General features: G+C 36.8%; 5 protein-coding genes and 4 pseudogenes across 9 annotated transcripts; 5 read left to right on the top strand and 4 right to left on the bottom strand.

Moving 5' to 3' along the window:
* The first annotated feature begins 9337 nt into the window (after nt 1-9337).
* On the top strand, nt 9338-25708 carry LOC147515236 (uncharacterized; annotated as a pseudogene).
* A 6199-nt stretch (nt 25709-31907) lies between these two features.
* On the top strand, nt 31908-42813 carry LOC147515235 (regulator of nonsense transcript protein). Of its 2 annotated transcripts, XM_086594458.1 has the most exons (5): nt 31908-32099; nt 32190-32259; nt 40906-41624; nt 41741-42035; nt 42356-42813. In XM_086594458.1, exons 1-5 carry the CDS (start codon nt 32094-32096, stop codon nt 42373-42375), a joined length of 1110 nt encoding a protein of 369 aa, XP_086450584.1. In that variant the 5' UTR covers nt 31908-32093; the 3' UTR covers nt 42376-42813. The 2 variants fall into 2 exon arrangements, with proteins under 2 accessions (XP_086450584.1, XP_086450585.1); XM_086594459.1 differs by lacking the exon at nt 31908-32099 and having other exon boundaries at nt 32184-32259.
* An 869-nt stretch (nt 42814-43682) lies between these two features.
* Nucleotides 43683-45194, bottom strand: LOC147515234 (uncharacterized; annotated as a pseudogene).
* A 6924-nt stretch (nt 45195-52118) lies between these two features.
* Nucleotides 52119-52848, top strand: LOC147515233 (uncharacterized). The gene is made up of 2 exons (XM_086592837.1): nt 52119-52603; nt 52677-52848. Exons 1-2 carry the CDS (start codon nt 52119-52121, stop codon nt 52846-52848), a joined length of 657 nt encoding a protein of 218 aa, XP_086448963.1.
* Nucleotides 52849-53500: 652 nt separating this feature from the next.
* On the top strand, nt 53501-54010 carry LOC147515232 (uncharacterized). The gene has a single exon (XM_086592836.1). It carries the CDS (start codon nt 53501-53503, stop codon nt 54008-54010), a length of 510 nt encoding a protein of 169 aa, XP_086448962.1.
* Nucleotides 54011-54253: 243 nt separating this feature from the next.
* On the top strand, nt 54254-55771 carry LOC147515231 (ATP-dependent DNA helicase PIF1-like). Its single transcript, XM_086592835.1, has 2 exons — nt 54254-55249; nt 55367-55771. Exons 1-2 carry the CDS (start codon nt 54254-54256, stop codon nt 55769-55771), a joined length of 1401 nt encoding a protein of 466 aa, XP_086448961.1.
* An 18535-nt stretch (nt 55772-74306) lies between these two features.
* DPL1 (dihydrosphingosine phosphate lyase) lies at nt 74307-93319 on the bottom strand. Of its 3 annotated transcripts, none has more exons than XM_086586369.1 (16): nt 92997-93319; nt 92871-92916; nt 92547-92698; nt 92396-92455; nt 91169-91393; nt 90939-91080; nt 90675-90725; nt 90484-90575; nt 89474-89600; nt 87422-87437; nt 86777-86884; nt 86611-86665; nt 86391-86537; nt 82795-82873; nt 82104-82226; nt 74307-74729 (listed from the first exon to the last, which is right to left on the bottom strand). In XM_086586369.1, exons 1-15 carry the CDS (start codon nt 93191-93193, stop codon nt 82104-82106), a joined length of 1620 nt encoding a protein of 539 aa, XP_086442495.1. In that variant the 5' UTR covers nt 93194-93319; the 3' UTR covers nt 74307-74729. The 3 variants fall into 3 exon arrangements, with proteins under 3 accessions (XP_086442495.1, XP_086442493.1, XP_086442494.1); XM_086586367.1 differs by lacking the exon at nt 74307-74729 and adding an exon at nt 81353-81672; XM_086586368.1 differs by lacking the exon at nt 74307-74729 and adding an exon at nt 81353-81648.
* Nucleotides 93320-109246: 15927 nt separating this feature from the next.
* On the bottom strand, nt 109247-136966 carry LOC147515228 (uncharacterized; annotated as a pseudogene). Its single transcript, XR_015212971.1, has 6 exons — nt 136008-136966; nt 135137-135472; nt 133957-134590; nt 133588-133813; nt 111370-111630; nt 109247-109789 (listed from the first exon to the last, which is right to left on the bottom strand). The product of XR_015212971.1 is annotated as an uncharacterized LOC147515228 (transcript).
* LOC147515229 (putative galacturonosyltransferase 10 pseudogene) lies at nt 112110-113311 on the bottom strand (annotated as a pseudogene).
* Nucleotides 136967-144179: the final 7213 nt, after the last annotated feature.

The following is a 144179-nucleotide window of genomic DNA, read 5'->3' as shown; positions in this document are numbered from 1 at the left end:
GGAAATCGGAAACTCAATGCAAATGCATTGAACTAACCTAAAAAAGAGTTAACGGAAAATCGGAAACTGGATGCAATTGCATTCAACTAACTTCAGAATAATTAACAAAAAATCGAAAATTGGATGCAACTGCATTTAACTAACGTCATAAATTAATTAAGGGGAAATCGAAAACTGAGAGCAAATGTGTTGAACTAACCTCAAATAATAATTAACGGAAAATAAAAAACGGAATGCAACTAAATCGAGCTAATTAACCTCAAAGAATAATTAACTGGTAATCAGAATCTAGATACAACTACATGATACTAACATCAGAGATCGATTAATTAACATGAAATCGAAAACGGATGCAACTCCGTGAAACTAATTAACCTAAACGGAAAATTAACGGGTTATCAAAATTTTAATGCAAATGAATTAAGTTTACCACAAAGAATAATTAACGGGAAATCGTAAAATGAAACAATCGAATCTAGAAGTAAATGTATTGAACTAACATCAATGAATAAGAATGGGAAATCGAAAAATAGATGAAATTGCATTGAACTAACCTCAAATAATAATTAACGGGAAATCAAAAACTGAATGCAAATGCGTAGTAGCCTCAAAAAATAATTATCGCGAAATCAACAACTGGATGCAACTGTATCGAACTAACCTCATAGTATAATTAACGAGATATCGGAAACTGGATGCAACGACATTGAACTAACCTCAAAGAATAATTAACGATAAATTGGGAACTAGATGCAAATGCATTGAACTAACCTAAAAAAAAAAAAAAAAAAAAAAAACTCGGAAACTGGATGCAACTACATGTAGCTAACCTCAAAGAATAATTAATGAAAAATTATAAATTAGATGCAAATGCATTGAATTAACCTCAGAGAATAATTAACGGGTAATCGGAAACAGAATGCAAATGCATAAAACTAGCCTCAAAGAATAATTAAAATGAAATCATAAACTGGACGCAAATACATTGATCGAACTAACCTCAAAGAATAATTAATGGAAAATCAGATACAGAATGCAAATGCATGAAACTAACCTCATAAAATATTTAACGAGAAATAAACAATTATATTAGATGCAACTGTGTTGAACTGGCCTCATAGACTAAACAAGAACTCGGAAACTATTGAACATACCTCAAAGAATAAATAACGGGAAATCAGAAACTACATGCAAATGCATGGAACTAGTCTCAAAAAATAATTAACACGAAATTAATAATTGGATGCAGCTGCATCATATCGAACTAACCTCATAATATAATTGACAAACTAGAAATCGGAAACTAGATACAACAACATTGAACTAACCTCAAAGAATTATTAATGGAGAATCAGAAATTAGATGCAACTGCAAGGAACTAACCCCAAATAATATATAATTAATATGAAATCGAAAACTGGAGGTAACCACATTGAATTAACCTCAAAGAATAATTAAGGGCAAATTGGGAACTAGATGCAAATGCATTGAACTAACCTTAAAAAAAAAATAAATAAATAAATAAATAAATAAATAAATAAAAAAAAATAAAAAAAAAAAAAAAAAAATGGATGCAACTACATGTAGCTAACCTCAAAGAATAATTAACTGAAAATTATAAATTAGATGCAAATGCATTGAACTAACCTCAGAGAATAATTAACGAGCAATCGGAAACAGAATGCAAATGCATAGAACTAGCCTCAAAGAATATTTAAAGTGAAATCATAAACTGGACGCAAATGCATTGATCGAACTAACCTCAAATAATAATTAACGGAAAATCAGAAACAGAATGCAAATGTATGGAACTAACCTCATAGAATATTTAACGGGAAATAAACAATTATATTAGATGCAACTGTGTTGAGCTAGCCTCATATACTAAATAAGAACTCATAAACTATTGAACGTACCTCAAAGAATAAATAACGGGAAATCAGAAACTATATGCAAATGCATGGAACTAGTCTGAAAAAATAATTAACGCGGAATTAATAATTGGATGCAACTGCATCATATCGAACTAACCTCATAATATAATTAACAAGCTAGAAATCGGAAACTGGATACAACAACATTGAACTAACCTCAAAGAATTATTAACAGGGAATCAGAAATTATATGCAATTGCAAGGAACTAACCCCAAATAATATATAATTAACATGAAATCGAAAACTGGATGCAAATAACCTCAAAGAATAATTAACGGAAAATTGAAAATGGATGCAAATGCATCGAAATAACTTCAAAAAAGAATTAACGTGAAATTAAAAATTGGATGCAACTGCATAGATTTAACTTCAAAGAATAATTAACGGAAAATCGGAAACTGAATGCAAATGTATTGAACTAACCTCAAATAATAAACAACAGGAAATTGGAAACTTGGTGCAACTGCTTGGAACTAACATCAAAGAAAAATTAACCAAAAATAGGAAATTGGTTGCAAATGCATCGAAATAAAACGGGAAGTCGAAAATTAGATGAAACTGTATTGAATTAACCTCAAAAAATAATTAATGGAAAATTGGAAAGTATATGCAAATGCATTGAACTAACCTCAAAACATAGTTATATATTATAGGAGTGAGAATGTCTCTACAAGTACTGTTTTGCAGTTAAAATGGTGTTTATCATATCATTTTTCATATGATCGGGAATGTCTTGATATTCAAGTAGTTTCAATATAATTCTAGTCTTATTGGGTATTCTCACAAAAATTTTATCAAACTTCTACATTAATTGACAAAAAAAAGTCGAAGTGGGTTCGTTTTTTTTGACGGAGTGTAGAATTTTCACACTACAAAAAATTTGAATGGGTGATCAATATAATATTCATATCTTATAGCTCAACACATTTATTAATATTTATCAGATTAATTTAATATATCATCATCCGTTTGTAGGACGGATTCAAAAGCTAGTATGTATGAAAAAGGAATTGTTTTTCACTATAGTTCCACGAATTAAGAAAGAGTCCGAATTTGTGGACACAGCAGATTTCTATTGGTTAAATCCATTTTCGGTCAGTTTAACAGTATTTTTAGACAGTAACACAATTTTTTTGGGCAGCCACTCCACCAATCAGAAACGGAAGTCTTGTGGACAGCAAACAATTGCTTGTCCACAAATTTATTCTGATTAAGAAATGTATAAAAAGAGGAGCATAGAACAAAATGCCGCGATATCTCTCGGAATATCAAGATATCTATCGGTTTTTCATCCAAACTGCATCGAAATATGGTGAAACATACCATGGTATGGGGAACTCAAATATCATGAATATCTATGGGGCAGATTAACTTCAAAGAACCTTGCCAAATTTTTGGACAGAAACGTTTTGGATAAGAAAGACGATAGGGAGATATAGAGAAAGAGCGAGTTGTAGTGTAGTACTAATTAACTAATTAGTGCTCATAAATAGAAACCCAAAATCTAAAATAACTTGAAATCCCTAATATTTGAAACTTTATTCTCCTTCAAAATTTTGGTTTGAGGCTGAAATGAGAAAGTGGGAAAGAGAGGGTACGTATGATTGTATGCTCTTGAACTCATCTGGAAAAAGTATAATAATAGAAAGTGGAGCATCAGATGCTTCTTTGTTGTTGCGGCTTTTTCACGAGGATTGCTAGCGTCCTGCCTCTTTTAGGGGTAGGACCATCCTTACCCGCTTGCAGACAAAAATATTGACTTGTTAACCTTTTTTACAAGTTTTGCTATACAACACAAAAATATCTTACAAAACCAACGTCCAATTCAGTGACTGTCTTCTCCTCCACACCAAAAAAAAAAAAGGAAACTTTTGGCGACTCCAACCCCACACTTTCTCTTTGAAACTGCAAATTTTATTCTATTTGGCAGCCAAGCCTCAACCCATCACAAAGTCACGTATGAGTGTTGAAGAGGATCAATGTAGAAATTTGTTTGCAGATTTGAATTGCAATTAGAAGTTCATGAAAGAAATAGTTTCTATAAATTCTTTATGATTTTGGGTCTTCAGGATTGGGATAAGCAAATGGTGGACAGTGGTAGAATTAAATTTCTAAGAAAGATTGATAGAATTAAATTTATTAATTTCTAAATTTTCTATACTGTGAAAAAACATAGATGGAGAGTGGAAAGTGGGAAAGAAAGGCCAGAGAAAATGATGAGCGAAAGGTTCTGTCCAATTTATTCTACTAATTTACCAATTTGTCCCTGGCTGCACATTTAATTACTAACCTAACCAACAATTTGCTCCAAAACCATCTCCGGTGCCCAGTCACTACTTTTTGGTACCTAGTAGGCTAGGTTGGTCTAGGGATGTAATACGGGGCGGGGTGGGTGAACTGCGGCTCAAATAGTGATGGGTCGGGTCGGGGTGGGTCTAGGGGATACAAATCCGGTGATCCCCGATGGGGCGGGGTGGGTTGAAGTGTTATGTCTTAGTACCATCACCCGACCTGTTGGGTCAGCTTACGGGGTGGGTTTTGGGCGGGTCATTCGGGTCAGGTGGAAATTATCATTTTAACCCAATTTCACAAAAAAAAAATTCAAATTCTGCAAGTAATATATTTCAAATTCACAACATAGAGAAAAAAAATGGAATCAATCAATGAAAAAATAACAAAAAAAAAAAAACTTGAATTTGAACCCAAAACCATATCTGCAAATTTGAAACTTCTTTCTCGTGATTTATCATTTGTAAATTGATTATTTTCAATAGCATGATAAAATAAAGATGTAAGTGAGGATCTATGGTACAAAACAATAAAATATAAACTAAAAGAATTTGAAATTAATACAAGGATGAATAATTCATCTTCTCCAAAATTCGAAAGTTGATCGAATTTGAACTTTTGATATTTGCTCAATGTTCAAACTTGAATATTTGCAATTAATGTTGAACTCATAAGTTTGTGTTAATATCTCCCAAATTCCTACAAAAGTTAAAAGAAAATATAAACAAAATACAAAAATATTAGACTTGAGTCTTGAAATTGTGCGGGTCAACGGATTTTGACACGGTGCGGGTCGGGTTTGAAACCCAACTGCGTAAAAACAGTGGCGAGGTGGGGTGGGTCTGTTTTCGGGTTGGTGCGGGTTTGGGTAGCGGATAAAGACCGGGTGCCCTACCGGATGATGGGTCAACGGTTTTTTTTAACACTCCTAGTTGGTCTTACCCCTTAAAATGGGCATGACGCTAGCAATCCTCCCATTTCATGCAGCAAAACTCGTAGTCTTTAGCTCTTGACTAAACATCTAGCTTCTCTAATCTCTAGCGGTAGGTGGTAGTATCACCTCCAAATTTGCCTCTACAATTCGGAATTTCACGAAAAACCATTTTTAGGTGGAAGCAAATTCGGATTTATTACCTGTCTAGCTGCATCTGTGGATGCAAATTTGTGATTTCAGATGCGGATGTGGCGCAACAGTGGTAACGTTGCGTGCCACTCCTAATGTCGCCAAACATTTTTTTGACTTTGACCACAACACACCGCGCCATTACTAATGTCGCACAACAGTGGGGAATGTCTCGTGGGGGTTTATTTTTTCAACTTGGGATGACAGTGGGAATGTCGCGCGACAGTGGTACTGTGCGTGACATTACCAATGGTGCGCAGGGTAGACCCTACATACATATTTGCGACCGATATTTGCCTCCACCTAGAGTTGGTCAAAATTTGAGGATATTTTCTTCAAATTTTGGTCTCAAACCTGCAGGTGATACTACCACCACCTAGAGATGCTCTAATACATGGACGCACATGTTAAAGAGCTGTGTCCGCGTCACATCGGACGTGGACGTGGGGACAAAAATGGCTCGGACGCGTGTCCGACGTGGTTAACACGGTCAAGACGCAGTCAATCACATTGGACGCAAGTCAGATCAGGACGCGTTTGGGACACTTTCAAACCAAGGTCAAGACACGGGTCACATATAAACACTTTAAAAACAAATAAAAAAATAAAGACAAAGTAAGAAAAAGGAACCCCCCACGACCTAGTTTCTTTGGCTCTCTTCGACAAAGTAAGAAATGGCGTGAACAAGTGACGAAGCCAATTAATATATTTTATTTTTGAGATTTTGATGGATTGAATATTCAGCTTATAAGTACTGTTTGTTGAAGACTGAGGTTGCTGCTCAGAATTGTGGGGTTAGAAAAGGTGAGGTTAGGTATATTTTTTTGTCAAATCTTTTGTTGCTTTAATTTAGTTATTGTCCTTTTGTTCTAATAACCAGATTTTTTTGAGTTAACTCAATTGGTTCTCAGCTCTTATGTGGAATATTGTTAATTTTGAATTTATTTAACTTGTAGGCACTGTTAGCGCTATGACTTCTAGTAAGGGCAGTTGTTTCCATTACATTGAAATGAATACACAAGAAAAACCTCCTCTTTGAAAGTATGTTACTGTTTTGGAAAAAAATTCCAGGATGAGGCAATGTTTGGTTTGCAATGCAATTTTTGTTGGGTAGTAATCGTCGGGTCGTATCCAAGAGTGAGGGGTCATCTAATGAAAGTTGTTGGTAGTGGGAGTAAATTATGTGCCAAAGTCACTGCTGAGCACTTGGCTGAGATGAAAAAAAGCATTGAAGAGTAATTGCTAGAGCTAAGGAATTCATTACCCAAGCAAGTTCCGTTACCACCATCTGCCAGTAGAATTCGAAGTTCTTCCTCCTGAGCCTCGACTACAAGTACTATGGGTGTATTTAAGGCTTCTCTATCAAAACAAAAGAGGGGAACATGTGAATCACCTATTGAGAAAGCCTATAATATGAAAACTCGGGATGAATTAACTAGTGTTATTGCAAGGATGTTCTACTCAGTGGTTTACCATTTAATCTTGTAAAAAATCCTTGTTATTATCTTGCATTCTCTATGGCGACTGCTCAAAGTAAAAATCTTTCGAGTTATATTCCTCCCGAATACAATGCATTGAGAACTACACTTTTGCAAAGGGAGAGAGCAAATATTGAGAGGTTGCTAGAGCCTATTAAATCTACTTGGGAATGATAAAGGTGTCAGTGTTGTTAGTGATGGGTGGACGAATGCTCAAAGGAGACCAAGTATCAACTTCATGGTGGCTTCTAAAATTGGTTTGATGTTCTTGAAAGCAGTCAATTGCCAACGTGTGTTTAAAGACAAGCATTTCATAGCTAACTTGATCAAAGAGGCGATTCAATCCATTGGACGTCTAAATGTGGTCCAAGTGATTATAGACAATGCCCCCGTGTGTAGGGGTGCTGGCTTGTTAGTGGAGGAAGTATATCAATATATTTTTTGGACTCCTTGTGTAGTGCACTGATAAGAGCCCAAAACTGTAGTTTTAACCCCTTAACAATATTATTTTTAGACCAATTATGTGATTAATAAGTAAGAGTTAGTACTGTTATCGTGTTCTTATGTATTTCAGGCATTGGAGTCGAATACGTGCAGAAATGTGTCTCTTTTGCGAGATAAAGAAGCAAAGGTTGGTTGCTAAGAAGTTCTATGATTAAAGGCCAAGATTCAAGGAGAAAAAACCTTTTTAAAGCCCGGTTAAAGCTGAAAAGTCAAAGTCAACGCGAACAGAAATAGTGCACAAAAGTCAGCTGAACTTCCGAAGGTTGTATCTTTGGACTCAGACCTCGGAATTGGGCCTACTTTACGTCAAAACGACCAGCTCGGAAAGAGCTTTCTAATGGTCTAAGCTTTGACCCAATTAGAGTAGTAGAAGTGGATGAAAAGGCTGTTGAAGTCATTTCTAGCTGAAAACCCCTTTGTGGACTGAAATAATGAGGTTTTGGGCTCGATTTTCCGGCCCAAAACATGACTCCTCATCCCATGCACGAATTTGTGGATCTTGTCTCCTCTATTTGAAGAGAAAAAAACTTAGCTCTGAAGATACTTAGTTTTTAGTTAGTCAATAATCCAATAGTTAATTTTTTACTTAGCTTTACTTAGTCTAGATCCAATAGTTAATTTTAGATCTAGTTAATTAGCATCAAATTAGTGTTTAGAACAAGATTTAGTTTTTAGAATCAATAATTAGTTTATATTTCAAGTTTTAGTTTCTAATTCAATATTTGATTCATAGATTTAGTTTGTCTTAAATTGATAATTAGTTATTCACAATCTCAGTTCTAAATTAGTTTTAATTCATTTTGAATCTTAGACTATTGTTTAAATTTAGATTTATAAAGTTTAAATTACTTATATCAAATGACTTGTTCTATTTGTTCTTGTGTTAGTAATTTCAGTCCAATGAATCAAAGCTAAACTCCCATTAGAGGGAGGTTAATGAAGTCTTGAGAGGACTTGATTTGTTTAACATAAATTTGTTGATTAAGGTTTAAAGTTTGGATTTTTCTTGACTTAGAGATAAGAAGAGAAAAAGCTAAACTAAAGGATTGTGAGTTTTGCATGAGAATGGAAAACAAACCTTCCTCTCATGCTAATTTGATTATGACTAGAGATGGTATAATTGAATTAGGGATCATAAAAGTCTAAGATTTATATTTAACCTTTTAGTGAGAATATAAAGATTAGGGTTTCTTAACAATCTATTCTAACACTTCTAGGAATTAAAAAGTAGATTTAATTCTCTCTCTAACATTCTCTATCTTTGATTCACATCATTATATTGTTAGTTAAATTAGTATAAATTCGTAGTATCATCATAATAGTTAATTTCTTATTCAAATTATTACTCTCATCATTATTCCTTTTCTTTGATTAGTTGAATTCTATTTATGTCTTGATAGTTTATGAGTAGAACGAATCCGTACTCTTTATATATTACATAATTAATTGAAAGTAGAAATATTAATCTAAGCACTTGTTTAGTTAATTGATTATTTGTGTTTATGCATAGATAGTTAGTTAATGTAAATTTGCTTTTATCATTCACACCTTGAACCTTGCGCTAAAGAACATATGTGCAGCAAAGAATACTGAAGCGAACTCAGAAACGTATTTGGAGTGTAAGTGGATTACCAAAGTTGTTGGAGAGGTGATGGTGGTTAAGAACTTCATTATGAACCACTCGATGTGGTTGTCTATGTTTAATGAGTACTCACATTTGAAGTTGCTTTCAATTGCAAAGACACGCTTTGCTTCTAGCATTATTATGCTTAGAAGCTTTAAAGTTATAAAGCAAGGCTTGTTAAATATGGTGATTAGTCCCAACTGGGCAAACTATAGGGAGGATGATGTTGGTAAAGTTGCTTTTGTCAAAGAGAAGATATTAGATGTCTTGTGGTGGGATGATATTGATTACATATTTGCCTTCATTGAGCCGATGTATGAGATTCTAAGGAAAGGTGACACAAATCTGCCTTGTCTTCATTTGGTGTATGATATGTGGGATTCAATGATATAGAAGGTGAAAATTGCTATCTATAGCCATGAGAAAAAACTTGATTACAAGAGCTCAGATTTTTATATAGTTGTCCACCGGATACTAGTGGCTTGATGGACCAAAATTAACACACCACTTCACTGTTTGGCTCACTCATTGAATCCCAAGTACAGTAACTTCTTCTCATTTCAATCTTTGTTATTTAATATATGTTCTTTTTACTAATAGAAAACATTATACTCATATAGGTATTATAGTGCTAAATGGCTCAATGAGTGTCTATAAAGGATGCTTTTGGTAATTCTTATAAATAAAGGTTTAGTGAAGGGTTTGGGATGATTAGATAGGGTTGATCGAGTTCGTATGGATGAACTGCCTATGTATCAAGTTCTCTCTGCTGGGGGGAGACTTGAATCAGGTCAGACGTAGTTCCTGTCCCCTTTATATAGAAAACCTTGGTGGTCCTTCCTCTTCTTTAGCGTCAGTTCAGATCTTGGTCTTCAGGTCATGATGGCGAGTTATGGCGATTGATGAGGTGCGCGAATGAAGCTGCGACCTTGAATGCATCAGTAAAAGCGTACGTTACTAGCCGTTATGGAACGGGGTGAGCAAGCACTATGGAGGTCGCTCCAAGACGAGGTCGTCCATTCGACTCGAGTCACTTTGAAGTGAGGTTGTGGGGTGAGTGTATGAGGTCGTTAGGTTAAGTGAGTTTGCTGGTTCTCTGTGAAGCGATTTGTCATGAGTTCGTCGGGGGAATGTAAAAGTGTCTTCTGATGGTGTCAGTTCGTGATGGAGAGACAGTTTGGTTCGCTATGAAGCGAGCTGTTATGAGGGGGGACTGCTCTCTTGATGAGTTCTGCTGGACACGTGTATAATATGCATTGGTTGTGTATATTAGCCCTTTACACAGCCCCCTCTCATTAGTTCATTCCTATCCATTGGGGCGAGCTGATGAGAGTTTAAGTTCACACGTGGGAAGCATATAAGGTAATGACTAGACATCCTTTACTTGTGAGTGATTCAAACTCTGATTCGAACTTTGTCATGGGGAACGAGGTGGTTGAAGTTGTTGTGAATGAACCGAGAGGTGTGTGTCTTTCAGCTCAGATGAGGACTGGTGGTAGCCTTGGGGGCAATTCGAATGCTGGAAATAATTTTGACGGTGCGTTTTGTTAGCAAGCGTCCTGTGGGTGAAAATGATCGGGAACGTCTTTTGCGCCCAGAAGGCTCTTTCTTTGATCTGGAGGAGGTGACTGTGGCAGTTTGACCACCAAATTTGAAAAGGAAGGTCGGTGATGTTGCTGATAATGTGGGGACTGTAGGAACTTGTGATGGGAAGGTGGCGATGGATGGTCCATCTTTCTCTAAAAATATTGACCTTAGTGAGTTTGACTTGGATGTTTTTGAAGAAATAATTTGATGATTTGGCTGCGGAAAATAGCGATCTGGTACGTCAGCTCGAGATGGAGCAAGCTAAGTTGGTAAAAGTTGAAGATTTTGCAAATAGATGCAAGTCGGCAGCAAAGTTTACTAAAAATCTTTATGAGACTTCGTTTAGTGAGGCGGAAGGTGGTAAGTATGTACTGTCTGCGATCTTAGAAGTATAGTTCCGTAGCTTGTAGTTTTGTGCTGGAACGCGCCTAGCTTAGATTTTCTTATGTATGAGTGAGCAATCTTTAGGGTCGATGACTCTTCTATAGACTGAGTGACCATTCCATCAACCTAGCTTTAGATCGTCCTGCAAATGAGTGATCGGTCTGTAGGTTGGGTGGCGCTTCAGTAGATTGAGTGGCCAATCCAAATGGTAGTTTCTCCTAGACGAGGTCGTCCACCTAGCTTGAGTTACTTTGGAGTGAGCTCGTGGGGCGAGTACGTGATGAGCTGCTCCTGGCTTTAGATTGTCCTGCGTCTAAGTGACCGATCTATAGGTTGGGTGGCATTTTAGTAGACTGAGTGGTCATTCCATCGTTGGGTTACTCCTAGCTTCCGTTTTCCATTGGTATATATGATACCATGATAGCTTGATCCTAAACTAGTCCTAGGAATATAGGTCCCCAGCTGGCGAGACTATTTACTCGGCTAGAATCATTTTGGAGTGAGCTTGTGAGGTAAGTTCATGTCGAGTTGCTCCTAGCTTCCGCTCTCCATTGGTATGATACCATGATAGCTCGATCCTGAATTGGTCCTAGAAATATAGGTCCCCAGCTGGCGAGACTATTTACTCGGCTGGAATCACTTTGGAGTGAGCTTGTGAGGTAAGTTCAAGTTGAGTTGCTCCTAGCTTCCGCTCTCCATTGGTATGATACCATGATAGCTCGATCCTGAACTGGTCCTAGAAATATAGGTCCCCAGCTGGCAAGACTATTTACCCGACTGGAGTCACTTTGGAGTGAGCTCGTGAGGCAAGTTCATGTTGAGTTGCTCCTAGCTTCCGCTCTCCATTGGTATGATACCATGATAGCTCGATCCTACACTGGTCCTAGAAATATGGGTCCCTAGCTGGCGAGGCTATTTACCCAGCTGGAGTCACTTTGGAGTGAGCTTATGAGGTAAGTTCATGTTTAGTTGCTCTTGAAAAAGAAATGTAACCTTGCACGTTGCTGTTAATACAGACTAATGGTAAAAGATCCATTCGGATTAGTGGGGTGTTTCTATCGGTGCATTTGTTTATTGGCAAAGACCCTAGTGTATGGTTTGCGCTGTGCGACTATGATTACGCGTTGATCTTGGTGTGGGCCATAGCTAGTAAATTCGTGGACGGCAAAAGTTCGGTACGTCAATTATTCGCCTAAGATTCGAAATTTTCAACAATAATACTTTTAAATATTCGGTCCAATAAAACGCTAACGGTAAAAATACGATATACGTGTTTTAAACGGGTATAATACGAATATATTTCTTTAAAATTCGGCTATATATTTTACATTTAAAATTTTGATATATAAGTATATAACGTTTTTATTTTTATTTTTACAATTTTATTCATGAAAAAATAATACAAATGTCATTTTATTAAGCCAAACCTTATAATTAAGTGAATAATTCGCGAATAATTAAAACAATTATAAGCCCGACCCAACCAATTCGCGAATTAAACCGTATCATTCAAAAATTCGCCGAATTATTCGTTTTATTCGCCAAACCTTATAATTCGCGAATAATTCGGCGAATTACTAGCTATGGTGTGGGCATATGACTGGTATCGATCTGCTCTGAGTATGTGAGATCGGGGGCGCTTTGTGGCGGGGCGTTTGAGCCTTTCGGTTGATTAGTGCGCCTTAGGTACTATGTGGTTTGGTGATGTCTCTCTTGAGTAAGAGTGCGTTTTGAGTTAGTTACTGTGTTTTTCGTATGGACGAAGTTTCTTGGGTGCATCGTCCTGGTGTAATGTTCGTCTCCCTTGTTATGGGTGAGTCGAAGTGTGATTTCGTGGTTATCGCAGTTCGTTATTCGTTCTTACGTGTGTATGGAAGCGAACTGGTTTGACATTGTGAACTAGGTATTTTTCTATATTGAATTATAAGTACGGAGCAAAACATGTTCCATGAAAGAGGGATAACTTTATTGATGAATAGAGAGGTAAGACATTGACGAAATAAAGAAAACATGTTGAATTGACCTTTGAGAAAGGATAGATATTCCTTTGCTCAAATGATGGAGGTGCTTTGCAAACTGTGTGTACCGTGCTGGATTAGCTGATGTGCGCTGCCATACATCGTCGTTGTGGTAAGCGACCTAACTATAGGTTAGTGAATCTGAACGATATGGGTGAATCCATTTGCGAATTGGGAGTGTGGAATGGAGGGAGTCATGTTCTATTCTGGTCTTGACTGTTGGGACGCGCGTTTGAGTAAAAGCCCCAGTAGTTCGACCTCTCTTTTGTTTTTGTGGTTCGCCACTGTTGGTGTACTGGTGGATGTAGTCCCTTTGTTCTGGACCTCTGCTAGATTGTTGCAGTTCATTGTCAATGAATTCCTTCAAGAGACCTTTGTTGATCAGGTATTGTATGTAATTTCTCAAGCACTTACACTTGTCGGTGAGATGGGAGTGAACTTGGTGGAATTTGATAGGGTTATATACTAAAAGCATTACTTTTGTATTAACTCTAATTCTTTATATTTTGAATAAGAATCATATGGGCAAATGTTATGCATATTATATATGTTATTAGTTATATGTATGTGTCTAATACTTTATGTTGTAGATGATATGGTATGTGGTGACACACAAAAGATCATATCATCAGTACCTTATAAAGTATAAGTAAACGTTCACAACCTAGATGGATTTGGACAAACCATTGGTAAGGTTGTAGTATAATCTGGTATTAGTCTATCTTGACTACAGGATTACACTAGTACACTTTATGTGTATTGAACAGGACCAAGTAAGGTTGTTTCTCTTTATACTGACTATATAAGAGAACAAACACCTCTGTTATTATGGATGCTTGTTGATTAGGGTTTAGGGTTACTATACCATAACAGGCTATTACTAACAGTCAAAAACCGTTACAAAAAATATTTGTAACGCTTTTTATCCATAACAGTTTGGGCGTGGGTAATCTGTTACAAATATTTGTAACGGTTTAAAAGCGTTACAAAACATTATTTTGCTAACGGTTTTTTCCGTAACTGAAAATATTTACTAACGGTTTTCTTTGCTCAATTGTATTACTATTTAGTAACGGTTTTATAACATTAGTAACATTTTTTAGTGTTACTCTTTTCTAACATTAGTAACGGTTTTATAAAATCGATAGCAGCTTTTTGTGTTAATCTTTTCTAATATCGATAACGGTTTTATAAAATTAGTAACGCTTTTTGCTACTGATTTATAAAGTTTGTAATGGTTAATTTTCTTTTTAACGGCGGTTTTCTTTGCCGTAGTAAGTGTTACTCATTGCAAAGCTTAGTTACAGTTTTCCACCGTTACAAAACTATTTGATATGTAAAAAAAATAATCTCTGCCAAAAATACCCCCACTTATTGAGTATTCTACAATTGTCCATAATATAAACAAGAAATTAATCTCATAAATACATCCAATCACATAATCTTTTATTAAAATAACATCACCAAAACATCTTTCATAAATAGGATTTGCCACGAATGAAATACACACTATTTTCCAAATCAATGGGACTTGTTCTTAAACTCAAACTCTCACGTCATTTGTATAGAACTAGCACCTTCAATAGTTGTAAGCATCAGGAGATGATTTTGGGATGGTATCATCAGAAAAGTCTCTTTCATCCTATACACCAATAGAAATATATAAAAAGAAATCAGGCAGTAGAAAACAAATATGTATAGATATATACTTATATTCTATTCTTAAGTAGTAGCTCCTTATACTCAAACTACGAAATTCAGAAAAGAGAATATGGTAGTAGGCTAGTAGCAATAGAAACATAGTATAGACATGAAAATTTAAGTAACTCTCCAAAACCCTATAACCTTGTCAGACACCTTGACGAAAGACATAAAAATTTCGGCAGAGTCTCCTTTGTATTTTCAACATTTCATAAACATAAATCCTGTTATAACCTGAAAATTAAATAATATATTGATTCTTAGAACTAACTACTCAAATATATTGATTCATAGAACCCGCTACTTAACCATCTCGACCAATGCCAGTTAAGTCAAATAACCAATCCTCGAATCAAAAAGACACTATAAATTATATACCAAAATTAAAATGAAAACAACATATACATCACTTCCACTTATATCAGTGTTATACACTTCTATTAGTTCCAACCCGAGATACCACACTTCGAATATATATACACCATACATTCACACTACTCACATATAAGAACCCATCTTCCAAAACAAAACTCGTGAATAGACTACATGAAGGAATTTAGACAACTTTTAGAACGGAATAGACTACAAATTGTGCGGAGTGGGGAAGATTTTTTTTTGGGGGTTCAAGAATATGAAATGTCCATCTTACTTAGGTTTCAACGATTTTTTTTGTAGGGGTGGGTGGGTGGGTGGGTGGGTTCAAGAATATGAAATGTCCATCTGACTTAGGTTTCAACAATTTTTATGCTCTCATACATACTTTCAGTGAACACTTAAATGCCAAAAATTCCCTCAATTTCTCGAAAGGCAATTACCCAAGAAAAAAAACACTTATTCCTAGCCTACTGTTAATCTTCATATAGAATTAAAGGTTACTCTTCACAAAATGAGAAACAAGTTTCAACAAAAGGAGTATGTTAAAGAGCTCCAACAACAAAGATTTTATTCTGTAACTAAAAAAGTGGGAAAATAAAATGGACTTCAAGCAGTCTGATCCCTCTAAAAGGGCGGCGGGCAGAAAGCGTTGGGTTTCCAAAATATCCTGCAACTATTTTCACTAAAAAAAGCCGCCATAGAAGCCTCCTTTGACAATATATTGGCAACCAACCATAGACATCACAAGACTTAACCAAAGTCAAAATAATTAAACAATTTAAGCTCTGACAAATGCATACCCTTATTGAAGCACAAAACTGCAAAGAATGCGACCGGCCATCACGTTCAAACAGACATCATAGTGGCGAAAATTCTCAACATTCCCCTCAAAACTTCCTCCATTGCTCTCTTATTATCTCCGATAATACCATCTGAAAAGAACTCAAAAGAATATCAATGATTTAGAATTAATCCCTTAAAAGATATCACGGATCCACCTGAAAGTATAGTATCTCATTATTCTGGGGATAGCAAACTGTTATTACAGGTCACACACTTTCCTCTACTATATCATCATTTACAGCTATAACATAATTAAAGATAAGTCTCATTCAGCCCCATATATGTCCGCTTTTAAACCTTTTTTCTTCTAAATAAAGAAATTAGGTGTTCGTTTACATGCTCACCCAAATGAATGGACACAAAATGAAGGTAACTAACAAAAGTTGTAAGCACAATACGACTATCTATGACAAAATACTCCAAATTCATCTGCAAGTTCACACCCCAAATTATAGAGGATCACTGTTAAGCATATAAACTATCATCCAAAACCAAAAAAAAATCTTGTCACTCATAAATAGATAAATGAGGAAAGAAATCCCTTTATATGCACCTATTCGAGGTAATACACTAGTATCATTCTTGATGAGGCTAACCAATTCCTTTGGAATGGGTGAACTAAAGAATATGTATGCCCTGTGAGAAAAACAATAGGCTAGTTAGACAAACAGTTGATTAAAACTACCAAGGACCATACTTCTCTTTGTTACTTCCCTGCTTCTCCATATATATAGTGACATTGAAAAGCACCCTTAATTTATATAACACTTTTGTTTAAATATATAAAAGGAACATCAACATAAAAAAGGGTAACAAAAAACAAATAACGAAAATGAAAACGGGAAATGGGAAATGGGAAAAATTGTAAACATATGAAAGACAGGTTAGGAACATAATCAAGCATACAGATAAATGCAGCCATGACCCATGTGAGAATGATAGATTGACAGTTCTACAACACAGCTATATGCATTTGAGTGTTTGCATCTAACCATCAATAAGTTCCAGCAAAAAAAAATCAGTTTTTGGCGTAAATAACAAGACAAGCTTGAAACCGATTTCAGGTACTTAACTATTAGAGTTCATCCAAAGGGAGGTTACTCCAAGTGATGTCCGAAAATTATTTCAGTTCGAGTGTCCGGGCTTTTTATAACTAATAGCGAGAGGGGGAATTCCCAACCCTCTCTATTAGCTAATACACTATTACATACGGTATAACACCCCCATTGGAGAGAGTTTTTTTAATATTTGAGATGTAAAATTTCCACTCTATACGGTTTACACCCCCCATTGGAGATGCCCTTATGTACCTCACCGCCCTCACGTTGGAAATAATTAATTTAGTAAAGTCCATTAATAGCAAGTAGAGTTTTCTCGTACTACATTCCTTACGTGCTAAAACATCTATGGAAATTTTCAGTGTATAAAAACACATACAAATTTTTAATAGTATCTTTGTAGTCACTAATAGGCTTTTGAATACGATACACACCAGCATCACAAGTTATTATTAGAGATTACTCCTAGGAAAGCAATTTGTCATGGCTGCGGCTTGTAAGAATTTCATCAACCTATTCGTCACGAGGGCGTTCCTAATAATAGTGTCTATTTTCTGCTACTTCAACTCGTCAGACGCGCAAGTGCAACACCAACAAAGAAACACCAGGTCACTAGTGAAGCCGGTAGTAATGGTCTAATTTTCTCATCCCAACCGTCTCGAAAGCGAAGATCTCATCCTCGGCATCCTCGCGAAGAATCTGCAGTTGAATTTGAGCCTTTAGGGCGGCGTAGACCGGTGAAGCTAACTTCAATGACAAGACAAGAACAGTTGAACGACAATTTTATCGCGGATTCTACTAGATCATGCAACCGCGGTTTCTCAGCCTACCTACGTAGATTAAGATTACAAAACCCTTCAACGCTCTTGTAGAACCGGTGGATCCAAACTGATTTGAGAAAGGCGGCTACCATTGTTTAGCGCGAAGATATGCAAACCCGATTCACGCGATCCGGCTTGACGCTCATTGGTTCTTGTGTGTCTAACCCGTGGTTAGAGTATTATTTTTATTGATCTTACATCCCGTTGTTTGAATTTAAAGTTGGCCCGATGGCTAGAGATTTGATCTTTAAGTGTTTAATGTTTAGATTGTTTTATCAGATGCATGTGGACTTGCGGAATTATATAAATCTACAATATTTTTAATAAAATTATTTATTTGATAATTAAAAACTATGCCTCGTTCAAAACCCTTAATCTACTTTTACTTATGTATATATTTTTCTTGGGGTTGGTTTATGAAATCTGTCGGTGGACAGCATTGCCACTTTCCGGCCATGAATCTAGTCAGTAATTCATACCGTTGTGGAGATCGAGGGGGTATAAGTTATCTCTTTCCATCTCCTTGTTGGAGAAGTGAGAGATCACCGGTCACGACTTTTTTTCCCACTAAACTCAGGAAGGTGAAAATCTTGTACTAGGCGTGGCAATTCGATTGAGCAAAGGATGCTTTGTCACTGATCATCTTCAACATAAAATTCCAGTCTTACAATGGTAAATAATTACTAGCTTAGGTGAGTCGTTGGGAAATAAACTACAGGAGGTTTTGAAACGGTACTCAGGATTGGCAGACTTTTAGAAGCAAAGTGGGGAATAACATGGGGGTATACCTTTAAGGACAATTATCAGTAGTAAAAGACACTAACCAGTTAAGGTCTTTCTTGAACAGACTAGGGAAAAGCGGAATATACAAGGAAAAAAAACTAGGCAAAGGCATATGGAGCAAGCCGGAGGATGGTACAAAGTGAAGCTAAATGCAGATGGACACATAACAAGTCAAAAGCTGAGGATGGGAGGAATTACTAGGAATTTAGAAGGCCAAGTGAAGCTTTGCTACAGTCAGAGGGGATCCAAGATGTGTTCTCGTTTCAAGAGCTAAAACCTATCAAATTTGGACACCAAGGATGTCGATCTTTGCGAGGAGCAAAAGGTACTAAATTAGTAACCTCGGAATCCTTAAGAGCAACAAGAATACTTAAAAAGCATGGAGGTTGCACCATGGCATTGATGTGATCTCGAGCTACAAAATTTCCAAAAAACAGTACTTTTTGCTCCTTAAGGCCGGACACAGCTCTCCAATACTTATATCTAGCATTTTCAATACATTTTCTCTGAACTTCTCAAAAAAATACTACCACCGAAAACACTAGCCATTAAGTGCCTTGGGAAAACACAAACGGACATAACCTTCCACTTCTAATTTCTTGTTTTAGCAGAAATAGTTGATTCCGTGACAAAGTTTCCCTTAGATCCCTAACCACTAAAATTGCATCCAAAGATGCCTTCTGCGATCTTCTTGGTCGAACAACGATCCGGCATGCCTTATGCAGTCTTACTAATCGTCGAACAACGTATTTTAATTGGAATCCAATCCAATCTACAATCCAATCTATGTGTCTCGACTACTGCCCATATCTAAAGGTATGGTAGATAATGTCTGCCCTATTTCGGAGGTAGAATCATTTTATCAACAAGTTTCCGCATCAAGTCTACAACCATGTTAATCAAAGATCAACAAGAAAAATCTATTGGGAATCCACACTAAAACTAACAACAAAATTCTAAATTCCACCGTTTTCGTACCTTTTTCCCTGGAACCAAGAGATTGAAACAACATCTGCGAAGGGTGAAAAAATAGAACTTTTGAACAACGCCATAATTTTTATGAAACAATTTAAAATATTCAACGAATATTAAGAGATAACCGACACACTTGTGTTCAAATACCCCTTAGCAAAATTAATTGACCCAATCAGAAATGTTGAGCGTACCATTGACAAAACCCTACCTCGTTCTAAAACAAAAATCTAAAATCCAATTAAACCCAATGCCAATAATGAAAACAAGCCAAGAAAAGAATTGGAGAATATTTACTAATAACGAGAAAAACCCAAGAGGAAGGAGCGAAAATAAAAAATCTAAATTTTCCAAACCCAAAAAAGAGAAGAAGAAGACAAATAACTTACCATCAATTCTTTTTAGATCAAGTTGTCTAGATTTGAGCTATCCACATCTCGGCCCTCTGAAAGTGAGAAAGTGAGAGATGAGTGCGGCATCCTTTGGTTTTGGAATGTCATTTATTTTTCTGATTTGTTTTTTCTAACGGTATCAATGTGTTAGCTCACCGTGAGAAATTAATTTCGATAATTATCTGAAATTAAGTAACGGAAAAAATTATATAGTTACGCTTTGTAAACGTTAGTAAGTGTGTCACGGTGAAAAAACGTTACTAAGTGAAAAAGGAGTGCGTTACTAAATCACCCTTTTGGTGTAGTGATCTATCTCTGTGAATAAAGAATTTGTGGCTTCTTGTTTGAGGTAGATAGCCAAACTCAAATTCATTGGGTATTTTGGCCAATGGGTTCAAGCATTTCTTCTTAGTAAGGAAGTTAGTTTATTGAACCATTCAAAAGTAGGGCAAGGCAACCTATAGAACAAAGAATAGAGGAACCACACAAAGACACATAAAACACTCTCAATAGCTCACCTTACCTTAAATGGGAGGATATTAAATCAACACCGCAGAAAACAATGCCTACTGGCACTAGATTACCAAGTTCTCGAAAGGAATTCCACTCACCTCCTTTCTAAACTTTTCCAATAACATAAGAATCTTAAGCATGTTCAATATTACACCAAAGACTATTCCTCTCTAGCTGCAACCCCCCTAGATAGTGATAGGAATCAACAGAAATTTGGTAACAAGATCATAATAAGAATAAACCTCACCGTGTCATTATCATGAGTTCCAGTGTACACTACTTGATTACGCTCATGATTATGAGGCAAATTAATGTTATACTCGCCGTCTCCAAAAGCTGCACAAGAGGACTGCAACACAGAACTTCAAGTCATTATTATTGATTCAACTCTTTCAAGACACGGAAAAAAAGAAGGGGGGGGGAGAGATGGGTCATAAGCACATAATAACTACCAAACTGAAGGACATCCATTCCAGTGCCGCGATGGCCTTCCTAAGTTGAACAACATCCTCAGTTATCACTCCTTGTCATATTATGATCAAGAGAAATATAAGATCAATTTCAGTGGAAGCAGCTTGTGGAATTTATATCATATTTCTATTGGTAAAGTCTAATTCTTTAGTAGATCAAGGTAATAATAATCCAATAAATAGGCCATGTAGCAAGGAGCTACATAACCTATAAGAAGTACTGCCCATCCCAGTTACAACCCCTCTTTAAAATCTAAGTGTGTCAACTCTTGAATACATGCCCAGTCATATAGCTCATTGTTGGATCCCCTCCGACACCTTGTAAGTATCCTTTTCTAGTTACTCAAATACAGCAAGACATACCAAGTCTTCTGCAATTATATTGATCCTTCCAACAACTTGAAAGATGGCATCAAATACGGCTTTCCTCGGTCCAGCCTACCACCAAGAAAAAAAGAATCTAGTCTGGATTTTTGATATCTCCAAAGAAGAAACACTTACACCTTCCACATGTAGATATGACCTTCCAATGACAGAACATAACAACCTTTGATTCTGCAATTTGGTGCAATTACGACGACAATAATTAATAGCGTGTAGAAATACCAATAACCACAGATGTGACAGGAAAAAAATAAATAAATAAAACTACAGCCATCAAGACGCTCTCACCAGAAGGAACCGCCCAGAATCCAGCAAATCCTTTAAAATGATCTATCCTGAATTCATCATATAGATTATATGCACGCTTTATCCTTTCTACCCACCAAGAAAACCCATCGGCCTCCATTGCTTTCCAATCATATAAAGGGTTGTTTAATTCACATTACAATAGAGTGCATAAGATGGTAGCTTCAGTCGAATAACACACAAACCAAAAGTAAAAATCGTACCTTTTGCAGCAACTCGAACCGAACTTGGACTGAATCAGACCAAGCAAACCCTATATCGTAGTGGAGTAAAATCGAGAGAGAGAATTGAGTGTGACTACCAATTAGAAAACCCAAGGTAATTGAACGGAAGAGGAAGGCGTATTTACAGCGGCGGCAGAAAACAACAGTGAGAGATTGAAAGAGATTTAAGAGGCGATTGATGGAGATTTGAGAAAGATTTATTCAAGAGAGAATCAATGAAGGGGAGTTTCTTTCCTTAAGGAGAGTTGTGAATTAGCGAAAAACTTAGCGCGATATTTTTCTTGTTTCCTGTTTCCTAAATTCCCAAATTTTTTTTTTTTTTTTAAACCGTTCACACTTTAGCAACGCATATATTTCGTAAGAAAATAACTATAGACCGTTACAAATTAATTCAATTTTAATAAAAAATAATTGTAACAGTTTATCATCATTCCTCACGGTAATAAAGTGTGAGGAACTCTCTCACGGTAAAAAACTGTTACTAATTAAAAAAAGTGAGCGTTACTGATTTCCTGTTTTGGTGTAGTGGGTTCAGGGTTTAGGGTGTGCATTGTACATTGCTTTAAATCATCAATGAGTGAGATTCATTTGTGAATCAACAAACTCGATGGATTGGGTAATGATATTGTATCTAAGGTGTGCTGTTGATTATAGAAGGAATCCGTGACCCGCAGGAAGTCGAGCTGATGATGTCCCCTTGAGGAGCTCATAAGGATTGCCATGTAAACCCTGCAAGTGGATTTAATCCGACATGACAATGAGGTTGAGTGGTACTACTCAAGGACATAAAAAGTTGATTAATGTAGTTGTCAGTAACTTGAATTAATCAACGGGCATTCAATATCTTAAACACAGGGAGATCAACAAACATATAATATAGAGCCCATAAACGTAACACGTAATTTGGGATTAGGGCGGTAGTGCAACAATGGCCTTTAATGGAATAAGCCATTTGTTGACGGACTTAGGCCGTGTGTTCTGGGCAAACATGGGAAGCCCAAGCCCATCAGGAGACCTAACCCCGATTTCTCCTCATGGTCCCTGTTGTAGCCTATAAATAGAAACCTCTTTCTCTGGCCGTTTTTTACACAAAAAAAAACTTAGGTTTTGCTCAAGGAAAGATATATCCAAAATCGGTTCTAACTTTGTGAGCTGAAAGAGGCCAAGAGAGAAAGAAGAGGTTGGAAGATCGTTGCCCATACAACGTCCATTCTAAAGATAGGAATATAACAGAAGATCAAGAGGTTGCTGATTCATAGATCTTGGATTCTCAGAGTTATCTTAGCCGATCTAAAGGTTTGAATTTCTAAACGAAACCGTGAACACCTTTATTCTGCTGCGCATGGTGTTTCGCGGTTAGTAAGTCATTCGATGCGACCATAACGGTTCCTACAAAATTGACAGAACAGCTGACAGTGACGTTTGGTATTGGTTTGATATCCGGTTTGAAAAATGGAGTGTTTCTGATGCAGTTGAAAATATGGCTTAACAATCTGGAGAGTTTCGCAGATTGAGTTATGCCATGGGGGGTAACCAGTTTGATTTGTGGAATCGCTAGGTACTCATATAGGTAACCTTTATCAAGAAGGTCTTGGGGAGCTTGTCTGCTCTCAGGGGGAGTAGGGTTGTCAACGGGCCGGACCTGAATAGGACACACCTAGGTCCAGGCCTGGCCCAAATCATATTTGATATTTTGAGTCCAAGCCCGGCCTAAGTCCTATTGGGCAAGTTCGGATTCGGGCCAGGCCTAGGTTCGTTAGCAATACATGGGAGCTGTTATTTTTGTCTAAAATTTAATCAAATTTGTAAGTGGTATGAATCGAACCCACAACTCTTGTGTGGCAGGCACAATACTAACCAATATGGCTTCCAATTTTTTATGTCAACTTTCAATAAATATAATAGATATATTAATAATATTAAATATAAAACACATAAACTATTATAAATTTCAGGTCGGGCCATTATCGGATCGGACATAGGTATGTCCAGACCTGACCCAATAATCTTATCGGGCTAAATTTAAAGTCTAAGTCCTTATCTTAGCGGTTCGGATTTAATCCGGCTTCGGGCTTGTCTCGGCCCATTGACAGCCCTAAGGGGGAGGGGTTGAAAAAATGGATTAATGCGTTCGATTTTCTTGAGGATTTCTTCCATTGGCTTGGATAGCGAGTAGAACTGTCTGCTCCCTCGTTGTGTTCTTTTCTTCTGGTGGTTTGAAGATGCTTCAGGCTTGGGTATTGCATTCCTCGTTCTATATTTGTTGTCACGACTGTGATGGTTCTCTGGTTCGTATGGAACTGGAATGTACGGCGTGCTCTTTGTGGTTGCGCTTGTTCGATCTTCTAAGTCGATCATCTTCTGGCTGGAGTGGTTTATCGGTGTTGAGGTCGTTGATGCCAGATGCAGGGCGCCTAACTAGGAGTGAAATTCTCCTCAGGGTTTGGTTGTCTTCTTCTAAGTTTGAGATTCCTTGTTGCATTGTACTCACAGCAGAGACAAGTTGCTTGACTGAATCCATGAGGATTTCCATGCTTCGTGGGCCTGAGAAAAATGACTTGATCGTGTTTTTTTTTTCTCTAGGAAATCTACCCGCAGACGGCGCCAATGTAAAGGATGTTTTTGGTAATCCTTACAAATACAGGTTTAATGAAGGGATTGGGATGATTAGATAGGGTTGACTGAGTTCGTATGGACGAACTGCCTACGTATTAAGTTCTCTCTGTTGGGGGGAGACTTGAATCAGGTCAGACGTAGTTCCTGTCCCCTTTATATAGAAAACCTTGGCGGTCCTTCCTCTTCTTTAGCGTCAGGTCAGATCCTGGTCTTCAGGTCATGATGGCGAGTTATGGCGATTGATGAGGTGCGCAACTAAAGCTGCGGCCTTGAATGCATCAGTAAAAGCGTACGTTAGTAGCCGTTATGGAACGGGGTGAGCGAGCACTATGGAGGTCGCTCCAGGACGAGGTCGTCCATTCGACTCGAGTCACTTTGAAGTGAGGTCGTGGGGTGAGTGTATGAGGTTGTTAGGTGAAGTGAGTTTGCTGGTTCTCTGTGAAGCGATTTGTCATGAGTTCGTCGGGGGAATGTAAAGGTGTCTTCTGATGGTGTCAGTTCGTGACGGAGAGACAGTTTGGTTCGCTATGAAGCGAGCTGTTATGAGGGAGGAGTGATCTCTTGATGAGTTGTGTTGGACACGTGTATAATATACATTATTTGTGTATATTAGCCCCTCACAGTGTCCTACTCGCATTGCACCACACAAAGACGAGGGGATTTATGCTGAGAGATTAAAGTGTTTTGCAAGATACTTCCCTAATAAAGATGAGCGAAGAACAATGAATACGGAGTTTGCTTATTTTTCTATGGCTTTGAAGGAGTTTGGAAATGGTGAATCTATTGAGAATAGAGGATATATGGAATCGAATGTGTGGTGGGTTAGTTATGGCGCTACTACGCCCTTGCTCCAAAGCTTAGCCTTAAAGCTAGTTGGACAACCATGTTTCTCTTCATGTTGTGCGAGGAATTGGAGTACTTACTCTTTCATAAACTCTTTGAAGAGGAACAAAATAACACCACAAAGAGGCGAAGACTTGGTATTTGTTCATTCTAATCTTCGTCTCTTATCAAGAAAATCCAAGGAATACAAAGGAGTGACTACCATGTGGGACGTTGGGGGAGATACATTTGATAGCTTGGAGGGTGTTAGCATACTTGAAATGGCCGACATTTCACTTGATGAACCGAAAAATGGAGGCAATTCTTTTTACAAACGAGACAACTAGTATTGAGGAGAGCTCAATCAAATTAGAGAGGAAACGGAAAAGGGAGAAGAAAATTGATCATGTTGTCTTGTGGAATTCTGGGGCTCTTTCTTTACTAATTATTATGTTTCTTGTGGCCTTGTGGATTTTATTTTGTTAAGACTTAAGAGTTAAGACTTACGAGAAATTTGATTAAATACTATATTAATATGTTTGCTTAATTTTGTTGATGTTTACTTTGACTAATCATGAATTTTATGATACATATGAATTAGTTTATAAATTATAATGTTCAATTATTAAAATAAAATAAAATTACATATATTATTTAATTCCCGTGTCTTGTTTGTGTCCGCGTCCTATTTTTTTGAGTTACAGCCGAGTTATCGTGTCTGCGACCATGCAACATTGCTAAACATGGTATACTTTTGTTGGTTTGTGTTGTAACCAGTGTTCACGATTCCGAACGGAATGTCGGAATTCCGTCGGATATTTCAGTATTTCAAAAAAACAGAATAAACAACATATGGTCGAAATTAGTGGCGGAGCCAGGAAATTGAGTGAGGGTGAGCCAACCCCGACCCGCCCCATTTACATCCCTTGTCCAACACAATCACACCTAGAGAACCATATATATGAACCATATATAAGAAGAAGAAAAAAATGAAAATTCTAATATGATCAATATTAACAACCCTTAAAAAAAATGATATTATTTCTTCTCAAGACCAAAACTTAATTTTCTATACACGGATGCACAAAATCCTAATTTCAAAAGTTAAGTTTTTGATATAGCTTATTGCATGTAGTATCTAACATGCTTCACCTACCTACACAAGCAACACTAATGAAATTTAGTTATATTTCCCTTTAAATGAAAATAACTTCAATGTTTAAGTTGTATAGTAAGTACTTTGGGGGAATTTAAGTATCCAACTGGAAAGAATAAACTGACAGTAAGTAAGCTTATATTAATACAAGCTAAGGTTATATACACCAAACTTGAGATCACCTGAGAATAACAATCATGCATATGGATTAAAAAAATTTACATATGAAACGCCACGACCAACACATCCAAATAAGATAGATTCTCAATAAAACAGACTTCGATCAAAACCTGAAACCATTTTCGCAAACATAGTATATATGCTAATAGATTGTGGCCCTATTAGTTACTACGTGGTGTAATGACTCCTTCAGTAAAAATATAATTCACGCCAGGAAAATCTTGACTGAGATGAAAGAAAATTGAAAATAAAACCGTGTAAGGATGTTAATTGTTTGAAAACAACACCCGAGTAGGCTAGTGGCTTAGTGGGAAAATCTATAATGATCAATGACAAATTGTTGTGTGTTTGTGTGTGTGTTTTTTTTGTTTTTTTAGGGGGGCGGGGGCCAAAATATAGCAAAGGAGATTGGGTAGAAAACTAAAAGAGATGAGGAGAGAATTACGTATGGGCTTACTGTTTGTTTGGGCCTTTTTTTTTGTTGAGTACAGTGATTTTCTTAAGTGATAACTATTTATAAAGTTCTATGTACTATTCCTGCTATTAGGTACATTGAAGTTATCCCTAGCTCATTTTCTGAGGATATAAAGAAAATTGTATATGATGACGCTAGAGGAAAAACTTATATCAGATTGTAACCCAAGCTATTTTCACTTTTATGAAAAAGGGTAGAGGACCTCTATAACAACCTCGCTTGGCTGATAAAAAATAATAATAATAACTATATATATATATATAGAATGTTGATGGTGTACCCTGAGGACCCCCCTGGCTCCGCCACAGGTTGAAATATTGATGATTCCAAAATTAGTCAAAATCAAAATATGAAATGGGTCAAAATATTGTGAATTTCGGTTTTCCAGATTACTGGAATTCCAATAATTCCAAAATCCATAACTATAGTTGTAAGTTTGTAACCTACAAGTGAAAATCCAATTAGTCAATTACCATTGAAAGTTTTTGACATTTCGTCATATACCATAATACCACTCTAAGACATATCATCAGACCTCAACTTACCACTAAATGTTTTGAGTATATTCAGATATTTATGCTAACTTACCAAATTTCCAATGATCCCAAACCTCATTTTACCGACCCGTCACACCTAATATCTACCAAAAATATCAAAAATTAACCACTCCAATATTTTGCCCTAGTGCAAAATTTTGTACTATGGAGAGTAGTATGGAATATGGATATGGATGGGCTCTAATGAGAGCAAAGGTTTTAATATGCACATACATTGAGACAAGAAGCTCTTTGATTTTTGTTTTCATGTACAACCATCATATCCCCTCCCTCCCACTGTTCTCCAAAGTTTAAACTTTTGAAGTGTTCCCCCCTATATTAGGATTTAGGACCACTTGCGTCTGACAGAAATTCACCACCACTCTCGAGTCTAGAGTCATGGTGTGCAAAGAGTAAATAGAGGAGAAGGTGGATGGTGAACAACCTTGTTATCATTTGCATTTCAAAAAGCTTTCCAAACTTGCAACTAGCTTGCCTAGATTTATCATCAATTTATGACTATGGTAATCTTTTGTAGTCATGGCCGGTTAGATAAATAATCCCCCTCTAGAAAAAATTTAAGTTCTTCTAATGAGGGTTTTTAGCGACTTTTACTTGTTACATATTTGACAATTTTTGTAATTTCCTTTGATTGGAAACCTGAATTGAATTGCTCACCGAATTGGCGCCATATATGTTGGCTTCCGCTACGGGCACCTTCAATTTCATGTTGGGCAGACCCAAAAATATAATATTTATTACAAGTTTGTCATTGACCTAAAAAACATGTTTTGTGTTGGGCATCTCCCAAATACATCAAGTTAACCTATTGACAACCTCTTATAGCCCTTCTCTCCCCACATTTAAAACTCAAAGTTAGGGTTTACATAAAAAAGTTGAATAAAAATAATTATAATCAAACATTTGCAAATTTTAAATAATATTTAGTTTTAAATCTAAACTTGCTATTTTTCATTTTATTTTGTGCAATTGTGAATTAACAACTAGTTTAGGGTTTAGGGTTAACAAATTTCGTACCAAAATCTAATGTAAATTGTTCTCAATAGCTATATTAATTTCAAATTTTACTCAAAATTTATACAAATATAATGTTTGAAATTTTGCACAAATATTGATCAATACAAAATTTGGTGATAATTTGGTGAATGTGGTTAGAGAGTGGTCGAAGAGAGAAGAAAGACACAAAGGCTGAAACCCCTGGCTAGTACCGGTTTCTCGGTTCTTGGTGAATTTGGTTGGGGGGGGACTTTCCGTAGTGCTCAACATAAATACAAACCCCAAATTGGGCAGGGGTTTGCCCAACACAATTTGGGGAGTGCCAATAGTAGTATACCTTTTCAATTCAACTAACCTAACTAGCTGTGTGCACGTGCAAGGCGCGCGACTGATTTTTTGTTAGTCCAATGTTGAAGTAAAAATGTAAAATTATAGACGTATATTAATCTGTTGTTGCTCGACCACCAAATCACCATTTCTTCTTCCTCCCTCTTTAGTTCGTTGTCATCTCCAAATCTGAAATCGAGGGAAGCAAAACTGAGAGCTCAACTCTAACCAAAGGACAAAAAAAGTTCATACCCACATGGTTTCTACTGCATTAGCAACTCCCAATTATACAACAAACTCATTAAACAAAGAAATATATAAACCCAAAAAATATATATATATATAGGAAACCAAACTATAATCAATCAAAGAATATTAGAACGATAAATAATAAGATTTTAGTGACGGAGCCGTTAATTGGACTAAAGGAGATTTGAATTCGCCATAAATTGCCAAAAGATAGATGGTAGAACCGTAGAAGGGACAGAGGGGGCAAGTTCGTCCATCTAAATATAAAACATAGTCAAAGTTGTCCAATTCAACAAAATATCAGGATACAATAGTTTTTACAGGATTTTAAAAAATAGATGGCCATTACAATAGACTAGAATGATGCACGCACGCACACAGTCCGTTTTGCTTATAACATAGAAGGATAATATCATCAATTTTCTAAGAAAACATAAGTAAAATAGTCAAAACAAAAACCAAATCATATAAGACAAAAAATGATTAAGAGATTTAGAGATACATAAAAAATATATATATATATTTTTTACTATTGCAGGACTGTAGATGAGGATCCTGATTTTTAAAGTAGTTTAGAATTTGCATTAAAATACTTGTATTTGATTGTAGATGGGAATTATATTTAGTAAAGACTAGAAAAAATGTGGTGCCCCACTGCCCGCTATTATTGCATATAATGGTCATACATATCTTGCCAAAATGCCTTACAATCACTTGCTTGTTTCTGTTTAATGGAGAAATTAAAGTAAAGAACGTACATTCAGTCCTTGTCTAATATGAGTAAAACCACAGTATCAATGTGTCATTTTTTGAGACCAACATTTGTACCTTTGGTTATCTAGTTTCTTGTTGCTTTCTTAAAAGGGATTGCAATGATATTCCTCTGACCTACACGCTAATCTCCAGTTGAAGCTAAGTTGACAGGTTAAGTCGTTAAGTTAATCAATAGTCGCCAAGTTAGTCCATCTCTATCATTTGGATGATCCTCAAATAATTTGTTCATGAAATATACGACCACCCTTAAAAACTATAGCAACATCTGACCAACCTAAATTAGCTGATAATGAAGTGAGTCAAGTATACCTAGCAAAGCTCATGGCATGTTTAAGTTCATAATTGACTACTAAATCCTATCCAATTCTATAGTAAATGTAACGAAATTCACCCCTTATATTTTGATGAAGCAAAACATAGTGTCTTGTCGAGAGACAGCACCAAACACTAACACAGGAAGAGTCGAACAAGATTACCTAATGATGGAGTATTGGTAAATCAAGTCTTGACTTATGTTAATCACATTGGGCCTGTCATGGCCCAGTCGAGTGTACGTAACTACTGGATGGGCTGGGCCCCGGGCGAGGTAAAAACCGTAAAATAGTTAGAGTAATGACACAGTTGATATACAACGACAACTTGCCAATAGCCCAACACGACAATTGCAAACTCCATTGAGAACCCCGACATAGTGGGCATAGTTCGCTTTGGTCGCCATGGACAAGAAGAAATTCTGCAAAGGACCAGCTACTGATTTGATTGTTAAGTCATTTTTTCTTTTTCTTTTGGGATCTGTTCTTTTTTTTTTGGGATCTGTTCAACAGTTTGACGTTTGCCATGAGCAGATTCTAGCACCCCTGGCATTGCACTTTTCCAAAACAATTTTAACACCTTTCTGTGATGCAGCAACTGATATGTCCGAGGGAGAAAATCATTGTTGGTGAAGAAAAGAAAAAGATAAACTAATTACAGTAAATTAAACGAACACGGCGAATTGAAGAATCCTGCCAAATGCAATCATACAATTCCTAGTGCTTTTCATCACATCAAGTGCCTTTGCTATTGTTGAGCCCACTGTTTCCATAGATCTTATTACCAAAACAGATTGATTATATTAGGTATTCGATCATATCATGCACCTACTAAGGCACAATATTATAGATCGACTCTTATACTGTATACTCTAAAATCATCAGATATGAGATATGGACCAAATTAGGTCAAAAACAAAGCACGGCAAGTGCTACATTCCTACTACTACTGAAAAGTTTTATTCAAAAATCACCAGCAGTTGTGCACTTGTGCTGCTTCTGCCATCTTCATTGTCATTCTGAATCATATTTTGGCAAAATAAATTACTAACCATAATAATTCAGCTATTTTTATGTGAGATGATACATTAGCGTGCAATGTATTTTGTATCTGAGTAGGTGGAATTTATATCTTTATGATTTTTATTTTATTTATTTTTTTTGGGCATTCAGCGGTCGCTTTGTAAATATGCTGGATAGCTGAGATTCCTGAGAACCTGAGAAGCTAAAAGCATAACTCTGCATAAGGCCCGAGGTGAGGAGTACTAGGTATTAGTTCTACAACATTTGGATTGTATGTCACAGTTAATATAGCAATTAGCAGGTTCGTAGTAAACCACTCCACCTGTGTGTGGAAACACAAACCAAATCCGCTGAAACATTTAAAACTTCGCTCAAATTTTGTGCTATGATCATTTTAATTTATAAAACTTCCCTCAAATTTTGTTCTACGATCATTTTTATATAGCAAAGCATGGGTTTGCAAGCTGCAATCAGACACATGCACGTGTGTAAAACCATAACCCACTCCCTCAGCACAATTTGATTGATCATTCTTGACATACAACAGCCACCCCAAATCTTGTACTTTTCTCAATGTTTTTTGTACCCACTTATAAAAGACCCTTCATTCAACTAGTAGGCACACCTGGACCCTGCAAACGACCATCTTGTTCCTCTTTTTTCTTCAACAGGCAGAACTCATCATAAAGAAAAATACAACAGCAACATCCACATTCCTTTCAATTCTTAAAACGCTTTATATCTTTTGTACCTTTATTTGTATCTTCTTTATTAACTGAATTAGTGATCAACCAAAAAGTTTTGTTAGAGAAAAGATTTCAAGATGAAGGTGAGTATGAATTTATTTGCATTTCTCTATTGCTACTTAGATTCGTTAGTACTCTTAATAACCACTGTTTATATACAATGTCTTATGCAGTTACTTGGCTGGATGCATCGCAAGCTCAAGCAAAATAGTAGTGGTGAACCATTCAAGGATTTTGGGATTGGTATTTCTCTCTCTATTCTAGTTTTACTATAATCAACTCCTTTATTTAAAAGTAATAAAGTATTACATTGTTGTATTTTCTCAACTTAGTCTCATTAATTGTTTGTCCTAGAATTTCAGTATGAGTATGCATTCGTCATATGAATCCAGTATTGATCCAAAGACATTGACGAATAAAATCAACATACATAGAGAAAATGTGTCTATTAATTTGGATCATATTGCATGAAGTGGAACTATAACATGTCTCTTTAGCTAAACATTGAAGCCAACCAAGTTTTAGGCCCTATTTTGCATTGCGATTTTTTTATTTTCCTTTTCTTTTTTATGGTATGTATTGCAATTCTTTTATTCAGATATGGATTATTCTTTGTGATTGATTTTTTTTTTTTTTTTTTTTTTTTTTTTTTTTTTTTTTTTAATATTTTTTTAAAGAATTGTTTGTGGTTAGATACAAGTAGAACTTTTCTTTTCCATCTTAGAAACAAAATAAAAGCGAAAACCCAAAGCATGTAGCTACTTTTTGGTTTTTGAGGTTTTATCTAATTTTGCTATTTGATCTTATTCTTTCCTCCTGCTTAGAGCGCATTCTGAATGCATGGTCTCTTTGTAAGTAAGATGGCCAAAGCTACCTTGTAAGTTATCCAATACAATGGTGACACTTTGTAAAAATGGATGTAGCTATTATTGCTACATCTATCGAGAGCTACATTGTCGTGAAGATTGATCGGAATATATCCAACATTCCATCTGGCTTCAAAAACACACCAGACGGGATGTAAGATCTTGGGGGATGGGGGATTCCACCATGTGAAAAACACATGAGATGAATTATTCCGTAAGTTACAACTGCTTTGGAAATGTTCTTATAAAGCATTAGAAAGATGATGTGCCAACATTGTCTGTTTATCAAATCAGAGAGAGCTAGATTATCTACATGTGTCTGAGGGGCTGGCCCATAAAATTGGGGTACGACTAGTTCGATCGATTGGTTGTAGATTAATTAAGACCATGGTTGACCTAGTTTGATAGTTTATTGACTAAGGATAAAGAAGACCAAATCATATGTTGACCATGTTTAGTAAATTTTGTGAGTAGTATACTTATACACGAGTTGATCCTAATGATTAGGGTTGGCCCAAATTAGCCTAGACTAAAGGTCCAAAAAGGTTAGTTGGGCCATAATATAATTAGGATAAAAATATATTCGATTGTAAGTCATCCGATACGAGATTATAATCTCAACAGCCCCCTCACGTGTAGTGTATCTCGAGTCTAATAGGTAGACAATTTTTAAATGGGTGAGAAGTAACACATGATTTCTTTGGACCAAAGAAATAATCTAATCTGATACCATATTGTATTTAGTCATCCAACTTAAAACCAATTGGTGATAAGTTGAGAGGCCTAGGACTTATACATATTTGATTGCAAGGCTTGATATGAAATTATAATCTCAACACGCCCAGCCCCCTTCAGGTGTTGCATATTTTAAATGAGTGATGTAGAGTACAATGAGCCATTTGGGCCAGAGAAATAGCCTACTCTGATACCATATTGAAGATAGACATCCAACTTAAAACAATTTGATAAGTGGTGACTTTAGACACCCGATATGAGATTATAAATCTCAACACACCTCCTCTCATTTAATTAAGTATTCTTGATTCTAACATGTGGACGCTATTTTAAATAGGTGACGTAGAGTCAATAGGCCATTTGTGCCAGAGGAATATCCTGATCTGATATCATATTAAAGATAGGCCTCGACATTAGGAGTTGGAGGATAATTACTCATAACTAGGATCTTTGGACAACCGTATAAGCGAAGAGGGATCACATGGTGCAACATTCACCCATTATTGGGCTAGGTGACTGTCCATTATACCCCTCCTCGGGCCACGCCCAAGGGTACCCCCCCCCCCCCCCGGATCTCTAACAAAGTACTGTTATATATAAGTGATTGTTGATGTAGGCAGACATTATGACATAATACTACGATGCAATCTTAAGAAACCCTAATATGTTGCAACCCTCATCTCTCACTCAAAAGTTAAAACCAAGCAAATCTCAGGCTCTAATCCGCATTTCGACCTATCATCAGACCATCCTAAATCACCCTAAAATACCTAAGTTACCTAAGTTTTATATATATATAGTCAGGCTACGTTGACACCCCTACCAAAAAGTGTACTTCTACAATGAATTAATGACTGATTTTTTGTGGATTATGTCCCTCTTACCATGTTGATTATGTTTGCAAAATTTCAATTCATTTTGATATCTCTAACCTTGTCAATTTTATTTACAAAACTGAAAAATATAGACCGTTAAAAAAATTGCAAACTTCAACACAACTTTTGACAAGGTTACACATATTGAAATAAGCTGATGTTTTTTGGAGATCATATCCATAGTGGGGAGATCATATCTACCAAAAACCGGCTATTAAATCATTGTGTTTAGTAGGGGTGTCAATTTGGGGTGTCAACATAACCTGAACGATATATATATATACAACTAATTTAAAAAGTAGCTACTTAAGCTAATTTAAAATAAGTACGTAAGTAAAACTTATATATATATACAGGTCCGATTTTAGAAGTATATACTTATTTTAAAGTTAAAATAAGTACGTAAGTAAAATATCACCTAGAAAATGAATTCAACTCTAATATTTTGTGGGTATTATCTATATGCCATAAAGATCATCTCCACAAAATTTAAGCACATTTGGAAACCTCTAACCTAGGTAAAAATTGTTGTCATATTTAAAAAGAAATCTAACGGTCCAGAAAATAGTATTTTTGCAATCATCTTTTACCTAAGTTAGAGATTTCCAAATGAGTTGAAATTTTGTAGAGATGATGTTTATGGTGAGTAGATGATATTCACAAAACATTAGGTTTGAATTCATTTTCTAGGTGAAGTTTTACTTACATACTTATTTTAAGTTAAAATAAGTATATACTTCTAAGATCCGGCCTATATATATATATACAGTTATTATCTAAAAAGTAGTTACTTAAGTTAATTTATCACCTAGAAAATGAATTCGAACCTATTTTTTTTTGTTATGAAGCACTCACCATAAAAATCATCTCCACAAAATTTCAGCTTATTTGGAAACCTCTAACATAGATAAAAATTATTGTCATCTTTAAAAATAAATCTAACGGTCTAGAAATGTCGAGTTTTTGCAATAATTTTTTGCCAATATTGGAGGTTTCCAAATGAGCTGAAATTTTATGGAGATGATCTTTATAGTGGGTATATCATATCCATAAAACATTGGGATTGAATTCATTTTTTAGGTGTAGTTTTACCTACGTACTTATTTTAAGTTAACTTAAGTAGCTATTTTTTAGAGAATGACTGATAAGTATATATCCCAGCTTTTAAACGGACGTCTGTTTACGGACATGTTATATAGTGTCTTGCGCAGCTTATATAATGTCTTGCACAGCTTATATAGTATCATATATAAACATAAATTAAAAAATTAATAAGCGTAAATTTAAAAAGTTGTTCAAGACATTATATAAGCTGTTCAAGATACATGTCCGTAAACGGACTAGTCCGTTTAAGAGCCATGCTATATATATATATAGTCCTTATCTTAAAAGTAGCTACTTAAGTCCGTTTAAGAGCCATGCTATATATATATATATATAGTCCTTATCTTAAAAGTAGCTACTTAAGTTAACTTAAAATAAGTACGTAAGTAAGACTTCACCTATAAAATGAATTCAAAACTAATTTTTTTTTGTGGTTATGAAGCACTCGCCATAAAGATCATCTCCACAAAATCCACGTACATATTTTAAATTAACTTAAGTAGCTACTTTTTAGAGAATGACTGATAAGTATATATCCCAGCTTTTAAACAGACGCCCGTTTACAGACATATTATATAGTGTCTTGCGCAGTTTATATGATGTCTTGCATAGCTTAGAGCATCTTTAGGAGAGCTACCAAAAAAACACCAAAATTTTGAACAAAAAAAAGACGAAACCAAAAAAACACCAAGCAACTTTAGGAGCAACATCAAATTTTCGACATCAAACTACGCGGTTTTGGATAAACTGCGCCATATAGCCCACGCGGTTTTCCCAAAACCGCGCCATAGAAGCCCATCTGACATGCCCAAGCCCACGCGGTTTTGCCAAAATTGTGCGGTTTTCCAGAAATCGCGTGTTATAACCATTTAACCCTCTTGGTCATGCGAGGTTCTCTTCATTTTTCATGTTCCCTCTCATCTAAACTCATCTCCTTGACGATTGCTTCAATGGATCATTCATCTTCTTCTGATTTTTCATCGAGCTCGAGCTCTTCAAATGATAACACTGCAGTTAAAACTCGTAAATTAGTAGCTATTGCTCTACCTTTGGTTCGACATCGTCTGAGTTTATTGTGTTAGCAAGAAGCGGAGTCTTCTTATAGACCACATGGTGGTTCAAAGAAAGGAAGAAAATGTAAGAATCGTCAGTACGAGGCAACACTGGCTCGTGTAAATGCTAACTACTTCGGTGCAAATCTTATATTTCGTGACCACGACTTCCGACGCCAATTTCGTATGGGTCAGTCATTATTTACTCGTATTTTCAATCATCTTAATCATAATGTACCATATTTTCAACAAAAATTTAATAGTGCGGGTAAGTTTGGGATTAACCCAAAAATAAAAGTAATTGCTGCTATACGAATGCTTGCTTATGGGACTGCAGCTGATCTAGTAGATGATATGTTACATGTTGCTGAGCCAACTGTTCATGAATGCATGCGCTATTTGTGTGATGGAATTATTAGAATTTTTGGAGGTGAATACTTGCGCAAACCAAATGCTGCAGATATTCAACGTTTGCATAAAGAGTCTGAGGAACGCGAATGGCCTGGAATACTAGAAAGCATTGATTGCATGCACTGGCAATGGAAGAATTGCCCATCCGCGTGGCAAGGGTCTCACATTGGCCATAAGCATAAACCAACAGTGATTTTGGAGGTAGTTGCCGATCGTGACGCGTGAATTTGGCATGCTTTTTTTGGAATGGCGGATTCTCACAATGATCTTAATGTGCTTGACCGCTCACCAATATTTGATGATATAGTCAATGATGAAGCTATTCCTTGTAACTACACTGTGAATGGCCATCATTATGATATGGGCTATTACTTGGCTGACGGTATTTATCCTAATTATGCCACCTTGATTCAAACGATTTCTAAACCGACTATTGCACAAGACAAACATTTTGCAAAGAAGCAAGAAGCTGCTAGAAAATACATAGAACGGGCATTTGGTATATTACAGTCGTCTTGGGCTATTTTAGCGAATCTGTGCAGGTTATGGTATTTGGAGAACATGGCTACTGTTATGAGGGCTTGCATCATTTTACACAATACGATTGTGGAAGATGAACGCGAAATGAATATCCCGCAGTATATTCCTGGTTTGGAAATACCAAGTAGAGAAGGTGCATCTGAAGATCAACGCCAATTTGTTCTATTTCGTTGGGCATCTGGTGTCGAGAGGGTTCGTTCAAAAGTTGTTCATGATAGATTGAAGAATGACTTGGTCAAGCCTTTGTGGAGTAGGCGTGGGCGGTGTGGTCAGACTTGATTTCTATTTCTATTTGCACTTCATTTAGACTTTGTGTTTATTTATTGTTTCAATTTCTATGTATTTGTGTTCCAAGTTTATTTCTATGTATTTGTGGTTTTATGAAAGGATTTGTGTATATGAGAATTTTGAAAATACAAAGTAGACTCTGCCAAATTTTTTTAGAATGATAAAAAGTATCAACTTTAAATTAAGGTAACTTAACTCAAATTAAAAGAAAATATTCAATTAAAGTACATTCTAATTAAAATCAAAATACAAACTCAAATTAAAGTACGTCATTAATTAAAAGACATAAATTAAAAGACAAATTAAAATACTTAAATTAAAAAACATACAAACTCAAATTTAGACTATGCACTACTTTGACTACTACCAGTGATATTGCCAAGTCGATTCTTCATTTTTTGTAAAATTTCTGCTCTTTTGAGTTGCCAAATTTCGCGCTCGTCTTCGGGTAATCCTTCTAATTTCATTCCTAGTATTTTAGCATCATTTTCATCTTCTCGAACTCGGAGCGCATCTTTCTTCAATTGAAGTTTTTCTTTTTGGATTTGGAGCTTCCAATCCATCGAACTTTTCTTCAATTGGAGTTTTTCGAATTCCATCTCATCTTTCTTCAATTGTCTTTGAGCTTCCAATTCATAGCCTTCTTTGGTGGTTTTAGAAAGTTCCACCAGAAAATCATCAAGTTTCTTAGCAGATTCCTCTAATTTAGAATCACCTTCTTCTTTCTCTTTTTTGCCTTCTTTTCTTGTCTTCTTTCTTTCCAAGCGGCCTATCCTCAAGCCCATGAACTTGGTGTGGATCATAATCCATTGGTTGAGTTGTCGTAGTTGATATTGGAACTGATGAACCTCCTTTCCCACTGTTTGACTTCGACTTTTTGGTGGGATGCAAATTATTTCTCAACTGTAGCCTCTTCCATTTGGGTGAGTCTTTCACCATATAATAACATTGTATCCACTTCCAAACCTTATTATGTATCACATATGCACTTATTGCTTCCTCAACCTACCAATTAAGCAAAAACTAAATTAGAATTGAAAGATGTATTTGTGAATCAAAATAACAAATAAAAAGTAAATACTTACCATCATATTGTCATTATAGCCATTTGGAGGAGATGCTTGAATCTTAGAAAGAATAGCATGAAACTTGTTGATATTAGCTTGAATGAGAGTCCAACGGTGTTTCATGCCCATCAAGTTGCGTTCGGTCATTCTTCCTAGATTTGCATGAAATGCATTTAGAATTCTAGCCCAAAAATCGTTCGACTTTTGCTCATTTCTTACTACATCATCTTGACTAACTTGTAGCCAAATATTGGTGAGAGCAACATCTTCTTCTTGTATCCATGAAGCCCTTCTAGATTTTGATTTTGGTTCTTGACTAGTCATTGTTGTTTTAAGAGTAGAGAGTAAAGAGTAAAAAGTAGAGAGTAGAGAAAAGAAGTGAGTGTAAAACTATGGTGTGAGTGTTTCAATTTATAGGGTAGAAAGATATAGCCGTTTTTTGTCATTGAGAGCACGCGGTTTTAGAAAAATCGTGCAGTTTTGCCAAAACCGCACCATAGAAGCCCATTTAGCTGCCGAAGCCCACGCGGTGTTGCCAAAACCGTGCGGTTTTACCACGTAGATGATTTGATACAACACCAAACCTAGAACCAAATATTGGCCGATTTGGTGTTTGGTTTGGTATTTTCATCAACATGTAACTCTTCTGAAGTTGAAAAAACACCAAATTGTTGGAAATTTGGTGTTTGGTGCTAGGTTGATATCACTCCTAAAGATGCTCTTATATAGTATCATATATAAGCATAAATTAAAAAGTTAATAAGCGTAAATTAAAAAAGTTGTTCAAGACACTATATAAGTTGTTCACGACACTATATAAACTATTCAAGATACATGTCTGTAAACGGACTAGTCCTTTTAAGAGTCATGCTTATATAGTATCATATATAAGCATAAATTAAAAAGTTAATAAGCGTAAATTAAAAAAATTGTTCAGGATACTATATAAGCTATTCATGACACTATATAAGCTGTTCAAGATACATGTCTGGTTCGTTTAAGAGCTAGGCTATATATATATATATATATATATATATATATATATATATATATATATAGGGGAAGGATAGAGGCACATTCACTGTAGCCACATTCTAGCCACATTGTGAATTAATCTAAGCAAAATCATGGATTTAAAAGTTGAATTAAATGCTGAATTTTTGTAGATATAATTTCCCCACCATAGAGAACATGCTCACAAAAATTCATCTCATTCAAAGAAATCTAACCTTATAACATGCTCACAAAATTTTTGGACCGTTAGATAAAAAGCTCAAAAATGAACACTAATTTTTACATGGTTAGACATATCCAAATATTATAATTTTTTGTGAGAATGATCTTCATGGTGGGAAGATCATCTCCACCAAAAACCAGACCTTAATTCATTTGTATGTGAAAAATGTGGCTATAATGTACGCATAAGAATGTGCCTCTATCCCTCCCCACCCCATATATATATATATATATATATATATATATATAAAAAACCACCAATTGTTTTTAGTTTAACCCAATTCGGGCAGATTTTGCACTAACACCAACGTTTTTAAATTGATTACACCTTCTTCACCCATACCCTTTATGAGGTTAAAACATTGTTGAATAATAAAAAGAATGCACAAAAATATAAACATCGATATAAATATAAAATAAAAAGAAAAAAAAAATGAGTGAAAAAAGAGCAAAAACGGGTATTAAAACCAAAAAGTTATCCCCTATCCCAGAAGACCACAAAACCAAATATCAAATAGATTGGTTAATTTATATTGATATATTAATATTGCATAATCCACTTCAAAATTGCTAATTTAACTATTTAAGTGGCTTGAGATTAACAATTTTTAGAATTTGTGGGCGGTTCTACGGATTAGATTGCAGGTTCTCATTTCAACCATTTGAACCACAACTAAAATGATGATTTGACATGTCAACTTTTGTGAGTTTCCAGGGCATTCATGTAATTGCCTGACTGGGCAGCCATCACTGGACGAACAAGAATACTATCAAAAGTACTTCAGTGGATCAAGACCCTTAAAATCCCAGAAAGAAAATCTCTTACATAAATCATTCACTGGGAGTGCTGAAGGTGATCAAGATTACTTTGAAGATGAATCCTCTGATGTTGAATCTGAATACTTCAATGGGCTTCTCACTATTGGAACATTTGGTTCCGAAACAACACTACTTGTTGAGCCTGAAACTCCAACATTTCCTGAAACTGCTGAAAGTGTATCAGAGAAAGAAACAAACGTAACTGAAAACGACTTGCGCCTTATAAATGAGGAGTTGGAAAAAGTTCTTGCTGCTGATGTGAAAGAAGAAAAGTGGACAGACTCATCTGGGAGGACTAGTCATGTGAGCACCATTACGCTTAGTGGAACCGATGGAATTGCGAATGGATCAGCTGTATGTCCACTTCAAGAGTACTTATTCGGGTCTCGTGTCGAGTTACCTCAACTAACAACAGTTGCGAAGAAAGAGAACAGAACATCACTTGGCGAGTTGTTTCAAAAGACTAGAGTTGGAGAAGAGATGGGAGATAACAAGGAAGTAAAGAGAGGGGAAAAAGAGAGAGAGAAGTCTGTTAAGAAAATACTGAAGAGGATGATACTTGGGAGCTCTTCTGCTGCTGCTGATTCGATTGCTGTCGAAACAAAACTAAATAAGGTGTGTGGTTTATTGCTCAAGTTTTTTTCTAAATAAGTAAGCATTGTGAAAAGAGTTACGGCAGAGTAGGTAACCTGTTATTCCCTACTTAAACTTCTTTGATGATTGGAATGCAGCTCCTACAAATGTTCCACAGAAAAGTTCACCCTGAAGACTCTACAACTCCGAAAAAGTGCTCCAAGCCCAACAAAACCGATATGAAGAACCATATTCCCCACGATGGGGGAGGTTCAAATTACAGTCGAGAGCATACCCTCCCAGATGAAGATAGCACCACAATTCACAAGATTTCAGTTTCGAAAGATCGAGTCCGCCATAAAAGCCACTTAAACACGCCTCATGTTGCAGATACCCGAAGTGATTCCAGTGGGAGTGGCAATAGGGAGTATTGGATCAAAACAGACGCTGACTGTAAGCATACACACACTATAATCATGTGTACTTTGTTTAAGTCATTGCGTATACTCGCAGTACAAGTTTTTTGGACTGCCAGTCTACTTATCAGTGAGATTCGACTTGCATCGTCTTAGCACTAGGCTGCATTTTCTCTGGCTGCAGAGCTAAGCCTCTAAAATCACTGATATCATAATCAAAATCTACAGCGTCCTAAATACTTTTCTATTTATGTCAAATTGAACAGAAGAACAGTTCAATGAAAAACAAGTTCTACTCTGACCCTTAAAAATAAGTATTTGTTGTGAGTTGTGACCCTTTACTTATTGGCATTGCAGACCTGGTGTTGGAGCTGTAGGAGGAAGAAAAGCTTGTCCCTGCATATGCTTCTCATAAAGAGATTAAAGCGGTATGAGTATGATTCTCTGAGACCCACTTCACTAGTAAACTGGAGGTTGGTGATCCGTGGTTCTATATTATATTGCCATATTTTTCATGCGTAAGAGCTGAAAATAAAGAGGCACCTGCTGCTCTACTGTTATTATTGCCTCACAGTGTGGATTGGTAAATATGTACTTTCATGTGTGCTTCCTATATGAAGAAACTATTACAAAGGTGTGATGGCATGAAACTCTCGAAAGTTGAACAATTTCTTGAATAGACACGTGCTATGCGTGTAATGAACTGGGATAACAATGCAGACAACTAAAGTTTAAGTGGGTGTGGTTTAAAGAGCACAACTTCTGTTGCTCTGTGTTGGGAAATTACAACTTTTAGAACATCCGACTCTGCTTGATATTCCTGCAAACTCTTAACAAAAGTTTATTTATCTGAAATGAGGTAAAAGGAACTGGTTAATTTGGAAGCCCAAATCCTCTTCAAAGAAGATGCAAATACAATTAAGGTTTCTGTAGCTTCTTTGGAGAATAATTTCATAGAGGGAGCACCGATGAAGAGACCTTTAGGGAGTGTTTGGATCCTATTTATTTATTGCCAAAAAGTGTTTATTAGTGAAAAAATAAATGTGTTTGGTCTCTATTTAAAAAAAAAAAAAAAAGTTTTTCATCCAAAAAACACTTTTTGGTCCCAAAAATTTGTTTTATGATAATTAGGTGGTATTAGGTAAAACTTGTTTTTCAAGTTAAAAAACTATTTTTCTTTGAAGGAAACACTTTGGGTGCTCATGACAAATGAACTCCCCGGATGTTTTAGACTTTAGTGATTTATGCCACAATATGCCACAATATATCGAGAAACATAGTGTGAAATCTTATTTGATAAAATAGCTTTTAAGAAAAATCACAACCAAACATGTTTATTGAAAAACTGTTTTTAGAATAAATATTTTTAAAAAAAAATATTTTTTAAAAAAAAATGATTTTTTGAAAAAATGATTTTTTGAAAAAATGAGAACCAAACACCCACTTAGTGTTTATATTCACTAGCTCATTGGCCCGGCCATTGCCAGGCTTGCTACATTAATAGTGGATGATCTTATGATTAAGTACATTGTATAATATATGGTGATCTAAGCCTAGCCAACTCACTCAAATTTGCTAGAAATTCAATCATGAGACGCACCAAATCGAAACTACAATTAACATATTCAAATGCTACAACCACAGACACGAATATAAGAAGGAAACAATATTTTTCATAATGCACACCATTGAGTAATATCACATTTTTAAAACCCACAACACATATATTTGCCCTTCCAAGACTTTTGAGCAAATTTGGGAATATATAAGATGTATACATGAGTTGCCATCCTCCATTGATGTACAGGAAATTAAAAAGTTATTTTTCTCAGCCTGTGTATAAAATGATGCCTTGCATCTATCAGTTATAGTCAGCTTCTAGTTCCTTCCGTTTCAATTCTAATGCCATACGCTCATTTTCAAGCTTCATCCGCTCATTTTCAATCCTCAGTTTATCCAGCTCTCGATCTTTTTTCCTGCTAAACCGTTGCCACTTGAACCATTGCTTCTCTAGCTCCAACATTTGTGCCTGAATCTACAACTTCTGTTCTTCCAACTGAAGTGAGCGAGACTTTATCCACTGCTTCTGTAACCAAGCTGTTTTACTACCTTCTGAGAGCATCTGATTCATGTCAACAGTTCTGTGGGTGAGGATAAGATCTTTTGTCACAATCCTGAGTTAAGAAAACTCACATCTTCATGGTCATGCCTCTACTTCATCCTCTTTCAAACCGCCTTGAAACCCAAACATGGCCCCATTATCATGATTCTCCTCAGGCTCGTCATCATGGTCGTCACTGTCAGTGTCTTGATCATCGTCGCCAACATCATCTTGTTGGTTATTTCTTGTATCAAGAATTTCATCATCCTCTCTGCTTCTAAGGGCCAGTTGCAAGGACCGCTGCAATGATGGATCAGGAAGGAGATGTAGTCTGTTTCCATTGTGGTATGAGCACATCTTTTCCTAACAGTCTCCTTAGCTTTCTCCGAAAGGTGGTCCATCATATCTAAAAGTGCAGGATTTTCAACAACCTTACATGAAGTGCCCCTTCGAAGGATGTATGTGAGTCGCTTGTATCTCTTGTTGAGGTCATTGAACTTGTCTTCACACTGCTGAGGTGATACACAATATCCCCTTTCAGCCATGACTTTCGAGACTGACTTCCACTTCCCCTTCTTTTGCATAATTGCATATTTTCTTCCCCCATTGCTACATTCAACAGCAAAGATCCTCACCCATGTAAGAAACTACAGTGATCAGAAGTATCACCATTGTATCATTCCACTTCATCCTCTGCCATGGTGACCCCCCTCTACCTGGTTCACCATGCCCATCTACACCACCTTCAGTAAAACTGGGTTCATCCTCATCACTTGTCGTTGTCTTTGCCCTCTCCCCTTTATTATATTCCACTATGGCCATTGTCTGTTCACACTCGTGCATCCTCCCAACTGTGAGGGGAAAAACATCGTGCATTGGTGGGTGAACCATTGATCCCTGCTGAGAATGCAGGTGCTGTTGTTGTTGATGCAAAACATGTGGGTGTTGTTGATGATGAACGTCCATCGGCCTTTGCAAGTCTACAACTCCATAAAAAGAACCTAAAATCAAACTCCCCGTCGATAACTCAATAAACTTGATCACAACACATCTTCCACAATACCCTTTGGCATAAATATAAAGATTCTGTGTCATTAAACACTTGGATAGTAAAATCTCTAAAATTTCAACTCAACAATAAAAAAGGGCATGCCAAGTCAGTTAATACACCTCACATATGTTGGCAGATTGCATAGACAACCCAATGGTACTGGCCATCTCACTAATAAGATCACTATTAGTTGTTTAAAATAATAATCAAACATCTAGTGCTGAATTAAGTTTTAGAAAAAATTCACTCATAGGCATGGCGGCTAGTACTTGTGGGCGTGGAATTTGGTCGTCTGCTTTCAACGAAGAACATTTGCTATAGTGAATAGGATTATCGGCCATCTCACTAATAAGATCACTATTAGTTGTTTAAAATAATAATCAAACATCTAGTGCTGAATTAAGTTTTAGAAAAAATTCACTCATAGGCATGGCGGCTAGTACTTGTGGGCGTGGAATTTGGTCGTCTGCTTTCAACGAAGAACATTTGCTATAGTGAATAGGATTATCACTACATCCTTGCAACCTGATTAATGCAAAATGAATAACAAACTTAGCATACTAATACATGCATAAACATTTATCCCCACTATAAAATTTGGCCAGTACCCATTACATACCTTGATTAGCCGAGGATGCAATAGTCAAGCAAATCTTTTTCGCTCTTAAATGAGCTGGTTTGGTGACATGACTGTATTTAACGTGTCTTTGCCTTGTTTTGACTATTTTACTTTTCCAGGAGCCAGACAACAACGATCCAAGCAATGGTGTTCGTGAGCAATGGTAATCGAGTCTAATGAGAAAGCAAGTTTATTTGTTTGTTGAGATGGAAGATCGATGGAACAATTCACTCACGTCATGCAACAAAAGTTTTTGTCGGGAAAAGATTATCGATTACTTAGATTACTCCATAATTGACAATGATGAGACGCTTTGATGATCATCGGCTTAGGGAAGCCAATCATGATCTTTGAAGAGAGGTACTTTTTGCGGATGATTAAGAAAAGGAGTAGCAATTGACCCTTCAGAGTTTAGTTATTGCTTGGGATCTTCCACCATCAATACTGGATGTGATGCGCTTTGTACACGCAAAATATACTTGCAAATTTCATAATCTCATAACTCTGTTCATACTGTATATGGTAATAACCTAACGTTGCAATAATTTTTTTTTAATTATTTTTTTGCAAGTGCAATGTATATTTTTTCCTTTCTATTCTTGAAAGCGTCATGTTTTATTCTTTGGATGTGCTACTTTTGGTTGATTTCCTCCCTTCCTCTCTCGGCCAAGGGAAATAAGGGGAAGAGTGCAAATTAGATATACTCATATCTATCTAAAAAAAAACAATGGTGTGGGGCCTGCAGGGCCTTCATCCAATAGTTGTAATTGTGTTTCACAAGTTGTGACATGGCACTTTCAAATTCATCTAGGTGGTATGCTGCATTTCTAAGCTAATAGCGATTCTACCATATCTCTTCTTCTCTCATTTAGAGTGAAAAAACATAAAGAATTGTTTCCTTCCAACATCTGCCCTAACCGCCGCCATCATCGTTTCCTTCCATCATCTGCCCTAACATTCCCTCCCAGAAGTTCAGGGGTGATGTTAGCTACGTACTTTATCTGCACAAGACCGGGGAAAGGTCCAACGTTGTTTGCTGATGCAAGTCAAGCACTTCTCGACGCTAAAACTGGTTTGCCGAAGTAGATAAATGATATAGCTAAACTGGCATTAGACATTCGATCTGTTTTCTTCACAGGCTGATGATAAATGACCAGAAGCTTGGAAGTAGTGAGGGTAGGTGTTTTAATTTCATTCACATTCAACGTCAGTATACAATGATTTTGTGAGTTGATCTTTGCTGAGTTGTTGCGTGTTATATTTGTAATGTTTGTTTCCTCTTTTCTTATAATTAATGTTTTGTTGGAATAAGTTACTAAGGTAATGTGAATTATTTTCTTTGAATTTTATATGTTGCCTTCCAAAATCTTTTCTTTGAATTGTTGATTTACTCGTTACTCTAATGATATAGCTACTCTCTCTCTCTCTCTCTTTCTCAATTTGATTTTAGTTTCTTTGTAATGGTTGGAAAACTTCATTGCCGCTATGAGGTTGTTCATTTAAGTCCAACGCTTTCAGAGAAACAGCCCGAGTTGTAGAGGCAACTTATTTTATTACTAATTTGATACTAATCTTGTCAAGTATACAATTCTGAATTAGGTGGTTTTGAGACTGTTTCTTTTGTCTGAAGTTAAATAAAGTTTAGATTAATCCACTTTCGAATGATTCTACCTACCTAGGCGAAAATAGAAGTAAAAGGCTCTACACAGATCATGTGTGAGGTTTTTGAAGCATTGGGCAGTGCATGTAACTGTCGGGTTTTGCAGCAGTTTAGAATTGGCCAATTAGAAAGTAGCAAATTCTATCTAATAAAAAGCAATGGTGTGGGGCTCGCAGGGCCTCCATCCAATGGCTGTCATTATCTTTTACCAAGTTGTGACATGGCATAATCAGCCGCTCCTAAGGAGTATGCTTCCTTACATCCAATACTCGGATCTACTGGATCTTCTTTCCTCATATTCTTCAAGCAAAACATCTATGTCCTATTCTTCTTCCTGCCGCCTTTACTCCCTCACCAACTGCGGTCAGAGCACCAACCACCAGTAGTCGTGCCTCCACAACCAATGCTTCATCTTTGTTAGGTTCCCCAATGCCTTCAAAATGTCTTTCTCAGCAACAGAAGAAAACTGAGCACAGTAAATTTTTCTCCCATCTGCTTTTCCAATAAATCTCGTACACTCTATAACTCGAAGAAGCGAACCCAGGTTCTATCACCTTAGTTACTTACCACTTTCAGAGGCAACTCTACTCGCACAAACCAGCAAGAGGCAACTCTGCTCGCACAACGCACAAAGGAATTTCCTCAAAAGGTTATTACCTGATTGCGCCACTCCTTTTTTTTTTCTTTCAGAGCTCACTCTCAATGGCTAAAGCAAAGAATACCTTCCAGACTTTATCGAAGTCAATGTCTACCAAATGTTTTTGGATACAGCTGCTCTTATTTTGCTATTCAGGCTAAAGCAAATGTTTTTTTTTCCTTTCTTTTACTTTTATATACATGTGCTCCACCCTCCACGACCTCACTACTTTTATATATGTGGTCCTTTCGGCTTTTAGGCTCCTCCCACTTACAATGTTGACTTGTACAAGATTCAAAAATCACCAGGATTTTTAGAGAAACTTTTGTCCTTCAAAAATGCATGAGGATATTGGATTGTCTTCCAAATGCTCTTCTTTGGGGTCCACCTTCTTTTAAACTCGAACAAATGGCAGTGATTTTTTGTCTAGCTTGAAGATTGGATTGACTTTTGAGTATAGTAATCAAAGTTCTACTATGTGTATGCTGAAATGTTAAATATGTATGTTTCCCTTATAGAGTGGACTTCCAACTAATAATTATTCGGAAAATATTCTTTAACGTAATGTGTGATTATTTTGTTTTATCAAACCTGTTCAACCCTTTGTAGTTTGGGACTTCAGCTCATTATACCCACCGGTTCTCCAAAAAGTCTCATGAGCGCATAGGAGCTAGAGTTGGAAGGTAAGCAAGGAAACCTTTTAGAACCTTTAAATGGTCAACATTTATGTTAGTTCTCCTAAAGTTTGAAATGTATTTTTTTTTGTCTTTGGTTAAAAAAAATGAAACTTTGAGTTGGAGAAAAGCAAAATAAGAGCAGATGACACCCTGAATAGTGTCCCGTGTGTAGTTATATGTTTTTAGTACTCAATTTAGTCATATTTTAAATGTGTTAATTTTATTGTTTTAAAATATAGGGGGTTCGATGTCACTCAATTAATCTAAGTAAAACTCTTTCTTTCTTATGGAGGGAAAAATTTCCACCGTAAGTTTGTGTGACATTGAAATTTAAAAGCAGGAGAGAAATAGTAATTCCTGATGGGTCAGGTTATGATGAAGCAAGTAACTTACATGGGATGTTGATGGACTTTTTCCTGAAAAAATTTCCCAGGCTTAAGCCCAAGTGCCAACTAGCCTACATTAATTGAGCTTACAACCGGTGGAGTCCAGGTGCGTCTGTTCTATATAAGTTAAGAAGCTTACCCTGTGGAGGAATGTGATCGTGGGTTTGTATAGGGGCCACAATAATTCCACTCTACAACTTGGGGGGTGTCTCATGGTGGAGACATAGGTGTGAATACTATTCGATTGCAATATAAGAGATGATGGTTATGAACAAGAAAATTCTTTTCGTTTATCTATGATTGTTTCGGATAGAACATGTACTAATCAATTTACTGATTTAGTGTGTTTTTAAGTTGCCTTTAGGTTTTGATTAACCTGATCAAGTACATAATTACTGCTGCTTTGTCTTTTTTTTAGGCACCATTTTTTGTTGCAGATTTTCCTTTCTATGGTATGTTATCCCTACCTATCCTTTTTATATTTGTTTTTACAAGTTTTATTGAGTATCTAGCTATTTCTATTTGTTTCTATAGGATCCCATAGATAAGGGTAAACGTCCAATGAACCCTTATAAGGACCCTTACAAGAAAAACAATAATTATTTTCCAGTTCAAGATGGACTCTACCTTCAGCCACCTACTCCTCAACGACTTGCTCGCTCCCAGGTATTACTATCAACAATATACGTTATTGATAACTTCTATTAACATACTTTGAGTTACCCAAATTATCTTAACACTCTTATTGGTTTCACATCACGTTTTTGAACTCTCTTTCAAATATTTATAGCTTCCTACGCAACCAATTCTTGACAAAGAAAAACGCCCTATGGACTCCTTTAAGGAACCTTCAAACTAAAACAAACACGTCTTTGTTGCCCCCCAAGATAGGCTCAATCTTCAACCGCCTCTTGGCTTCCAGGTATTTCTTGCTTGCATTGTCTTATGCTAAGTTGCATTGCCTTATTTATTTTTCTACACTGTTGGTTATGTATATTGCATTGTCTTATTTCTTCTTTTGCTTTATAAATGTGCAGCGCCCGTCAGATAGTCTATCTCATCTCCCTCCATCCGGTTCTCATGTAAGATGAGCTTTAATTAAAATGTAATGCTATAATTGCTCATGCATTGTCCAAAAGGTGTTTTTGTACACTATAATTGTAGTAAATTCATTGCAATTTAATGCCTGCTTATATGTATACTATTTACCCACTAACTGTGTTGCATGTGGTCATCCATCTATTCATTTATAATTTGCTTTTGTTTTTGGGTCTTTGATCACTTATTATCCTTGACTACTTTATTCATATATTTACATTCCACTAATACTAACTGCCATATTTGCTATTCGGTTGATTATACTTATAATTAGGTGCATATAACAAATAGAATGCTAGGACAGCGTGCTCGAAGTCATGTCATTGACCACCAACTAATGGGTTCAACATTGAATGGCTCTCCTTCACTTCCACAGACTCCACTTCAAACACTTCTCCCACCATCCGGTTCTCATGTAAGATGAGCTTTAATTAAAACAATACTATGATTGCTCATGCATTGTCCAAAAGGTGTTTTCGTACACTACAATTGTAGTAAATTCACTACTATTTAATAACTTCCATTTAATGCCTGCTTATATGTATAATATTTACCCACCAACTGTGTTGTATGTGGTCATCCATCTATTCATTTATAATTTGTTTTTGAGTCTTCGATCACTTATTACCTTTCACTACTTTCTTCATATCTTTACATTTCGCGTTTTCTACTTTTAATACTAACTGCCATCTTTGCTATTATCCATGCATTCCTCTTTCTCCCAATCTATTCGGTTGATTATACTTATAATTAGGTGCAGATAACAAATAGAATACTCGGACAGGGTGCTCGAAGGGAAAGAGAAAGGAGCACTAAACTAATTGGCAGCACAAACTTCACCATTCAAGGTGCACAAGGTTCAACATTGAATGGCTCTCATTCACTTCCACAAACTCCACTTCAAGCTGACAAGCATCAAACACATAATAGTCCAGTTACACCTCATGCAACACCATACCGTCGTCTTTCTTCTTCAGAGTCTCTTCGGAAATCTCTATCATTCCTTAATCCCGTAAGGCTATTTACGCTCCCTGAAGAATGTGTCACATCAAGTACCCATGCTAATTCATCGGATCAAAACAACACGTGAGTACTTCACTTAGCGGTTTTCCTTAATCAAAATCTATATATAACTCACCTGTGCAAGTTTCATTGCAGTACATGTATCTCTTCTGCTTCCTCATCCTTACCTCATGCAATTCCACATTCAACCAATGAGAACTTTGTACCAACACCGTCTCACCAAAATGCAAGGTTAGTACGTGGTTTATTACATCTTTCAATCTCTTGGTTCTTTGTGGTTTGGTTACCATAAGATCCTACCTAACATCACAAGTTTCTTCAAGCACGCCGAATCGCAGTCTTCTACCTCATCCTTTGTCCATCCAATATCACATTCGACAAATGCAGCTTCTGGATCATCATTAACTAACCGAAATTCGCAGTATACTTCTTCACACTTATTGAAATTGGAATACCAAAAAAATGGCACCTTTGTCTAAATATATACAATTATTTCTCTTGTAGACAACAACCATTTGGGGATCCTGCACAATATTGTGAGGAGGTTCACAATAATGGTTTTGACCGTCCAATTTCTGCTAATAATGCTGACATAAGTGATGATGAAGACGAAGTTGACAATATTGTTTCTAACCATCTCATTGAACAAGGAAGACACTCCTTGGGGAGAATGGATGTGCAGTGTCCATTTTGTAGTGCACTCCATTGGATGGATGAACGACTAAAAGATTCATCATTATCATGTCCTCGAATCGAGACTTGTTGTTTGCAAGGGAAAGTCAAATTGCCTCCACTACGGCCATTACCTCCATCCCTTAAAGCTTTATATGATGGAAATGATCGCAAGTCAAAGTCATTTTGGAAGTAGATGAGACAATACAACCAAGCCTTCGCATTTACGAGCCTTGGAGGAAATGAGCGAGTCTTTACTGGACGAGGTCCAAGGCCTTTTACTATACATGGCCAGTTTCGTCATAGAACTAGATCTTTAATTCCTGACACTGGGCGGCAGCCAACTTACTCTCAGCTTTACATATATGATCCCAGTGCTGCATTGGATATACGTCAACTTCGTAATCCCCGTTTGAACACAGATGTTCTGAAGATAATTCATGCAACTATGCTCCAGTATAATTGTTTCTCTGCTACTTTTCACCACGCATACGATATTCTTAGATCTGCCTCTTTTCAATATGGTGAGAACTTCAATATACCTGCTTATTTGCATTACAGTGCTACTAGAGATAGACGTCGTTATAACTTGCCCACTGCAGATGAGATTGCTGTCATTTTACCTGGGGATGGCAGCGAGCGGGATAATATGAGGGATATTGTGATATATCTTAAAGGAGGGCAAGAATTCATGCGGTCGCTGAATGTCATCCAAATTTTTGCCTTTTGCATTATTGCTAATGTTTCCTTACAGAGAGCTTGGGTGGTCACCTGATATGAGGCGTTCAAATACTAATGACCGATTAACACAGATGGATTTCTACTCTTATCGGATATTTGAACGCCCTGGAGAATTTTCTGCAATCTTACGCGGGCACAAACTATTTCAAGAGTTTCTGGTGGATGGATGGGCAGTGACTGAATAGAACAAAATGAGATATTATAGGCTACATCATGACAAGCTTCGGGCTGAACTTTATCAAGGTATCACTAATGTTGCAGCTGAAGCTTTCGACCCAAACCAGATTGGAAGACGAGTGGTCTTACCAGCATCTTGTGTCGGTAGCCCTAGGCACATGTTCAAAAAATTTCAGGATTCAATAGCCATCACACGTTACAATAAGCATCCTGATATATTTCTCACAATGACTGCAAATCCGCACTAGGACGAAGTTGTTGAGGCATTGTCTGAGCACCAAACTGCAACTCATCGACTAGAGGTCGTGGCCCGTGTCTTTGAACTAAAGCGAAGGGCCTTGATGAAGGAAATTAAAAAGAAAGGTGTGCTTGGTACTGCCGTTGCACATGTCTACACCATTGAGTTCCAGAAACGTGGGTTGCCCCATATGCATGCACTTATATATCTTCGACATTCCGACAAGATCCGTATACCTGCTCAAGTTGATCGCATTGTATGTGCAGAGTTTCTGCCTCGTAAAACCGAACTCGAAGTTATTTCGGACCGTCCTCACATGTATGGTTCATGGTCCATGTGGACTAAATAATCCTAACTCTCCGTGCATGGTAAATGGTAGATGCAAGCATCACTATCCCCAAACTTTTGCAGATGCTACCACCATGGATAAAGATGGATATCCAATCTACCGTCGTTGTGACAATGGTAGATCATATATTGTGAGGGGGCATACAGTTGATAACAGGGATGTTGTTCCTTATAATCCTTATCTTTCTAAGATGTTCAACTGCCATATTAATGTCGAAGTTTGTGCTGGGATCCGTTGTGTTAAATATATTCACAAGTATATATTTAAAGGGCATGACATGACAACAATAGTGTTGAATGAGTTGGATGAGATCCAACAATACTTGGATGCGAGATATATTGGCCCACCGGAAGCAGTTTGGAGATTATTAAGTTTCCATATACATGAGGAGATTCCCACAATTGTGTGCTTGACACTTCATCTCCCTGGAATGCACCGCGTAGTTTATAAAGCTGATGAGCCAATACATGATATACTATCAAGGGCGGAGGGCCAAAAGTCAACTTTGACTGCCTTCTTTGATTGTAAAAGGCCAAAAGTCAGATTTAAGAGCAAGAAGCCTCACTTATCAAGAGTTCCCTGAATACTATGTCTGGAACAAACAATCTCAGACTTGGACAAGAAGGATACAAGAGGGAAAATTTGCTATTGGTAGAATGTATTTCGCTAGTCCTAATTCCGGTGAGCGATTTTACCTGCGCTTACTTCTAACCGTTGTAAAAGGACCTCAACCATTTGATGATCTGAAAAGGATTGGTAATGGTCCTCCACTTCCAACTTTTAAAGATGCATGTGTTGCACGTGGACTTCTAGAAGATGACAGCGAATGGGTGCAATGTCTACAGGAAGCTTCAGTCATGCAGACTGGATATCATATTCGCAGACTATTTTGTGTTATTCTCGCAGAGTGCAATCCTTTGCAACCCCAATATTGTGGAATGATTTTTGGGAAAATGTATGTGATGACCTTCCACATAAGCTTCGCACAATGTTCAACATTCCAGAACTTACCCCTACTGAAGTGCAAGATTATGGTTTATTTCTCTTAAATAAGATTTTGATAGAGTCAGATAAATCACTGGATAATTTCCCTCTAATGCCGCTGCCTCTGTTAACTACAAGATGGAACTTAGTTATTGCAAACCGACTCATATGGGACCAGCGACAATTTCAGTTTGATCCTCAAAATGCAAAAGCACATGGCAACAGGGTTCTCCTAAATGCAGAGCAACGCTTTTCATATCAAACAGTGATAGATTCCATTTCCCAAAATCTAGGGAAACTCTTCTTTTTGAATGGAGCAGCAGGAACAGGCAAAACTTTTGTTTACAACACAATCGCTGCTACATGTCGTGCTGAGGGGCATATTGTTATTATGGTCGCTTCATCTGGAATAGCTTCATTACTATTGGCTGGCAGTCGTACTGCTCACTCGACCTTTCACATCCCACTAGATATTCTTGATACCTCTGTTTGTGGGTTTAGTAAGAATTCAATGCATGCCGAATTATTCAGGGAAGCTAAACTTATTATTTGGGATGAAGTCCCAATGCAAAATAAGTTTTGTGTAGAGGCAGTTGATCGCACACTTCGGGATACTCGCGACAATAATAAACCTTTTGGTGAAATAACAGTTGTACTTGGTGGTGACTTCCATAAATGCCTTCCAGTTATACCCAAAGGGGTTCGAGAACATATTGTGCGTGCTTCCTTGCGGTCTTCTTTCCTCTGGAGTCACATTCATGTTCTAACTTTTGCCCAAAACATGCGATTGGAAAATGGAAACTCTGCAAATATTGCGTTCGTAAATTTCTTAATGGAGGTACCAAACTGTGTATTTTTCTTTGTACTATTTAGCTTAATATTGATATTCATTTACATCATTCTTTGTACTATTTTTATTCGTACTAATATTCATTACTATTTTCTGGTTAATTAGATAGGAAGTGACCCAAGCGAGACAGTTGAACTACCATCAACAATTCATCGATGTGCAAATCTTCAGGATCTCATTTCTACTACATATCCTCAGCTAAATCAACCTACCATAGTTACACCGGAATATTTAACTGAGTGCACAATTCTATCTGCATGCAATGATGCTGTCAATGATATTAATGCAGCAGCTTTAAATATGTTCCCAGGGGAAAGTACTCTCTTTCCTCCGATTCTGCGCATAAGATGGCGCATAAGAAGATGCAAATCGAATCCAGCCAATATTAATCAATACCCAAATGAGTACCTAAACTCACTTGATCCAATTGGTCTACCACCGTTTCGTCTCAACCTAAAAGTCGGTTGTCCTATAATGTTGTTGCGAAATATTGCTCCCAAAGATGGATAATGCAATAGAACCTGATTGATGGTGGTCCACTGTCGACCTCACGTTCTTTTCGCAAGAATTTTGACTGTTGAAAAAGCGGGTAATCATGCATTTATTCCAAGAATATCTTTGTCACCGTCGTCTTCTGATTTTCTTTTTCAAATGACAAGAAGACAGTTTCCTGTGCGTGTTGCTTATGCAATGACTATAAATAAGTCACAAGGACAATCGGTGAAATATGTGGGGATTGACCTTCGCACTGAAGTTTTCATCCACGGTCAATTATATGTTGCACTATCAAGGTGCACTTCTTCAGATAGAATCAATATTCTCCTCCCTCCAAATTCGGAAAGTCACACCCCAAACTTTGTTTACCCAGAAGTCTTACTATAATCTGTAAGTTCTTTTCATTTATAGTCACGTGTTGAGTAGTTACTCATTGAATTTATAGTCATCAAATTGATACATTTGTATTTGCTCTTACTTGGTTAATTTGCTTCGTTCAAATTATGTAGATTTTGCGAATTGGTGTGTAATTACATTTTGTCAGTATTGCGTTGAAGAACTTTTTTTTTAACCTTGGTTAGTTTTTCCCCCCTATTTCTTCTTTTTGATCTTACAACACCTGAATTTATAGTTCTATACAAATCTATTTCAATTCCTACTAAATGGTGACGTCTGTTTATATGGTATTTAGCTGAATGAAGAAATTTCAATTCTCATATCTTCAAACTTAGTGATCTCTGCTGATTCTCAGGTATGTTCCTTTTCATTTTTTCATTTTTCCTTCCCTAGTCTTTCTCTACTTATTGTGTTGTTTAATTTTTTCATCCATGAACGTGGTGATGGGACCTTGGCCAATCACTATAACTTAGTGATCTTTGCTGATTCTCAGGTCAAGTGAAACAGGTAACATCTCTTCTCTTATAACTCAATCTCTTTGATTTTCCATGTAAAGATTCAGTTCGTTTTAAAATCGTTTAGCCAGAGATGAATTATTTGTTTTCTTCTATGTAAAGGTTTAGTCTGAGCTTCTTCTGGTGTTATTACAGGTATTTATTTGCTTATTTATCAAGGGTTCTATTTTTTGGTTTTGGGTTTGTCGAAAAGTATTAATTTTGATTGATTTGAGCTTTGATTTGGTTCTGCTGCTTTTATAGGTATTTTAGTGCAGGTAGCATTTCGGTGGCTATTGTTTGTTCTTTTATTTATTAGTGTTGTTACAGAAAGTCACGTTTATGGAACTACCCCAATGGAAACTTTAGGAAATATGGTATATGTATACATTGTAAATATCATTTGTTAAGGGTGTAGACCTTTTGATAGTTATGGGACTCGAATGTATGTATTTTACTTGTGTTTTCGGTAATGACTTTGTACGAGGTGCTTTGATGATCTGGCATTAGTCGAGACATTCAAATACTTTGGTGTACTAAGTCATAATGTTGAAGTGGTCTCATTTTTGTAAGTCAGTTATTTGATTGCTCTAGCATCTGTCGAGACGGTTAAGTAACTGGATTAACCAATGAGAAATATATGATTGTGATTTTCAGGTTATGACAGGTTTATATTTATGAAATGTCAAAAATACAGAGGAGATGTTGCTGAAATTTTACTATAAAAACCACGTGTCATAGGTTTGTAATTGTTTGAGTTTTGGGGCGTTACATATTTGCTTGTTCCAAAACTATAAAAGAGTCTAGAGGTGAATACAATCGTTCATTGTTTCACTTCTAAATTGTCAATTTCTTCTTCCCTTCAGTATATATAGTATTTCCTACTCACTGTATTTAACGAATTTAAAACAGATAATTACATACTTCTTCGATGAAGTTTCCTTAAGGCTTGAGATTTATGATAATGACCTTGACATTGGCGAATGAGGATGGGGTTTCTGGAAGAGTTATGATTGTCAACAATTTTATCTATACTTTCGCTACTTTTTTTTGTACTTGGTGTACTTTTGTGGGTGCTCTTTTTGGTACTGTTTTGATGTCCTCATTCAAACCACTTGTGGGAGTCTGATTATGTATCTGTTTATCATATTGTTCTTATTTCATTTGGTTTAATTGGTGTTCTTCTATGTTTAAGTCCATTTAGATGAATGAGTCTAGAGCATCTATGCAAATCACTACTGGATTTATTGAATGAGAATTGTCTCGATCTGTAGCCTTTTAACATGATCCAAAACATTGGAAAGTCATAAAATAATGGGGAGGTTCTATCCAAATTACCCCTCAGGTGGTTCAAGTTAGTGTGATGTCGAGTTTCTCAGCCTAATAATCATTCTTGACCATAAATGGAACAATAGCCAGTATAATAGAATCAAAACAGGGGAGGGGTTTCAAGTTCAGGCTGCTTCTACAAAGTTAGCGTCGCAGGCGACTCTATCAGTGCCGTACAGTATGGGCATACCCTAGTAGTAAATAAAACATCAAGATGTGTCAGTGTCCTATGGAAAGTGTAGTACCTCCCACCAGCTCTCTCCCTGTTAGGTGGATATAATAATAGACAACCGTAAGGACCATTTAGTTGTGTCATAAAAATAAAAATTAAAGAACCTTAAACTGATGTACCTCCTCTGTGCAGTATCACGGCTCGACATTTGCTGAATTGTTCTATCTGATTTTTGACACAAACGGTTGGGCTTTGTACAAAGGGTAAGATTGCTTCACATTTTTACTGATCCTGCTATGTCTAGGCTATGCTTTTCGTTGGTTTTGTGTGTGTGTGTGTGTGTGTGTGTGTGTGTGTGTGTGTGCGTGTCCAGACGCATAGTTGCACGTTTGCAAATGAGGAAGTTGATGTGTCTTTACGAGATGAACAATTTCATGGATATTCACAGAATTGTAAAAGGGACTCAGGTATGAAGAATTGGTTTTGTACTTTTTGCACAATGAATTGTAATAATGGAGTTACATAGGTAACATGGGAATAACTATAGTATTTGTTTTCATTATATGCCATCTGTAGTTGCACAATTTGGGAACACCTTATCAAATATGTGTCATTGTGGAGCATTTGCTTGGTATGAAGAAAGGAACCAGAAGGCAAAACGACCAAGTCGTCCATCTTTTTCGATTTGTTTCCAAGCGGGAAACGTCTAGTTAGCTTTACTAAGAGACCCACCTCACTTTTTGGGCCAGCTTTTAGAATATGGCGGGAGAATAATTGAAGGACGTAGGAATTCAATTAAGGAGAAATATTCGTGCTTACAATATGATATTTGCATTTACATCAATGGGTGAGGAGGTTAATAGGAAGATAAATAAAGGTTGGGGACCGTGTATGCCTTTCTGATAAAAAGGCAGAATTATCATAGGCTTGGTACTTTACTGCTAAGCGATAGATAGAAACCCAAGTTCTCACAGTTATACATACATGATATACATAATGAGGTTCAAAACAGACTAAATTTACTCAGAAAAGATGATAAGATGATAGGGAGGACAACTTGGATCCTAAAATTGTTGGTCTTATAAAGGTATTCAATGACAATAATCATCTTGCACATACTTTTAGAATGGCACTAGATAGGTTTCAGCAGTGTGACTTTTTAGATGTTAGGTTGCAAATTATTGGAAGTCATCGGAGGGATGCAAGGCAATAATCGCAATATAACTGACCAACTTCGTTTGAGATTGTTGTTATTATGGTTGGCAATGGTTTAGAGTACAATGACTTGCATGATATTTTTGTTGATAGAAAGGATACCTGCTTGAAAAGAATAAGTGTTTTGTATCCAAGTTTTATGGCTATGCAATATCCATTACTATTTCCTTGTGGGGAGGTCGGTTTATGGTCAACACCCCTTATCATGACATTGGAAGAGGAAGGACTTCTAAGCGTAAAAGGGTCAGCATGAGAGCATTATGTGCATATGGGATTCAATACAAGTTTAACGAAGGTGAAAAGTTGATTCGTGGAGGTCAGTTGTTTCAACAATATGTAGTAGATGCTTATGTTTGCATTGAAGAAAGGGTTAGTTAGGGTTACTGATCTAACTGTAAAACAGCGGTTGGGTTTGTCATTTTGTTCGCATTTCAATAAAATTACAAATGTTTATTTATAAACAAAAACTAATTTGATCACGTGATGTTTGTGAAAATGGATTTAGGTGAGAAAATTATGAAAATAAAAGAAAATAGACTTTGATTTCGGAGATAGAAAATTCGTTTGAACGAATCATATTTCCAATAAAAGAGTTAGTCTCGATTTTTGATTCCTAATAACGACTCTTCATCTCTGAACAAACGTTATTAGCGCGTGGAATCGATTCAGAACCCCATCTTTGGGTGAACTTACTCAGTTCCTAATCGTTATAATTATCGAAACACCCTCTCCAATAAAAGAGTTAGTCTCGATTTTTGATCCCTAATAACGACTCTTCATCTCTGAACAAGCATTATTAGCGCGTGGAATTGATTCAGAACCCCATCTTTGAGTGAACTTACTCGGTTCCTAATCGTTATAATTATCGAAACACCCTCCCTAATAGAGATAATCTTTACTCGGGCAGAGTTTTTACTCCGAGATCACAGAAACTAAATTATTATTCTAATTAACAGAAAATAAAATTGAATTAAAAACATTTTAATTAAAAATTGGAAATTAAATTCTTCATTACACTAGGAAAGCAGTAAACTACTCTCCTCCTACTGATGGAATGCTAACCATTCCATCCGAAAAACTGAAACTAGACCCTTCTAAACTAACCATTCCATTAAGCATCCGAAAGACATTGTGGAAAATGTCCTTGTAAAAGTCCAAGATTTCTTTTATCCTCTAGATTTTGTTATTTTGGATACAGAAGTTGCCTGTGACTCCATTCCTATCATATTAGGGCATCCATTCCTCGCAACTGCTAATGCGCTCATAAATTGTAGGGATGGGTCCATGACCATGTCCTTCGGAAATCTTTCGATCGAGGTTAATGTGTTCAAGTTGATGAAACAAATTCCAGAGAATGATATTGATGGTGAGATTAACATGATTGACACCCTCGTACAAGAATATTTCACAAACTCTTTTCCTGAAGATGAAGTACACCAATTCCATTCTTTTGGCAGTTCTGAATTTGATGTTGATGATTATTCAAAGGAGGTACATGAGTTTTTAGAATCAATACCACCAATTGACTCTACTACCGTCCTATCAAGCGACTTGGACGAACATAAATCTATTTTCTCTGTGGCAGACAACTTTCCTCAAGAATATTTAATACCCACTCCTCCCACCCCTGACTTAAAGCCTATTCCGTCAGACTTAAAATACGTACAATTAGATCCATATGGTAGTCACCCAATTATCATATCATCACAATTGACTGCCGATCAGGAATCACGTTTAATTAAGGTCATTCAAGAACACCGTTCTGCTATTGGATGGTCTCTCGATGACATTAAAGGCATTGACCCTAATGTGTGCACCCATCGCATACATCTTGAAGAATATGCCAAGACATCACGTGAACTGCAACGTCGTCCAAATCCAACCATGAAGGATGTGGTACGGGAAGAAATTTTAAGGTTACTTGATGCAGGTATTATTTACCCCATCTCAGATAGTGTTTGGGTAAGTCCAGTCCATGTTGTTCCCAAGAAGTCTGGAATTACAATTGTGCGAAATGATAAAGATGAATGCATATCCGCTCACATTCCAGTGAAGTGGCGAATATGCATTGACTATCGAAAACTTAATGCAGTCACTCGTAAGGATCATTTTCCACTTCCCTTCATTGACCAGATGCTTGAACGGTTAGCGGGTCATGCATTTTATTGTTTTCTTGATGGCTATTCAAGATATTTTCAAATCGTCATAGATCCTGCTGACCAAGAAAAAACAACGTTCACCTGCCCTTTTGATACTTTTGCATATAAACGAATGCCATTTGGCCTTTGCAATGCACCCGGTACATTCCAACGTTGTATGCTCCATATCTTCAGTGATATGGTTGAACATTTTATGGAAGTCTTCATGGACGATTTCTCATTATATGGTAATTCTTTTGATAACTGTTTATCAAATCTTGAAAAGGTTTTAGTACGTTGTGAACAGAAAAATCTCGTTCTTAATTGGGAAAAATGTTATTTTATGGTTACAAAAGGAATAGTACTAGGTCATATTGTTTCGAAGGATGGAATCGAAGTCGATAAAGCAAAGATTGAAAAAATTGCTTCTTTGCCTATAACAACTTCAGTTCGCGAAATACGTGCATTTTTAGGACACGCAGGGTTCTATAGGAGATTTATTCAAGATTTCTCAAAGGTTGCCCGACCTTTAACAAATCTTTTACTTAAAGATGTTGTATTTGACTTCACTTTTGATTGCAAACAAGCTTTTGAGACCTTAAAGTCTGCCCTGACTACAACTCTGATAATTCAACCACCTGATTGGTCTAAACCTTTTGAATTAATGTGTGACGCGAGTGACTACGCTATTGGAGCTGTCTTAGGGCAACGCCGAGAGAACAAGCCAATTGTCATTTACTATGCAAGTAAAACTCTTAATGACGCTCAACGTAAATATACCACCACTGAAAAAGAATTTCTAGCAGTTGTATATGCCCTAGATAAGTTTCGTCCTTACCTAGTGGGTTCTTCCACAATAGTCTACACTGACCATGCGGTGCTGCGTTATCTATTAGCAAAGAAAGATGCCAAACAGAGGTTGATCTGATGGATCCTCATTTTGCAAGAGTTTACTCTAGAAATTAGAGATAAAAAAGGTTGCGAGAACGTGGTAGCAGACCATTTATCATGGCTCATTAATGATGTCGATAATGAGGCCGAACCAATCTGCGATTCATTTCCAGATGAACATTTGTACTCCGTTTTTTCATCTCCTTGGTATGCTGATATAGTAAACTACCTAGTTACCGAGGAGGTCCCTTCATCTTGGACTCGAATGGACCGGAAGAAGTTCTTATCCACTGTGAAATTTTATTTTTGGGATGATCCCTACCTCTTCAAGTATTGTTCCGACGAACTGATACGCCGTTGCATTCCCGACTGGGAACATAATGACGTGTTATCCTTTTGCCATGAACAATATTGTGGTGGTCATTTCAATGGTAAGAAAATTGCAGCCAAGGTCCTACAATGTGGATTTTATTGGTCAACGCTGTTTAAAGATGCACATGGGCATTGCAAAGCATGCAACCGCTGCCAGCAGCTAGGATGCATTACTCAACGCAATATGATGCCCTTAAATCCAATTTTAATTGTAGAAATTTTTGATGTATGGGGCATTGACTTTATGGGTCCTTTTCCAAATAGTCATGGCTTCCTATACATACTAGTAACTGTTGACTACGTGTCAAAATGGATTGAGGCATTGGCATGTCGTGTGAATGATCATAAAACGGTCGTTTTGTTCGTAAAGGAACATATTTTCTCTCAATTTGGCATTCCAAAATCTATAATTAGTGATGGGGGAAAACATTTCTGTAATAAATTTTTTGAATCATTAGTAAAAAAATATGGAGTTACTCACAAAGTGACAACTCCGTATCATCCTCAGACCAGTGGCCAAGTAGAAGTCTCTAATAGAGAGATTAAATCAATTTTAGAAAAGACAGTTAATCCATCTAGAAAAGACTGGTCTCTTCGATTATCTGATGCCTTGTGGGCATATAGAACAGCTTTTAAGACACCTATAGGCATGTCCCCTTACCGCCTCGTTTTTGGTAAACCTTGTCATCTTCTAGTTGAACTCGAGCATCGTGCTCTATGGGCCATCAAAAGCCTAAATTATAATACCGATGCGGCAGGCGAGAAGCGAAAATTGCAGTTAAATGAGCTTGAGGAGATTCAGAGCGATGCCTATGATCTCTCGAAATCCTATAAAGCCAACATGAAAAGAGTGCATGACAAGCACATATTAAGAAAATAATTCAAAATTGGTCAAAAAGTTTTGTTGTATAACTCAAGATTACACATTTTTCCAGGAAAACTAAAACTCGATGGTTTGGTCCTTTCACTGTCTCTACTGTCACCCCTTATGGGGCTATCTCTTTGAAAAATGTAAACAATGACAGCGAATTTCAAGTAAATGGCCAACGCCTTAAACATTATCATGAGTTGCATTCTCTAGATGTCGAAAAGACTCTTCTCAAAGATCCAATCTACAAAGACTAAAGATTCGCTGGTGTATTTCTTTCTAGGTGTTTAAAACAAAGAAAGAACACCATTAGGGTAGCCGGGCCCTCTTCTATTTTCTTCTCTTAAATCTCCTAGAGTGTGTGGTTGCAAGCGCCGGAACCTTAGTCCACAAAAACTCTATTTTAGAACTGAGTATAAATGTCTTCTGTTTATCCAGCAAACGTGTCTTCTGGTAAACAATGGGTACCAAAAATTTCCCAGCCTTCCTTCTCTTCCCTTTTCTATTCTCTTCCTCGTGAACTCCAGCTCATCATTTGGTGTAAATCTTACCCATCTCAAATAGGTAATGGTCATAGTACTTTTGCTCGAAAGCGTGTGCGCGAAGGATGTGGTAGTGTATGAATTGTCAAACACCTTTATGTCCAAGTCTTGATTTACTATCCGATATGAGCTAGTATAAGGTATATTATTGTCTGACACCAGCTCCCACAGGATAAACTTACTCACATTCGTCTTGAGGATCTGACGTTAAAAGACTCACATTCGTCTTGAGGATCTGACGTTAAATGACTCCACATGTATATACTCGTGTCTTTTATTTTCACCTTTGCATTGTGCACAAAGAGAGTCGTGATGAACAACATCGGATAGTCCCACGTTCGCACAGGCAATGGATTTCACCAGGCCAACCCCGAATAGTTTTCTATTTGATGACAGTTCGGGGCGGTTTGAGGCTATACCATATGTGCTAAGGGTAATATTATTATTAGACCATTGCACATTGGTCAGGGATGGTACCATCCTGAACCCTAGGCCCCCAAAACATAAAGGTTAAGCCACAGTCTGGTTGGATTGGGTTAAGCCCGAGGCCGACATGACAGCGGTTGCTTTGATTTTCTTGTAATGATTTTCTTCTTGTAGTCCGGTGTTGTTGTCACATTCTTTTGTATAATGACACATACATCTTCTCTTGTACATTGCCACGTTCATCTCCACTTGTACATTTGTATATATATATATATATATATATATATATATATATATATAATGACGTTGAAGGTGCCTTCTTCATATTCCATTAGATGGCATTTTTAATGCCGATCATTTTAGCATTCGATTCGTTTAATTTGGAATTGAAATGAATCGAAATTCTGAGTTTGAAATTTCGGAACATAAGGGAAATTTCTAGAATTCATTTGGGCTTGGACCAAAAATTAGAACCGACCCAAATCACGTGTCTGGTCACAAAACCCAAATATTATCTCCATCGTAATTATTACAAGGCACAAACGGTCAGATATCCACCAACGGTCAGATATCCAAAACGGTCAGATTTTTGCCTATAAATTCCGACACTCCTCATCACCTTCACTCACCTCATTCTCTCACTATCCAAAGCTTAATCTTCACATATTATATTTTCATTCAAAACAATGGATCCGATCGAGCGAATGGAAAAGGAGCAACGCGAATGGGCTGTCACAGTATTCGTGATAACATTATTTGTCATTGTTCTATTGTCGATCATGCATAACTTCATCCGGAATATCTAGATCTATGTAACCTCAATATCTATTTCCCTTTGTCGCTTTGTATATTACTATGGAGTGTTAAATAATTCTCAACCATTTGTACGGGTTACGTATTAAATGGAGGAGCATCCTATTTAATAAATTGTGTATATTAGTTGTATTTTTACCTTATCATAAACATAAAATAGTTATCAAAACCATAAAAAATAAGAAAAATCAATAACGCAATAAAATAAATCAAACTCAACTTATTGTTTTCAGAGAAGATCGCGCACGCTACACGGTACGTTTAACACTTGTCACGCACACAGCTCGATTATTCTATCCATCTTCTATTATTGAGGTATGATCATAAATTTTGAAATTACGTGTAGGTCTAACTGCCTTGTGAAACTTTCCTCTGTATTTTCTATCATTTTAAGACCTCATTAATTGTTTTTGGACACCTGACATGAAAAGACATACTATGGATACCCATAGTTGCTGTACATAATTAGGGATACCAACATCACATGTTTCACTTGTGTTTTCACCTATTAAGTCGAGATCTAGATGCACTTGGCATCCTGATTCGTACCATATCCTATATTTGCTATAAATCTCTTCCTTTCAGCCATTCTCATTTCACGGTTTCTACACTATCCTTCCATCAATTATCCTTCCAAATGGATCAACCAAGAAAGATAGTACCCGAGAAGAACTACCTGAATTTTTTTGATGATGGCCGATTTTCTCCTTTTTATGACACAGAAATTGTACATCGAGGATGGATGCCTCTTCTATATCATGGAGAAGCAGCCTATTCCAGAGATTTGGTCTTGATGTTCTACCAATTTAGCGGACCTGAAAATGGAAAATTCTGTTTCCATGCCTATGGACAACGATTTGAATTAACTAAGGAAATTATCTCTGACATACTTCAAAGTCCAATGAATGACTCGGGGTTCAATCTTTCAGAGTCCCCATTTAATTTCATCAAAAAGTTACTACAAGCCACTGTATCTCATGGCAAAGTCGGAAATAAAAATCACGTTGTTCTTCAACGCTCTTTGAAACATAATCAACAAGCTGTGCTCCACTGGTTGGGACACAATGTGGTGGGTACGTCACACCAATCTGAAGTCACCAAGCCTCAACTACACCTACTTTAGATTATGCAGAATCAAAGAGATGATTTTTGCATAATCCAACACCTCTGGAACGCAATCACCAGAAGAACAAAAATGTTAGCACATCTGCCTACTTTAGTCACGAAAATTATGATGTGTTAGGGTTATCCAGCAGTTTCTCCAGAAATACCTCTTCAAAGAGCATTTGTTACTATACTTCACAAAGACTGTGCCGGTGTTTCTTGGATGCCAGATACTCTGCCAGATGAAATGGACGACCAAAACTCAAACTCTGCACATTTCTTTGATGAAAATGTCATGCAGAACATTTTTAATCCCATGGAAGGTATTCAATTTCTTCATCAAGGAATGAGGGAACTACACGCACGTCAGAAAATCAACATCAAAAGTCTTATGGATTTCCAAGAACGTCAAGCGATGCATGATGTTGATCAAGAGGCAATATTGGAAACTCACTCTCAGTCATTAGAAAATCACACTCTTCTAATAGAGAATCAAACTACGATCTCTGGCAACTAGGGGACCCTTCAAATCCAGCTTAGCCAACAAATTGATGAACTGAACAGTGTTATCCACAATTTGCATTCCTATCACCATCCTTATCATCATTCTGAACCATGATAAAAATAAAAAATAAAAAGGGTGGGGGGGGGGGGGTGCGGGTTGCCATTTCAATAAAATTGCAAATGTTTATTTATAAACAAAAACTAATTTGACCACGTGATATTTGTGAAAATGGATTTAGGTGAGAAAATGATGAAAATAAAAGAAAATAGACTTTGATTTCGGAGATAGAAAATCCATTTGAACGAATCATATCTCCAATAAAAGAGTTAGTCTCGATTTTTGATCCCTAATAATGACTCTTCATCTCTGAACGAGCGTTATTAGAGCGTAGAATCGATTCAGAACCCCATCTCTGGGTGAACTTACTCGGTTCCTAATCGTTATAATTATCGAAACACCCTCTCTAATAAAAGAGTTAGTCTCGATTTTTGATCCCTAATAACAACTCTTCATCTTTGAACGAGCGTTATTAGCGCGTGGAATCGATTCAGAACCCCATCTCTGGGTGAACTTACTCGGTTCCTAATCGTTATAATTATCGAAACACCCTCTCCAATAAAAGAGTTAGTTTCGATTTTTGATCCTTAATAACGACTCTTCATCTCTGAACGAGCGTTATTAGCGCGTGGAATCGATTCAGAACCCCATCTCTGAGTGAACTTACTCGGTTCCTAATCGTTATAATTATCGAAACACCCTCCCTAATAGAGATAATCTTCACTCGGGCAGAGTTTTTACTCCGAGATCACAGAAACTAAATTATTATTTTAATTAACAGAAAATAAAATTGAATTAAAAATATTTTAATTAAAAACTGGAAATTAAATTCTTCATTACACTAGGAAAGCAGTAAACTACTCTACTCCTACTGATTGAATGCTAACCATTCCATCTGAAAAACTGAAACTAGACCCTTCTATTTATAGTTTTTTAGACGGTCTAGATTCAATCTATCTAATCTAAATCTAACGGTTACAAATAAAATATAATATCTCAGGGAATATTTTAAGAATATTCTAGGGAATATTCTAGAAATATTATTTAGAATAGTAATGGGCTTGGACTAAATAGTAATAGGCTTTGGCTTTATCTTCATATTCCAAACCGTACGACCATTTTTTGGAAGCTAGATACCATTGCGTAGAGTTTTCTGCACTGATCATTTTAGCTAGTCGAATGCATGAATTAGAGTTAGGAGACGGAAGATATCGCCATTTTGAAGTTTTCTCCTGACTTTCGGGCTGATTTAGGTCAGTTTGACTAAAATCTCTTCTTTAGCTGGCTTAGGGACTCAAGTTTGGATTCTTCAACTTGTTTCATGGTTCTCTGAGTCCATGAGCTTTGCTGGTAGTTTGGAGTTTTAAATGAGTTGATATTGAAGATTTCAAGTCCAAGCTTTATTCGGCTGTATTTCATGCTAAAATGCAGGTTCTATGTGTATTTTATCGTTATATGTTGAAACCTGTGAAAACATAAAAATACAATTAATCTAAATTTATTAAACACATAATTGACCCAAATGTAATGTCTCTATGGAGTTTAAAACACAGTTTTGGGTACTTATTAGTTACCCCTCATTATTAGTTGCAATTAGTGTTACCCCCATTTTAAAATTGCAAAATCCAATAGCTACGAGATGAAGTTTTTTTTTCCCATAAGGAAACATGACGGTTGGATCTTACAAATTGGAAGGGGGAGGGGTTAATACTAATTGTAACTAATAATGGGGGTAACCCTAACTAACTCTTGAAGAAAATTGCTTATTTAATCAACCCAAAGTAAGAGCAAAGCTATACAGTGGACTGATGGATGCAGTTGTTGCAAGCAGGGGTGGACCTACAACAGGGCTAACAGGGGTTGTAGCCCCACCTAACTTTCTTAACGAACCCCCCCCCCGCCCGCTGTTTCTGTTGGGAAGAGACACTACAACAAATATGACATATGACATCACTAATTTTACATCACTTTCAGTGAAGTGATGTCATATGAAAGCTATGACATCACTTTTCTCAGCATGTGATGTAATAATTATCACAATGTTTTTTTAACATCACTTATTTCAAAAGCTGATATAGTAGAGTTGTACAACAACATTTTAATAAGTGATGTCGTGATAGTGATGTAGTAACACTTTTTTATGTCACTCACTATGTCACTTATAAAGTGATGTAATATCCATATATTCAACATCACTTTAAATGTGTTGTCACTCACCATGTCACTTATAAAGTGATGTAATATCTATGTATTCAACATCACTTTAAAAGTGAATTTGCCAAGTTTTCAAAATCACTTATAATATGACTCCCATAAGTGTTATTATTAATATAGCTCCTTTTAATTAAGTTAATTAGTTAGAAAAAAAAAAACCGTAGAAAAAATTAGGTTAACGTTAAAATGTTAAATAGAAATGAAAAAAGGGCCCCGCATGGTTTGCTAGGTTTGCTAGACTAGCCACCCTTAAACAAAAAATAGAAAATAAAAAACCTCTACTATTTTCTTGACTCTTTTCTTTTCTTGCACCAAAAATAGCCCAACCAAATACAAACCAAGAAAACTGGTTATCCTCTTCATCTGTCTTCTATTTCAATCCAGCCTCCAACTTCTGAAAACATTTTGGGCTCATTTGAATAACCGATGTGAAAATATCAGAGGTTTGTTTTTTTTTAATCAAAGATTGTTTCTTTTACACTAACGCTTCAAATAATCTTTCACAGTAGTTGACACCAAAACAGTTGCTAATGATTTCTAACTTGTTGTTTTAAAGATCATTAAATGCTTTTATACTGTTAGGGCTTAAAGGTTTATTGAGTTTGTTTTGGCGTCTTATTATGGAGTCTTACGGTTTCCAAGTCTTCGCGGATAACAGTGCATTGCGTTGCAGTGAATTATTTACTACATTGTTGCCCTAATACTTTGAGCTAGTTATAATAGTTTTTATAATCAGTATTTGATTCTACTCACAGGAGATTGGCCTGGGAATTCTGGCAATCATCGCCTGCCATGATGTCCTAAGAAACAGTATAGTTTCTCTCCCAGGATTGATTGACACAGTTGTGGATCACTTATTTGTAGATGACTCTCTATGCCTTTGCCAAGTTTTCTGGTAAGACTAGCAAAACTACTCTTGGTTATTTTTACCGTCTGATATATGAGTAGTTTGTTTTTTGTAAAATCTTGTTCCAGATCAGTAGTTCACATGGATATATAAGAAATATATAGTATTTATGGATTCAAGAATATCAAGGTAGTGACTGAGTCATAGTGATCCAAAAAAGAAGAGAAAAAAGCATTTACCATCTTCTATAACTGAATTTGGGGCTGTTGGAGATGGGGCTACTTTAAATACAAAGCATTCCAGAATGCCATCTATCTTCAGTTATTTGCCGACAAGGGTATTAACAAGGGTATTTCAGTTATCTTCAGTTAGACCATTAGTACAATGACACAACAACAAAGCAAACTAAAAATACAAGTACAACAATATTAACAAGAACGGAATTTAGTAGTGACTTGAGACTTGCATTGAGAGGCATTATTGAACAAATATTTTTCTTGTCTCAACAAATGAGATGAGAATGAAAATGGCGTGGTGTGATGCTGCTCCTCTTGGCATTATAAATCCAGTGTCTTCCTTTTTCTTCTCATCCATTTTCCTCCTCCTTCTCCACGGTATATAATACCTCTCTTTCTTCGTAACATTTTTTTGTTTTGCTCTTTCTGATTGACCCTTTCAAATTTCTTATTTATTTCGATTGTTTCTACTTGAGTCAATGATTTTATGGAATTGTTTGGAAACTTTGGCTAATTGAAAGTGAACTACACATTGGTGAAGATACTCTTTTGCAACGATTGGTTATACATTGTTGTTCCGTCCAACGGTCAAACCGCTTGTTTTCCTTCGAAAATGATCGATAAAAGAATTTAGTAAATTGTGCACATTATAACGCTTTGTTGCCGATAGTGACTCAAGTCCCTAGTCGTCACCAAGAGGTGCCAAACGGTTCCTTAATTAGGATCAAATTTGGTAACAATGCAACTGATTTTACAGGTACTGAGTAACTGAGGTTAAACAGTGTTGTAGTGATAGATCTGCATAGAGCATTAAAGCCCCATCTTAGTAGAACGTTGGATACCCCATTGGAAGTGATGAGGTTTGAGTTAACTGTCAAATGGCAGTGAAGCATATGAAGGATTTAGTTTCTGTAGTGGTCTGTCATTTGCTAGTAGAGAGACCGAGGCTCTTGCTTAAATGATATCTGTTTAGTGTTAGAGGGTTTGGAACCCTATGGATACTCACATTCCGGGAGGGGTGAGTAGGAAATCTTGGTTTAACTAGGAGGGGTAGTCCAAGGTTGAGCCTAAGTATACGTTGTCTAAAAAGTCGTAGAGGCTATCGGCCTCTTTCAGCTATGGAGATGAGCCACTAATGGTAGTAGTCATGGACAGTGGGAACTGAAGTTTCAGAATGAATCACAAAGTCCAGTCTTATTATGGTAGGGATTTTATTTATGATGTCACTAATATACATGATTGGTCTATATCAATCTTGCATTTAGGTCGTAACTTCTTTGATTTGCAGATTAAAAGACGTACAAAAAAATTACACTCTTTGTATAGTCAGCATGATGCTAAAAACCCGAGCAAATGTTTGTTAAACAATGCAACATGACATATCATCGTCATCACCTACGTAGTCCCGTTGCCTCCACATCGCACAAGAGAAACCTAAGCACCCACTTTACTGTATGCCTGGCCCGAAGCTTACCAACCCCGGAAGGTAATCAACGTGGAGACATAACCAGCTCCAGAGAAACCAAGCACAATGTCTATCATCAAGTCCCGTAGGATTTGAATTATAACATGATTCTAGGAGATTCTGGGGAAATTCAAACCCAACAGTTGAGCCAATGGCTCATGAGTATAGTTTGTGAATTATTCATTAGTATCTCTTTCTTAATGGAGTTCACAAATAGAAAAGAAATGAGATTATATTTTGTATCATCAAGTCCCGTAGGATTTGAATTATAACATGATTCCAGGAGATTCTGGGGAAATTCAAACCCAACAGTTGAGCCAATGGCTCAAGAGTATAGTTTGTGAATTATTCATTAGTATCTCTCTCTTAATGGAGTTCACAAATAGAAAAGAAAAGAAATAAATGAGTTTCCCAATACGTGCGCATGTGTTTGACATGTCAACAGATCGGTGATGAAAATGGAAATTAGAAATGCTATTTATTAGTTTAAGGTAGAGTTTTGCGCTTAAAGTTCTCAATAAGACATTGGGATTCTGCACCATGCATGTAAATAACAATGACATCTTCTTCTTTGAATTTAAGCAGCATTTTCATTTTCTGGTTTTTAAGTATATGTTTTTTTTACTGGTTTTGAAGGGTTGGGCCAATTAATACAGAATGAAGGAAAGGAAAGTTATGACTCGCGGAAATTTGGTTAGTGTGTGAGTGTGGTGTTGTGTGTCTTTGCTTACCGGGTACCGCCGGTATTTATTCCCCATTGCCCTTTCTTTGCCATGGACCCCACCTTGGTGCTTGCTGCCGCGGGGTGTTCTTGTTACCCGGCCTGGTGCCTGCTTCTTTGCCATGGACCTCTTGGTGGGTGTTCTTTGCTTTGCCCCGTGCCTATTTCTTCTTTGCCTTGGACTTCTTTGGTGCTTCTTTGGTGGTGTCATTTCTTTGGTGCCTTTGGTGTTTAGTTCTTACGTGAAGGGCTAAGTATCAAAAGCCTTTGGTACTTAAGTCATGATGGCCTTACTATTTACGGCAACAGGTTTCCAGAGTACGCGATGTCATTCCGAGCAATTCTGATGCCATCCATCCGAGGTGGTGGTCGGTCATTCCAACCGCAAGGAGAGTCATCTATGCTTCACGATTCTTGCCAAGCCAAGGTCATTTGGAGCTTGTTTACATGGTCGAGATCCGGGCCCCAGGCGAGGCACATGGTGGCATTTATGGTGTTTTGAATCGAGAATCGTGGGCATGTCTTTGAGGAGATCAGAGGCCGTATTACTCCATTATATAACATCAAAGCGTATTTGCTAGTAGTCATTTGGGTTCTCCAGTCAACTCAGAGCTGCAACATCCGGACAGGCCTTCCCACAGTGTTTGTTTGATCACTGAGACATGATGTCCTCAGATCCTTTGGAGCCTGGGTCGCAAGCACCCTTGTGTCTGAGATTTGTAGGAGGAAGGGCTTGATGGAGCAAATGACACCTCCTCCGAATTTGAGGACAAGTTATAAGGTGTTAATTATCAAGTTGGGGGTTTTCCCATTATACTTTTGGCTGTCATGTGATATGTTTTTATTATGATTTTGACACTCTGTTGACTGCTTTACACACTTATGTTTCCGACTTTCATGTTTTAAGGTTTACTTGTGGTTATTTGGATTCAGTTATTTTAAGGTTTACCTCATAACTGTTTAAATGTGATTTAAAGATACATTTCATTTTTATTTGATGATAAATGACCAGGAAAATGATATTATATTGGGATGATATTGGCAATTTTGTTTTTGTTTTTGTTTTTATTTTTTTTTTATTATTTTGATAAATGGGACATCACTTTTAAAGTGATTTATAGAGTTATTTCACATCACTTTACATGTAATTTGAAATATGAATGAAAAGTGATGTTAAACGTTACAAGACATTACTTTTGAGAGTGTTGTGAATGGTGGCAACGTGAAAAGTCAGGATTTTCCACATCACTTTTTAATTGATGTCCACAAGTGATGTTATAATGTTTAACATCACTTGTGGACATCGATTAAAAAGTGATGCAAAATTATAATATCACTTGTGGACATCATTTAAAAAGTGATGTGAAGTAACATCACTTGTGAACATCATTTAAAAAGTGATGTGGAAAACCCTGACTTTTCACGTCGCCACCATTCACAACACTCTCGAAAGTGATATCTTATACTTTTGACATCACTTTTTAAGTGATGGGAAATGTCATTTATGTTGTAGTGAGAGTCGTCTTGTCTTCAACATTTACAGGTGGCCACGGTCTAAGATACAAAAATATCCGGATGCCATTGCCATTTGTAGGTGGGTGGGCACACCATATCATTTTATTACATTTACTTGCAATCCAAATTGGCGTGAAATAAGAGAGGGCTTGGAAACGTATAGACAAAAGGCAGAAGATATGCCAAATGTGGTTGTACATGTTTTCAAGATAAAACTGGATGCACTTATGAAAGACTTAAAGCAGGGACGGCGCTTTGGTCAGGTTATGGCAGGTATTACTTGATATCTCTTATATATATACTACCGACACTCGCCCTTCTTAAGATAGCAGACTGTAGTAAAATTTATTGTCACGCAGCGGTATACACAGTAGAATTTTAGAAGAGGGTGCTGCCCGCATGCACACATCCTAATGTTTCTTCATCGTGATGATAAGCCAACTACCATTGCGGATATTGATAACATAATTGCAGCATAACTACCTGATAAGACAACTGATCCAGTAGGATATATGAACATGTTGTGCAGTTCATGATGCGTGAGCCATGTGGATTATTGAAGAGTGATGCACCTTGCACAGTAAAAGGAAAATGTACTAAGCATCTTCCAAAGAAATTTTGCAATGGAACTTCTTTTGATGATGCCGGGTTTGCTGTTCATAAAAGAAGAAACGATTTAGAAACGATTTGAGAACAGCTACGAAGAGTGAGTTGAACAACAGTTTTGTCGTGCCCTATAATAGAGACTTAGTCATGAAGTTTGATGCTCATATCAATGTAGAAATCTGCAACCGGGGGAGATCTGTAAAGTATTTATTCAAGTGCATAAACAAAGGCAGTGATAGAGCAGCGCAACAGTTGTGGTTCAAGCCAGCGGAACAAGCTAAGGTTCAAGAAGTGGATGGTAAAGATGGTGTTATTCAGGAAATAGATGAAGGTGTAAAAGAACCACTTTGATTTCGAGTTTTTTCAATGTTGCAATGAATTCATTCACTTCTCAATAAGGTGCTGATCTAACTCAACCGATTGTTCGCCGATCGCACTGTATACTCTCAATTCTTAATTGCATATATTTCTCTTTCTGAATTATTAGGGAACTATTTTTTTTGTCATTGGTAATTACTTTAGATTGGAAATGCATTTGTTATTATGCTTTGAGGTGGATAAATACGCAGACCGGGGAAGCTACAATGGTTCAGAACACACGCCTATATAGGAAGATAAATTGGCGACTATAACGTTTTAGAACATGCACCTACACGTGAAGATATTTTGGCGACTGGATGTTGGTCAGAAATGTTCCATGGATTATAGAACATGGACATAGGGATAACACTATATCCCAATGCAAAATTTGTTTATATCAGGTACTCACAAATCGATTATTGTTTTTTTGGGTTGTTTATATCAGGTACTCACAAATCGATTATTGTTTTTTTGGATTAGTTACCCATTAATAATTCCAATTAGTGTTATTCCACTCTATCCCTTTCATTTTCAAAAATATTAGTGATACCCCAATTACAAGATCCAACTGCTAATATTTTTGGATCTTACAAATGGGAGATAACACTAATATTTTTGAAAATGGTAGTAACACTAATTGCAACTAGTAAGGAGTAAGTTTAACTAACCCTTATTTAGGGTTTAATTTAATCTCTTTTATGTTTCCTTTCAAAAATCAAGATTTTGTACTCCAAAGAGAAAATGTTTTTAGGCTTTTAATGGGTATGCAAGTAGACAAGTTATTGTAATCTCGATGTTTTACCAACTCTTTACACCTTATTATTGTAGATGGCCATTCAGTATGCATAGAGAAGGTCAAAAAACTTTACAGTCATGTTCTGTTCAAGGACTACAGATATTGGTGGTCCTCAACTGAAGGCTACCAAAGATTCAATGAAGAATATTATTACTTCCTACTTTATCTTCTCAAATCCCATCTTCTTCGCATTGGGTATTCATTAAGGCTGTGTTTGTTTACTGGCAAATGGGGGTGGCAAACCATATTTTCCCACTAGATGCACCATTTGACAGTGTTTGACTGCATTTAAGGACAATGGCAAACACTATTTACATTTTGCCGGCAAATGAAATTTTCCCACTAGAAGTGGGAAAATACAATCCACCTCCCACTCTAAACTCTTTTGCCAGCGGAAATTTGCCACCGATCTATCTCTCGAGTTCTTCTCTTGTCTCTCTCATTTCAGAAGACACCTCTCTCTCCGCACTCCCTCGAGCTCACCAGGTACCCCCCTCTCTCTGTGTCAATTGATTCCATGAATCAATTTCATGTTTTTTTTTTCTCTCTCGCCTGATTTAAACAGGTTTTAAAATGGTGACCTAGGCTATGACGAGGCATTGGGTCTATTCAATCGTATGATTCAGAAAATTCAAGTCAATTGTACATCTATAGTTTAAAAGTAAAAAAAAATCAACTTTGTTCCTTCCAGATTGATTGGTTATGAAGGCCTAGATGTTATAAACCCCGACGGAGGAACAGAAGATGCAGAAGAAGAAGCTCATAAAGGAAGATAGAAGCAAGAGGTTTTTTTTTTGTTTTTTTCCCATCAAAAAGTTATTATTGCTTAGGGTATTGTTAAGAATCTTTCAAGAAAACATGAAATAATTAGAGTATTATGAAGTATGTTTCACCCAAAATTTATTTTTCCAGGATCGTGATAGTTATTGGAGGATGATGCAAAACTATGTTGGCGCAGATATCACCTCCATGGTCACACTTCCTGTTCTCATTTTTGAACCAATGTTGTTATCTTTGGGGTTAAAATTTAGCGTCCCTAGTAGAAGATTAGGGAATTTGAATGTGTTGTTAATTACTGCCATAGTGTGATAGTAGCTCTTCTTCTCATGATTGCTTATTTTTACACTGGAACTCTCTTTGGCACCAATGCCCCACTCTTAATTCCGCAGGATAATTCATTGTCTTCTTCTGGTAAGTTTTCTGCTTTTTGTATTAAAAATTTACACTTTTTACTCTCACTTACCAATACATTGTAGTGGAAACTTGATTGTTTGTTTGAAATTTCGTATTTTGAGCTTGGGGAAATTGCTCTTTCAACTTTTTATTCAAAAATTAGTTTCCTTTGATGTTGCATTGTTGTGTTTTATGATTTTTTTATTGGTGCATTGCAGAGAACTCAAGCTTTAGAAACAAACTAGTCATTACTTATAGAAGAAAACCGATATCGATACCTAAGAATGGGATGAACGTATGCTCAAAATAAGTACGTACACCTTCAAATCTTCAACAATTAAAGTAGAAGTTTCTTTCTGTATCAATGATAAAACTCCAACATCTCTTATATGATCTCGGAAACATGTTATGTTTCTTTCTATGGATATCGAAAGTGAATGATCGCACAATGTAGTACTGACACAAAATGTTTACCTCTTATAAAAAGGGAGCTCATAGTATCATTAGTGCTACTGTGGTAATGATTGAAAACAAGGGTTTTTTGTTTTCTGTTTGTATGGAGCCATGGAGGTGTAATTTTTCTCGTAGTTAGTTGGAGATAATTTGGTATTTGTTCAACTAGACTAGATAGTCTTAAAACTAAAGTTATGAAGGCATAAGAATGGAGGATGAAGGTTCTCTAAGATTGGAACAAATAAAGTAAGGCACCAAATAAATACCACTTATTCTTCATTAGTAAGGTTATCCATAAGCATAGATGTGATCCTTTTAGGCTTTTCGGTGGGGATATTATCTTGGGGGTTAAAACTTGGATTGGAGCCGATGTTGTTACTTTCACCACTCTTCTTAAGGGACTCTCTTTGCAGGGCAAACTAGTCGTAGCTGTCGAGTTACTTGAGAAGATTGTGGACAATGGGAGACGGAAGTTCATTCTATAATTAGAATGTTGCTTGTTAAGTTGTTTTAATAAACACGTAGTGGATCTTTAGCTCAAATGGTAGAGCACTTGGGAGTTGGAGTGTATCTTCATGTATCTCAAGGTGATGGTGGTTCAAACCCACCAAGATCCTTAATTATACTTATCCTTTGAGATATTTAACTATTTGTCGATGTGTTTTAGAAAAAGGGGTACAAGTTGCCTGTGGACTCTGTGAATGATGATATGGGGTGTGTGTGTGTGTGTGTGTGTGGTGTGGTGTGGTGTGTGTTGGTGGTGGTAGGTGTGTCTTTGTGTCTTTGGAAGGTGGTGGATGTGTGGTGTGTGTTTTGGTGGTAGTGTGTGTGTGTGTGTGTATGTGTGTGAGTGTGTCTTTGTCGGGTGGTGGTAGTGTGGTAAGTGTGTGTGGCGGTGGTGGTCTTCTTTGCTTCTTTCTTGGTGGTGTGGTGTGGTAGTGTGGACTGGTGTTGGTCGTCTTCTTGGTTCTAGTTGTTGTTGTTCTTCCGGTTCTAGTTGTTGTTGTTCTTTCTTCTTTGGTCCACGTCTTTGCCATCGGGTTCTAGGTGTTCTTTGCTTCCGGGTGCTTCTTGTTGGCATGTGGTTATGTTTAGTAGAGGCCGAGGCAAAAGCTTGTAGTGAGAAGATTAGCACAAAGAGGCAAACCGAGGGTCCTAAGCCCGGTTTTATGGTGGAGGGTGCTTCTCTTGAGGCGGGTCACACACATATCCCGTCTGACGTTATTCTTGATCTTAAAGGCGGATATTAGATTGTCTGGGGTATTTTAGATTTTCTTCTAGTTTTGTTGGTGCTCTTTTTTGGTATATAAACACTGTCTAAGAACTTCATTATTATGCACTTCTTTTTTCATTTTCTTTTAGATAATTTGAAGTCTTTGGTTGTATGTGTATTGTCTTTACTTTTATTTATTTTGTATATATATATATGTGTGTATTGTCTTTACTTTTATTTATTTTGTATATATATATATATATATATATACAAAATAAATAAAAGTAAAGACAATACACACACAACCTATATACTTCATTGAGTTTGAAAACCAAAAATATATATTTTCAAAAAGTTGAAATATTATTTGCCACTGGAAAAAATCATGCAAACAAACACTGACAAACCTGGCAAATCTCATATTTTCCCACTATAAATTTTTACAAACAAACACTGGCAAACTGATATTTTCCCACTACAAATTAGCCTGGCAAAACTCTAGTGGGAAAATACTGGCAAATCAAATATTTTCCCACTATAAGTTTGCCACTAAACAAACACACCCTAAGAGATTATATGGTATATTGGTTAAACTATTTTCCCATGGAAAAATTGATTAATTCTAGTAAAAGATGAGTTTACTTATCCAATTATTTTCGTGACTGACATCGCCCATTTGCAATCTTCATGTGAATACACTCATCAGGAATACGCTGATAAGCCATGACGTTATAGATCATTTCATCCAATCTTTTTATGAACTGTGTCTTTCTAACTTATACCTAAATGAATTTCTTTTTATTTTCTTCTTTTTTCAATGGAAGTTTAAGAAATATATTTGTGAATGTACTTCTCTCAACCGTAGTCCGTGCAACACGGGGTTGACAGACTCGTCTAAGTAGTGCTACATGGACCTACTATTGCGACTTACTATTTGGATAACGTTGGTTTACATTGCAATACACACTGATACGTATTTCTATGTAAATCAATGATTATGACTTTTGACACATCAATATGTCCAAATAATAGGTCAAATAAGTGGGTCGGTCTAGAAACGGCAGACAGCAAATTCAACCAAAAGGAAATTCTTAAGCGGTAGCAACAACAATCAAGGGAATTAAATTCCAATGCAGAAATTGAATTTGAGATGAAAGTTCATACGGAATTGACTTCGAAGGAGAGAGAAAGTAAGGTTTGTCTTTCTTACACTCACATGAGAGACTTTCGTCTTCCACGCATTATTTTTCTTGTTTTTTTTTTTTTTAATTAGGAAAAAAAAAGTAAGCCACGGAAAAAGCATGTGATTGTTCAACATCACTATGCAATTTAACGCTAATAAATCTATCTTTTAGTATGGGGACTCGAGATCTTTTTCCATTAGAGCATTTGCAGTGCAGGTGAATAAAGGGGGTTTATGACTATAGTCACCAGTTTTGTTAAAAAATGGTTGTGCAATGCAGAGGTGAAAAACTGGTGACTTTAGTCCCCAGTTGATTTCAAGGTGAAACATTTCACCGAAATAGTGGCTGACTTGTTAACTTCGGACGGGATATTAGATTCCGTCTCGTGTGTTTTTTTCGATTTTTTTTTTTCGGACAGAATGCTTTATTCTGTCTCGCGTGTTTTTTCGGTTTTTTTTAACTTCAGACAAAATACCGGACAGGATGTTACATTCCGTTTGGATCAAAAAGCCTCCAGACGGAATCTAACATCCCGTCCAAGATATTTTATTCATCTTTGCATTGCACAGTTTCACCTTGTTTTTTACCAAAACTGCTGAGGTGGCGGTGATAAGGGGGAGATTATTTTCACTTGCATTGGGAATGCTCTTAGAAAGAAGTAGTTTCAACCTATTTTTATAAAGACTTCTAACTACTGCCTTCAAACACTGTATCAAGAGTAGGGCAGGGAATCGGGTCGGGTTTGACCCGAACCCGACCCGACCCGAATCCGAATAGCTCGGGTTCGGGTTGATTTTTGTATCCGTTTATTTATTCGGTTCGGGTTCGGGTTCGGGTCTGTCGGATTCGAATTCGGATTCGGATATATTTTTTGGGCTTTTTTTGAATTTTTAGTGTTATCCGATCGGGTTAGTCGGATATAATCGGGTTCGGGTCGGGTTCGGATATTAAATTTCGAATATAATCGGGTTCGGATTCGGTTTCGGATATTATAAAACTATTCGGATTCGGATTCGGATATAGCCATATCCGACCCGAACCCGACCCGATCCCTGCCCTAATCAAGAGTTATTGGGTCTGTTTGGTTGGATGTAAAAGTTGGCAAATCTGAAAATTATTATTTTAGAAAGTTTTGTTTTGGAAACTTGTACAAGAGATTTTTTTTTTTTTTTTTTTTTTTTTTTTCAGATTTCTTCATGCTTTGGTTGAATTTTTTTTGGTTTTTGGAGGTTTTAGGATTCTTTATAAATTTGGGTTTAGAACCCTAATAGTGAAAACTAGAGGAGTGGGGAAGGAAGCTCCAATTTCACGAGATGAAATTTCAATTTCAACGATATTGAAATCAAGTGAGGAAGAAGACAGAAAAAAAAGCGACAAGCGTTTTAGAAAACTTTGTTGCCAGTTCAAGTTGCAAAAATATCTTTACATTTTCATGGTTTTAGAAATATTTCCGGAATTATGGAAACACGTGGAAAACTTTCTAAAACAAAGTTTTGTCATGTTTTCAACGGACCATTGATTGTTGGTAATACGATATTCATAGCTCCAATATACAAAAATGGGAAACTTGTACGAGTGTTGAGAGCATAATATGGGATTTTCACAACTCTGCAATGCCGTTAAGTTCCTTACCAATTTAGGGGAATTGAGAGTACTTGCCAAAACAAGACTCACACTATGGTGCCTTTCCGGATCATAGGCCTCAAGGACTAGTTTTCTTTTCTAAGGAAGACCATATTTCACGTTGAAGAATGACGACCATCTTTTCAGTGCTGTTCACGACCCCTCTGAATTCAGTTGAATTGGGTTGTCTAGTTAATCATAAACATCAAATATTTGGTAAGAGTTTAAGAGTGTAAATCATGCCAAATTAAACGTTTCATTATGGTCTTACATGGGTTTGTTTATTTTTTTCCAGCAATACCAAGGTCTAATATGTTGCGGTGATAACAAATGTATTAAATTCAACAGGAATGGATTACTGTAACTGGGTTTCCTATTAGCTGAATGAATATAAGCATTTTGAGAAATCAATAATGGGTGTGTAAAATATGGCTTTTATATGTACAAGATATCAGAAAGAATCCTGAATCAATGTTTCCTCGTGTAAGAGGGTTTTCCAAGCAATGAAACATCAACGAATCAAGGTGAAGGTCGCTTGTCATTTTCAAATTTGAAAGGAATATGCAGAACAATCAAAACCCAAATAAATGAAAACCATTTGCAGTATAGAGGGATTCACCTAGCAAGAACCATCCATAAAATCCACCAGTAAATCCTGAACCATTCCTCTATCAGGCATTCTCCCAGCAGCACCATAAATTGGAGCAAGTCCTCCACTAACAGGACCTGGATGTTTTTTTACCTGAATAAATTATCCACAGAAAACAAGATCAGTCTTTCAGCATTATTTTTTCCTTTTTCATTTTCTTTTTTAAAAGGTGTATTTTTAGCATAAGCAGTGGAACTGCCACCTAACCCATCTTCAGCAAAATGTACACAAAGCTAGAAAACTCATCCTATCCAATTATACAGGGTATTGCAGTGAACTAAAATGAACGAGAAAACCACCATAACAATGGCACTCAAGTTTAAATTTGTTAATTTTGCTGGATAGCACTGCAAATGTGTTTTTAGGAATTTCTAATTGTTTTATATGCTAAACAAGATCATGTTGAAATTTCAAAAGTACTTTTTTGCTAGCCGGTGAGTCAATAGAATTCAGTCAATCCACCTGATCAATTCCATGATCTCATGGTGAGGCACTAGTAAAGAACAAAATTGAATCGTAACACATACCTGACATATCACATGCTTACTAGTTCTGCAGTATTTTCTATCAAGATAAGTGGCACCTAGGATTTCACTTCTTTTATTTCTTTTTTCTGCTTATTTCTTTTCTTTAAAAATTGCCAAATAGCGTAGAGACTTACAGTTTGAACAGATTCCTTCAAGTCTCTCAGGAAGTCTTCTACAATCGGAACATGCTGAAGGGTCAAACAGATATGAATGCTGATCCACATGGAAAAACAAAAAGATGAGTTTAAAACTGTATGTAATTGTGTTACATGACAGATGTTGATGTATCCGAAGGCGGAAGCAACTTCGAATCAATAACACCAATGAATAAAATTGATAAACACCCAAAAACTTAGGTTTCAAAGGGAAAACGAATTTCCTTAATTCAATCTCTTGATTAAACAATCCAAAAACAACCAACCTAACAATGAAGGCCTAGATGTCTTTATATAATAAACCTTGTTCCTAATTCTATTTAGAGTCCTAATAGGAAACTGCTACTTACATAACAAATAAAAATAATAACTAACTAAACTAACTACTATTAATTCCATGCCCATGCATCAGACTCCCCGGCTTAAAAGCAAACTCGTCCTCGAGTTTAAGAAGAAGAAAAGAGAGAACGTTGTGGCAGACTTTGAACAGTAGATGTAGGAGGAATTGGAGACAATACAACCCGTTGGCCCCGAAAAATGAAAAGAATAGGTCTTTGGCAAATATCATCATAAGTTGTATCTCTATCATATTGCCATGGTCGCCCCAATAATAGATGGCAAACAGTAGTCATAGAAATCACAGTGCACCAAACTTCATCTTTGTAAAGGGAGCCAATGGAGAAAGGAACCAAGCAACGACGAGTAACCTCAATTGCACTACCCTTGCTCAAACCTTGTATTTTGTATGGTTCTGGAAGCGGTCCAGTCTTCAATTGGAGATTATCAACCATTTCTTGTGAGACAAGATTATCACTAGAACCATTATCAATAATTACATTGCAAAGTTTGCCTCCAACAATACAACGAGTTTCAAAAATGGCAAAACGATGCTATGAAGGTTTATCAGTAGAAGATATAACCAAGGATCGACGGATCATCAAAGCAGGAACACCAGAATCAAGAGGTGTAACAACCACAGACTGAGTCATACTATGTGGCAATTGTGTAGCACCCATCTCACTATGATCATTATGGACTAACGCCACTCTCTTTAACTATGGACAATCACTTTTCTTATGTCCAACTTTGTCGAACTCAAAACATGTAGCCTAAAAAGTGCTTCTAGGAACAGAAACTGGATGTGGTGTAGCAATAGAAACAGAAGATTTATGCAATTCTTCAGCTTTAAGAGCATATTTGATAGCGTTAGACATATCAAAAATATCTTTAAATGCCAAATCTTTCTGTATTGATTGGTTCAAACCACTCAAATATCTTCCTACCTTCTGTGCCATAGTCTCGGATAAATCAGCCCTGGTGGCCAATAAAAGAAACACCTCGGTATACTCAGTCACACTCGTAAGCTTTTGTTTTAAATTTTGGAGGCGCATAAATAAATCCCTCTCATAATCACGAGGAATAAATTCTCTTTTCAGCTCTCGGCGCATCTTATCCCACGTGGTAATTTTATTGTAACCCAATTTAGCACGAGTCAATTGAAGTTCATCCCACCAAACAAGTGCATAGCCCGTTAATTTAGTCGCAACTAATTTAACACACTTAGGATCCTCCAAATTTTTATAATAAAAAACCTTTTCAATCTTATTTAACCAGTCAACAAAAGCATAAGGCTGTAATTTTCCATCAAATTCAGGCACATCCAATTTAATATCACCCATCTGATTCTTCTCTAAAATACACAATAAACGATTAATATCAAAATTACCTGGGGGGTGCTGAAAATTTCGATGCCTTGGATTTCTCCGATTTCTCCCATTGTGACGAGGTGGTGATGGACTAGATGAGAAGTCTGAAGGATCAGGTGGATCAAAATCAGGAGCAATGCGATGGGGCTATCGTCGATTTCGTCGTGGAGAACTTGGTGGTGAAGCTCGTCGACCACGGGCTATGGTAGCACCCTGGTGGCATCTAAAATTATGGTGGGCATGACCATTAGGATTGGGCCTGAAAGCATGTTGTGCTCGGCCTTGGGCCTGGTCTGGATAAGCCCACAGTTGGAAATTAGGTGCAAAATTAGAACCTGGTCCAGTGCTAGTAGCATAATCAGTAGAAGCCCAATTTGGGGTTTCAATCTCACGAACAAACATACATAAAAGGAATAGGTCTTCTTCCCCAATGAACTGGCTGTGGAAGACGATCTGCCAGGGGAGCAACGCTTGATCTGTGAGGTAAGCTTGCTGATTTTCTTGGCGACCTCCTTGATTGCGCTGATAGTGGTGGTTGCCAACTTGATTTGGAGGAACCAAATTCGGAACTTGGAGGAGGCGAGTTCGTAGATCTTCTCCTTCAAAATCAAGATTTTTGTTGCTGTAAGTGCTATGATTTCTCTCTCTAACTCCATGGGTGTGGTAGAGAGTTTGAATTCCACGAATTGGAGATGGTGGGTTTGATATGCTGTGATTGTGGGGCTCTGCAGCAGCCACCCATTGAGCAATACGATGTTCCGTATCGCTAGAAACTGTGGGTGAATGTGGTCTAGAAGGTGCGTGACTACGTTGGCGAGGTGCTGGAAGATCGCATACATCGACATCGGAACTGGAACTATGCAAACTGTGATCACTAGGGGCATCGTCTTCATCCCTTGGCACGAGTTGCTCTACAACAGTTGCGGTACGTCGATAATTAGGTACGAGTTTCGACAACATCTCCTTAATCTCTCGCAATTTCATCTTGCTTCCTTGTAGTTCTTCTTCTACACTGTTTAGTCGTGTATTTACTGCCGGTGGTCGTCCGCATCCTCTTTGTTGAGTGTCCATGACGAGCAAACCAAGAAAAAACCTAAAAATCTGATACCAATTTGATGTATACGAAGGCGGAAGCAACTTCGAATCAATAATACCAATGAATAAAATTGATAAACAACCAAAAACTAGGGTTTCAAAGGAAAAATGAATTTCCTTAATTCAATCTCTTGATTAAACAATCCAAAAACAACCAACCCAACAATGAAGGCCTAGATGCCTTTATATAATAAACCTTGTTCCTAATTCTATTTAGAGTCCTAATAGGAAACTACTACTTACATAACAAATAAAAATAATAACTAACTAAACTAAATACTATTAATTCCATGCCCATGCATCAGATGTCCATAGTAAATTTAATTTACATTTAACGTAAATAAGGATTCATCCAACTGAAAGGACTCTGTTTGGGAATGATTCCTCAAATATGAGGCAATCGCCTATCGCACCCATCATATAATATCATTCTTTGGATTATATCCTCAAGAGATGGGATCAGCTGGTGTTGATCAGATTTTATACGGTCCTGCTTTTGCTTACCAATTTTTGTTGCTTTTATCCTTTAAAGAGAGGACCACTTTGACCACATGTCGACTGGCTTGATGTAAAGAAAGAAAACATTATAAGATTTATATGAACCCAAGACCAGCTAATCCCACCTCTATTCTTCGAAGATCCTTCTATATGCAAATTGTGAAACAAAATCTTACCATGATACAGTATTATTAGGAGATAAATCCAGTAACTGCATCAGATGTTACTTTCCTTTTTCTTTATTTTAATCAAAACTAGAGGTAGTAAACAACAAACCTGTTCGGCCTCTGCAAAGCATTCAAATGCCACCCTCTAGATGACATTTGATCATTGACTTCAAAAATATCTATGTCATTAGATCCAAAAGCAACTATTGTCATATCTGGCCTTCCAATAATAAATAGCTCAGGTATATCCTTTATCCTGTAAAATAGCCATCATAAGCAAGAGTATAAACTAAGCACAATTGAAGTTTCAAGCAGTAGATTTAACTGACCCTCTCTGTAAACTCTTTGATACCTCCATGATCTTTCTAGTGTTATCCAAGTAACCTACGAGCATTTTAAGTTCCAATCACATAATTAAAAAATTATCATAAAAGTCGCACTGGAAAATATGCAAGCATTTACTATCAAAAGATAAACAAGTTGAATTTTTATCACCTTCTTGCCCTAAGGCCAACATAGCTGCCCAAGCCCCAGCAATCAATCCACCAGGCCTGCTGCCAGCAATGGTTGGAGAAACGTAAAGACCACCTGACCATTCCGTAACTGCAGCATAGAGAAATAGTAATATGTCCATTCAAAGGCTAACAATTTAGGGATATGTACAGATGCAAAGAACTGTAGTAAGAAGTTCTGGATGATGTATAGCAGAAACAAATTCAAGTGAAATTAAAGAAAACCTGTCACATGTAACCTATTTTATCTCCCTACTTCAGCACTAGTTCTTGTTTTTCTCCTTAGTATGTACATGCTATTCAAATTTTCAATCAAGATCCAGCAGGAGTATGAACAAATACTTATTGTACATTTATGTACCATTGCTCGGGTCACATTTCAACACAAAAGCTTACTATCTTACATTTTGCAACTAATAAATGAACATAAAAAGTATTTTCAATTTTCCAAGCATGTCAAACGCATCTGCTTCAATGTAAAATGGGTCCCAATTGGGTTGAGAAAACTGTTTGATTTTTAAGCCTAAAAAGATTAAATTTACAATACTAATGAGCACAAAATAGAAATACTCGGTGCATATTTTAACAGTACGATACAGAGATGATTGCAAAAGAGAATAAAACTTACCAGCAACAAATTGGTGCTGTTGATGAAGGAAGCAACAGTTGATCAGTTGACATAAAAGTCCAAAAAAGAATTAGCATTTTGTAAAAAAAGATATTCAGATTATGCATCAAAAAAATAAAATAAATAAATAATATAAAAAGAATCTCAGAAGTGTATGTGCAATGGGAATGTACATAACAAGGGACACTATCAAGAAGCATTAACTCGTTGGTCAACTAGTAAAACTTAAAAGAAAAAGTTCCACAGTTTCTACTCTCTGCTACGTGCTGCAGAATTACTCAACACGAACTTGAAACCATTTTAAGTTCGGTTTAATGTTAAGAGGTCGAAACCTGTTTTTACACGGGCTTGTTCGGTTTTCATGTAGATTTAGCGAAACCAATTCTAATATACTTTCCTATCGCCTAATATTTTAAACCATTCTCAAGCACCCTTATCCAAGATAAATATAGAAAAATAAGAATAATAAGTGTGAATCATCTCTCATGAGCTATTGGCTTCGGTATTTGTGGGCACATCTCTGGATCGGACAAAGTAGGTAGTCAATATTTTGCTCCTTTTTTTCCCGTTAGTTCGACACAACATTGGGATTACATCAATTCCTAGGATGAAGAAGATGTATATGATTTTGGTTTGGATATGATACTCCTCTGTAAACTTTGGAACTCTGTTTGTCTATGTAAATGGATTTGGCTTAATTCCAGATGGTTTCACATACTTTCTTTTTAGCCATCACAAATATTTATGTTCTCTAATAAATAATAAACAGTTTCCTCTTACAAATTTCTGGTTAGAGATTACTAGTGAATATAGTAAAATTACAATTCTAGCTATTGAAATAAGAGAAGAAGACAATTTGGACAAGAAAATCGAAAAGACTATACGGCCTTAATAGGATTTGGCCTTCTATCACACATCCATATATAAAGAATATAGTAAGGCTTGCATAATCAAAACATCCTAGACCTCGGGAAAGGACCCTTAGAACTCCAAAAAGTTTTGCTACCGCCACATTTTAACATCATGGTTTGATATTTGTAATGACTTCATAGTATATCTTTGGTTTAGTTGAGGAATCGTGCAGCTAAATCCCACAGGTATATACCGAAGGGTAAATTGGAAGAATGACAGTAGTATCAAGGTAGCACCAAATTTTAGTCTCACGAATTAGGAATTAGTCTTAGAACCTGGGTATAAGGGTGTAATCAGTCACAAACACATACATCAAGGCCTTTTGGAAAAAACCCACACCCATGGACAATGAGAAGCTACGCTAAGAACCGCAAGGTGTCCAAGAAAAGGGCACTGATTATCCAGACACATAAATTAAACAACTACCCCTCTTCGATTATATTATCTGGAGCATAGTTATCAAATCGCATATCGTATCATATATCGGTTTTCATTTTTAGCGTATCGAGTCGTATCGTGTATCGTATGATACGCTTGAAATAAACTTTTATAGTTTTATATGTCTTTGTGCATGTGTATGTAAGTTTCAGATACATATATACGGTTTATCACGTACAACATGATTAATGTATGGTAAAAAAATGTCATCATTTTGAATAAATGGGTGCAAATTATTATCATACATGAAGGACTAAGCAAGCTCTTACTTGAGTAAGTAAAGACGCTTTGCATTAGGCTTGTAGTTCATAAAAACTCAAACTTTAGATGGCTTTCCAAAGCTTAGAACGGAAGAATAAAACCTAAATGACTCTTATAAACTCATTTTTGGATAAAATTTTTCATAATTTCACGTGTTAAAGTGTATCGCCCGATACAGGATGTATCTGTATAGAGTATCGTATCGTGCGATACTGAACATTATCGATACAATAGTGTGATACGTATCATTTATCATTTCACTTTCAATATGATACATATCGTACGATACGTATCGTGTATCGTACGATATTGACAACTATGATCTGGAGTGTTCTACTACTGAATAAACAAATAAATGAAGCTTTCTTTTAACTTGAGAAAATCATGTCCATGAAGCTTTATTTTTAATTAAAAGAAAACACATCAATGAAAAATTAATACCTTTCTAATGGTATGATTCCTGTATAAAACTATGCTTGTCCCTTTGGGAGCCAATCCATATTTGTGCACATCAGCTGATATTGATGTTACCCCTTCAACAGAAAAGTCAAAGGGTGGAATTGGATACCTGAAAAAGAAATTAAATGAAAACCATAAGAATACCCAAAAAAAAAATACATTTAAAACAAATCCAAACAAAAAGAAAGCTAGAATTGTACTGATTTAATTTAATTTATTTTACTGATTTACATAGGTACGTATATACCAAATCCAAATAAAGATGCCGATTAACATTTTACGGGCCAACAGAAAGAGGGCAAAACTTGTCTACAATTGTTGTTTATCTGTTACACATAAAAAGGCCGAAATGTACTGCTCCCCAAATACGTAATACTTCAAACAGTATATCCTAAAGAGAAACGCATAAATGTTTTAATCTGAGAGGGAATTAGATAACGGACACAATTTAATTTAACAGGATGAGATTATTGGTATGAACTTTTCTCATGTTCACTTAGTAATGCATCATCATGAGCCAATGCCTTGTCCCAATAATCAAGTACACCATTAAGAATACTCCTAGAGTTTGATTCCATTATAAGCAAAAGTAGTGTATTTACTCTGACCAATAGATACCGCTAGTAGCCTAGTAGGAAACAAAATAAAGAAAATTCTGAAGTGTTTTCAACATGGAAAAGAAATATCAATGAGCACTAGTGAAGGACGGTTTGTTCCAGGATGCCTTCAGGTGATATAAGAACTGAATATCATTGATGTAGTATGAAAAACTTTAATAGCGTATCTTATGCCTTAAAGCTAAATAGACTTGAACGAGATGCTGAGAACTGCATCGCGTAGAAGCGTGGGACAATAGTATTAAGTGGCTAGGATGTCCACTGCACTAGTTTTTGTGCTGAGCAATAGTAAGAAGTTCTACGTATTGTTACAATAACAATTATAAAAAATGAAACAAAAACAAATTTGAACATGAACAATCGTGGCAAACATACCCAAGCTTACGAGCAAAAGGCAACACAAAGCCACCAAGACAAAGGTCTACATGCAAGCATACTCCAAATCTCAATGCTAATTCACCAAGCTCCTGCATAAATAATGGAGTACAAAAAATGAACAACCAACTCCAAAGAAGAACTATGTCAACGAAATAAAATTAAAAGATTTTAAAGATAATGAAGCATACTTCAATAGGATCAATGATTCCATGGGGAAAACCCGGTGCAGATCCAACAATCTGAGAATGCATTGAAAGATTTTAAACGCAGAGTTCACATATGAGTGAAAAGATGCCCCTATCTAACAATAGCACGACGCATTTAGAATATATACCATAGAGATTAGAGAGCTACTATGCTCAATTTCTTAATCCAATAATACATTTAATCGGAATGTCAGAAATACAGTGGAAGATGTTCAAGGGCACAAAATGATTATATTGCATACTTACAAGTACAGTGTTCTTGTTAATAAAGGGTCTGATTGCTCTCACATCTGCTTGAAATTCTTTGTTAACAGGTACCCGCCACAACTTGATGTTAAAATACTGTGCAGCCTTGTCATATGCTGAGTGTGCTGATTCTGGTATTATCCTGTTTTGAGAATCAAATTTCAATGTTGTAAGTTGTAACCATTACAAGAATATTTACAAGATCGTTACGAAATAAAAACCCAACGAACATTTCAGGTTTCGTGATCCCCTTCTTTGTTTTCATATAATCTCGGGACGACTTAACGGCTAATAATATACTCTCAGTTCCGCCTGATGTCATGTTGCCACAAATTTCTCCTCCGGAGGCCTTTTCTTTACTGCCAAGCAGTGCAGCTGTCATTGCAACAACCTCAGATTCACATCTTACTACACTTTGAAATACATCGAGATGCAAGGGATTGGTATGTGAAAACCTGAAAAATAGACAACTTCCTGATTACGGGTACCAAACAAAATGTATACACTAAATTTAAAGTTAAGGTTGCAGAGCTGTACATTATGAAACTGATATCTGAAAACGAACAGAAAGAGAGTAACAGTAATTAAAACCAAATAGATAGAGTAAAAAAGTTATATTGGCCAGTAAGATACTCATCCATTGTGTAACTCCACAAAGTAGGCAAACAAATTTCTCTAACACCAAAGACTATAAAATAAACATTTTTCATTCTTTACTATGCTTAGCATGGATATGAATTTACACTAAACTCTTTGTTATATTTCCTCTTTTAACACTAGAGTAAGGAAAAGTAAAAAAATAAAATAAAATAAACATCAAATTATAACTTCATCAAAGTTAGCCTCAGCAGTAAAACTGCATTTTGGTTCAGAAATTTTCTGAGTTGTGACGAGAGAAATTCACGGGCTGAGATTTATAGGTACTCTGGAAATTTCTACATCTCTTTCTTTCAATTACAGATGATAGTCCATAAGCTCATAATCATCCAGAACATAATCAAGATCATAATACACGTTAAACATCTAGGTAAAATTAAAAGTTGTGTAATATTACATTTCTGATGAAAACAAAATTGCTATGTGGGATGTCACATGGGTCAAGGAGTAACTGCTTTTACAAGACCTTATCAGCTGTTTCTTTCCATCTTAAGTGGTGCGATGATCTAGAATACCTATCATTTTTATATCCTTTTAAGGACCAAAGCATAGTGATATAAAATTTTATCAGCATTCAACGAGCTTGAACACAAAATGACATTAGTATAATAATTCTTTTTCACTACATCTGGTGGTACCGTTTGCACCAGTGGTGAATGAAGATAGAGAGAGCAGGGATCAACACATATTCATTAAGAAATAGCAAGTCAGATTCTTTTCAGTTCTAGTTTTAAACATCAATAGTTCATATCAACAAAAACAAATGTACAATTGATCCATGCTCCATGATGTTTACTAACATTGCATATGCCTCGTTGATCAAAGAAAAATGCCCCTCTGATTCACTTCCACCAATATATCTGCATTAGAACCATGACAATTAGTTAGTGAAAGAGGGTGCTGCAACAAAATAGAGAGCAACTGAAAGTAAATATAAAATAACAGACATACACTGTACCAGAGCATTTTCCTTGCCAAGCCACGTCATTTCCTTTCCAATCTCTCAACTTCTCTATCACTCCTCCCCCAAGTCCAGTTCTCGGCAGTTCTGTCAACCAGCCAGCCTTTTTAGATTTACTGCCGGATTGCAACTTCTCTACAACCTGAACAAATAGATTCATCAACAGCATTTACTTACTGGCTAGAAAAATCTACTAATTAAAATATGATATTAGTAATCGTAACTCATATTACTCATAAAAACCAAATACAATTAATATCACCGGTCCCACACCAACAACAAATTCAATGTTTTCCGTAACCTCTCTCTCTCACCTTTTGTTTCTCAGCTTCAATACGAGCATTCACACCAGGTATCAACCTTCAAAAAAAAACATTAAAATAATTTAATTAAACAGATGAAGTAATAGTAAAAAGTTTAAAAAAAAAAAAAAAACTTACTTGATGGAAGACATGAAGAAGGATATAAGAGTAGTTTTAAGACCTTTATCTTGAACATAGTGGAAAAAAGATTGAAGAAAAGAAGTGATGAAAATAGTAAATAAAGGAGTGAGAATAAGAAGAATTGGTTCGTATTGTGATAGATATGAGTTTGTTGAGTTTCTTGTTTTTTCAACAAATGAAATTATCTTTTCCATTTTTTGTTAGACAAGAGAGAAAGAGAGAAAGAGAGAAATGACGTGGGTTTTTGGTTTATAAGGGAGAGGAGGAGGTATCGAGGAGTTTGCGTTCACGTCTGTTTTTGTTGGTAGACTGTCGTAACGGCCCCACTCAAATACTCAAACTGTGGTGAGTCACTGCTTGAATTATTATATATATATATATATATACGTACCGAGGTTCCTCAATGATTGTGGTTTAATGCTGCTGTCATTTTCGCTGCTTCTTTTTTTAGGTTGGTGTAAACGATAAATAGATCTTTAAATTAGTTCGTTGTATTAGTTTTTGAGTCACTCCCTTTAATTGTACCTCAAGTTGTAACCAACATTCTCTATTTATTATAAAGTTAGTGACATCCGTGCACACTTAACAGCATCCCCAATGGTTAAGTTAATTGTCATATTTGACAACTATTTGTAGGTGTGCTCCAATTTCTGTGTCGATTTTGTGTTAGTTTTAACAACCAATCCCATGCCAATATTGATATCGGATTGTAACTCTTCAGACGTAAGGTGATATACTAGTATTTGCTCGTGCAGTAGTACACAAATACGCGTGTTTTCAGCGCCCCCGGTACCACACAGATACGCACACCTTTGGTGCCCCCGACGCACATCCACCACCGTATAGCACAGATACGCGCGTCTTTAGCGCATCCACCCCCCTCCCTTAACATTATGAAATTACATAATTAACCTCACAGTTGTTAAAAAGCTACATGTATGCTAGGAGAAAACCAACCGTGAAAAGGCAATGAAGTCTTTTTATGTGGTAGTGGTGTATGACTTTGATAAGATAATGTTATAGTGATGGTAGTGATAGTGTATGGCCGTCGGATAGAATTCACAAGATCATGACATGTATCATAGATGATTTGAATTCCAATTTTGTATTTGTCAAAGTCACAGGATATTTATGTAATTATACCTAAAAAAGGGCATTAGAGTCTTTTCATTTGTCTTGACCAAAAACATCACGGTCAAACTCAGTTGACTTGGATGTGTTGTGGTCTTGGGGGGTAAACCTCTAGATGAAAGAACTATGGGGGTAAAGCTAATTGGCCTAAATTTTGGGGGGTAAACATCTAGATGAAAGAACGAAGAGGATAAAGCTAATTGGCCTAAGTTCTGGGGGATAAAACTATAAAACTATTAAAAGTGCAAAGGGCAATAAAGTCTTTTTACATATATTGACCAAAAAGATAACAGTTGATTTGGATGTGATGTGATCTTTGGGGGTAAACCTCTAAATGAAAAAACTGGGAGGAGGTAAAGCTAATTGGCCTAAGTTATAGAGGTGGGGGGGGAGGTAAAACTAGAAAACTGAAAAAACTATGTTATTTGTTATTTTTGCAGCAAAATTTTGTCACAAAAATAATCAATTGATTTTGTGGTAGTTTTAGCCATAGTACAAAATATCCCGATATATCGCGATATTTGGGGATATCTATCCAAATTTTAAAAAAAGATATATAAATATCACGATATGTTCAGAGATATATACGACTGTAAATATCGACGATATTTAAATGATATTTGCGATATTTGTAATATTTTGGGATATTTTGCGATATTTGACGATATTTTGTGTATATAATAATTTTATTTAATATTTACCATTATATTTCAAATAAATATAAATAATGTATCATGATATATCAAGAAATATCCACAATATCTACGATATTTATCGATATTTTGGATATATCCACAATATTTGTATGTGAAACAATGTCAAATATCCTCAAAGAGGGGGATATATCCACAATACATATCCAGAAATTGAATATCGATAAATACCCATATCCTGATATTTTGTACTATGGTTTTAGCAACCAATCCCATATGCCAATATTGATATCGTATTGTAAGTCTTCAGCCGTAAAGTGACCTTTTATGATATAATTTTATAGATGTTGAAAGAAATACATCCGTTAAAATATGACTGTTGGTAGAGTCCAAACAGACATTATGCAACATAAGATTAACCATACGGCACCCCCTTGCTGCATGGTTAGTAAAAGTAACCAGAACCCAACCATTCCATTATAATTTGGGTTATAATTTGTTATAACTTGCCTAGGTGGCAAATTGCATATAACATTATAACCTAACCATTCCATTATAGTGGACATTTTCCCATTCAAAATGCTAATGCTAATTTCACCCATATTATTCCACTCCTCAGACCCTTAAAGCTTCTCCACACTGGCAATCAGAAGTTCATAAATCATAACTATTGAGATGTTTTTTTTGTAACCAAACTAATTTATTAATTAGAAGTTCATAACTATTGAGCTGTTAAAAGTTAAGAGTTTGTAAAAAATGAAGAGTTTGGTCCAAAATGACTTACAACTAGCCATTAAGCCCGACCTATGGTCGGCCTGCTACCTTGATAGTCCAATATACGCTTGAATAAATTTTTAAATATGTATGTATTTTATGAAAGGCATTAAGAATTTTTAGTTCATATGTAAACTTGCATTTACATACTGAAACGTTAAGTTGTGATGGAAGAAGAATCAACAAATTGGAACGAAAAAATTTGTATTAATTGAACTATTATTTATCTGCTACTATTTATCAACGCATGTGTAGTTTATAGTGAAAATGAACGGTGTATCCAGTTAAAAAAATGTAGAAAGAACGTTAAAAGCCCAAAGTTTTCTAATTAGGTGTATCAAATTGAAGTTGTAAAGCATGAAGAAAAAATGTGATTGCATTTTTGCAAGGGTAAGCCCAGAAAAATGTCATAATTGATATTGGATGCTTAGTTTTTGCATATGTTGAACCTTGGACATTTTCTAAATATGTAAGTATTTTATGAAAGCCATTAAGAACTTTTAGTTCATGTGTAAACTTTTTTTTTTTTTTGATAAGCTAGGGTTAGGCTGACCCTCACCTGTATTAATTAACCAAATCTTACATAGATAGTACCTATAGTATCCTCCTCAATGAGTCTATACAAATCCCTATCTAGGGGAGGAATAAACATTACTAAGTCATTACAGACAGAAGTCTTTAGCCCTGCAAGTAAGTCTGCCGGCTTATTAGCTTCCCTAAAAACATGCGCAAAAGAACAATAGCTGAGTTTTGCAGCTTGCTTTGATATCAAGGCCTCCAAATTCGAACAAGTTCATGGTGGTTTTGCAATTTTAGTGATGATATTCACTACTGTAAGGGAGTCAGTTTCAACTTCCACCTTATTATATCCTAGATCATAGCATAGCTTGAGTCCAATCGCGATTGCTTTCAGCTCCTGGTAGATTACGGCTTGCATGTCACCACTTCCCGTATAGGCTGCTAACACCTCTCCTTGACTGTTTCTAATGATACCTCCATGGCCAGACCCTTCAGCCGTCAAAGCTCCATCTGCATTTAGCTTACCTTCCCTTCCTCCGATGGGAGCCAATTGCACTCTCGCCTCTTCCTTTCCATGAACTTGATCTGAATTCCCAGTAACTGACAAAGCTTTCTAGCTTCCAGCGTATCTTCAATCTCAGTTGCTTGCGTCTGGACATACATCTTTGTATCTCTGAGTATTTTCTTCAAGACCACTATCGTTGGTCTAGCCTTACTCTTAAAACGTCTCCCATTTCTTTCTTTCCATATCCCACCAACTGCCGTACAAATGTAGACCTTGTAAATTTCTGCCACTAAACTGGATCCTCTACATAATCGCAGCAGTGATGACCACTCCGTATTTGAGCTTCTGCCATCAGTCATAATTCCCAGAGCTGTTTTTATACCATTGATGATCTCTCGCGAGTAAACGCAGTCAAAGTACAGGTGATTTGAAAATTCTCTACTTTGATTGCACAAGCAGCAGGAGGAGAAAGAGAGGATTTTTTTGTGCACCAGCCTATCTTGCGTTGACAAACTATTAGAGAAAAGCTGCCAAGTCGTAAAGGAGTGTCTTGGTATAACCAATCTGCCCCACACAAGCCTCTGCCATCTTACTTTTTCTTCTTTTTTCCTCAGAGCTTCATATGCACTTCTCGATGTGAATTTCCCACTCTGGCGAGGTTTCCACAACACTCGATCTTGAACTAAATGCTTGTTGATTCTTGTATTCAAGATATCCTCTCGTAGCCTATTACATTGGATGTTCTGTACCACTTCATTCCAATCACCTTCTGATAAGAGTTGATCCACTGTGGCATTTATTGGAACCTGAATTTCTGCAACTGCTTGTGCATTGAACAAGAGAGGGCTACTATTACACCATAGATCGTGCCATACTAGCGTATCTCTCCCATTGGTGATCGAGTACAGAATAAACACTCTCGCCTCTTTTCTGCTCTTTAGTATGTTCCTCCATGACCATGAGCAGTCTTACGGGATTGTCATAGTCCACAAGTATTTTTGGGCCAAAAAATTCTTCCATACCCATTCGACCCAAATACTACTTTCCTTCGCCACTACTTTGAATACCAAACCGCAGTAAGCTCCTTTGTTCCATACTTCCATATTCATGATCCCCAGCCCACCTTCTTCCTTTGTCTTGCATATGGTTCTTAGACTCGCTTGATGCACACATCTCTTTATATCAGTTCCACTCCACGGATAAATTCGCACATATTTTTTTCCACATGTTCTAGAACTGTTTTTGGTAATATGAATGTTACGCCCAATAAACATGTAATGAGCTAAGCTTATCGATAATATGAGTTGCAATCTACCTGCATGAGAGAGCAGTTTAGCTTTCCAGTCCTTGATCCTGCTTGTAACCTTATCTATCAGTGGTTGACATTCTCTGATTCCAAGCCTAGCTGAGATGAGAGGAAGTCCTAAGTATCGCACTGGAGGGGTTACGAGTTCAATACCTAGAATCTGAGCCAAAACCAAACCATCCTGTTGTCCCATGGCACCAGTCATAATAGTAGTCTTCTGTGAATTTATTTGTAGCCCAGTAGCTGTGCTAAATTCCACCGTACAATGTCTGAGAGCATATATGGAGTTCACTTCCCCTTTACAGAAGATTAGGACATCATCCGCAAAAACCAAATGCGTGAGTTGATTCCTTTTGCATTTAGGATGGAATTGGATTAGTTTATTTTCCACACTCTCTCTGATTAGGCAGCCAAGAACTTCCATTATAAGCACAAACAAAAATGGAGACATGGGGTCCCCCTGCCTTAAACCTCTACCTCCGGGGAAAAAACCTTCAGGCGAGCCATTTATGAGGACAGAATAAGAAGGTGTGCTGATGCACAACTAAATCCACTTTTTCAGCTTGGACGGGAAATAGAATCTATCCATCATGTACAAGATGGCCTGCCAACTCACCATATCATAGACCTTCCTTATATCCAGTTTTATAGAGCATCTTGGGGTTCCATGTCTTCTATCATATCCTCTCAGAACTTCATGGGACAAAAGGATATTATCCTGTATAGATCTCTCTGGGATGAACACTGACTGATTGTCGTGTACTAGCACCGGTATCACCATCTTCAACCTATTGGTGATGACTTTGAAAACACATTTGTAAATTGTGTTACACAGAGCAATCGGTCTGAAATCTTCAACTTTAGCTGGTGAAGCCACTTTTGGAATCAGACATAGAAATGTAGCATTTGTTCCCCGAGGCATTTTGTTTGTTCTAAAGACATTTTTGATAGCATTCACAACATCCACCCCTACTGTATCCCAACAAAATTTGAAAAAGAACGAGTTGTACCCATCTGGTCCTGGCACCTTGTTGTTTTCCATCTCAAACAAGGCTTCCTTGATTTCTGTGTCAGTCACCTCAGCTTCCAACATCGCACTCATTTCTGAATCAACAATATTTCTGACATTCAGCTCCATGAAAAAATCTCTATCACTCACCGGTGGCGCTGTAATACCCAACATCTGAGTGAAGTATTTCACTATGCTCTGTGCGATTTCTGCCTGACCATGCACTGTATCACCACTATCATTCGCTATTGCCCATATACCTTTCCTGGCTGCCTTTTCCTTCAAGGAGTTAAAGAAAAAACTTGAACATCTATCCCCTTCTGTCATCCATTGAGCTACAGTCTTTTGGTCCAAATCTATTCCTTCCGCTCTTGCTAGATCAATATATTTCTGCATAGCCTGTTTTTCACATCTTCCCAAACCTAAATCCGATGGATTGTTCGGGAGGTGAATCTGTGCGTCACTTAACTGCTGCCTTGCGGCTATAACTCTCTCATGTAAATTTGAGAAGTTTTTCTTGGCCCAAAGTCTGATCCTCTCCTTAAGCATCTTGAGTTTTTGGATTAGAACATACATAGGATTAGCATATATCCTTGTATTCCAGACTTCTTCTAGAATGTTTTTGAACTCCGGTTGATAAACCCAAAAGTTACAAAATCTAAACGGAATCGGGGACCGACTAAAATCAGTCCATGTGAGAAGCATGGGGGAGTGGTCGGAAACTCCCTGAGGTAAGAATTCAGCCCCTGAATTTGGATATTCTTTCATCCACAAACTGTTTACTAGGCATCTATCTATTCTTGACATAATGCTTGCCGCACCCACAGATTTATTCCACCATGTGTAAAAGAATCCATTGGAATTGATATCCGTTAACCCCCGCGTTCAAGAGGCGAGTATAAAGTCCTGGGCTTCTTTTGGATGCATAGGCTCACCCCCTATTCTTTCATTCGCTGTTCTGATGTTATTAAAATCTCCCGCTACACACCAAGGTTTTATGATTGAGTTCCGCAGCCTTATCACATCTTTCCACAATGCTAGCCTTTCTTGAAAAGAATTGCTCGCATACACCACTGTAAGAAAAAACTCTTCCACCTTTGGTAGGTATTCAACCTTACAATGAATGAATTGCTCGGTCATATCTAATTTCTTTACCTTCACCACAAAAGGATCCCAACATACCCAAATTTTGCCTGATAAAGCTTTCTCGTAATTATTTTCATGCTCCCATGTAGGATAACAAATGCTCCTTATGCCATCATACTTCCCCTCTTTCACTTTTGTTTCGAGTATCCCAAACAAACATAACTTCTTTTCAACTCTCACCTTATTTATTTCCTTTGCTTTCAAAAGGTCATTCGCTCCTCTCACATTCCAAACGCATATAGGGCCTATCATTAGTGACGGTGTTTTTTGTTCTTTGCTCCCTTGGGTCTCCCCCTATTTTTGCTTCCTTGTTGTTTTTTTCCACTGACTGATTGGGTCTGTTTTCCTTGACTTCAAGTCACTACTCTACCTTTAGTGGCCGTATGAGGTTCTTCGGACAAAGGAATCAGATTTCTATCTTTGAAGTATTCAGTTTCTTCATCAGACACTACTTCGTCAGACAACTTCCCTAGCCTTGTGCTTTCACTAATTTTATTATATTCGTCGTGCTCCTCCTCATAGCACATAAGAGGGTTAAACCATATAACTTGTTCAATACCTTGTGTGATCTCCACATAAGGCACTAAGGCATTTTCGTATTCTCCCACTTCCACCTCTGGAGAATTCACCCTGCTTTCATTTGTCTCCACTTTATTATGCTCCTGTTCAATTTCTATACCACTTGCAGGTTCTGGTATCTTTGTATCTTGCTCATTTTCATTAACTGGCCTTGTCCGAACCCCCTGGTCCATCTCTCTAACCTCATCACTTCTTTCTCTATTCAATCTCCCACTATACTCAGTCCCTCTTTCAGCTTCACCTTGTTCAGCTCCCACTGTACTCATAGCTACCATCAGATCGTCCCTATATTGTTCTCGTCGCCCTCGGTGCTAACCATCTCCTCATTCTTGTCGACATCGTAGCACTTTGTATCATCTCAGTACCACTATCTAGGTTCCTTGTTTCTCTTTCTTCATTAGTGTTACTATTTGTCAACTCTCTATCTGCTGATAGTTCCTCAGGGCTTTGTCGTCTTTGCGGCTTCAGAAGGCTTGTGATTTCTGCCCCGATCCATTCCTAAGTGTGTTACTCTCCGGGAATAGTGACCAATTGTCCTTCATCACCTCCTTACTCTTTCATTGTCTCCTATGTTACCTTTCCTCAAACACCACCGCAGTCTTGTGCCCGAACTTCTTACAATGATCCACGGCTTGGGTATCGACCATATTCCACGAAATCGTTCTCTTTGTCACACCGCCCATATCTATACCAAAGGTTTAAGGCAACTCTGCATTAATCTCTACTAACACACTAACTCTCGCAAAAGTTAATCTTTTCCTTGAAGCAGTGGCTTCATCCATCCTCTGGGGTTCCCCCAATCTGCTTGCTAGAAATCCCAAGCCTTCCCCATTCCACAAGTCCTTTGGCACATTATGTAAATTTACCCAAATCGGAATAGCCTTTACTATATTTTTCCTCTTTTCAACATCTTGATTCCATTGGGTAACAATGAAACACTTCCCTGCCATGTATATTTGTGCCATTTCCAGCACCTTTCTCTTGTCTTCTTCATTGGTAAATTTGAAGTAAAACAGGTTTGCGTCCGCAACCATCTCATAGTCTCCCTTTGTTTTCCATTTTTTCCTAAGGAAATCTCTGACCACAGGGTATGGAAGTTTCTGTTCTAAGAAAAACCCCACAACATAATCTTTCCATAATGTCCGACCTTTTTTAATTAGCTCCTCTGGGACTTGCACAACTCCCTCAACCATATCCGGGTAAAACTGTTTAAGCCCAGTTTCGAGTGTACCTCCTTTTTCTCCATGGAAAAGTGCATTCCAATTTCGTGTTTGTCCTCTTGAGTTAGCTCCATTTGCTTCTTGAATGCTATCTCTATCCACCGTTTGTGTGTTTTGTATCTGAGCCGCTGTGGTTGCTGTTTCTAGGGATGGGAAGTTTTGGCTATTCAAAACAAGAGAATTCATATTTCATTCAAGGTTTTTCCACTCAAGAACTCTCACTGTACACAATGGAGGATTTTACCTTAAGTGGAAAAGAAACTTTCTATTGAACAGGATAAGGAAACTTGTCTGAGGGTTTTTTTCCTATTCTAGGAAATAAGAGGTTCACTGTATCATGATATAGTTTAGGTTATGTTGCAGCCGTTTTCCACAACAATGGTCCCCATTGATGAGTTTTGGAGTTGATATTGAAACAGCTACAGCCGGTTCACTATATCATGTGTAAACTTGCACTTACATACTATTTTATGAAAGCCATTAAGAACTTTTAGTTCATGTGTAAACTTGCACTTACATACTGAAACGTTAAGTTGTGATGGAAGAAGAATCAACGAATTGGAACATAAAAAATTGTATTAATTGGAAGGTAATAGATAAATAGTATACATGTATACCCTATCTTATTGCTTCTTGAAGTGAAATTTGCACTTACTTGCTAAAACGATTTTATGAAACCCATTACGAACTTTTAGTTCATGTGTAAACTTGCACTTACATACTGAAACGTTAAGTTGTGATGGAAGAAGAATCAACGAATTGGAACGAAATTTTTTGTATTAATTGAACTATTATTTATCTGCTACTATTTATCAATGCATGTGTAGTTTATAGAACACATGTGTAGTTTATAGTGTTTGGTCAGAGTATTATTTATTAATAACTTTTTATTCATGTATAAACTTGCACTGGAGTTTCTAGTGATAACGAACAGCGTATCCAGTAAAAAAAAATGTACAAATTAAAGAACGTCAAAAACCCAAAGTCTTTTGATTATGTATGTATTTTATTAAAGTCCAAACTTTGGCCCATAGTCGTGTCCTTGGTCAGAGTATTATGTATTAAGAAATTTGTATTAAGTTTATTATCAAAACGAATAGCGTATCCAGGCAAAAAAATGTATAAACAATGTGAAAAGCCCAAAGTCTGCAAATTATGGGGCCTATAGTCCATTAATTTGTTGAACTTTTTAAATTGTTTGGGCCTCATTGTTTATTTAAAAAAAAAACCCCCCAATTAAAGCCCATTAGATAGGGTTATTTTCTTAGTTGACCATCTTGAGTCGTCGGATGCAAATATTGTTGGGAGTCTCTCTTTTCTCTTCAATATATCCTTGACCAAAGAAGAAAGAAGGTTTAGTTAGTCACTATCTCAATCTCTTTCAGGTACTGTTCTTGAATGGAGCTAGGGTTTTCTTTTGTTTTTTTTTTGGTAAAGGTCGTATTTTTATTATTTTGTTTTATTTCTCAAAAAACTATATGTAAAATCAAAAAATTCCTAAAGTACTTGCTGCACTTCCTGAGAAAGAAGTCGTCTTGGTATTGGATCCGCTCTTTTGTTAGCATGAGCATGAATTAGATTCACTTGTATATTTGAAGGTATGATGTGTGTGTGTCAGAATATTTATGTATGACTGCGACGTACTTTATCATCTTTGTCACGCCCTAAGAACTGAGATGGATGATAAAAAATGATAAGGTAAGTGATAGCCTAAAGCTAAATTCAAGTCTTTGAAAAATTATGTGAACCATAGAAGTAATAGAACCTTGGAAAGCTGCACATGGATGCGGCTCCTGCCATCCTGCTTCTTCTATATACATCTCCCATAGCCAATAAAAGCCAGTTCCAGAAACAACATCCAGCCAAACCAGCATTTACTTACCACGTTACAAACCATAGCTCCAATATCGAAGAGCCAATCCAAAGACAGGAAGCAAGTACCATAAGCACCTTAAATATGAATATACAACTCCTAAACTAAATGTATGTGTTTATGTTGATACATGATCTATTGAATGTACTATTTTTTTTTCCAGGTTATCTTGCAATTTTATAAAAATGGAAGTGTAAGTTGAGTTATTTTTGTTTTATGTTTAATTTTTTTATTTTTGTTATGATTACTAATTTCTCTTATTTTTTTGTTTTTATGTTTTGTAGAGATTGTTTTTGTAAATTTCGTAATTTTTTTTGTTCTCCAAAAGACAAATAGTCAGCAAAATCGTATGCTCAATATAATTATGAGTGCATTACTGTTTTTGGATTTTTTGAATATCTCATTAAAAAAATCAAGCAGAAGTGGTGTTGTATACATCGTGGTGAATCTAATGTTTATGCGAATAGTGAAACTCATCAGTCGGTTATAAGGATGAGGAACATATTAGATGAGTAAGTTTTATTTGTAATTTAATTACTTATAATGTTATTAATTTGATTTTTTTATTATTTTTATTATTTTTGTTATTTTTTGTTTTTTGCTTTGTTTTGTTTTTTGCTTTGTTTTGTTTTTTTTTTTGTTTTTTTTTTTTTTTTTTTTTTTTTTTTTTTTTTTTTTTTTTTTCCTGTTTTGTGAAGTGTTGGTGTTCGTTCGTATGCTATAAAGATGTTCTGGGTAAATAATGAAGCGGATAATTTATGCGCGGTATTATGGGGAAAACTTTGCAGGATTAAGTTTCTTGAACTGTATGGAATATTTGGTTGAAGTTCTTACGAAGTATATTGATTTGGATGAATCTGATGAAGAGGTTGTTCCCTTTATATCACCTACTTGCCGTTTTTTTTTCTCCTAATTTTTGTTTTGGCTGAATTGAATATTTTATGTTTGATTTGACAGGTTTGGTAGTTAACCTGCGTTATAGGAAAGTCAAAGGCTGAAGGGCTAGTTGTGGATATTTTTAAGAAAGACCAACTGATGTTTTGTTAGTTTTAGAAAGTTGGTGTTAGTTTTTAGGTGTTAAGATGGCTGTTTTTTTCATTTTGAATTGTAATATGTCTTGATACTTTGCAAGTTTGTATGTTTCAGTCAGATAAATTATTTTCTAGCTTATGTATGATAAAGACTGTGTCATTTGGCAGTAGATTTCTGAGTAAATTATGCATTTAAATTCTATTAGACCTGTCAGAGTCTGTATCCATGGTTACTGGTTATTTGTTTATATATAGCTATTTTCAGTTTCTTGTTTGCAGTAAGTCCAAATGACATGCTGATAAGCACTATTTGTTTATATTATTTTGTAATAGCTCCAGTTATTAAGTCTTTCGGCGTTGTTTGAGGATGCTATCACAGACTAAAGTGATAAATCAGTTCTTTGTGGAAAGTATGAATCGCCAATCTTTTTGCTCATACCGCTTCTTTAGTGGCTCCTGTCCAAGAACTATGCGTAGGCCTTGCAGATGAGAAAAGTTCTTCAAGGATAGAAATTGCTAAAATGGAAGTAGTAAAATTGAGCCTGTATGGAACTTAAGTGTAAAAGTCACTTATTTACCCCATTGTCGTGAGTTATAAGTTACAATATTTATTTTTTTTACATCAGAGATTAACTCCATATTTAGCAATAAGATCATGTCTAAAGAAGAGGCTAATACTAAAAATGAAAAATGCCCCCACTTATAAGCTCTCTACAAAAATGATGAGTAGATGGCAATGAGAAAGGCTTAAAAGCGAGACCTGCGACTATCCTTGCACTTGGAAGTCCACCTTTTACTTCACCAGCAGCAAGTCCATAATAGCTAGGACCTCTTACGAAATTTACTCCAGGAACTGAAGCAGTGTGGGTTGCGTATCACTCAGAATCTCTTGGAGGTTTGGAGTCAGAGCTCCAATGACTTTGCTGTCAATCTGAAGTTTTATTAGTATCTAGTAACAAAAATGGCTTAGAATATATATATTGGATTATATTGCTATAGAAAGAGATATTTACCTATTGAAGCTAGAGTTATTAGCAGCCTTGCAAGTTCCATTTCAATTTGCAGGAGGAGAAGTTGAATCCTTTGTCGTCTAAACTCTTCGCCTCGAGCCAGATTCCTACGGAAGCTTTGCTAGCGTAAGGGTGAAATTCAAACTAAATTAATTTTTAATGCTAGACATGTTATAGACTTGCCCAGAATATGTTAACATGCATCTGTTCTATTTTGTGAGCTACATAGAGGTTCAGGACAAATAACATAAGATTAGGAGCTTAAAATGACTTAAAAGCAGTTCCCAAAGTTATGTCTCTAAACTCAGTGATAAAGCTAATATGCTATAGTATCTATGAGGAAAGTAATAATTTCAGCTCCAGTCTGGCCTGACCTCGGGATAACAGGATCGACATCCTAAAATTTTAGTTATATACAAAGACAACTAAAGTCTTGCAAATGTAATAGACACAATTTCGGCCTGACTTTGTCTAGGCACACCTCATTATAAAACTGGATGAAGATACTAGGTCATGATACCAAGTGATATAGGTTCCAGACTCCATAAACCCTTTTCCTAGTAACTCTACTCTAGAAACCTAATTAAGAATTATTTGTAAAAGTAACATCCAATAGTTAAAATTCAGTAGCAAAGAACAATCTTTTTGATAGTTTCTAACTCTTAAGGAGTCCATTCACTTTTCTCAGCCCTTTCGAACAGAAGATGTGCTCGGTTATATATGCTATATTTCGTTCTCCAAGGCATGGAAGTTCCTGCAATAGAAGCAACATACAATTAGAACATATGCAATTTTGTAATATGAGTATCCACATCATGCTTTTGCAAAACAGGTTCTCATAAAAAAAATTAAAAAATTAAAAGTAAATAGAAAAAAAGGACTCTGGAAAATCAATCGACAATAATCCTTAAATATGAGGATTTGCCCATGAAAACCTTTCCAACCATTTCGTACACATTAAGATTCACTTTGGCTGCAAATTATTTGTCAAATGCAGTGAAATATTGGATAAAGATAATACCAATGGAGAACTGCACAAACATACTGAGCCAACTACACTGTTCGGGTGTCAGGCCCATAGGCCAATCATGGGATTGACATCCATGGCAGAGAAAGGGACCCAAATTCCTCCATTTCCAATAGAGAATTGAGATCATATAAAACAGAATAACAGTCACTGATAATCTCTCCACAGTTCCTGCAGCTCTTGTACTTCTCAATAACCATTTTGAATTATGCCCTTTGTGTTTGATGTTCTTGTTAAGATCTGTCCGCGTGTCAAGTAGCAAACATCCACGATGCTTTTTTTTCTGCAACAATATCAGTCCGCATGCCAAGCCTTTGTAGCTTCATATTTTACAATTCCCTTCCATCAACTTTATTTCCGCATTTAAGTTGTACTATTTGAATCCTTACCCTTCTGCTCCTCAAATGCCCCTCTCTTGCTCAGTTGTTTTTATTGTAGTCACTCAAGTTCAATTGTGCACGAAGCATGTCTTCATGCTCACAGTGCTCTTTCAGATGCTGTAGATCTTTAGCGCTCTATCATGGTCTCAACAGATTCTTTTTCAGTCTGATTTCCTCCACGACTCCACCTCCTTTTGAACATAATCCTGTGTCGCCATCTTCTCGTCTTCAATCTTTCCTCTAGGGTGTGTTTCAATTTTTTTTTTTCTCTAGATTTTCCTTCCCAAAGCTGACTTGTTTTTAAACTTTTGTCATCTCCACTCTTTTCTCGTCCAACACTACCCACATTTTCCAAAATTCTCACTATCCTGCTTCAAATCGTCACACTCTTTCAGGAGCCACTCTTCTCGGCAATTTTATTTAATCCATAGATCCTGCTTCAAGTGAAATTTCAATGGATATGTGGCTTTCTCTGTTCTTCAGTTACTCTTAAATTTTCTTCATCTTCATGCTTCAAGTGAAATATTCTTCTCTAAGTACATCTCTAATGTCCATGCCATATAAGCCATTAACCCAATATAAAATAAATAGATTTCTCAAATTTCTCTGACTTTGTTTCTCAAATGATTAGAATAAGTGAAATAAATCAAATAAGTGAGAGTTTGGTGCATTACAAAACCTGTAATTGATTTGTGCTCGATGTTTGCAACGAATTTGGTTTTATCTTATTCAGCTAAAATCCCAGTATCTATCAAATTGCCACTCATTTTCTCCAATTCCTGACTTAAAAAATCATTTCATAACAATTAATCATCGTAAAAAAACCAGAGCGAATAAAAGAAAAAAAGAGATGAAAAATTTACCATGTCAATGAAACATCTATGAGTAACATCGAGTTGGCATTTTCCCATGTAGGTTCAAGTTTCCAGCCATTATAGCCTCCCTCCTCAATCTAATAATTAAGTACCTAAAAAGTGAAAATATAATACCAAAATTAAGATTGACACAATTGTATGTTTAGCAATAGTGGTTTTAAGCATGATTCTCAAGGCATTTTAGGAGCCCATTTAGACCTTTGAGGAGTTCCATCCACACTGAGTACCAGATAAATTTTTGATGTATCCCTTTAATCCTTCTTTGCTTGGTAGCTATTCATTCTTATAAGATATGATAAGTGCCCCCCTAATCACTTTCATTATTTCATATGACCATTACCCATTAGCAAACCAAGGACACACATCTTAGAACATGTAAAAGAAACCCAAACTTAAAATATAATCTAATTTTAATTCAGATTCACAAAATCACATAAGCAGTACAAAACAATTAAATTGAGAGAATAAAAACTTAAGAAAAACAAATATATGAGAATCGATAATGTAGATGAAGAACGATTACCATTGCTCAAAGATCACATCCTCTCGTAGAAGATTTCTCTAAAGTCAGCGAGTCAATTGAGTTTTAATCAGGTCGAAACATGAGAAACCCCATTTTTAACGTTTATATAGTTGTTTTTTTAGAAGCACTATAAATGTATAGTAACTCCTCCTATGGGTGCTCTTGTTGGACCTTAGCTAATCTTGTTCCTTCTCATATTTATCTATCAATCAATGACCCTAAACTTTTAAGATCTTAAATACATATTATAGGCTCAAGGGTGGCGTTTTATCACAAAAGACAAAAATGAAATGCAATTAATACACAAACTATGCTATTTCAAAGAGAATCAGAAAGCAAACACCAACCTCTCGACTCTATGCTTCTGCTCTGCTTACTTTCAATTTGAAATGGGCTATTATCTGCTTACTTTCAATTTTGTTATGTTATATTGGCTTTTGGGTTTTTTTTATTTTCTTACACTTGTCTATATATCTATTCCAGCTAATATAACTGGTTGTGTAACTTGTGTATGTAAAACTACAAACAAAACAAACTGGTTGTGTAACTTGTGTATGTAAAACTACAAACAAAACAAAGGAGCAATCAAAAAAGATGGAATTTAATTAATAAACATTATTAGGATGTTAATAACAAAATTCAATGTGTAAACTAAGAACATAAATATTAAGAATGACATTGTTTTCCTAACACTTGCTCTTCCAATCGGTTGTGAATATTTCCTCGGGAATTCTGAGGTCGTCAATTTCCATATTTGGTGCGCCTATAAGCAAGTATTCGTTTATTCCCTTTAAATAAGCATTATCTTTTTTCAATGCTTTAATCTGCATATGAAGTTCTTCTACTTGAATATTTGCTTCGTAGAGCTCTTCACGTCTAGTTATGAGTTCATTGTAGTTCACATCTAGTATTTTAAACTTGTATATCTGTTGTAGATAGCGAATGGCATTTCCTGCAGCAAGATTTTTTGAGTCGATTTTCTTGGTTTGATATGTTCCAAATGATGTTTGTATGATAGGATAATTTGGATCTTTATGGTATTCTCTTAGTATAGGCATATTGATTGCGACATCCGCTACGTACTGATAGTTCTCAAATATTGAACTGTAAACTGGTTCTTCATAAATCTTTTCTTTTTTGAGAATTTCTTTAAGTGCACTCTTCAGTGAAACACTGTGTTTTGTTTCGTACTCCACGATCTTCTTGCTGTATGTTTGATTCTCCATGACCTGCAGTTTTTAATTATAGTAGTTTAATAAAAAACATATATTAAATGAGTGTAACAAAAGAAAATGAAAGTAAGTTTACCAAAGAATTTAATCTTTGAAGGGAGAAATAGTGTACCTGGCAACTGGCGTGGAATAAATAGTGTTGAGAACGTATGTGGTTGGTATATATATATTTCATAGGGTGAAGAGTCCATTTTGTTTTGTGATTTGACTTTAATTAGAAGTCTTTTTAATTACATATATCCATATTTTTATGGGTTTTGGAAAGTACGACTATGTGATAATGATATTATCCTAAAATATATAAAGTTTATGAATCTTATACGATTTTATTGCCCAACTGAGATAACGTTCTGTCATCCTCAAATTGCTTCGACGTCCTTATGTATTCTCCTTGTTTTGTTAGCCAACCTGTTTGTTCTAGGTTGACCCAATCCTTGTGGAAAGTTGACCCGGTTGCGTATATTTCCTTGTGGAAAGGATTAGTTATATTTCCTTGTCGAAATTTTAGTACTTTTTGGTTAGTTTCAACTTATGAGCATCTAATGCACTGGAGACATCAGGGGAACTGCATCATGATACAGATATAATAACTACATCTCGGCCAAAATTTTCTTTAATAACATAACATAATAACATAATAACAAACATAAAAATATATTGACACTAATTGAACTGATACCAAATAAAGACAAAATTTGATCATAATAACATATCTTTATTCAAATTGAAAAGTAACATAATAGTGAATAAACTAAAATATCAGTGATCTTTTTAAGCTTTATTGGAAGCTTTTATAAGTTGAATTTCATTGTTCAAATGGTTGACTTCTTCTTCCCACATTCTACAAAAATGCTGCATTTTCTTGATATCCAATTGTAAGATTTCATTTTGATGTCGTGGGATTATAGTTATAGTCAACAACTTCATAATCGTAAACGTCACGTAGGAAATCAATAACTTTAATTGCTGCAGAAGTTTGAGATACCTCTTTGACAATTGTTGGAACTCCTTCAAATTTATGGAAAAAAGGCTTTATTTCAGGAATTTTTATGGTTATATTTGATACGTGCAAATCATTTTCGAGAGAATAGGTGTAAATTAGAGGATCTTCTATATTGAGTTTGACAATAAAGTTTTCAAGAATATCCTTGAATGAGATTGATATTTTCTTCTCATAGACCATTTTTTAGAATAAAAATTGCCTTTGAAGCTAATTGTTTTTCGATGAAAAGTATTAGTATAGGGTTAAGACTCTTTTTTTTCCAGTTATTTGAGTGTAATTAGAAGTCTTCGTATTTTACATTACTTTTTCCAGGCTTATTATTTGGGTCCATATACTATTTTAAGCCCTTATGTGTTGTTTAAACCCATACATTGATATTGAATCTATTTCAAAAAAGTGTTTTGCTTTGCATAATGATTAATTGAATTCAAATATACGAAGTATAATTATATATTGGTCCTTTTGTGCTGACATTCTGTCATTCTAGGATCCATTGCTAGGTTCCAATTGTTTTCAACAATATTTAAAAGAGTCATAGCTTCTAACGGATTAATAGGCCCAAGCAAATAAAGACAGTAATGTACAATTCTATTGACCCATGTGCATCTTTTTTCTCCCTCATGCATGTTTTTGCAGCAGAGCACCTGATCTTGATTAAAGTACGTAACCTTTCCACATTTCCAACAATAAACTTCAGGAAGCCTGTCGACTAATTGATTATATTCTTTGCTTGCTCTTGCCATTTCAAACTCAGCTCGAAAGTTCAACTCAATCACTACCCTCACCTCTCCTTTCTTCGTGTTTTTGTCCACCACATTTATATAGGTGTGTTCCCCTGCAGATACCATACCATATACTCTTAGCAGATGACTCCAACAACTCTCATTTTAATTACCACACAAATCCAAATATATATGCTATGTTTACTTGATGGAATATCTGGCGAGCTTCTCCATTTTGACTTGCAAATGACACTATTGTAACCGGCTTTACAGAGACCGTCAGAAATGTCGCTCATCAAACATTTACGGCATCACTGTGCCATTCTTCTCTGGCAAATGCAGATTGTTCCAGCTAATTTTGTTGTCTTGAGTGCTTCTTTGGTGGCTTTCCTGATCCTAGACTCCAGAGAATTAGTCCTATTTAAGGTCTCCTGTAAGAATTATCACCAAGTAGAATAGGAGTCAGTCATGTCGCCTTATTAAATTCCTGGTCCTAGACCATGGGCAATGTGCCCATTATATATATAGTAATGAAGCATGAACGAATGTTCTTTATAGAAGACATGAAACTTACATGGTATGGTGTCAATTTTAATTTCTTGGAACACCTACCACGTATCATATACAAACTATCATTTTAGGACATGGCAAGCGTTCTCAAGAGCAAGGTAATGATACCATCCAAGGTACATTGTTTCCAAGAACAATGACCCCGTCCAATGGTAAGCTTCCAAAGAAAATACTTTATACCTTCAATGTTAATGGACATTGCAAATTTGCAACATAGGATTAGAATAATCAACATATTTGTCCCACAGTGGCTTATACCTTTCCATCCCAATCTTCAACCACGACTTTGAGTTCCCATTGAAATGCAAAACAACTCCCTTTTCTATCATTTGGGGGTCGACATTAGTGTATCCCGCCCCAAAACGTGCCACTTAGGATCCAATGGTTCAGTCAGCCCATAGAAAGTCAAGAGTCTCGGTGGCAGTGTACCAAGCTTCCACAAAGTCCTATCAACAATCCTTTCTTGCCAATAGTGATAGATGCGAGTAACATTCCTTTTCCTCCATTGAACCAAATCAAATATATTCATTCCAAAAGCCCAACCACATGCATCGGGGATCAAAATCGCGAAATGAGGGGTGTGAGTAGCTCAAGTATTTGTGGTATCTGTGAAATGTCTCCATACATGTCTCAACAGCTCCATTTTCATTGCCATTCAGATCAATTGAAAATAGAGGCGCGAGATCCTTCTGAACCACAACATCATCATCAAGAAATACCACCTTCTTCGGCGGGGAAAACTTCTGGAATATAAAACCTCAAGTGGTTAAGCATAGACAAGTACTTTGGGTTGCGGAACTTAATTGGAGTTCGACCTCCATCACTACTTCCAGAGAAGTAGTTTTCTTAGTGTCAGAATCTTGGAGTTGCTTCATGACAGGAACATATGAAGCATTTAGCCAGCTAAAATTTTCAAACATCTGAACCTCAACTGACACTCCTCGAAAACTGTTCATGGCGAACCAGGCCCTCATTGGAGAATAGTTGACTTCATCATCAGTCACTAGGTGGAACACAATCTTATCCGGATGATTGGAATTTAACGCAGTTGAGTTGACAACTACTGAAGTAGCAAGAGTGTTGTCAGAGAAAACACAGAAATGGTAGCGAGTGTTATCTCTCAGTTTCTCTACAACACGATTGTCTTCAGTGAGTTTCCTCTGAATATTTGAGTTGTTGAACCATTCCACCATCGGCCTGACACCAAGGCATTATAGGCTTTTTGGGACTTCTTCAGCTGCTATTGCCGCATGTCAGGATCTTAAAATTCGATCCTATATATGGCTACTAATTGCTTTGAAATCAACTCTTCATCTTCTTCCTCGAGCAAACTACCCCTATTAGAGTCAAAAGGTTTGCAAAAATCTTAATACTGTGACTAAAAGGAAATTAATTAACATGCGGGTTTTAGAACATGAGTACCAAAGGTTCATTAAGCTATGGCGTTATGATTGATCTATTAGTTTTTGTCTTCAATGCATTACGTGTTCCTTAGCAAACAAAAGAGTATTTAGTAAAGCATGTATCATCATAACAACAGTTCTCAATTACATGACCTCTAAATTGTTGAAACTTTAATTTCTGAAAATGGGGTTTACTTATTTGTTAAAGAAAACATCCATTTCTTTAGATGAACTTTGGTAACTCGCAGATTCCGTGGGAGATTAGACCAAGATGAGAAAGATGCAAGAGGCAATTTACTTGACAATAGCTTGGAGGGAAGCCAACTTTGTTGCTGACCAAGCAACAAAGCATACAATAATTTTAGATACTCAGGCACCAATTTTGTACGTAGGGAGACCTTAATGGCTTTCAAGTTGGGAATCTCCTCACGTCACTTATTTTAGATTTTCATGAGATTGACTGTGAATTTTATAATTAAGACAATCTCTTGTAATTCTACAGTCTTCTTAATAAAAATTACTAAATTGGAAAAAGAAAAAAAATAAAATAAAATAAAAATAAAAAAATAAAATAAAAAATAAAAAATGCAAAGTTGATTTCGAGCCACAGTACACCAATAAGTTGGTCTTTTGGATAATTCAACCAGAAAAGGCAAAGCCAAATAAACTAAAATTACTAAACCACAGATAAAATTTGATTTAAGATAAGCTTAATCTATGATTATGGACACTGCATAAAATCATGATTTGTTAATATTCTGTAATGTCATTTACCTTTCCAGAAGCACTTCGTAAATATATTCATATCCAATGAAGAAGGAAGCATACCTGATTTTGCTAAAGCAACCTCCAATGCCACGACAACAGTTATACAAAGCCCGAAGCTATTAGCAATATCCAACACTTTCTTCTGTGCTCCAATTGGATCAACTTCAATTCATAGAATATGATGGACAAAGCAGAACAAAAGAGGAACATAAGTCTCAAGTGAGGCATTACTTTCATAAGAAAAATTAAAAAACATATCTCAAGAAAAGATAGAAGCCATTTGGGGAATTCATCAAAGTTAGTTACCTTTTCACATTTTCAACAAACAGACCACAGCTCCAATATCGAAGAGCTAATCCAAAGACAGGAAGCAAGTACCATAAGCACCTCAAATATGAATATTCAACTAAATAGATCCACCAATACCCCTCACAAATTTATGCACAACCAAGTTACGGGGAACAAATAACATAAATAAAAATGAGTTTACAAATACATGGATGCTTAATCAACCCCTAACCTCATCTGAAATCACTACTTCACATTGATGTCTTCGACTCAAAGCAAAGGAGATAATAGAAGACAGATTTCAAACTTAGGTTAAGAGCTGGTATGTAAAAGTTTTTTTTATCCCGTCATCATAATCTCTGAAGTTCTATAGAGTGGATGAAAGTGGTAGACGTCATAATGATACTAAATCAGAAAGTGTTGGTTTATTAATTGATAAGCACCCAAAACTGTAATATTAAACCCCGAGAGACATAGCATTTTGGTCGATTATGTGTTTAATAATCATGTAATAATTATATTTTCGTACTTTTGTAGGTTTCCGCAATTAAAATAAATATAGTGATAAAACATGCATTGAAGTACGGGAATACGGGAATATTTGAAGTTTCCCACTCAACCTCCGTGAAGCCCAACAAAGATTGACTAGAGCCGAAGTTTCCAAAAGAACAAAACCAGTGCAGAACGGGTCCACATATAAAGAAGCAGCAAACTTCCGAAGCTCAAATCGGATAAATCTAGATGCCGACGTTGGTTAGTGAAGCTACCAAGTACAATATTTGGAATTTCCCACTCAATCCCCGTGAAGCCAAACAAAGCCTGACTAGAGCCGAAGTTTCAAAAAGAACAAAACCAGTGCAGAGCGGGTCCACATATAAAGAAGTAGCAAACTTCCGAAGCTCAAATTGGATAAATCTAGCTGCCGACGTTGGCTAGTGAAGTTGCCATAGCGACCCGGGTGACGAACTCTGCGCAAGGAAAAAAAGTCGTAAAAACGCCAAAATCGGCGCAGCCACTGGACACACTAAGTGGACCCATTCTGCGGGCCCAGAAGGCATGACGAGTCAGCATAGGCAGGTGGCAAAGGATGGTTTCAATTTGGTACCACCTGGCAAGAGATAAGACACGTACCAATTCAAACCAGGTGGTTTGAATTGAAATGAGCTACATGACGAAACTTAAAAAGCAAAAAGACAAAAATTAAAACAGTTAAAACAAAACTTTGTTTCGAACTATTCAATTAGCATAAAGCCAAATCTAAATTAAAACATTCCGCGGATAGCCTTGGTCTCCGGCCTATATATATGAGGGGGTCGCCTTCATTATTACCCCTTCAAAGATATTAATGCTTTAGCTTCCGCTAGTTAGATTTTTTTTTCAAGACTTACATTACGCCATTTCCATTCCAAAGCGGCTTAAATCGTAAGTTATTTTACCCTTAATAACAGTCATTTTCTTTTCTAGTTTAATTCCTGTCCCGCATTTATTTACTTAATGTATACAACAAGTTTTATTATTCCTTCTATGACCATGAGCTAATCCCCTCGGGGGTTATCTATGTTTGCTTCGTGAAAAAAATCGGATTGACTCTTTAATATTCTAGAGTCACTACTTAGGAATTAGGCTTAGATTTGATATCCGGTCCCAAAATGATCGAGATCACAAAGTTGGACTCGCGATGCTCCAGGCAGTCTGTAGCGACTTCTCTGGTGTCGACCGACTCTCCAATTAAATCCCAAATGATGTGAAATCGAGCCAGGAGCTGAAATAATATACCAGAGATGAGATATTATTGAAACTCCTTATGCTAGTGAAATGCGACCTAGAGATGTGGGCATGCACTAGGGATCAATACTTCGGCGTCGTCTCCGAACAACCGCGAGGCAATTAGAGATGTAGTGATGTAATAGTAAACTGTTGAAAAATGATTTTTGCATGAGCATGATTAACTCTCTCCCTGTTTCTCCACCTTTGTTTACCTACATAAAAATCACCGTAGTAATTTACATTAATTGTATTATCGTAAAATTTATTAAACCAATTAAAAAAAACTTAAAAATCCTACTCACTAAAAGTTGTAATTCCAGTTGTGAACCTATCCGAGCCCTAAGGTTTGGACGATCCCTTACTCGACCTATCCTACCAAACCCACGTGAGTAAGGTAACTTGACTAAAACGTCACGACTATCTCTGGGCGTTGGAATTTGGACTTTGGACTTGGGTCTTTGGACTTGGACTTTGGGTTTGTGGACCTCGGACTTAAGAAAATAAGTAACGAAAACCAAAAGCGTGTATAAATGTTTGTTTTATCAAATGGCGCCACAAGCACGAAGGACTCTGGACTTAACGTAATAACCTGGAATACATCCATAAAAACCCTCTCCTACCTCCTCATCTTTTTAATTTTCATTTATGTTACAATACTAACGAAGTTTCTTTAACAGGTTTACCTTAACTTTTCTACTAACAAATATCGTGAACCAAGTTTGTTTATTTTCATTAGCACGATCTAAGTACTCCGTAGGAATTTGAAATCTTGAACAGACAAAAAGAGTCTCGGGCGAGGACTGAATTAGTAACCTGTGAGACTAACTTGGAGTATCAACACTCCGGTTTTTCAGTCTGAGGCCACTTTCCTTTTCAATACTTTTTTGGGCTATTTGGTCCCTGTTTTCTAGTAAGCATAAGCTCGGGAGTAGTCGATCGCTATCACGAGGAATCGCGGGGCCGGGTTTCAAACTCTTAAACTCCTCAAACTTTGTCAAGGATATTATTTGCTATAACCTGTTTTACCTCGTATATTTGTATGTTGGCATGAGGACTCCTTGCATGTAAAGGTGGTTCGTCATTACATATTCACGTTAACACAATATGATTCAAATATATTTTGATATATGCGTAGCGTCAAACCATCTGCTTAGAATATTTTTGTATGTGTATGTTACATCAATTCACGTACACGGTATTCAATTGCATGAGTTCGTTCTCGACATTCCCCTAACTCACGTATAACTTACACATAGTTGCACGATAAGTAATATAGATTTGCATGGGTAGACTTTCTGCGTAAACTAGTATATGTTAGTTAGTTTCTATTTTGGCATCTATCGTTTTAATTGCATATTTCGTAATCACGTCTCTATAATACATTAATTACGTAAACAAAAAAAAATAATAAAAATTAAAAAATTAAAAAATCATAGTAATTAAAAATTTCATCTAAATCATCTTAATAACACCCCGCATAATACACCATCATAAATCATCATCCTATTCCATCAATTGCCTAGGAAACTTGAAAAAATTGAGGTTGCCTAATTAAGGAACGTGCTAGCACGAACAACCTCCCTCAATTCTCTCAGGTGACCTGGCTGCTGGAATATTCACACGTTATCCTAGCTTCCCTGCTCGAGTTAGCAACAACTCAGGAAGACGTGCTTTAACTCCCTCCTTCATAAATTCTAAACCTCCAGTCATTATTCGTTCCTTATGAGCCTTAAATTAAAATTTATATTTGTATGAGACTACGGTCTGATAAACATAAGGAATTAGAACTTACATATCATCGTCGAAAATACAAGAAACAACTGTTTATGTTATCTCCTAGACATAGTCCCTCCTCCGTAAATCAACCTCGTCAAACATCTCCGTTGCCATTATCTCCTTTAATTATGGCTGAGGAAAATCTCACAGTCGAGAAACCCCTTTCGGATAATTATGACCTACTTCCTGCATTAAACTCGATGCGATTGTAGGTGATTTTCGTATTCCGCCAAACATTTTCGGTTTGTTACCTGTTTACCATGGGTTAGACCATGAAAAACCGTACAATCATCTTTGTCGGATGCAACAAGTAGTCACCACTTTCCGCCATCTGACCGTTACCAACGAACAAGTTTTGCTTAGGTTGTTTCCCTTCACCTTAGCTGATAAAGCTTCAGTTTGGCTCGCCGGACAAGCGCCGCAATCCATTGACACATGGGCCAAACTTGTTAAAGCATTCATAATAAAGTTTTATACTCAGAAGAAAACTACAGAAATGCTTCAAAAGATTCAATTCTTTCACCAAAGACCCCGGGAATCCTTTTTGAGCGTGGAGCGATTCTTGATCTACTTCTTGAATGTCCCTATCATCAACTTCGCACGCCAGATTAGTCTCTGTTCATTCTTTAATGGTCTCTCGACCATCAAAAGGAAACATTAGATATCATGAGGGCGGTTGTTTCATGGACAAAGGCTCTTGAAGCATACACTTTTCTTGAGAAACAGGCCTCACGAAGCACCCATTGGGGAAACACTGATTCTTCTAGATCTTCTAAAAACACTCCTACCAAAGTTACGTCTATGTTCGAGGTCAAACCCGATCTGTAATTAAAAACTCTAATCGAGTCCCTAAACAAAAAGGTCGATGCTCTTTTGGTACAAGTAAATGAACAAAAACCCAAACAGGTCATGGCTGCCAACGCTTCCCCATGCCCTCTTTGTTTAAGTCTTGAGCACGCCGATTCTTATTGTCCTTTGGTATACGGGGTGTCTTCCCCAACCTTCTGAAGAGGCTTGTGCTTTCAACATCCCTAATGCACCTTGGCGACAACATCCGAATTCCGCTTGGGCACCCCCTGTCTAACAACAAGCTCCTTCAGGTGGCAACAACGTTCTGTCATCGACCACCCGAACTACAATTCCTATCGTCAAGGAAATCCTCCACAATTCCAGCAAGGGCAAAGTAATTTTCCTAACAATGCAAATATAGGGTACCAAAATAACCGCAACCTTGTTCCCGCTAATCAAGGATATGACTACCAAAATTAACCAATGAATAATAACCGCGAACTAGTTCCTGCTACTCCCTTGGTACAATCCACTGCCGATAAAACGGTTGAAACTTTCCTGACATACATGAATCAACATAATCAAATCCTAGCTTCTATCCAATGGTCTCTTCACCGGTTTAGCTTTCGGGATAAAAGTCAAAGTGTTCCACGGCCAAAGCGGTTCCAAACCCTAAGCCTACAAACATTGCCTTTGAACTCAACAATGCACCGGGACCTAGTAATCCAAGCCGGGTGAGGTAAATGCCATTACCACTCTTCGTTACGGCGAACCATCGACAATAATATCATTATGCGGGCGAGGAATCGGCGAAAGTCCGCGGTATGGTTCTTCCAACTCCTACCTCGCAACCTATAATGGACGAAGTTGTACCTTCAAAATCTACACCTATGTCCCTAGGGAAAGACGCCACTGATCCTTATACGTGATTCCGTCCAAAAGCTCCGTTCCCTGCCCGTTTGGTAAGGAACAAACATGATGAACGTTTTGATGAGATCCGTGAAACCTTCAAAAATTTGACCATAAACTTACCTTTCCTAGATGCGCTAAAGCATTTGCCCAAGCATGCCAAGTTTTTGAAGGACATGTGCACCACCAAACGACGTACGAATGTACCTCAACAAAGCGTTCCTCATCGAAAGCGGTTTCCCTCGATTACCACTACCAATGGTGTGGTAAAGTACAAGACCCGTGTCGACCAACCGTACCATGCGTTGGGCGACAAGTATATCTTCATTGCACTTTTAGACCTAGGTGCGGTGTTAACCTACTTCCCTACTACTTATTTAAGCAGTTAGGTCTTCATGAATTAAAACCTACCAATATGACTCTGCAACTCGCGGATCGCTCCATCAAGTACCCAAAAGGCATAGTAGAGAACGTTATAATAAAGGTCCAAGATTTTTACTACTTAGTGGATTTTGTCATTCTAGATACTGAAGTAGCCTGTGACTCCATCCCTATCATCTTGGGACGTCCTTTCCTTGCAACTGCTAACGCTCTCATAAATTGTCGGGACGGTTTAATGACATTGTCTTTTGGGAACCTTTCTGTCGAACTCAACATGTTCAAATTAATGAAACAGCTTCCCGATCCTATAATGGAGGGCGAGATTAGCTTGGTTGATAGTCTGGAACATGATTATTTCACAAACTCTTTTCCCCCAGACGAGATACACCAATTTCTTTCTTTTGATAATCCGGAGTTTGGCGATGACTTCATTACATAAGGGATGTCCATGCATTATTAGAGTCAGTACCACTATTTGACCCTAATGCTTCGGTGCAAACTGATTCAGAAGAACCGGATTCACTCTATCCATTGAAGAGATGATCCCTCACGAATCCTTGATCCTCAATCCTCCAACTCCGGATTTAAAACCTCTACCCTCGATTTGAAATGCGTGCATCTCGATCTCGATGGTAGTCACCCTATAATAATTTCGCTCACTTGACTACGAGGCGAAGAGGCCGCGTTTGATTCATGTCATTAAGTGAACAACTTTGCTCCGCTATCGGATGATCCTTAGATGACATCAAGGGAATAGACCCTAGCATATGCACGCATCGTATACATCTTGATGACGGCACAAAGACATCGCGAGAACCACAACGCCGCCTTAATCCCGCCATGAAGGAAGTAGTGAGAGAGGAAGTTTTACGTTTACTTGATACGGGTATCATATACCCTATCTCAGATAGTGACTGGGTTAGTCCTGCCCACGTTGTTCCCAAAAAGTCCGGCATTCAAGTTGTACAAAATGAAAATGGTGAGTGCATCTCCACTCGCATTCCTTTGAAATGGAGAATTTGCATTGACTATCGCAAACTTAATGCCAGAACCCGTAAAGATCACTTCCCTCTCCCATTTATTGACCAGATGCTAGAACATTTAGCCGGTCATGCTTACTACTGTTTTCTTGATGGCTATTCCGGATACTTCCAAATTGTCATCGATCCCGCCGATCAAGAAAAAACAACTTTCACGTGTCCCTTTGGAACCTTTGCATACAGACGAATGCCTTTTGGCCTTTGTAATGCCCTAGGCACTTTCCAACGCTGCATGCTTCACATCTTTAGTGATATGGTGGAACGTTATATGGAAATCTTCATGGACGACTTTTCCATTTACGGAAATTCCTTTGACGACTGCTTATCCAACCTTTCTAAAGTATTAACGCGTTGTGAAGAGAAAAATCTGGTACTCAATTGGGAGAAGTGTCATTTCATGGTTACCAAAGGACTTGTTCTAGGTCATATTGTTTCGAAAGACGGGATAGAAGTCGATAAAGCTAAAATTGTTAAAATTGCTTTGCTACCTTTCCCGCGTCACGGTTAAGTGATATCCGTGCCTTTTAGGCCACGCCAGGTTTTTCTGAGATTCATTCAGGATTTTTCTAAAGTTGCTCGACCCTTAACCAATCTCCTGCTTAAAGATACAGTATTCGACTTCAATTTCAATTGCAAACAAGCTTTTGATACTCTAAAAACCGCTCTGACTACCGCTCCAATCATTCAACCCCCTGATTGGTCTAAACCATTCGAACTGATGTGTGAGGCTAGCGACTTTGTTATTGGTGCCGTGCTAGGTCAACGACGTGACGACAAACCCATTGTCATTTACTACGCTAGTAAAACTCTTAATGACGCTCAACGCAATTATACCACAACTGAGAAAGAGTTCCTAGCTGTTGTCTATGCTTTGGATAAGTTTCGCCCCTACCTAGTTGGAACATCGACCATCGTATATACTGACCATGCCGCAATTCGGTACTTACTCGCGAAAAAGGATGCAAAACAACGATTGTTCCGCTGGATCCTTCTCTTACAAGAATTCACCCTGGAAATCAAGGACAAGAAAGGAACCCGAAAATGTAAGTAGCCGACCATTTATCAAGGCTGGTTGGTGACATCGATAGTGATTCTGAAGCCATCGGTGATTCCTTCCCGCACGAATACTTGTACTCTATTTTCTCATCTCCATGGTGCGTGGATATCATTAACTACCTGAATTCTTGAGGAAGTCCCTCCTTTTGGTCGCGTCCCGATCATAAAAGTTCTTATCCACTTGTAAAATATTATTTACGGGATGAACCCTACCTCTTTAAGTATTGTTCCGACCAACTCATTAAATTATTTGCATTCGATTGGGAACACACCGACGTATTATCCTTTTGCCATGAACAATCTTGCGGAGGTCATTTCAGTGGAAAGAAAACTGCGGCTAAGGTGTTACAATGTGGTTTTTATTGACATACCCTTTTTCGCGATGCACACGAACATTGCATAGCTTGCATTCGTTGTTAGCACCTAGGATGAATTACCAAACGAAATATGATGCCCCTAAATCCTATCTTGATTATGGAAATTTTTGATGTTTGGGGCATTAATTTTATGGGACCCTTCCCTATTTCTCAAGGTTTTCTATACATTTTAGTCGCTTGTAGACTATGTGTCCAAATGGATTGAGGCACTTTCGCGTGTGTCGCTCGGATGACCATAAAGGCCGCCGTGAGATTTGTAAAGAAAACATTTTCTCTCGTTTTGGTGTTCCCAAAGCTATCATCGATGATGGGGGTACACATTTTGTAACAAAATTTTTGGGTTTTAATGAAGAAATATGGAGTTACTCACAAGGTTGCTACTCCGTACCACCCACAAACAAAACGAGTGGCCAAGTGGAAGTCTCCAACGAGAGAGATAAAGTCTATTCTGGAAAAACTGTCAACCCCTCAAGGAAGGATTTGGTCTCTCCGGCTTACGGATGCCTTGTGGGCATACCGAGCGACATTTAAGACACCTATAGGGATGTCTCCTTACCGCGTTGTTTTGGAAAACCTTGTCATTTGCCGGTTGAACTTGAGCATCGTGCCTTTTGGGCCATCAAAAGCCTCAATTACAATATCATCGAGGTAGGCGAAAAGCTTAAAACTAAATTAAATGAGCTGGAGGAGATTCGAGTGATGCTTATGATCTTTGAAATCCTACAAAGCTAATATGAAAAGAGTGCCGCGACAAGCACATTTTATGTAAGGATTTCAAAATTGGCCAAAAAGTTTTCTTGTACAACTCCGGATTACACATCTTTCACGGTAAATTGAAAACCACGATGGTCCGGTCCTTTCATTGTGTCAGCTGTAAAACATTATGGGGCAATCTCTTTGCTTAATCCAAAAGATAACAGTGAATTTCAAGTCAATGGACAATGCCTAAAATATTACCACGAATTACGCTCACCAGATGTTGAACAGACTCTTTTTCAGAATCCAGTATACACTGACTAGATGTTTCGTTGGGCGTACTCAATCTTGTTTCTATAGAGGGTACGCCATTTTGGTAGCCGGGCCATCTTCTATCTTATGATCTCCAAAGTTCTTTGAAGTGTGTGGTTGCAAGTGCCGGAACCTTAATCCACGAGAACTCTTTTTCAGAAATGAGTATAATTGTCTTATGCAACACGAGCAAACGTACCTTTCGGTAAACGATGAGTACCTAAAATTTCACCTCCTTCCTTCTCTTCCCTTTTCTACTCTCTACCTCGCGAACTTCAGCTAATCATTTGGTGTAAGTCTCACTCATCACGAATAAGGAATAGTCATAGTTCTTTTGCTCGTAAACGACGTGCGCGAAGGATGGGCTGGTGTATGCATTGCCAAACACCTTTCTGTCTAGGCCCTGACTTCCTATCCGATACTAGCCAGTTTAAGGTATACTTTTGTCTGACACCAGCTTTCGGGGATAATCTTAAATCGCCCGTATTTGTTTCTTCCACCGAGGTGGGATTAGTCTTGAGAATCGGCGTTAAAAGACTTCGATTAGTCTTGAGAATCGACATTAAAAGACTTCGATTCCTCTTGAGAATCTGACGTTAAAAGACTCACCTTGTAGATATGTTTATATTGTTGCCTTTTCCCTCTGCATTAAGTTTTGCACATGAGATTCGTATCCAACCTCGGATGTCGCATACTTGGAACATAAACGGGCAATGGATTCCACCAGACCAACCCTAGAATTGGTTACTTTGAGTTCCCTTGGGGCGGTTTGAGGATAGCCGTATGTAATAAGGGCAATTTTATTAGACCGTAGCGCGCACGGTCCAGGATGGTACCGTCCTGCCCCTAACCCCATAATACATAGAGGTGAAGCCCGCGATGCGGGCTGGATTGGGTTAAACTCGAGCCCGACATGACAGTTGTCTATGATTATAGATGGTGACTCCCCTGGACATCCAGTGTTTTTCACATATATCTCCCTTGTATGTAAATAAAACCTTTGTTTATAAATAAAACACTCACCTTTTTAAAAAAAAAAAAAAATTTGTGACTTTCAAGAAAGACTCATACAATTGGATAGCATTTTTCGTGCCAATCGTTTCGGTATCTCATTCGTCCAATTCGGAGTCCAAACGAGTCGTGGGTAAGCATTTAGATTTTTTAGGTTTAAATCGGGCTTTAGGCTTGATTTGGGCTTCGGGAAATTTTTTGGCCCAACCAAAATATTGATTTCTCGGTCCATTTAAACCCAAAAAAACCGATAACACGCGTCACATTTACATCACTCTTCTTCCTAAAAAACCGGATCTTGCCCCCTCTCGATTTAGTCTCGCACGAGACAGGACCACACTAAAACCAGGTCTCGCGCGAGACCCTCACATCTCCAACCAAGTTTTCCTTCCGTCAGAACATCCCATTTCTTCCCCTCATCAGTAATCAATAGCCATCCTCTCTCTAAGACCAGCAATGGCCGAAAACAGACGGATTTGTGTGGAAAGAAATTTTTGAAATTTGTTTTTGAAAGCGGGATGTTTGCTCCATTCTTTGATCCGCGAAATTCACTCTAGAGGATGGGAGAGTTTGTTATATGCCAATGGAGGGCTTTATTCCAAGGATTTGGTGATGAAATTCTACGACAATGGGAGCTTTAATGGCGACCATTTTTGGAGTCACCGTCGAGGGTGTCGCCCGCGAAGTCACACCTGTGTTGCTCTCCGGGATCCGGGGCATTCCTCACGTGCGACCCGCGTCTTGACTTCGGCGGCGGTCCGTGTACCCCACGGACTTATGACCTAATGCTTTCGACCGCTAATCGAGGGAGAGTACAACATCGACGGAAATCTTGGCGTATCGGTATTTCGGTCGCGCGAACGGAACCGGTAAATTGTGACTGAATGTCATTGGCACCTCGAAGCCTTCCGACATCAACAAGACCTTCCTCCACCTTCTCGGATCCTCCGAGGCGAAAGGGTAACTTCGCATCGTTACCTTTTTTTTATATTATCACACATGCTACTCTTAGGTGACCCCTCTTGCCGTTCTAGTAACGCAAGTTATGATTAATCTGGGTTTTACGTCCGCCACCCCACTACTCCCTATACCACAATATGAGAATATGCTTGTCTTCAAGAAATACATACAGGACCCTTGGGAACCCACAGCACCTAGGGCTGCCGAGCACGCTAGCGTAGGATCCTCTAACCCACCCTACTTTGATGAGACTGCCATGAGTAAGATCACCCAACCCATAGAGGCCTTACGTGCTATGAACAGTGGTCTGAGAGACATGTACACTTGCCAGGTATCGATGAGACGTACCTTGGGCGAGTTAAGGACAGATATGACCACTCGCCACGAGTCAATGACAGACAGCATGGGCGAATTCCAACAGGAAATGAGAGCTTCCATGACTGCATTTCAGGACAATATGAATGTTCATGGTGAGCCAGCATCAGTTTCAGGCTCAGGTGATGGATACTCTTGGTGATATCCGGGAAGCGATTAGCCTCCACGGGGAGCTCGTCTTTGCCGCGGCGTCGCGGGACTCGGGGTTCTTCTTCTGCAGCCCCCGAGGATTCTGCTACAACACCTGAGGATCATCAGTAGTTAGATTTATTCCGGTCTTGTATAATATTTATATCAGATACTTTATTTACGTGTTTGCATTTTCCAGCTTAATAGTAGATGGTTCCTAAATATTTCTATCTTGATATATTAGCTATATCTAATATATAGGTAATCATAAATTATATACATATATATAAATATATATTTTAAATGTCATACTTAAATAACAAATTTTAACGTAAACTAACGTTTTATAAAACGCGTTCGAAAAACCGATAATGAAAAAAAGCATAAAAAGCGGTCGAAAAAGCGGTCATGAACCACATCTAAAAAGCGGTTGAAAACAATTTTTCTTTCTATAAATAAGTTCAACTCTTCCTCCATATTCACTCATTTCATATTCTTCCCTCTACACTTCTTATTCTAAAAACCGTTTTAGATCACTCCAAGCTCAAGATTCATGGATGCACTAGAAAAGTTTGAGTAGCAGCAGATTGAATATGCTACTCAAGTCTTCATGCTCGGTTGTTTTATTATAGTCATGTTGTTAATGTGGCATATAGTTCTATCTAATATTTAGGTTTGTATTTAAGTCATCGTATCATTATGTTGTGTTTCCATACCGTTGTACGTTCTTACATCTTATTGTGATCGTAAATCTACATTTTCCTTGTCCTTCTACTTATTCTTTTCTAGTTTAAAAAAAAAAAAAAAAAAAAAAAGGGCACTCCTTGTCATATGCCCCATTCTTCTCATCCACACTACATCCACTTTTACATATCTTAGAAGATACCGTGGTCTAACTACCCTGTGACACCTCGAAGCGTTATCTTTTACAGTTTGGATGGGTGCCTATTTATAACAAGGATAGACACCTCAAAAATTTAACTTCCCTTTTCCAAAATAATTTTTTCTTTTCCACCACTCCATCTTTAATGGCCCTCACTCGAAGTTTCGTGCCCGAGCAAAATATTTTGGAAAAATTTCCAAAATGGTCTTTTTCATCCTTTTTTTGACACTGAAATATTACGTCGAGGATGGTACCCTCTTTTACACCATAAGCAAGCATTTTATTCCAGAGAATTGGTCTTGTTATTTTATAAAAGCGGTTATTTCCAAAACGGACAATTCTTTGTCCGTGCTAACGGATGCGGACATGAATTGACTATGGAAATCATCTCTGAGGTACTTCAAATTCCTATTACAAAGCAAGGAGTACACCTTTAGGATTCACCTTTCGATAATATCCGGCATCTGATGTTTGCAACTATCCTTCCGCGGCCGAATACAACCGGAAAAAGCATTATTGTTTATCGGCGATCTTTACAAAAGAACCAATTATCGTGTGATCCAATGGGTAGCTCATAATGTCCTAGGCACGTCTAAGACTTCGAAATAACCAAACCCCTCCTCCATTTACTCACGGGTCTTGCGAGCAAATTTGCAATGATTTTTGCATTATTAAATTTCTGCGGAATGCGATGCGCGCGTGCGGGGAAAAAGGCAGCTCCTTTACCAACCATTGTGACACTTATCATGATACATTGGGGTTTTCTAGTACTTCTCCTCATACACCTCTTGAACAACTAACATTCTTACCATTCACTTTCGGTATGTAGGAACGGATTTGGGAACCCGGCGTTGCAAAGAACCATGTCGGTCGCGGGGAACAAACGAAGATTGTTCCACCGACAACATCTTTACTGAAAATGCATTAAACAATGTATTTAATCCCATGGAAGGGCTTAAACTTAATTCAACAAGGACTGATGACATTATTCAAACGTCGAACATTATTATCACCGGCCTTCTTGAATTTGGGACTGCGGACAATAAGCGAAGAACAACAACCACAATTCTTGCACGACCACAACCAATTCTTGGCAAATCACACTCTCATAATGGAGAACCAGCCGAGATTTACGGATTTAAAAACAAAAAATGTTGTTGCGGGATTGGCGGCATAGAAAATCTTATAAACGGATCCCTCCCACAAAAGGATCCTCGCCGTTACTTGGGCCAATGAAACCATTTAAATTTTGCAATTTTATATTATCTATCATTTTCTTTTTAGTTTTTAATTTTCGTATGGTAATTTGTTTTTACTTAATTATTCTCATCATACTCTAATATTTGTTTATCCTTGTCTAAACAGGTCACAATTTTTTCACAATGGAAGCTCCAAAGATGATTCGAACAATCTTTCCATTCATTCTTTGAATTCTCCGGCATATGGATATCTTTTTTCGAGACTACATCACTCAGTTGGTTGGAACTCTCTCATTCTACACCCGGGCGGACATACCCGTACTCCCCGGTTTGGCAACTTATTTTTATGATAACATGGAAGATCTACCAATTTTGTCCGGGGTTTCCCTTTAAATGGTTTTACACTCACGTATTGGTAACACCCGACACGCTTTTATGAGCCAACGGTGGCTATGGCTCTAGACCTTCCTCCTCTTGACCCGGATCTCCCCATTCAATACATGATAGAGAATGACCTTAATGACTATTCTAGGGAAGATTTTGCTGCCCAAGATGGCGATGGCCTTGCCCACGTCAAAGAACGTGCGAAAGGCGGCGATGGCGGAATTCACTATTCCACTAGCCAGTATGACCATGAATGTTGGAACTGCCATGCTATTTATTCTTCTCAACATCATGGGGGATTGGCATTTTTCCACTGCATCAAAATCAGCATGTAAGACATTCCATGCATTGGCCCGAAGAACATACCACCTTGACATTCTGAACTAGTAATTGAGAATCTTAAGAAGGCTCGGTCTTTTTCGGCAACACTATATCACCACCCGATTCTGACATGCGGGGATAGTGAGGGGGCGTACTTCCACGAAGTTCGCGGCCACCTTTCGGGTTGGGTAAAGGTCGACTCTATGTGTCCAACAAGCAAAATAATTCGTTCTTTGCGATTTCGGACATGGACACGCCCTGCAAGGTATCTTAAGAAAGTTCGTTCTTTCCCTGATGATGATAAAATGATAGCTCATCTAGACAATGCAAAGAAGAGGAAATGGAGTGAAGTCTGAAAAGCTATGATAGATTGGCGGGATGCAAAGGAATGACATTTCTACAGGGACGAGGCAAGGAGGGACTATCCCCTAGTTCAAGGATGGGGCAATGTGAGTTGATGCATGTACATATTTGTTTTACGTTTTGATGTGAAATAAATAAATAACCTAACAGTGTGCTACTCTAACAGTGTGCTTATACTTTTATGATGTATAATATATAGTGTGTTACAATAAATTTCTGTGGAAGATGTCAGCTTTATTTTTGCTCAAAGCCTCTCAGGTATACTCTTTCTTCCTCTTAACACTTTGAGGACACAATGTCCGACTGTTTGGGGGTGGTGAGAACCTTTTGCAAAAATTAGGCATGCATAGTTGTATATAGTTTACTTAATGTCTAAATAAACGTATTTAGTGACAAATTCTCGTTTCTCTTTCTATGATGAAAAATATTTAGAAATCTCACCCTAGCATCAAAATTAGAACTTGTTCTTAGAAACTTAATTTAATATGTATGCAATAGTTTTTACATCTTTTCATGAGCATTCATGCACTGACTATCATTAAATGTACATAGCAGTAAGTTTTTGGGACCCATGGTTAGACAACTTAGTTTCCATATCCTGTAAGAATCTAACCAAAAACCTCAAATGTATGATATATGAGTAATGACACAGAGGAGTAGTTCTTCGAATAGAGAAGTTCACATCGTCTACTTACTTGATCACTACCCAAATTCTATCGCGAGAATTTAGGCCTTCTTTGGATCGATATAGCCAAAATTCACACTGTAAATTTTTTTTTTACTAGTCACCCCATTGAACCTTTCATTAATACTTTCTACTTCACCAAAAAAATCATTACCCATCTAGTAACCACAAATAAATAAGCCTACCTAGATAATGAGTATGTGAAATAGGATGAAGTCTTGAAAAAATGAAGAGAAAAACCTTGTCACAAATCAAAATCAGTTACTGTTTCGAAGAAAAAAGAAAAAGAACAAAATAGAAATATGTTTCCAAAAATTCAAAAGAAATGTCAAGGTTAGAATTCCCCCCAAAAAAAATCAAATCAAAAGGGAATACAAAAGCTTGAAAAATCCAAGTATGGAAACCCATGTTAGAAGCGGGGAAAAAAAAAAGGATTCTCTAGTATAAATATCTCAAGACCTTATTCTCTCATACTTATCATTTTTGAACTTTCCATTCCATTTTCTTCTACACTACCACCTAAGCCCCATAACACCTAATAAAGACCTCTAGCTCAATTAGGAATAGGATAGTATGATAATAAGTAGTAGTTGTGACTTCTCGACCTCGGCTCCTCTAAGCTGTCATTGAGTGTGTGGGAAACGCTGTGCCCCACCTGCTTTTGGAGATAGCAAAGCTTGAGTGGAAAAATAAGAGAGAAATTGTGTTTAGACACATACCTGTGAGAACCTAATTAAGGGCGCTATCTAAAGGATCGAAACGGCCCCCTTTCGTACATTTCATTATTAGATTACTGCATGCATGCTCATACGTAGATGTTTCAATTATTGTATGTATATTAACTTGAATTTGAAAAGAATAAAATCCTTGTTTCCCCACGCTAGTGAGATGTCTAGATACACGAGATTAATTAAGGGAACAACCCTTTTTCTTGAGTCGTTGTAGTATAAATGAAGTTTGTGAGTATCTTCTCTCGGAAAACTCTCACGAGGGCTATAACTTCGTCCACTAGGGAATTCCTAGTGGTTCAAGGCCTTGTTGTTGCATACGGTCAATGCAACCGCTCTGCGAAATGAGATTTAGCTTAGGACAACACATTTTTGACCACTTATCATTTTAATGTCTCTTCTTTGCTTGAGGACAAGCAAAACACTGTTTTAAAGGGTGGTGTGATAAACACCCAAAACGTAATATTAAACCCCGAGACATAGCATTTTGGTCGATTATGTGTTTAATAATCATGTAATAATTATATTTTAGGTACTTTTGCGGGGTTTCGTAATTAAAATAAATATAGTGATAAAACATGCATCGAAGTACGGGAATACGGGAATATTTGAAGTTTCCCACTCAACCTCCGTGAAGCCCAACAAATCCTGACTAGAGTCGAAGTTTCCAAAAGAACAAAACCAGTGCAGAACGGGTCCACATATAAAGAAGCAGCAAACTTTCGAAGCTCAAATCGGATAAATCTAGATGCCGACGTTGGCTAGTGAAGCTACCAAGTACAGGAATACGGGAATATTTGGAGTTTCCACTCAATCCCGTGAAGAAGCCCAACAAAGCCCTGACTAGAGCGAAGTTTCCAAAAGAACAAAACCGGTCTGAGGGTCCACATATAAAGAAGCAGCAAACTTCCGAAGCTCAAATCGGATAAATCTAGCTGCCGACGTTGGCTAGTGAAGCTGCCATATCGACCCGGGCGACGAACTCTGCGCAAGGACAAAAAGTCGTAAAAACGCCAAAATCGGCGCAGCCACTGGACACACTAAGTGGACCCACTTTATGGCCCGGAAGGCATGACGAGTCAGCATAGGCAGGTGGCAAATGATGGTTTCAATTTGGTACCACCTGGCAAGAGAGAAGACACGTACCAATTCAAACCAGGTGGTTTGAATTGAAATGAGCTATAAGACAAAACTTAAAAAGCAAAAAGACAAAAATTAAAACAGTTAAAACAAAACTTTGTTTCGAACCATTCAATTAGCATAAAGCTAAATCTAAATTAAAACATTCACGGATAGCCTTCAGTCTCGGCCCTATATATGAGGGTGGTGCGCCTCATTATTACCCCTTCAGCATATTAATGCTTTAGCTTCCGCCTAGTTAGATTTTTTTCAGTACTTACATTCTGCCATTTTCATTCCAGCAGCTTAAATACTGTAAGTTATTTTACCCTTAATAACAGTCATTTCTTTTCTAGTTTAATTCCTATCCTGCATTTATTTACTTAATGTATACAGCAAGTTTTATTATTCCTTCTATGACCATGAGCTAATCCCCCCCGGGGAGGGTTATGCTGCTCGTGAAAAAATCCGGATTGACTCTTTAATATTCTAGAGTCACTACTTAGGAATTAGGCTTAGATTTGATATCCGGTCCCAAAATGGCCGAGGCCGTACAAAGTTGGATCTGCGATGCTCCAGGGGCAGTCTCGCGACTCTGCAGTGTTAGACTGACTCTCCAATTCGTCCGGTGATGTGAAATCGAGCGGGAGCTGAAATAATATACCAGAGATGAGATATTATTGAAACTCCTTATGCTAGTGAAATGCGACCTAGAGATGTGGGCATGCACTAGGGATCAATACTCGACGTCGTCTCCGAACACGAGACGAATTAGAGATGTAGTGATGTAATAGTAAACTGTTGAAAAACGATTTTTGCATGAGCTGATTAACTCTCTCCCTGTTTCTCCATCTTTGTTTATTTACATCGAAATCACCATTAGTAATTTACATTACCGTTAAATTAATTAAACCAACTAAAAAACCTAAAATCATACTCACTAAAAGTTGTAATTCCAGTTGTGAACCTATCCGAGCCCTAAGGTTTGGACGATCCCTTACTCGACCTATCCTACCAAACCCACGTGAGTAAGTTAACTTGACTAAAAAGTACGACTATACGGACGTTGGAATTTGGACTTTGGACTTGGGTCTTTGGACTTCGGACTGTGGACCTCGGACTTAAGAAAATAAGTAACTGAAAACCAAAACGTGTATAAATGTGTGTTTTATCATTAATCATTAAATAAAAATCCAAATTGAGACTGTTGATTTTAAACCAAAAGGTGCTGAAAATCCAATTGAAGAACACTTAAAGTGTAATCGGAGAACAAAATATCAACAATAGAGTAAAAGTTAAAATATTCGACAGATTAGAGTGGATTCTAGCATTTGTATTCAAAGAAGAAGAAATAGGTTTCAAAACTCTCGAAATAAATAAATTGCTTAAAAAAAACTTACAAATCGATGGAAGGCAAACTACGTAAATAAATTTCTCAATTGAAGTTGTTGCTGATAGTAATTTTAACTAAATCATAAAAAAAAAAAAAAAAAAATAGAACTTAAGCAAATACACCAATATCACCAAAGGGGTATTATCATTATGCAAACAAAAAAAAAATGGTTTGAAAGACATACCTAGTTGAAAGGGGAAGAAGAAGAAGAGTTCTGTGCAAATCAAAAACTCATAAAAGACATACTGTTGAAAAAATAAAGCATTGCAGTTTGGTAGTGAGAGAGAGTTTGGGACTTTGGGGAGGATAGGCTTTCTTTTCTTTCTTGAGTTTTTTGTTTGTTCGTTTTTTATGTGTACAAAAGGGCGTGAGTTTGTTTTTTGTTTACCTGATTGAATTTTTGGTGAGCTTCTCCATTTGGACTTGCAAATGGCACTATTGTAACCGGCTTTACAAAGATCGTCAGAAATGTCGCTCATCAAACATTTGTGGCATCCCTGTGCTATCGGTCTCTGGCAAATGCAGATTGTTCTAGCTAATTTGTCTTTCTTGAGTGCTTCTTTGGTGACTTTCCTTATCCTAGACTCAAGAGAATTAGTCTTTCTTAAGGTCTCCTGTAGGAATTGTCATCAAGTAGAATAGGAGTCAGTCATGTCGCCTTATTAAATTCCTGGTCCTAGACCATGGGCGGTGTTCCCATTATATATATAATAATGAACCGTGAACGAATGTTTTGTATAGAAGACATGAAACTTACATGGAGAACTTCTTGTTGTGTCTCCCAGAAAACTTTTCTTTCTTCCACACTACTCGAATCTGGACTCTTTTCATCGTCGACTTGGTCATAGTCATAATCCTCTATGCTATTTGTGTTACAACTTTCCATTTACACCTCTCCATCCTCATAAAATTCAAACATCATATCCGTAAGACTTGCAGCATCACCTGTAAATTCAACGCCTTCAAAGGAACATATCCCAACACTTCATTAATCCACACTTCCTACAATATCCTAACAACTCAAAACCAAAGTGGAATTAAATTACAATCAAGTCAGAACACTAAATTAGTAGCTCTTGATCAGAACTTCAAGGCTTACAGAGATGATATCACACTTAGGGAAGTGAAGATATTTCATTGTAGGCGGGTACTGGAGGTTCCCATTGCGTCTCGTTCCATTAATCCCTTAACTGGAACTTCTCCATGTACGTATCACTGTGTCGTGATTCAAACCCACGTCATATGGCTTGATTTGACCTGTCATACATACCTTTGTCCACTCAACACGAAGGCGCCAGCCCTGTTTTCCAAATTCTGCCCTGTCACCCTGTCAAGTCCTCGAATTGCATCCTCAGCATCTCGCTCATCATCCATATAGACAGAAGCAAATCCTATAACAGAAACAAAAGGAAATAAAATCTAGTAGATACCACAGAACTACCAAAGAGGAATAATAAAAAATCCAAGATCTCTATGTAAGGATCCCATTATCAGAAGATATTGGCTGCAGATTGTACCAATAAATGAGTCACAACTGACCCACATGTAACTCTTTTAAAAAACAAAACAATTTAAGCCTCGCTATGTATCATCCCCATAAGAGCATATTTTTTTTCGAAGTTCTAACTTCCTATAATAACATCTTCAATATATATAAAGAATCATAATGGTAACATTTTTCAATGAGTACCATGCATATACCCATTCGGGTGACAATAACTAAATGCCTTAGAACCTAATCTCATTTACCATTATCTACAACAAATTAGTTATTAGTGAACTTCAAATTCTACGGTTCCATCATTTTTCACAGTAGCTATCATGTTCAACATTTTAAGCTGCAAACTATAATATTGCTCGTCCAGATAGTTAAACACTTGACTCGGTATAACAGAACATGAATATTGCTCCAACTTAACAAAGAAAATTTGCATTACCTTTTTACGAACAGACATCTTGTCGTCAAAACTTGATGTCATCAGTAATGCGGCCACTGAGATTCATGTAGGAAAGATCAAGCTTCTCGACTACACCATTTGAGTTGCACCAAACTCCAGTCCAATTGCAATGGACTAAATGAATATCCACTTTATAGCCTTGCAACTTCCAATCTCCAAGGTGATCCATCGGGTCATTAGAGTAGGTGCTTCAGTAAAACAAATTAAGCTGTGACCGTTACCATGGTTAACTTAAGTTTCAGTTGACTTGTAGTATGCCAATTACACGATTCCCCCAAGCATACGAAAGTGAAATAATTCATACTCGAATCTCACCTGGCCATTATATTTGAATATTTACATGAGAAGCATAGATTAAATCCTGAATAGCGATAATTAAAATTTACTTAATAAGATAGTGGCGTACGGAAATATATTTCACTGATGCAATCTTTTCTATGGCCTTTAGCCTTAGTCACTAACTTCAAACTTGAAACGATATCGATCAGACAACTAACCACCAAGTAATTTTACAATGCAAAAGCCACCATAGGTCCCTCTGTATAGGATGTTTTGTTTCAAAGTTTTATGGGTATTACATCTATGCTTATGTTTATGAGATTGCCATATATGAAAAGTAGGATATGTTAGCAAGTGTCGATCATTTTTACCACTTGTCCACTTGTCCTCTTCCCCATAAATAAGCTCAATGTCTTAAAAATCCATTTAATGTGTTTGATAAAATAAAAAAAAATAAAATATGAAAAATAAACAAAACAGCTTTGAGAAGGAAAATTCTCTATGGAAATTGTGTTTGATAACAAATAAAAAATAAATAAATAAATAAATAAAATAAAAAATAAAGGCATACCTCAGCTTGGGCCACCCTTCGAACTTGAGCTTATCCTCGTACTTAAAAAATATAGATAAAATGGAAATTAGTAGATGGACAAAACATCTTGAACAGACTAATGGAAAGTATATATTATTTAGAAGCACTTCAAATTTAGACTTTAAGAAACGTTGTTAGGCAATGTTAAGCTTTTGAATAGATGCGTGTTACAAAAGATAATGCACTTACCACTGTTTAGCTATGTAAGAATTTCGCAATTCGCTGACCAAACACTTGTGTTAACAAAAATTGTAAGCCAAAACAACTTGTTAGGATTTGCAATCAAATGGTTCTTTAGGCAATATAGCAAATTTGTACAGAATAAGAATAGTGGAAGTTAAAGTTGACTTTTTGTAAAAAAATCAAAGTAAATATTCATAGATTAAATTATTAGCTTTTAGCATTGTAAGAATAGTAAATTAGTAACCAAGAATTCAAATATATGGAAGCTTGAATCCTTGATGTCGAAATTAGTTCATGTGGTGTGAAGTTGACCTTTTGAGTGATATAATTTCCAAATGATAAATCATAGTTGATTGAATTGAATTAGTTCATGTTATTGAAGATGTTAGATTGAAGTCTAGAGGCTTTTCATGTGTTATTGATTAATATTTTAGTACTTATTTTTTACAGATAAACAAAACTTTTGTGTATATTGAATATGCATGTGATAAGTAGATTTAGAACGCAACAATAATCATGAATTTATAAAATAAAAAATTTATATATAACTTTTAAAGCTTAGAAGATTACCTAATTGTTGAAGATCGGAGATGAAAGTCTGGAGGTTGTTTGGACGTTTGCTATTCATTTATACTTATTTATAAGTGAAAGTTTTTTGTTTATTTAAAATTCAACTATTTTGAGTGTTTTGTATTCTGTAAAGTTCTACTTTAAGCGTGTTTCTTTATTGGTTATCTATAGATAAATTTAGGGGGTTGGATTAGATTGTTTTTTTTTTGGGTGTCCAAAGAATAAATTTAAATATTAATAGCAGATAGAACACTGTAAATGCTCAAGAGTTGGTCGAACTTAATGATGTAGAGAACTAATACGGTGGATTTGGTTCAGGACTTCAAAATCAAATAAGTCTTTCTAGGAAGTTTGAAACACCATATTAATCCCTTTGCTAGACCGATTCGATGGTGTACATTGGAGACGCCAAAGGTGGGTTGGACAAAATTAATTACAGATGGATCCATAGATTTTAGGAATGCTCACTTTGGTGGTTTGCTTTGAGATAATTTGTGTTGTTAAACATGTGCCTTTGTCTCCAAGGACCCTCGAGATGCCATATTCCCACTTGAATTATGGGCTGTATGGAGAGGTCTTAAGGTTGCATTAGGTTAAGGAGTGAAGACCATCTGGGTTATGGTTTGAACAGTCTGACATAAATAATTTAAGACAATAAAAGCTTTAAAAAATCCAGGAAGCAGTCATAAAATTCTTTTACCAGAGTCCATGCTTTCCATGCTGCCATGGGCAGTTCGGTGCAACCGTTAGGGCCATGACCATCTCCTGATCCTCAGATAATTTTGAACCAACATGCTCTTCCATTTTGTGTTGATTACGAATTACAGGTTGTGAGATATTCTTTCTTTGCCACTCCACCACTTGTGATTGATTAAAACTCAAGGGGTTGGCGGTCTTCTTTCCTTGCCTCTCTCTGTGACCCTATCGTCGGATTCCAAACCTTTCCCTTGTGATTGCCTTATACCAGGATTTTCACTTGAAGACTTCTCAGGAAATTTCCACTTACAATTCATGTTATTCTTAAGTTTCACAGACTCGATACCCAATTTTCCCTAGATACGCCAACCTCACTGTACTTGAGATCAGATTGAGACATATCATTTCCCGGTGAAGTCTTAGCACTGGTTCTCTGTGTCTTCTTGTTTCAGCTAAGAAGGCAGTTGGTAACAGTTGAGCTTTAGAGAACGACATGCTAGGTAGTTTGGACCATAACCCTGTACAGGGATCATACACTTCAGCCGACTAGAGAGGAGTCAATCCACCTCGGCCCCTACTAACCTCTCCAACAACATACAACTTATTTTGTAATACACCAGTTTTACAGACTCCACATGTTTAGAATTGAATTGAAACACCAAACACTTTTCACAGCTGAAGCTCTGGAGAACCCTCCCAACACATAAAGGTAGCGATGAACAGCACTGATGGCACAACCACAATACGGTAACCGATCCAAAGGATCTCACCGTCCAAGCCAGTTCCTTATAACATGTGCAAGTCTAGCTAATACCTTCCTAGGCTCCTCTCCCTTAGCTACAGGGGACATTGGTGGCAACCGTTTCCACTTTTTGGACAAAGGATCAAAAGTATGCCACATAAGTTTATCCTCTTCAACCTTAGTCAGTATATAAAGCCATTCTTCCGAAATCCCAATCTCTTTTCTGAAATCAAAGAGCTCAGTATCTGTAACAACATGTTTCCAACTCCTCGACAGCAGCGTCATATTCAAATAGTAAATCCTAGTTAATCTAGCAAGAATCTGAATTGAATCTACACTTTGGGATATCCCTCTTGCCCGACACACTCCTTCTCTTAAACTTACAAACCCCCCTAATCACTTCCCCATTTTTAATTAACAACTGTTCAAACCAAAAAATAACCTTAACTCTTTTCAATGATCATTGCAAAAAAATATGTATATAATGAATGGAATTAAAATGACAGAAATCAAAACACTTTATATATAAAAAGTGAAAAGAAGAGATCTGCCATACATTGTCAAGAACATCGTGCAAATCATTAACAAAAAACCCATTCATGGAGAGAAGCCAACAGAGCTACTGACCATCTTTCAAAGATGAATTTATATGGTAGAGATGTAGAGTTATGGCCTGTGGATTTCCCTGAATCCCTTTGCAATATTATCAAAGAAGATGCGGAAGGAAAGAAATATTGTAGGCTAAGAAATACCGTAGAACAAATGAAAACTTTTCATGGAAACAAATATAATGATTACTAAAGAAGAAACCTTAAACTTATCACATTGAAGTTTTTCATCACTGATCTTAGCCTAAAAAAATCACATACAATTTTAAATAAACATCAAGTAATGCTAAAAAAAAAGAGCCTTGAACTTTGGATTTTACCTGTTCTTCTTTGTGAATGACATTTATTTTGAACCTTTTAACTGCTAAAGTTCATGCTGAAGACGTTTTGCTTCATTCTGCTTGTCACGACAAAAACATTTCATTATTTTTATATCCTGTTTGAGCATTTTGCTTTGATGACGTTGAATAATGAGTTCATTATAGTTGTAGTCGACAACTTCAAACCGGTAGACATCACATAGGAATTCTATTGCTTCAAGTGCTGCGGAATTTTCTAAAACTTCTTTGTCTGTTGATGGTGATCCTTTATATCTATGAATAGGGGGCTCATACATTCCTTTTTCAATTTCTACAAAAGGAATGTTAAGAATGATAATAGATATGTATTCATTATTTTCAAACTCAAAACTGTAAATTGGTGGTTCTTTTATCTTGAGTTGTAGTAGATACTCTTCATGGACTTTATTATTTGGCTTTTGACGGTTGATCAGTTTGACTTGACTTGTGATTTGGACTCAAATAATTATGCGTGATGTTTGGACTTGAGTTGTTCTTTCTTTTTTAAAGTCGTTCCATTTTGACATTGGTATAATGGACATATATTTTGATTATTTATTTAATATTTGTATGGTGCAGAAATGGAAATAATGCGTGCCTTTGATGGGGAATTGAGTTCACATAAATATATTGAACGAATACATTACATGATTGATTACTATTATGAGTCGCTACTTAAATGAATTGTAGTATTTATGAAGGCTTGATATATTCCATATGGTGTAGTGTAATAAATGATTGGCACGGAAAATAATAAGTTTTGAGATTTGATATAGAGATGCTTGGATATTGTGCAATGAATAGTATTGGCACGTGATAATGTGGATTTTTATTATAACGAGAAATGTTGAGCTTTAGTCCAATTAAGTATACTGACATGAGATAGAACAAGAATTATTATTGAGATATTTCCAAATATGGTGGCTTAGTGCAATAATTTATTTGGCACGTGATAGAGTGAAATGGTTATGAGACTTGAATGTATGACACCTGAATAAATTACATAGCGAAAATCCTAGAACCTAGCTACCACAACTCATGTGATTTGGCCCTAGTAATGTGCGTATGTGATATGATTGGCCCTTCTGGCGTTTTAGTGAATCTGAATGTCCCTTTGAGCGAAAGTAATTTGATTGGCCCTTCTGGCACTTCAGTAAAACTGAATGGCCCTTCTGGCGTAGCCGAATAGTGGCTTGATTATTCAATTCGCAAAATTTAGAACTAGACGCGCGATATTTTATGCCGAATAGTGGTAGTACTTACATAATGGCTTTCGTGTGAGGGTTACTTAGTATGCGGTATCTCGCTCAAGATAGCTACGCACGGAGTGGTTCATTATGTGAGGGGAAGCATGTGGATGTACATGTTCGGCGTTAGGAAGCGATTGTGGTAGCCAGGGAAACCAGGTAAGACATAGATACGACGTGATTTTAGGGACACGCAAAGAAAGTCTTAAATAATATAATTATGGTAATATGTGAGTTAATGATATATCTTTAAATATATGATTGTATGTAGTTTTGCAGAAGGGCGGGTCAACCTAATTACTTGTGCAGAAACGACCCACTCTGTAATTAAGCATGGAATGCGGTAAGTATATAATATGCTTGGCTGGTTATTAGTTTAGTTAGAACCTAAGGCGCCTTGGTGGAGGAACTAAATGCCTTTGTATTATTGTTGGGAAGCTAAGGCGCCTCAGTGGAGGAACTACCTGCCTTAATTATTGTACTTAAGGATGTTATATTATTCGTTGGATGTTAAGGCGCCTCGGTGGAAGAACTAACTGCCTTATTTAGTGTGTAAATATATGTATAAGTATATATTGTATTTTAGGGCTACTCACACTAGCATTGTTTATAATGCTGACCCAATTTGCATGTTTGTTTATCGGGTGTGTTCATTAAATGAACATAGTTGATAAGTCTTGGCAAGATTAATGTTGAAGAAGGTTGGTTGCTGCTTGTGGTTTGCATTAACGTGACATTCAAGATATGTTTTGTTTTCCCTTTAGGTGTAATAGATTTTAGTTTAGACAAATGATGTTTTGTATTTTCAGTTGTAATTATAATTAAAGAGTTGTTGAAAGGAGATTTGTAATTTAATCATATTTGTGAGTTCTTGGGAAATGAAGAGGACTTTTGTTTTCTTAAAATTTTATTGGTTTTTAATTATCCGCGTATTTAAACTGATTATGGGTTTTTGGGAGTTGAGAGTGCATCACACCTAGAAAATCGAAGAGTCGAGAACAAATATTGTTTTTTCCGAATTCTGTCAAAACTGTCACACCCTGAATTTCGACAGAATTTGGAAAAAACAATATTTGTTCCCGACTCTTCGATTTTCGAGGTGTGATGCACTCTCAATTCCCAAAAACCCATAATCAGTTTAAATATGCAGATAATTAAAAACTAATAAGAATTTAAGATAACAAAAGTCCTCTTCATTTCCCAAGAACTCACAAATATGATTAAATTACAAATCTCCTTTCAACAACTCTTTAATTATAATTACGATAGAAAATACAAAACAACATTTGTCTCAACTAAAATCTATTACACCTAAAGGGAAAACAAAACATATCCTGAATGTGACGTTAATGCAAACCACAAGCAGCAACCAATCTTCTTCAACATTAATCCTGCCAAGACTTATCAACTATGTTCATTTAATGAACACACCCGATAAGCAAACATGCAAATCGGGTCAGCATTATAAACAATGCTGGTGTGAGTAGCCCTGAAATACAATATATACTTATACATATATTTACACACTAAATAAGGCAGTTAGTTCCTCCACCGAGGCGTCTTAACATCCAACGAATAAAAAAACATCCTTAAATACAATAATTAAGGTAGGTAGCTCCTCCACTGAGGCACCTTAACTTCCCAACAATAATACAAAGGCATTTAGTTCCTCCACCGAGGCGCCTTAGGTTCTAACTGAACTAATAACCAGACAAGCATATTCTATACTTACCGCATTCCATGCTTAATTACAGAGTGGGTCGTCTCTGCACAAGTAAATAGGTTTACCCACCCTTTTGCAAAACTACATACAATCATATATTTAAAGATATATCATTAACCCACATATTACCATAATTATATTATTTAAGGCTTTTTTTGCGTGTCCCTAAAATCACGTCGTATCTATGTCTTACTTAGTTTCCCTGGCTACCACAATCACTTCCCAACGCCGAACATGTACATCCACATGCCTCCCCTCACATAATGAACCACTCCGTGTGTAGCTACCCTGAGCGGGATGCCGCACACCAAGTAACCCTCACACGAAAGCCATTATGTAAGTACTGCTACTATTCGGGATAAAATATCGCGCGTCTCGTTCTAAATTTTGCGAACAGAATAATCAAGCCACTATTCGGCTACGCCAGAAGGGCCATTCAGATTTACTGAAACGCCAGAAGGGTCAATCAAATTACTTTCACCCAAAGGGCCATTCAGATTAACTGAAACGCTAGAAAGGCTAATCAAATCACATACGCCCATTACTAGGGCCAAATCACATGAGTTGTGGTAGCTAGATTCTAGGATTTTCGTTACGTAATTTATTCAGGTGTCATACCTTCTTGTCTCATAACCATTTCACTCTATCACGTGCCAAATAAATTATTGCATTAAGCCACCATATTTGGAAATATCTCAATAATAATTCTTGTTCTATCTCATGTCAGTATACTTAATTGGACTGAAGCTCAACGTTTCTCGTTATAATAAAAATCCACATTATCACGTGCCAATACTATTCATTGCACGATATCCAAGCATCTCTATATCAAATTTCAAAACTTATTATTTCACGTGCCAATCATATATTGCACTACACCATATGGAATATATCAAACCTTCATAAATACTACAATTCATTTAAGTAGCAACCCATAATAGTAATCAATCATGTAATGTATTCGTTCAATATATTTATGTGAACTTAATTCCCCATCAAAGGCACGCATTATTTCCATTTGTGCACCATACAAATATTAAATAAATAATCAAAATATATGTCCATTCTACCAATGTCAAAATGGAACGACTTTAAAAAAGAAAGAACAACTCAAGTCCAAACATCACGCATAATTTTTCGAGTCCAAATCACAAGTCAAGTCAAACTGATCAACCGTCAAAAGCCCAATACTAAAGTCCATGAATCTGAGTCTGTATGTAGTTTAATTCTCATAAAAATGTATATATCTAAGTCTTATTATAAGAATTCCCCTCTTGTTACGTGCCAATATTTATATGTTTTACACACTACTTACGTCAAATCTTAATTAGATAATGACAAACAAGGTTATACAATTTTCGACAATATTTTATTACTACATTTGTCCATATTCTTAAAATATGAACCGTATTTGTAACGCCCCGGTCTTTCTGCCGGCTAAACACGTATCTAAGAGTCGTGAACAAATATTGTTTTACTTGTAACGCCTCAAAATCCATATATCAGCCGACCGGTCTGATAATCTGGATTTCTTGGAGCAAATGCAAAATAGTCAAATCAACATGACACTTGCATTTACAAAGGCAGAATCAAAATCCTTAGCTTCATTAGGTCAAATAGATCTACCTGTATTGACCCAATTATGAAAAGGATGCCAGGTCAGCGGACGTCATATGGGAGTCAGAGTAATAGGATAGAGCAGGAGCATAGGAACCGAGCCAGGGAAAGGACCAGGTTAGCGGGACACTTAGTGGGATGCATCTTAGTAATATAAACTGGGAAGTATGCGATCCTAGCCGAGAAACCCTAGAGTGCAGACGTGTCAAGTGTACGGCAGGAAGGGGATCGGTCGGATGGGAGGACAGCTGGACGGCCAGGAAGTGAGAAGAAACCAATATAAAAAGAAGGAGATGGGAAGGAAAAGAGGGGGAGCCACATTGTGAGAGAGAAAGAGGAGTGTTGAGAGTCCATTATTTCAGAGCGATTGAACTGTGAGTTTTGAGGTCAATACATTTGGCGCCGTCTATGGGGAGAGAACAGAGGC

This window comes from Coptis chinensis, chromosome 2 (assembly GCF_015680905.1).
Source record: "Coptis chinensis isolate HL-2020 chromosome 2, ASM1568090v1, whole genome shotgun sequence".
Classification (NCBI taxonomy): Eukaryota; Viridiplantae; Streptophyta; class Magnoliopsida; order Ranunculales; family Ranunculaceae; genus Coptis; species Coptis chinensis.
Note: the sequence above shows the minus strand (reverse complement) of the source record. Positions and strands in the feature narration are given on the sequence as shown.

Bases quoted from the DNA above. Each gene is read 5' to 3' on its own strand.
- LOC147515235 (XM_086594458.1), top strand. The intron at 41,625-41,740 runs GTGTGTGGTTTA...ATTGGAATGCAG, and splicing joins TCGAAACAAAACTAAATAAG to CTCCTACAAATGTTCCACAG. The intron at 42,036-42,355 runs GTAAGCATACAC...TTGGCATTGCAG, and splicing joins GATCAAAACAGACGCTGACT to ACCTGGTGTTGGAGCTGTAG.
- LOC147515233 (XM_086592837.1), top strand. From the start codon at position 52,119: ATGAGACAATACAACCAAGCCTTCGCATTTACGAGCCTTGGAGGAAAT. The intron at 52,604-52,676 runs GCAAGAATTCAT...GTTTCCTTACAG, and splicing joins GTGATATATCTTAAAGGAGG to AGAGCTTGGGTGGTCACCTG.
- LOC147515232 (XM_086592836.1), top strand. From the start codon at position 53,501: ATGGATAAAGATGGATATCCAATCTACCGTCGTTGTGACAATGGTAGA.
- LOC147515231 (XM_086592835.1), top strand. From the start codon at position 54,254: ATGGGTGCAATGTCTACAGGAAGCTTCAGTCATGCAGACTGGATATCA. The intron at 55,250-55,366 runs GTACCAAACTGT...CTGGTTAATTAG, and splicing joins TCGTAAATTTCTTAATGGAG to ATAGGAAGTGACCCAAGCGA.
- DPL1 (XM_086586369.1), bottom strand. From the start codon at position 93,193: ATGGAAAAGATAATTTCATTTGTTGAAAAAACAAGAAACTCAACAAAC. The intron at 91,394-92,395 runs GTTAGTAAACAT...TCTATTTTTCAG, and splicing joins ATCAACGAGGCATATGCAAT to GTTTTCACATACCAATCCCT. The intron at 90,576-90,674 runs GTATGCTTCATT...TTATTTATGCAG, and splicing joins GAATCATTGATCCTATTGAA to GAGCTTGGTGAATTAGCATT.